At 46.2% G+C, this 144179-nt stretch overlaps 2 protein-coding genes and 1 pseudogene across 2 annotated transcripts; 2 read left to right on the forward strand and 1 right to left on the reverse strand.

Annotated features, from left to right (window-relative positions):
* Positions 1 to 35213: 35213 nt before the first annotated feature.
* Positions 35214 to 78747, reverse strand: LOC114586917 (uncharacterized). The gene is made up of 4 exons (XM_077920644.1): positions 78319 to 78747; positions 41800 to 41822; positions 38860 to 38967; positions 35214 to 37788 (listed from the first exon to the last, which is right to left on the reverse strand). Exons 1-4 carry the CDS (start codon positions 78745 to 78747, stop codon positions 36798 to 36800), a joined length of 1551 nt encoding a protein of 516 aa, XP_077776770.1. The 3' UTR covers positions 35214 to 36797.
* A 23965-nt stretch (positions 78748 to 102712) lies between these two features.
* On the forward strand, positions 102713 to 110347 carry LOC114586918 (class I histocompatibility antigen, F10 alpha chain-like; annotated as a pseudogene).
* A 788-nt stretch (positions 110348 to 111135) lies between these two features.
* On the forward strand, positions 111136 to 113389 carry LOC114586753 (uncharacterized). The gene has a single exon (XM_028710541.2). The coding sequence runs from the start codon at positions 111153 to 111155 to the stop codon at positions 112236 to 112238; it is 1086 nt and encodes a 361-aa protein (XP_028566374.2). The 5' UTR covers positions 111136 to 111152; the 3' UTR covers positions 112239 to 113389.
* Positions 113390 to 144179: the final 30790 nt, after the last annotated feature.

Raw genomic sequence — 144179 nt, forward strand, 5'->3', positions numbered from 1 at the left:
ATGAACACCTCCCTTGTTCTCTTACAATGCCCCTTCCGAGAGTCATGAGGAGGGGGGGTTGCGGGATCACGGACCACCCCACTCGCACTCCCGCGAGGCTGCCGTCAGCCTCGCGGGAGATAGGGATTCCCCAGCTTCATCCCCTGACGCGCCAGCCAATCGGCTGGCGGCAGGGGCGGGCCTTAGAGAGGGCATTTAAGGTCGGGGCAGCCCCGGGCTCGCCCCTTTTGGCTCCAGAGACGACGAGGTTTCCCACCCTCCCGCCCTTTAGGTTTTTTCCCTTGATTTTGCTATGGGCTTCGGCTGGTCGCCGCAAGGGGCCTGGTAGGAGTTTTTCCATTTGGCTAATTGGCTCATTTTCCGCCACTTGGTTTTTTCGCCTACCTCGTAGCAAATCGTCACAACTTCCTTGGTTTTGGCGGTAGGCATTGGCCGGGGTATTGTCATGCAGATGTGGTTGGGGGGAGGAACGCCATCACCTCCCCCAAGGCTTGAAGGGTAGTTCGTTAAAGGACTCCGAGGGGCGACGCCTCGTCCGAAACCTACGGAGGCTAGGGCCTAAAGCGCGCCCCCGAGCGGTAACCCCTCGGGGAGCGCCTAGGGATATGCATCTCGGGTGGCTCCCCCTGTTGGGGTTTAACCCTTCCCGGTTAGACCGGATAGTCGGTTAGGGGCCAATGCCTAATGCCAATACCCTTCTTTCCTGTAATCAATAAAGTTGTGGCCATTTACGCCCATTAAACTATAACTCTGTCTCCGTTGTCTTCATTTATTCCACTAGTGGGTGGGGAGGGAATAGCCACGCAATGACAATGGCACCTGCCTGAGAGATGTGGGAACTGAGTTCCAGCACATTCCGGCTGGAAAAAAAGTCCTGGTCGAAGACATTTTTTGTTCCATAGGCTTTCCCAGGTGGACAAATGGGTCTTTAGCATGAGTGCCCCTTGCTAGTGTTTTAGTCTTGCCTCATCTGAAAGCCAGTGTGGCATAAAAATGATGTTGGATGAAACTTATGTGGTTTTTAGCTATAACGCTATAAGGAGTATGAAAAAAACAGGGTATTAACAGTCAAAAGTTAATGTTAATGTTTAATCTTATTTTAAGATTAAAGATTAGGATAAACAAAGAGGGGAAGGATTTGCTGAACTAACAAATTGAACTGGAATACAAAAAGGGAGGTGTGAGGAGGTCCGGGAAATAAGCAAATGAAAGATAAGTAATGGAAAGATGGAATTGTTTTTTATCTATTTATATTTTGTATTTTTCTTTTTTCATATTGTAAAATTCTAATAAATATTTGTTTTAAAAAAAAAGAAAAAGAAAGCCAGTGTGGCATAGTGGTTAAAGTGTTAGACCAGGACCTGGGTTCAAATCGCCGTCCAGCCACGAAGCTCAGTGTTTAACCTTGGGCCAGTCACTGCCTCTCAGCTTAGTTTATTTTACAGGGTTGTTGTGTGGATTAAATGAGAACTATGTACATACCACCTTGAACTTCTTGGAGAAAAAGGTTTGTTATAAATGTCATAGATAAAAGAAATATTATATGTAAATCACCTTGAGATGGTGATGTAGAAGGCAATCAATCAATTAATCACCATCATCATCACCCCTAATCAGAACCCTTCCAATCTTATTTTGCATTTTAATATTTTTTTTAAAAAAACAAATGCTTTCTTTTACTTGCTCCACCCCTCACAAAAAGGGAAAGGAGACTCCTATGCTAAGTTTGGCAACCCAGATTTGGCGTGGTCTTTCAGCCAAGACGATGTCGTAAGTGCGACTGCGATCACTAATTGCTACTCTCCAAGGATTCCTTTTCCCAACCCTTCTTCTTCTTCTTCTTTTACAAGTTCTGCTTCGCTCGTATCTTTTTGTTTAGGGTCCTCTGATGTGGGCAAGCACTGCTCTGGCTTTGGTCTCCACCAACCTGCATTAAATATCAGACTTTTGAACTGCAAACCATAGGCATTTATTGGGTTGGAGAGAGAATCGCAGGTGGGCAGATAATCTCCTAATTATCACAAACAGAGATGCAGCATTTATAAGGTGCTTTCTTTGGAGTGGGGTACCAGAGATCAGCTGCTAATTATATCCTTGCATTGTGGGGAGGGGACTCCCTACGACATCTGAGATGGTATAAAAGGGGTGGCAGGCTCAGAAGTCTTCAAACGGTAACTTCCCTCACTTCTACATCACTTCTTGAGATTTCCATCTCTGGAGCACCAGGTACGTGTGTGATGGTTTCTTGTTCTTTCTCTTATCCATGTGTCTTAGACTCCAGCTTCCCTCAGCTTCAGCCAGTCGAAAACATCTGCAAGGCAATGTATTGGTGAAAACCGATCTATGTGCTAGGGGCTGCTATCACCTCCATGAACATCTTTCTGGTGCCAAGGTTGGTTTGGTAGCCCTTGGCAACCCACTTTGCATGCAGAAGGTTCCAGGTTCAAATCCTGGAATCTCCTGGGAGAGCTGGGAGAGACTCCATCTCTGAAGGCCTGCAGAGCCACTGGAAATCCACATAGACCACATGGTCCTACGTAGACCCAAGGACCATAGCTCAGTGGTAGATCTCCTGCTTTGCATAGAGAAAGTCCTAGGTTCAGACCGCAGCTTCTCCAGGTAGGTTTGGGAGAGAATCTGGCCTGAAACCCCAGACAGCCCCTGCCAGTCAGTGCAGACAATACTAGATAGACCAGTGGTCTGACTCAGTATAGGGCACCTTCCTTTGTTCCTGTGATAACCCATCACAATGCACATCTTGATGGGAGGAGAGAGAAAGAATATTCGTGCATTCTATAATACATACCAGGGGTGGCCATCTCCCAAGAGACTGCAATCTACTCAGGGGGTAGATTGGCAATGATCTACCCCCTTTTGGGGGGGGTTCAGGTCAAAGTTGTTGAGCTTGTCTTAGGGAGGAGGAAAGCCCCATTTTTAAGGAATGCAGGGCAAAAATGTTGAGCACAGAATAGCAAATTGCATGATATTTCAAAAGCATTGGTTAACCATTTGCAACCAGGTTCAAGCTTTATAAAGCCGTTGACAGGTTGGAACCAGTTTATTCGAAGGATTGCCTTGTCCCCTACACCTAACCTGATTTTCTCTCCATACCTGCAAGGAACAACGCTTTCACTGTAGCAACATCTATATCCTCTGGAACTCCCTGCCTAGTAAATATTGGGCAGGCCCTCTCCCGATGTCCTTTTAGATCTATAGAACCTCAATGCATTCCTGTGTTGTGTTTCATCAATGCTCATCCAACATCAGCTTGGTCGCTCTCAATCCATCCCATTTTTACCTATAGCATCCCATTAACCACACTTTCAAATGTTATCATTTCAGATATTTTAGAAGGATGGCTTTTGGAAACTGTGGCTTCACCTGTGAATCCCAATGCCCCCCACACCACGTGCCAATCCAGCCCCCGCCCTTCTGCATCACAGTCCCAGGACCCATCATGTCGTGTGCCAATGATTCGTGTGCCGTTTCCTGCACGGCACCATGCGGCTACGGCTATGGCTACGGTACGGGCCGTGGTGGCTATGGCGGTGGTTGGGGTGGCTTTGGCCGTGGATGTGGTGGCTACGGTGGCTGCTGGTGAGAGCTTTGACACGACAGAAGGAACATCAATGGATAAAGAAACGACCTCACCAGCAAAGAACTCTGCCAAGTTACATCTGATTCGATCCAGCAACCTATATGAAAGTTGTTGTGGGCCTTCACACCTTCTTTGAAGGCCAGGCTCACAAATGCTTCTTTCTTGTGCAGTGCTTTTTCTTTACATTTTTAAGCTCCTCTTCTACCGTCTCAAGTATTATTGCATGGCATGGTTTCTTGCAAAGGATTCTGGGAACTCTCATTTGACAAGGGCCCTTCCCTCACTGAACCGGGCTTCCCAGAATTCCCTGGGGGTGCGGGAATGTGTTACCAGTTGGTGGTAATGCACCCTCAGCTGTGTGCGTAAGATACCAACAAGTCCATAGGCTCGATTTGTGTGCCATTTTCTTAGGGAATTCCCCAGCCTCCTTGTTCCATGCGTGCAAATTCAGACTTGTGGGATATCATAGCCAAAGGTTGTTGCATTGTCTGTGTCACCCAGAATTTCCTTGGTGTGCTGTAGAAGCTTTCCAAAGGTTTCTATGAGTGGCCGTGCCTATGTACCATGGTGGTTGTGTGGCTCATATTCCCATCAGCCCATATTTTATTCCCTGCAAATGCTTCTGTATAGATACACCTCTGGGGACTTATCCTTGTTTGATCAGCATGAATGAATTGCATACACACAGGGTAGTTCAACCTCCCTTGAATGAGTGATACCTTTCCAAATGTATACCTTTTTGTTCTGTCTGTGAACTTATTTTCTTCCCCCCTTCTGCAATAAAACTTGTCATGGCATTCATATAGCAGCTGTCTCTTGCTTTTGTCCATTTCTTTGTTGTTTTGGTTCCCATGGTGTACAGTGGTACCTCGGGTTACATACGCTTCAGGTTACAGACTCCGCTAACCCAGAAATAGTACCTCGGGTTAAGAATTTTGCTTCAGGATGAGAATAGAAATCGTGTTCCGGCGGCAGCAGGAGGCCCCATTAGCTAAAGTGGTGCTTCAGGTTAAGAACAGTTTCAGGTTAAGAACGGACCTCCGGAACGAATTAAGTACTTAACCCGAGGTACCACTGTATATTGAATAAACTGGCATTACTTTGGAGTTTGTTATACAGATAGCGGTTCAGAGGCCTTGTTCTGGAGTAGACACCAAAGAAAACATCTCTGGGTAGAAGATGCCATGCCTCCTGTGAGGTTCAGAAGTGGATCCTATGAGCTATGGGGTGGGGCATCTGTAGGAAGCAGATTGGAGCCTGGTGAGATAGAGTGCTTACCTTGGAGAGATGAGATCCCCAGGCTGGTCAGAGGGGAGAACTGTCAGGGACCGTGCTGAGGAGGGCTGCACTGAGGAGGAATGGGGAGCCTCCCCCTGCTCCTGCTCCTGAATCTTCCCAGGAGCAGGACGACAGTATAGATTTGGAACAGTGGTTTGCAGAGGGGCATAGTTCAGAAGGCAGAAGCTGGGAAATACCGCATGGGGAACAGTGAGGAGAATCATAGAATCATAGAGTTGGAAGAGACCACAAGGGCCACTGAGTCCAACCCCCTGCCAAGCAGGAAACACCATCAGAGTACTCCTGACATATGGTTGTCAAGCCTCTGCTTAAAGACCTCCAAAGGAGGAGACTCCACCACACTCCTTGGCAGCAAATTCCACTGTCAAACAGCTCTTACTGTCAGGAAGTTCTTCCTAATGTTTAGGTGGAATCTTCTTTCTTGTAGTTTGGATCCATTGAGAAGAAACACTGGAAGCAGTGCTGGATTTACGTATAAACTAAACAAGCTATAGTTTAGGGCCCCACTCTCTTGGAAAAAAAACCCAAAAACCTGGATGCACATTTACAAAATATAAGATGAAAAACAAATAAAATAAAACCTACATACAGCAACAGTGTTTTGTGTTGTGTAGGGTCCTATGATGTAAGTCATGGGCCCCGCCTGCTCACCTGCTCCCTAAAATATCACTGGTTTGCTCTTTTCTATATATAGGGTGCCTACATTCTGTATGGACTTTTCAACAGTTACTTTGATATAATACATATTTTGTTATCTGCAAATGGCTTTAGATACCTATTAGGTCCATAAATTACCACATAGCACATATTCAACACAAAAAACAGTGACAATTTGTTGTTGACAAAGGACAGCTGGACATATAAAAGGCCCCATTACCTTCAGTAACTCAGGGCCTCATCAAACCTAAATCCAGCTCTGACTGGAAGAGAGAGGGTTAACAGATTCACAGTCATTGGACAGCAACCTCTCCCCCCAACGTTGCAAAGAGCTTAGAAAATCTCAGAACAGAAAGCACAGAGGGTACGAGCTCAGATTACAAGATGTAGGAGTGACGTAGACTAATAGGGAAGGAGGGGGTGTGAGCCTTAAATGGGAGCACCACCATTTCTAGGAGACGTGCTCTTTGTTCTCTCACTGTAATTATTAAAAATTCCAACTGGTAAGACACTCCTTTCGTTTGATCTTTGTTTTACTGCCACAGGGGAAGGAAGCCAATTCCCCGAAGCCTGACAAGAACATAGTGGTGACTGACACCTCAGGAGAGCAGCCTGATGATGAAGGGGGAGTACAGAGCACATTTCAGGTCTCATGTTAAGCAGAAAATAGTGACCACAGGCCAGATGCAGATGTGAGGACAAAGTGACCTTGTCATGCACCTTCCAAAGTCAGTGCCCCAGTGAGCTTCACACCACTGCTGGTGGCATCACTCCAGGGAACTGAAGGCAGTTTTAAATGGCAGCTTACTAGATATCCAGCACTATTTTGTAGTAAAGGTAGAGGGACCCCTGACCATTAGGCCCAGTCATGGCCAACTCTGGGGTTGCAGTCCTCATCTCGCTTTATTGGCTGAGGGAGCCGCCGTACAGCTTCCGGGTCATGTGGCCAGCGTGACTAAGCCACTTCTGGCGAACCGGAGCAGCACACGGAAACGCCGTTTACCTTCCCGCCTGAGTGGTACCTATTTATCTACTTGCACTTTGACGTGCTTTCGAACTGCTAGGTGGGCAGGAGCTGGGACCGAACAACGGGAGCTCACCCCGTCATGGGGATTCGAACCGCCAACCTTCTGATCGGCAAGTCCTAGGCTCTGTGATTTAACCCACAGCGCCACCTGCGTCCCATCTATTTTGTAGTACCAGGAACCAAATACAGGGTGGGCAAGGCGGTTTGGAACAAGAGTCAGTAATGATAGGGCCTCTGACCCTCAGAAACACCACACACACACACACTGCTATGTGCATAACTACCTCCTATTATTTGTCTCCTTCACTCTGAGATTTTACTCCTTCCACATGACAGGATAAAAACCTGAAACTTCAGGTCAAACTCTGCGATGTTCTGATCCTATCTCATCCCCTCCAACATTTCTCCAATGAAAATAGGGACATCCCATTCCATAATGATTACAATTTGTACACCACACTTCTTACTGGATTGCCCCAGCTACTCTGGGCAGCTTCCAACATACATAAAAACACAATAAAACATTAAAAATTTTTTAAAAAAAAACCTTCTCTATACAGGATTGCCTTCAGATGGCCCAGGGGGTCAGGCAGCTGTGGGCAAGGCAACTAGAGCGAGACCCCATGCCATGAAAAATCTTGCAGGACAAGGCAGGATTTGCAGGGCTCAGAGTACTTGAGAATTTACCAGCTGGTTGCCAGGTCTTGTGGAGAGCTTTGCAATGGCTACACAAGACCTGGAAACCAGCTTATTGCTGAGTCTTTCCAAAGGCTTCCTGAAAATCAGCTGACAGTCATACTGAGCATTTTGAATGGTGCTTTTGGGGTCATTTGTGCATTTGTCCACATGGTTTGATCTCAAGCCACATGGGCCAAAAAGAGTCACCTGGTGTCACTGCGATGTCAGATGGTGGACAGGTGGATGACGCCACTCATCTGTCAAATTAGCTCTGCGGTGAGTGGGGAAGATAACAACCTGGTCCACTAGTCCGATCCAGTTCCACACCTCTGGTTTATAGACAAGAATCTGAGTCACAAATTGAGCCTGGAAGCAAAATGGCAGTCAGAGCAGTTTGACCATGATGGGTGAAGCATAGACCATATAATTAGACCCAGTTAACAACCATGCTGTGGTGTTGTCCATTAGATGTGTGTGTGTGTGTGTGTCCCTATTGTCCCTCTATCTTCCTCAGCTCCATATCCTATTCCCAGTGATGCATTCTGGGATCAAAGTCCAGGACCCCACAGTCAGGGAAGGGGGCAAATAACCACTCTGAGCAGAAGTGAGGGAACATAGACTGAGATGCTGGATCTGGTCTTCCAGACCCTCCAGCTGGCCCAGGCTATGCCTATCAATACTCTGCTTCATGCTCTATTCAAGTGGCTTTGCCTGACAAACGAACAAAAACCTAGATCCATCTATCCAAGCATGGTCTACACTGAGTAGCAGTGGCTCTCCATGGTTTCAGCCAGGCAGTCTCTTCCAGCCCTATCTGAAGACTGTACCTTGTGAGAATTGTGCATAGTGTGCATAGTGTGCAAAATTTAATCCAAAAAGAAATGCTTGTTAAATTTGCACTAAGCTGCTGCTGAATTTTCCTGACCACTTTGATCCTCACATGGCCAATTGGAGCTCAATGCCTCTCAGCCTAACAGGGGTTTTGTTTTGTTTTGTTTTGTTTGTTTTGTTTTGTTTTGTTTTGTTTTGTTTTGTTTTGTTTTGTTTTGTTTTGTTTTGTTTTGTAGGGATTAAAAGAGGATAAACCATGCAGACCATTTTAGCAAAGATGTGAAAATGATGTGAGCTGAATTTAATGTAGGGAAAAGGGGGGAAATTAGGGAAACTAAAATCATTCGCTTCCCATCAACTCTCCCCTGCAGCCAACATTCTTATGATTCATCCATTCATGACATGTCAGTGTTATGGATGGATGAATCAATCATGAGAATGTCAGAACAGCCAGGACACCGCCAGGCTCATGTTCTTCCAAGCCAGCTACAAAGTTGACTCTTCTCTGTCATAACTGCCTCCAGGGTATCTTTCAGCATGGTGAGCGCATTGTGCTTCTGTTTTCTGCATTTTATAAAGGGAGGTGGGATCGTAGTCTTCTCAGGGCCATCCCATCCATGAGACAGACAGAGGCCCCTTGCCACTGCTGGAAAAACAAAGAGAAGCGGCAACTTCTGGTGAGATCTTGTGAGAGGCCCACAAAATTGTGCTGAGGCCTCCAGAGGTCTCATGTGACCTTCCTGAGACCCTGGTAAGCTAAGCAGAAGTGAGGGAGGTGTCATGTTTACAGGGAAGGTTGCATGAGACCTTCAGAGGTCTCTGCATGCTCTCGCAAGATCTCATAGGGCTCTTGCGAGATCTTGCTGGAACTGTTAGCAGTGTGACCCAGTAAGTGAGGCTTTGGTGGGGTGGGGGCAAGGCGGGTGGGTGGTGCATGACACATGCACAGAGTTGCACCTTCCCATTTCCTCTCAGGTGGTGAAATGGGATGGGCCACCCCGATTCTTCTTAAGAGATGCTGTCACGGTCCGGGTTACAGGCAGTTGGAGTCCCAGCTTGGTACGTCAGGACTGGGGTAGAGGTTGGGAAGCAGGAATCAGCAGTCCAGGGTCAGCAAGCCAAGAGTCCATGAATCAGGAAACCAGGAGTCAGGAAGCCCAAGAGTCTGAGAGCCAAGAAACCAGGAGTCAGGAAGCCAAGAGTCCAAGGGTCAGGAAACCAGGAGTCAGGAAGCCAAGAGTCTGAGGCTCAAGAAACCAGGAGTCAGGAAGCCAAGAGTCCAAGGGTCAGGAAACCAGGAGTCAGGAAGCCAAGAGTCTGAGGCTCAAGAAACCAGGAGTCAGGAAGCCAAGAGTCCAAGGGTCAGGAAACCAGGAGTCAGGAAGCCAAGAGTCTGGGGGTCAAGAAACCAGGAGTCAGGAAGCCAAGAGTCTGAGGGTCAAGAAACCAGGAGTCAGGAAGCCCAAGAGTCTGAGGGTCAAGAAACCAGGAGTCAGGAAGCCAAAGCACAGCTAGGTGGGTAGCGTGTTGCTGTGGCAAAGAGCCAGAGGGAACTGCTGGTCTTATATACCCCTCCCAGCCTTTGCCACCAGGTGCTACGAGTCTTCTGTCAAGCCTCACCTGTGCAGCCGTGCTTTGCCCTTCCAGGCTAAACTCAGGAAGGCCCCAGTCCTGTGAGGCCCTACCAGTCACAGGGCCTGGCTCCTGCACACACTCCTGACAGATGCAGAGAGAGAGAGAGAGAGAGAGAGAGAGAGAGAGAGAGAGAGAGAGAGAGAGAGAGAGAAGCTGATGCTATCTTTGTCATGTTGATGAGTCACATGAATTATAACCTGTCCTGCTTCAGGACATGCTTTTCATCAACCTCAGGACTGACATGAGCTGCATGTTAAAAGCAAAATGCTGGATGACAGCAGCCCTACTGGTTACCTTAAGGTGGGGGAACCTTGAGCCTTAGCCATGCAGAATGATGATGGGGGAGCCTTAGCCACGCACAGCCTCTCCTGGGCAGAGGATGAAGGCTCCCCTTGCCCTGGGAGAGGCTGCATGCGGCTATCCCATAAACCAGGACAGCCAGCAGGGTCGCTGCGCTGCGATCCCACTGGCTGTCCTGGCTTCTGGGATTCAGAATATTTTTTTCTTCTTGTTTTCCTCTTCCAAAAACTAGGTGCATCTTATGGTCTGGTGCGTCTTATAGAGCGAAAAATACGGTAAATGAGAAAGAGGGGAGCTATGTACCTCACCTTCAGCTCTCTGGAGAGGAAAGATGCAATAAATAATGAAATTCTATGATTCAGCTGTTCTTGCTAGGCTGTTGCAGTACTCATGCTCCCATCTGCTTTGTAGACTATGTTCCAACCGCCAAACTTCATTTACAGCAGCCACTCAAGAATGTCAGGATATGTACAATTTTATAACATGCAGAGAATAATATGTGCAGAGAAATCAGAGAGTGGAGCTGAGGGAATTCGCTGGTGGTGGGGGGAAGCGAGGGATGGAAGGGGGGTGGGAAAAAGGAGGGGAATGATGTATGTGATTATTGATTTGATAATGTGTTATGCTGAAATTGCTTAATATTTTTTTTTAAGGACACAAGGAGGGGACCAGGCCAGATTAAACTGTAATTAAAATATGCAATAAAACAATCCAATTAAACATTAAAAAGAAAGAATGTCAGATGTTTCCAGTTGCTAGTAGGCACCAGCCATCAAGGTCATTGAGCCATCATCAAATAAAACTGCCAGGCCATTCTGCGTGTCCAGAGAGGGTGATTGTGACATCACATGAAATTAAAGGGTCCGACAAGGAGAGGAGTGCCTCTAATTTGGAAATAATGGCAGACCCGGCGGCAAAGCAAGCTCATTGTCACCTAGCAATTATAACCCGAAGATCAGAGCTTACAGCCAACAAACCTTGGCTGGTAAATAATTGCATAAACCCTAGAGAGCATTCCTGCGCTGGCTTCCTCACAGTATAAAAAGGGCTCCCATCAAGCAGTCCCTCCATCAGTTGCTCTCCCAGCATTCAACCACATCATCTCTCGTCTTCTGCTCCTTGGAGAACAGGTGAGCTGGAATTATTTCCTTTTAATTCAATATAAAAACAAGTTCAAATGGGTTCAGAAAAGTGCAAGGGAGATCACCCAGGTTCTGGAGAACAAGTCCATGAGGAAAGGTTGAAGTGACTGGGTTTGCTTCACCGGAAGAGGAGAACAGGAGGTTGGTAGGTGGAACATGGTAACATCTGAAGGGTTGTCATATAGACAGCATTGAACATTTGTTCTCTGCTGGCCCACAAGATGGGTCTGGATGCAGTGGCGTAGCGTGGGGGGTGCAGGGGGGCCGGCCGCACCGGGCACAACATCTGGGGTTATGGCAAATCCACAGGTTAGGGGGCGCAAATACACGGGTTAGGGGGCGCAAATTACTTGCCTTGCCCCGGGTGCTGACAACCCACACTACGCCACTGCCTGGATGTCATGAGTTGTCCTACCCAGAGGTGACCCATTTAAACAATGGACACAGCTAACTACCTCAGAAGCTAGTAGATTCTGCTTCACTGGAGGTCCATTGGTCCCAGTGGGCCTACTCAGAGAAGAATTTATTTTCATACAACCCTTGGATTCTAGCTATTGTTTAGACCAGTCTCAACTTCATTGCTTCTGCTCTGAAGTCAAAACGGAAGAGTCTACCACCCAGGCTGAGTTCGTAGGTTCCCTTTCTTCAACCCAAAACCTATTGATGTGAGAACATTCTGCATCTAGTCTCTGTTGTGCTCCTTGCCCTTTGGTTTACCGGACTCCCTCGCTTCCTCTTTCAGACCCCGACTCATTGCAGAAAGATGACTTTCGGCTACGGACACTGCGGCTTCACCTGCGAATCGCAATGCCCCCCACACCATGTGTGGATCCAGCCTCCCCCCTTCTGCATCACCGTCCCAGGACCCATCATGAGCTGCGCTGATGATTCATGCGCTGTGTCAACAGATGCACCTTGCTGTGGCTATGGAAGCTATGGAGGCTATGGCGGCTATGGTGGCCATGGGGGCTGGGGTGGTTATGGGGGCTGGGGTAGCCGTGGATGTTGTGGCGGCTATGGGGGCTGGGGCGGCTGGGGCGGCCGTGGAGGCTGGGGTGGATACGGAGGCTGGGGTGGCCGTGGGTGCTGTTGGTAAGATCCTGCCCAGACCAAGGCCAGACGGAGCCCATAGAAACCCAAGAAATGACCCGGCAATGAATTTTTGACAAAGTTCTGCAGCTGAGCTTCTGAGCCTGGTTCTCAGAGACGACGAGTGCTCACGATCTCCGAATGAGGTTGATTGTGGCTTCTCTGAGCACCTCTGAAATCCAGGTCTCCACACTCCCTTACCCTCCATTATTATTATTTTTTGAAAATTCTCTTTACTATGCTGTTCTTCAAATACAAACCATGGTTGCATCTAGATCTTCCTTTATGTCTCAACATGTTCTGACACTTTGTGCATATGCTTTCAATATCATTAAAAAAAATGTGCTTCATATTTCCCGTGTTCTGGTTTTGATTTTGCTGGTGTATGGGGTAACAGCTAAATAGTAGCAAGAAGTGCTGCAAAGGAAAAAACACCCACCCACAACCACATTTATCAATAGAATTGTAAGATTTGGAAGGGATTGCATAGGCCATGCCATTCAGGCTTGTTCCTGTGACTAGTTATTGTTCCTTTCCTTTAGTGTGCCTTGTGTTGATTCCTTAGCATGCAAATAGGTCTGAGAGGTTGATGGGGATTGATAGAATGGTTTATGACTTCAATATCATTTAGAACTGAGCTTTGTATTACCTTAGTTAAAAAACCCAAAAACTGGTATAGGGGCTGCTATTAAGGTAGTAACAATTTGCACTCCAAGATCACATATATTCATATAATCACAGAGTTGGAAATGATCTCAGAGTTCATCTCCACTGACTCCATAGACTTGACTCTGCACAGCATGCTAGTCCTTTCTTGTTTCCTTTAGTGTGCAACATGTTGGTTGCTGGGCATGCATTCCAATGGGGACAAATGTCAGGTTCTGCACTTAGGCAGGAAGACCCAGATGCACCAATGGGGGACACCTGGCTTACCAGCAGCACATGTGAAAAGGATCTAGGCGTCTTGGTGGACCACAAACTGAACATGAGCCCAAAGTGTGATGAAACAGGAAAGAAAAAAAGCTAATGGTATTCTAGGCTGCATCAACAGAACTATAATGTCTAGATCAAGGAAAGTCATGGTACCACTCTATTCTGCCTTGGCCAGACCATACCTGGAATACTGGTGTCCAGTTCTGGGTGTCATATTTCAAGAAGGATGTTGACAAGCTGAAAGGTGTGCAAAGGAGGGCAACCAAGATGATAAATGAAACCAAGCCTGATGAGGAATGGTTGAAGGAGCTGAGTATATTTAGCCTGGAAAAAGAGGAGACTGAGAGGAAATATGAGAGCCATCTTCAAATATCTCTCTCTTTTTTAAAAAATCATATTTATTGAAATTTCCAAAAAATCCAAAAAAGAAAAAAGAAAAAGAAAAAAGAAAACATTTACATTTAAGCCTTACTTTCAATAACATCTTTCCAAGACTTCCCCACACCTCCCCTTCTTGTATTCCATTTCCATTTGTTTAGTTCAACAAGTTCTTATCCCAAGTTTTTGACCTTATTGTATTTCACCCATTATTCAATTTAGTTCATTTTATATAGCCACTTTCCCTTTATAATCCACAGTCTTTAAACATTAAAATCTTTTTCTAAGGTCGACCCCAATTCCCTTCCACAAATTCCCCTTTTTTGTACTCATAACAAAACAAAATAAAGAAAAAAGAAAAGTTCAAAATATAATTGTACGCCCTTTGGATTCCCAAACTCCAACCCCCCTTTTCCGGTTTCGATCCCCAATATCCATCAGTCTATCTGCTATCAGCCTGGAGATCTCACATCCGAGGCCCTTAATTCTCTCTCAGTTCCTCTTTGCCGGTTTGTTTGGTAGTCCTTTATGTCCAACTCCAGATCTCGGAGAAGCTCTGTCTCGAAAATATCCATTTTTCTTCCATCCAGACCTCTATAATTAAAAGTGGAACTCAAATCTTGTTTCTTAAGCCTTTTAAGTCTGAATGTCCCAAATGCTCCAACTTCTTTCTTGCTCAAATTTGTAATCCATAGGTCTTCAGATCTCCACATCAGGAGATCTCTCCAATCTTCATTATCCAATTCAAGCCAAATTTTCATAGTCCATTTCTTGTTTTCCTTTATATCTTTCCTGACAGGCCTCTGGCCTTCCTTGATCTTCTGCGGCGATGTAACTCCTCCTTCATTCCCTTCCAGATCATCATGTACCTCTTGTTCCCTTTCATCACATTTCTCAAGTTTTTCTTCCTGCTCAGCTGCAAAAACTTCTGATTCCGCTACAGGGGCTTTTTGTTCAGGAACAAAACATTGAGTCAGGTCCCTTCCATTTTCAGTAGATTTATCTACTGTCTCCTTCAGTGTTGTCAGAGCTGCCCTAGGTCCCAGCTCACAAAGGACCAACGCCAGTTCGTTGTTATATAAAACAGTCTTTATTGAAGTTCAGTTTTGCTTTCACAGCCGCAGCGCGCAGCTCTACGTCTCAAACTCTAGACCGCCGAAGCTCCGTCTGAATCTCCTCCCCCCAGACACCAGTTTAAGACTCTAGCCTTGCTCCACCTCTTCCTCTGCTCTCTTCTCCTCTGGGCCCGCCTGTCCGCTGGGGTCTCGCCTCTCCTAGACTCTTCTGACGCTGAGTCTCCTGAGTCCTCCCCCTCCCTCCGGCGGGCTTTAGGACCTGGTTCCCAATCCGGGTTTCCTGCTGTGCCGCGCGCCTGTACATTCGAACTTGGCGCGCGCGCCCAGCCGGCCACCTTCCTCCTGACCGTTACACTGCTCCTGTCACTGCTTCCCCCTTCGGGGAGGCTAGCTACACCTGACTCTCCCTCCGTTCCCTCACTCTGCGATGGAGGCGTGGCCACCCTTGACTCATCCTCTCTCCCTGCTGGAGGAGAAGCTGGCCCTGATACATGTGACTCTTCCCCCTCACTACGCTCTGGTGGAGGAGCTGGTCCTGCTCTCCCGCTGCTGCTTTGGGAGTCCCCGCTGGCCCCTTGCTTCTGGTGTGTCCCCCCTGGGACCCCCCTTGCCCTGGCCATCGGCGCCCCCCTCTGGGAATCTTCTGATTCGCTGGAGAGACTCATGGAATCTCTCGGGCCACTTTCATACTCCCCTATGCTGCCCTCAGATTCTTCCCCTTCGCTCTCCATTTCCTCTCTCCCCTGTGCCTCTGCTCCTGAGCCCCTGACAAGTGTAGAAACCCCTGTAGTCAAAATATTGCTCTGTTCTTGAAGCTTTCCCAGGAGATAAAAAGTCCTGTTTAGCTCAATGAGTATTTTTCCACTTGCAGCCATTCTTGTAATGTCCCAAAAACCCCTCTAGAGGGGTTATGGTTACTTAGTATCCTTCCAGTTCCAACCCAAATGTCAAACTAACTTGTTATTCCTTATTTTCAACACTTTATATCAGAATTGTATCAAATCCAGCCAGCAAAGACACCAGAAACAATGTTCTCTTTTTATTCCCCAACTTTGACAGCTACTTTGACAGCTGTCAAAATCTTCTGTATCTCTTCACCAGGCTCTCTCGCGGATCACTCCCGGTTCCCGGGGGGTTGCACTTTAACTCTCCAAATCAACTCTTATCCTCCAGCAAAATTACTTGTACTTTCCAATCGTGAAATTAATAACTTTTCTCCAATTAAGAAAAGAATGTTCTCTCAACCTTAGTTATCTAGTCCTTGCTTTAAATTGTTTACAATGTGGGGAGACGGACTTCCTCTTTGCGTCTTCCCCGGTCGTGCCAAATCCAAAAAAAAGAGAAAAATTTCCCTTTTAAGTCCAATTTCCGTATTACTCATGGGTTGTTGTTTTTAGTCCAAATGTTCAGAAGAAGAAGTCAGCGCTCTCCGTCAAATGGCTTGCGGCTTCACTCGGCAGGGGAAGCAGAGGACTCTCAGCACCGCGCCGCTCCCCGTCCCCCGTTCCGTAGCCTTTAAAAAGGCTCCTTCGCGGGTCGGGGCGCAAACGGTGCCCGCCGAGTCACCAAGTCCACGGGCTTTCGCGCCAGTGGTTTTTGAGGGTCCCCGCGTCGCCGGCGCGGCAGGACCCGACCCCTGCTGAGCACATTCCCTCCGGAGCTCGGAGGGAATCCGCCATTCGACGATGGCGCTAACCCGGAAGTCGATCTTCAAATATCTCAAGGGCTGTCACATGGAGGAAGGAGCAAGCTTGTTTTCTCCTGCTCTGGAGGGCAGGACTTGAACCAGCTGCTTCAAGTTACAAGGAAGAAGGAAGAAGATTCTGACTAAGCATTAGGAAGAACTTTCTGATGGTAACATCTGTTTGACAATGGAACTCGGGAGGTTGTGGACTCTCCTTCCTTGGAAGTTTGAAAGCAGAGATTAAATGGTGATTTTTCATGAATGCTTTAACTGAGATTCCTGCATTGCAGGAGGTTGGACTAGACGACTCTTCCAGCTCTAGGATTCTATGATTCTATAATAAGTCTAAGAGATCAGTGGGAATTTGTACAATGGCTGCTGGTGTCTTGATGGCACCAATGGCTGCTTAGAAGTAGAGGGGAAGTGATTATTCTCTGTAATGGAAGTGTCAACTGGGTTTGTCCTAATCTCATCACTACAAGACAGAGAGTGTGGGGCTGAAGGCTGGTGAAAAAACTCCTGAAGAAGTGATCAAAGTGGTTAAGATCTGGGACCACAGAAGTTGATCAAAAGAGAGATAGGAAGGTTCCTCACAGGAAAACGTCTATTAGACAGAGTGAGGTGTGGTGGATTTCCTCAATAAACATGTCACTGTGATGTCTGAGGAGACTTTACTTGGTCAGAACAACAGTGGTTTCAGACAAACTCACAAAATAATAATAATAATAATAATAATAATAATAATAATAATAATAATAATAATAAAATTTTATTTATATCCCGCCCTCCCCAGCCGAAGCTGGGCTCAGGGCGGCTAACAACAATCAAAATAGTCCAACATTCTAAAAACATTCATTATAAAATTAATTAAATCAAATTAAAATCAAATTAATGGCAACCATCAAGCAAAATTCTGTGCAGATTGCCAGAGGAGGGGGTCAGGCTGCGCCCTGACCAAAGGCCTGGTGGAGTCTACAGGCCTATAAACTGCACAGGTTTATATGAAGGCATTCTTAGGCTCAGCTTTGCACATGCATAGAAATTAAGTCACGTTCTCAGAGGAAAAGCATGCCTGCATTTTCAGAGCTGGATGTCTGATTCAGTGAGAGGGAGAGGGTGTGTATTCTCTACCAGGCTAGCTCAAGGCTGAGCTTTTCCTGTACAAACTTTCTTAACACATTCTAATATAGACTCAGAGTAAGCAGATTCCCCTAACAACTTCCTTCCACACATTATTTTTTACATTGCTTCACGTGTAGGCAATCTATCCAAGCATATACTATAATTCCCACTACACCTGCTCAAGGTTCCCCCACCTTAAGGTAACCAGTAGCGCTGCTGTCATCCAGCATTTTGCTTTAACATGCAGCTCATGTCAGTCTTGAGGTTGATGAAAAGCATGTCCTGAAGCATGAGACTTCTCAGTGACACCCAGAACTGGACACAGTATACCAGGTATGGTCTGACCAAGGCAGAATAGAGTGGTACCATGACTTCCCTTGATCTGGACACTATAGTTCTGTTGATGCAGCCTAGAATACCATTAGTTGTTGTTGTTTTGCTGTTTCATCACACTTTGGGCTCATGTTCAGCTTGTGGTCCACCAAGACCCCTAGATCCTTTTCACATGTACTGCTGGTAAGCCAGGTGTTCCCCATTGGTGCATCTGGTTCTTCCTGCCTAAGTGCAGAACCTTACATTTGTCCCCATTGGAATGTATGCCCAGCAACCAACATGTTGCACACTAAAGGAAACAAGAAAGGACTAGCATGCTGTGCAGAGTCAAGTCTATGGAGTCAGTGGAGATGAACTCTGAGATCATTTCCAACTCTGTGATTATATGAATATATGTGATCTTGGAGTGCAAATTGCTACTATCTTAAAAGCAGCTCCTATACCAGTTGTTTTGTTTTTTTAACTAAGGTAATACAAAGCTCAGTTCTAAATGATATTGAAGTCATAAACCATTCTGTCAATCCCCAACAACCTCTCAGACCTATTTGCATGCTAAGGAATCAACACAAGGCACACTAAAGGAAAGGAACAATAACTAGTCACAGGAACAAGCCTGAATGGCATGGCCTATGCAATCCCTTCCAAATCTTACAATCCTATTGATAAATGTGGTTGTGGGTTGGTTTCCTTTGCAGCACTTCTTGCTACTATTTAGCTATTACCCCTGCACCAGCAAAATCAAAACCAGAACACGGGAAATATGAAGCACATTTTTTTAATGATATTGAAAGCATATGCACAAAGTGTCAGAACATGTTGAGACATAAAGGAAGATCTAGATGCAACCATGGTTTGTATTTGAAGAACAGCATAGTAAAGAGAATTTTCAAAAAATAATAATAATGGAGGGTAAGGGAGTGTGGAGACCTGGATTTCAGAGGTGCTCAGAGAAGCCACGATCAACCTCATTCGGAGATCGTGAGCACTCGTCGTTTCTGAGAACCAGGCTCAGAAGCTCAGCTGCAGAACTTTGTCAAAAATTCATTGCCGGGTCATTTCTTGGGTTTCTATGGGCTCCGTCTGGCCTTGGTCTGGGCAGGATCTTACCAACAGCATCCACGGCCACCCCAGCCTCCATATCCACCCCAGCTGCCATAGCCACGGCCACCCCAGCCGCCCCAGCCCCCATAGCCGCCACAACATCCACGGCCACCCCAGCCCCCATAGCCACCCCAGCCCCCATGGCCTCCCCAGCCACCATAGCTGCCATAGCCCCCATAGCCCCCATAGCCGCCATAGCCACAGCAAGGTGCATCAGTTGACACAGCGCATGAATCGTCAGCGCAGCTCATGATGGGTCCTGGGACGGTGATGCAGAAGGGGGGAGGCTGGATCCACACATGGTGCGGGGGGCATTGCGATTCGCAGGTGAAGCCACATTGTCCGTAGCCGAAAGTCATCTTTCTGCAATGAGTCGGGGTCTGAAAGAGCAAGCAAGGGAGTCGGGTTAACCAAAAGGCAAGGAACACAACAGAGAATAGATGCAGAATGTTCTCACATCAATAGGTTTTGGGTTGAAGAAAGTGAACCTACGAACTCAGCCTGGGTGGAAGACTCTTCGGTTTTGACTTCAGAGCAGAAGCAATGAAGCTGAGACTGGTCTAAACAATAGCTAGAATCCGAGAGTTGTAGAAAATGAATTTCTACTTAGAGTAGGCCCACTGGGATCAATGGCCCACATTTAGGTTCCATCAGGGCTGTTTTTCATCTGGAACCTGCTGTGGGCACCATTGCCATTCTAAGAGAACAAGGGAAGCATTCATGGTGAATTCCAGCACCTCTTTTTCTAGAAAAACAGTACTGGGCTGCATTGAACTATAGCTAAACAATAGCTAGAATCCGAGGGTTGTATGAAAATAAATTCTTCTCTGAGTAGGCCCACTGGGACCACTGGACCTCCAGTGAAGCAGAATCTACTTGCTTCCGAGGTAGTTAGCTGTGTCCATTGTTTAAATGGGTCTCCTCTGGGTAGGTCAACTCATGACATCCAGACCTATCTTGTGGGCCAGCAGAGAACAAATGTTCAATGTTTTCTATATGACAACCCTTCAGATGTTACCATGTTCCACCTACCAACCTCCTGTTCTCCTCTTCCGGTGAAGCAAACCCAGTCACTTCAACCTTTCCTCATGGTTCTCCAGAACCTTGGTGATCTCCCTTGCACTTTTCTGAACCCATTTGAACTTGTTTTTATATTGAATTAAAAGGAAATAATTCCAGCTCACCTGTTCTCCAAGGAGCAGAAGACGAGAGATGATGTGGTTGAATGCTGGGAGAGCAACTGATGGAGGGACTGCTTGATGGGAGCCCTTTTTATACTGTGAGGAAGCCAGCGCAGGAATGCTCTCTAGGGTTTATGCAATTATTTACCAGCCAAGATTTGTTGGCTGTAAGCTCTGATCTTCGGGTTTTAATTGCTAGGTGACAATGAGCTTGCTTTGCCGCCGGGTCTGCCATTATTTCCAAATTAGAGGCACTCCTCTCCTTGTAGGACCCTTTAATTTCATGTGATGTCACAATCACCCTCTCTGGACACGCAGAATGGCCTTGCAGTTTTATTTGATGATGGCTCAATGACCTTGATGGCTGGTGCCTACTAGCAACTGGAAACATCTGACATTCTTTCTTTTTTAATGTTTAATTGGATTGTTTTATTGCATGTTTTAATTACAGTTTAATCTGGCCTGGTCTCCTCCTTGTGTCCTTTTTTAAATATGTTCAGCTTGTGGTCCACCAAGACCCCTAGATCCTTTTCACATGTTCTGCTGGTAAGCCAGGTGTCCCCCATTGGTGAATCTGGTTCTTCCTGCCTAAGTGCAGAACCTGACATTTGTCCCCATTGGAATGCATGCCCAGCAACCAACATGTTGCACACTAAAGGAAACAAGAAAGGACTAGCATGCTGTGCAGAGTCAAGTCTATGGAGTCAGCGGAGATGAACTCTGAGATCATTTCCAACTCTGTGATTATATGAATATATGTGATCTTGGAGTGCAAATTGTTACTACCTTAATAACAGCTCCTATACCAGTTTTTGGGGTTTTTAACTAAGGTAATACAAAGCTCAGTTCTAAATGATATTGAAGTCATAAACCATTCTATCAATCCCCATCACTGAACAAGCCTGAATGGCATGGCCTATGCAATCCCTTCCAATTTCAACATAAGAAAATATCAAATCAATAATCACATACATTATTCCCCCCTTTTTTCCCACCCCCCTTCCATCCCTCGCTCCCCCCACCACCAGGGAATTTCCTCAGCTCCACTCTCTCATTTCTCTGCACATATTATTCTCTGCATGTTATAAAATTGTACATATCCTGACATCCTTGGGTGGCTGCTGTAAATGAAGTTTGGGGGTTGCAACATAGTCTACAAAGCAGATGGGAGCATGAGTCCTGCAAGAGCCTAGCAAGAACAGCTGAATCATAGAATTTCATTATTTATTGCATCTTTCCTCTCCAGAGAGCTGAAGGTGAGGTACATAGCTCCCCTCTTTCTCATTTACCGTATTTTTCGCTCTATAAGACGCACCAGACCATAAGATGCACCTAGTTTTTGGAAGAGGAAAACAAGGGGGGGGAAATTCTGAATCCCAGAAGCCAGGACAGCCAGTGGGATCGCAGCGCAGCGACCCTGCTGGCTGTCCTGGCTTATGGGATAGCCGCATGCAGCCTCTCCCGGGCAAGGGGAGCCTTCATTCCCTGCCCGGGAGAGGCTGTGCGTGGCTATGGCTCCCCCAAGAGCCGCACACATGCTCCACGCGGCTCTTTAAAGGGAGCACTGAGCAGAGCCTCCCACCTGCATTCCCTCCTTAAGACGCACACACATTTCCCCTTACTTTTTAGGAGGGGAAAAGTGCGTCTTATAGAGCGAAAAATACAGTAATCCCTTTTCTTTCTCATTTAATCCCCGCAACTACCCAGCAAGGGGGTCGATTGGGAATTTGAACCCTGGTCCCTCCCTGGTCTCAGCTTGACCCTCTAACCACAGCACCAACTTGAGAACGTGAAATGAACATATTTGACCATTCCTACGGGGACGTGGGTGGCGCTGTGGTCTAAACCAGAGTCTAGGGCTTGCCGATCAGAAGGTTGGTGGTTCGAATCCCAGCGACGGGGTAGGCTTCCATCGTTGCTCTGTCCCTACTCCTGTCCACCTAGCAGTTCGAAAGCAAGGTGCAAGTGGATAAATAGGTATCGCTCTGGCGGGAAGGTAAACGGCGTTTCCATGCGCTGCTCTGGTTCACCAGAAGCGGCCTAGTCATGCTGGCCGCATGACCTGGAAAAACTGTCTGCAGACAAACGCCGGCTCCTCGGCCAGTAAAGTGAGATAAGCTCCACAACCCCAGAGTCATACGTGACTGGACTTAACTGTCCAGGGGTCCTTTACCTTTTTCAGTTTTTTTACTAGCAGCATGTTGTTGTTTTTCTAGGGGTACTCAAGCGTACACAGTGCCGACACCATTTTTTCCCCCCTAGAAGGAAAGCCCTGCCTACTAGAACAAATCTATACACCCAAGATCACTTGAAAGTTATAGATTCAGGACAGTCAACATGATAGGAATGTGGTTGTGATTAATCATGGGTCAAAACTGCATGCAATTATGTGCACAGGGAAAATAAAATAAACCCACATCCTTGTGATTCCAACTAAAAGGCTGGCATCCATTTCTGAGCTCGTATAATGACGCAAATTGCAGACCTGAGCCAGTTTGGTGGCCACCCCCACAAACAACGCTCTTAATCAGCAATGCTAAATGCCCCAAGAAGAACAACGTACATCACAACAATGATGCATATTAAACATTAATGGCTGTTTGTGAAGCCTTCCGGAGAAAGCCTCCATTCGGGGGTGGCTTTGCAACACTTCATGTCTTCCACACACAGGCATCATTGTCCTTGTTTAAGATGCAGGTGCACAAGGGCTTGTGGAAGGGTGGTTTTGGGCTCACATTCGCCTTGGGTTGAGGACATGACCCTAAGCAACAGATGGGCAGATCCGCACATTTCCATTCTGTGTTGCTTTTGCAAGTGTTCCACTCCATGCTGGCTTCTGCACATGCTCAGAGCCCACTCTGCAGATTGTTTTACTTACTTACTTACTTGTTTTCTTTCTTTCTTTCTTTCTTTCTTTCTTTCTTTCTTTCTTTCTTTCTTTCTTTCTTTCTTTCTTTCTTTCTTTCTTTCTTTCTTTCTTCTGAATCCCAGAAGCCAGGACAGCCAGCGGGATCACAGCGCAGTGATCCCGCTGGCTGTCCTGGCTTATGGGAAAGCCATTCCCAGGGGACGAAGGCTCCCCTTTTCCGGGAGAGGTTGGCCATAGCTAAGGCTCCCCCAAGAGCCACGCTCCCTTTAAAGAGCACGCTGAGTGTGTCTGTGGCTCTGGGGTGCTTTTCCCCGAGGAGGAAACACAGGCACACAGCCCAGAACATGCACATCTCACTTTTGTGCAGGAACATGTTGGAGGGTATGGCGGCCCCATTTGCACAACAGAATCTACCACAGAGATGTTAGCATTTTCAAAAGTAAGGGGTCTGTGGCTTGACTTAGCTAATTGGGAGTCACTGATGTAAGCATATGCATATATCTTGGGGCACATGGCTAAGTTGCGGATTGGAGGTGTGAGAATTGGGAAAGGTCATTAGACAAATTGCTGGTGCAGCTGCATTTTGCATGTTCTGTTCTATTCTGTTGCCTCCCCTCGAAGAGGATATTGTAGAGGAAGAAAAGTGGTATGGTACGACTTCAAATGTATAGTGCAGATGAGACCTTAATTTCTTTCTTTTTTAAGTTTTTTTATTCAAAATTAAAACAAGACATATTTTTGGATAATTTCTTGTCGTCATTAAAACCCGTGACGACAAGAAATTATCCAAAAACATATCATCCTTCTCCCCCCCCATTTTTCCTCCCTACCCCCCCTCCCACACAAAACCCACCCACCCCCACCCCCCAACTTCCCTCAGTTCCAGTCTTTGATTTCTCTAAAAATGCTGTTTTCTGCATGTTACGAAGTTGTATAGATCCTCAAACTATTTAGCTGCTTATTATCAATAAAAAGTTTGTGAATGTTTATTCAACACCTGCCAAGGAGTCCAGTTCGCTTTGTTGCGTCTTCAGATACTTTGTAAAGGGTTCCCATTCATCTTTAAAGTCACAGTTTTCCTCGTCCCATAGCTTATGTGTCAATTTTGCCAGTTCTGCATAGTCCGTCAATTTTTCTTGCCATGATTCTTTAGTTGGGGTTCCTACAGTCTTCCATCCTTGTGCTACTACCAGATGGGGCCTTAGTTTCAATGGGTTGTATCCAATGTTAATCCTGCTCAGAGGAGACCTGTTAAAAAGGAAGGACACGACTAATTTTGGCCCATTATTTTCATCAGGTCTTCCATGAGTAGAACTCAGATGGATACAACCCAATGGATCTACTCTGGGTATTTCTAACATTACTTGAGACTCCAAAACTGGAAGAAGTGTCCGGTGAAGGATCAGATCAGTAGTACTTTGGTAACAAGGTATGGACATTCAGGGGATTCAACCATGATGGCTCGGCTCAGCTTACACAGTTGGAGGCATGAATGCTTCTGAACACCAGTTGCTGGAAACCACAGGAGGGGAGAGTTGTTCTTGTGCTCGAATCCTGATTGTGGGCTTCCTATGGGGACATCTGGTTGGCCACTGTGAGAACAGAGTTTGATGGGTCAATGGCTTAGGTCCTTCTGACCACCAGTCCAAAGTTCAGGTAAGGAGAATTCCACAAGCACCCCAGCGCTTCTTGAAATTACACCTTTGTGTAAGCCACAATTGCATCGCACGTTCAGTCCATTTATGGCACATCTCCCTTTGCTTGAGGAGACCAGAAAGCATCCTTGGCATCTCCCAAACTGCAGCGTCAGAACAATTGCAGTGATTTGGGTGTGATCCCTACCATAATCTGAAAGCCAGCAATCAATTTGAACTTGGATCTGCCCACAGGGTGTGCCACACCCACGAGGGTGCCCAAGGAGGAGAGTATAAAAAGAGCTCTCCATCCAGGACCTAACCATCAGCTTCTCCTCACTCAGGAAAGAGTATCTTGTGGCATCTTCTTCTTGGAGAACCAGGTATGTTCTGATCTAATCCAGTTGCCTTGTAGATAGGAAGCTGCCTTAGACCAGTATTGTTTCAGTATTGTCTGCTTTGAAAGGCAGTGGCTGTCTAGGGTCTGGGGAAGATGTATCTCTCAGTCCAACCTAGAGATGTCAGGGATTGAATCTGGTGCCCTCTGCATGCAAAAGAGATGTTGTATCACTGAGCTATGACCCCGTTCCCAAGATAGAGGGCGCCATTAATACCATCAAGCTAAATATGAGGTCAGAAGAAGGCGCAATGAGCCAGAGGTCAAGTGGAAGGGATCTCATGCTTACTCTGATCCCTGTCACCTAGGATCAGACTTGGCTGGTGCCCATTGGGACTGGTGAGACAAAAGGCAGGGAGTCCAACAGTAGGTGGTGCTAGAACCAATGGCAGGCAAAGCCAGCTCACCCTAGCCTTCTCCCCCACCTCTTCCCATAGAGTTCTATGAAGGCAGCACTCAGCCTGAAAGGCAAGGTGCTGACAGCCAAGGTCACCCCCTGGCCTGGCTGTTGTAAGAAGGTAGTCAGGATGGTGAGGGATGGATGAGTGGAGACAGAGATGGATAATAATAATAATAATTTATTATTTATACCCCGCCCATCTGGCCCTGATGGAACCTAAGGGTGGGTCCATTGGTCCCAGTGGGCCTACTCTGAGTAGAAATTCCTTTTCTACAACTCTTGGATTCTAGCTGTTTTTTAGACCAGTTTCAACTTCATTGCGACTGCTACAAAGTCAAAATGGAGGACTCTGCTACCCATTGTGGGTTCTCAGCTTTCCTCCATGTATTCTGAAAAGTAATGACTTGAGAGTTTCGTGCGTCTAGTCTTTGCTTGCCTTTTGGTTAACCGGATTCCCTTGCTTGCTCTTTCAGACCCCGACTCATTGCAGAAAGATGACTTTCGGCTACGGACAATGCGGCTTCACTTGCGAATCTCAATGCCCCCCGCACCATGTGTGGATCCAGCCTCCCCCCTTCTGCATCACCGTCCCAGGACCCATCATGAGCTGCGCTGACGATTCATGCGCTGTGTCAACTGATGCACCTTGCTGTGGCTATGGAAGCTATGGCGGCTATGGAGGCTATGGCAGCTATGGTGGCTGGGGAGGCCATGGGGGCTGGGGTGGCCGTGGATGTTGTGGCGGCTATGGCAGCTATGGCGGCTGGGGTGGCCGTGGCTATGGCAGCTGGGGTGGTTCTGGTGGCCGTGGGTGCCGTTCTGGCTGCTCAGGGTGGTGAGATTCTACTTAGACCAAGGCCAGACCCTAGAAACCCAAGAAATGACCCAGCAATGGACTTTGGACAAAGGTTCTGTAGCTGAGCTTCTGAGCCTGGTTCTCAGAAACGACGAGCGCGCACGATCTCCGGATGAGGTTGATCGTGGCCGCCCTGAGTACATCTGATATCCAGGTCTCCACACTACCTTATCATGTCTATGCACCATTTTCCCCCAATCTTGAGTGTCTGCTCTGCTCTTCTTCAAATGCAAACCATGGTTACTTCTTGATTTTCCTTTATGCCTCTGACACTATCTGTATATGCCTTCTAGATCATTAAACAAAATGTGCTTCATATGACCTGTGTTCTGGTTTTGTTTTCACTAGTCCGGGATCTCTCATTAAGACAGTAATTTATTCTCCACATTAGTGGGAAGAAATGCACAGTCCCACAATTTTTTTCATAGGATCATGGAGCTGAAAAGGATCTCATGGGTGCCTACAATTTAAAGCCCTTTGTGGCTTAGGGCCCTCGTATCTACGGGACTGCCTCTCCCACTCTGCCCTGCAGAGGATCTTAAGGTCCATGAATAATCATAGTTTAGAGGTCTCAGGCCCTAAGGAAGTCAGACTATCCTCCACCAGGGCCAGGGCGTTCTCAGTGATGGCTCCGACCTGGTGGAATGCTCTGTCCCATGAGACCAGGGTCATGCAGGATTTAACCTCCTTCCATCAGGCCTGTAAGACTGAGCTGTTGTACCCAGGTCCTGTTTGCATCTGACTGGTCCCTTGCAAAACAGACTGCTTGACAGAATGGCCCTGTATTGATGGGCGCTAGCCTGTCATTTTATATATGTTTATAGTCTGCTGCTATGTATAATTCCACCAGTGCAGTTGGCATAAATTTACTCCAGGAGTACCTGCAAGCCTGGACATGGGACATGGGATGCGGGTGGCACTGTGGGTTAAACCACAGAGCCTAGGACTTGCCGATCAGAAGGTTGGCAGTTGAAATCCCCGCGACGGGGTGAGCTCCCATTGCTCAGTCCCTGCTCCTGCCAACCTAGCAGTTCGAAAGCACGTTAAAGTGCAAGTAGATAAATAGGTACCGCTCTGGCGGGAAGGTAAACGGCGTTTCCGTGCGCTGCTCTCGTTCGCCAGAAGCGGCTTAGTGCTGCTGGCCACATGACCCGGAAGCTGTACGCCGGCTCTCTTGGCCAGTAAAGTGAGATGAGCGCCGCAACCCCAGAGTCGGTCACAACTGGACCTAATGGTCAGGGGTCCCCTTTACCTTTACCTTTTACCTGCAAGCCAATGGTCAGAGACAATGGCAGCTGGAGACCAACGACATTTGGAGGGCAACATCTTGGTCAACCCCGGTTAAGACAGCCAAATGGTGCTCTGTTGGATTCATATATGAGACTTCACTGATGTCCAGACCAAACACTGAAGAACAACCGTCTCCTACCAGCTGCACTGGTGGCCTCGAAAGCCACCATAATGACTCCCTGCAGCGATTTCTTTTTTCCTTTTTCAATATTTTTATTAAACAATTCCAACATAACAAATTGTCAAGCCATACAACCACATACGTTATTTCCCCCCCATTTTTCCCCACCCACCCCTTTAATCCCGCCCCCAGAACATCCCTCAGTTCCTCTCTCTGATTTCTCAGCACATATTGTTCTTTGCATGTTATGAAATTTATGATATATGATACACAATATACGATATCTTTATTGTCATTGTCCCATACAGAACAATGAAATTGAAAATCTACATAAAACATTCAAAAAGCCCTAAAAACTCTGAAACCCCATTTTAAAATACAATATACTCCTATAGAGACTATCCTTATACTGCGTTTAAAACCAGAATTGCACTTGGGTAAAACCTGTTTCTCAGGCAGCTAGTCCTAGTCTTTATAACCCTGTACCTTCTTTCAGAAGGCAGAAGCTGAAAGAGATCGTTTCCAGGGTGTGCACTATCCTGCGCTATCTCTGCAGCTTTCTTATGGCACCTGGAAGCATAGATTTGATCCAAGGTGGGAAGAGTGCACCCAGTTATTCTCTCTGCAGTCTTTACAACCCTGGACAGCACTGTTTTTCCCCTGGCCGTGCAGCTCCTAAACCACACACACAGACCATAAGTTAATACACTCTCCACAGATATACACATCCTTACCTTGTCTATCATGTAATCAACCAATAAATTTGTGTATGTTTATTCGAAACCTGCCAAGGAGTCCAGTTCATTTTGTTGTCTTTTTAGATAATTTCCGATTCTTCCTTAAAATCACAGTTGTCCTTATAATGCAATTTGTATGTCACTTTAGCCAATTCTGCAATTTTTCTTGCCACTGTTCTTTTGTTGGGATTTCTCCCTGCAGTAATTTCGTAATACACCTGCCCATGTAGAAAGAAGGAGAAATAAAGCAGTCCTTCTTGCCATCTTCTGGCGCGTTGGTGTAGTGCAAGACAGAGAAGGCTTGTTCAGAATATATATATATATATAAAACAAGGTTTTAAAAGGGTTGGGTGGCCATCTATCAGGAATTCTTTGACTGTGGTTCCTGAATTTCAGGGGGTTGGATTAGATGACCCTTGGTGAACTCCACAACTCTATGATTCTTTTATTCTAAGCAGGGCTTGCAACCAGGTAAAGGTAAAGGTAAAGGTACCCCTGCCCGTACGGGCCAGTCTTGACAGACTCTGGGGTTGTGCGCCCATCTCACTCAAGAGGCCGGGGGCCAGCGCTGTCCGGAGACACTTCCGGGTCACGTGGCCAGCGTGACGAAGCTGCTCTGGCAAGCCAGAGCCGCACACGGAAACGCCGTTTACCTTCCCGCCAGTAAGCGGTCCCTATTTATCTACTTGCACTTAGGGGTGCTTTCAAACTGCTAGGTTGGCAGGCGCTGGGACCGAATGACGGGAGCGCACCCCGCCGCGGGGATTCGAACCGCCGACCTTTCGATCGGCAAGCCCTAGGCGCCACCCGCGTCCCTTTGCAACGCCACCCGTGTCCCTTTGCAATGCCACCCGTTGCAACCAGGGCAGGATCTCAATTCACCCCGCCTGTTTGCCTTCAGTCACTATAGAAAACGCTGAGCAAGACGGGCCAATATTTTATGCATGCGTCTTAGCACATGCATACAATTTCTTGTGACGTCTGTTGTTTGTTTGTTTTAAATAAATGATTGAATGATCCGGAAATGAAATGTCACGAAATGAATACAGCTTGCAATGACTCCCAAGCACCCCCTGGGATCTGTCAAAGAGAAGAGGGATGGAGATCTGTACCACCGGACATCCCCGATTTCCCTTCGGCGCAAGACACATCATATGGGGACTTCCGGCGAGGAAAAATGGTGGGCGCCACAGCAGCGAGCAGCTCCTGAAGCCAGACAGAGCCAAGTGCGCTACTACTGGGCTGGCTCTGGACTGCTGAGGCTGCCACTGCCATATTTCCCGGGGACAGATTTGTAAATCTGGGGACATTCCAGGGACAGAATTTGTCTGGGGAGAGATTTGCAAATCCGGGGATTGTCTGGTAAATCCTGGGGATGTCTGGTAACCCTAAGTCAGAAACCTTGCACATATGCCAAGTTGGAAAAAAGAAAAGAAAAGAAAAGAAAAGTTTATCGCCCACCCTCTCCCCCTCTACTCTCTTCCCCTACCTCCGGGTACCATATTGTGTTACATGGAACGTAACACAAAAACTTTATAATCTGTTCAAAAAAAAAAAAGAAAAAAGAAAAAAAAGACATTGCACATTCTTTTGTATTTAATGAGAGTCTTCTTTTTTTATATAAAAAATTTATTGGGTTTTCCATTTTTTTTCAAAACCAGAAAGGGAAGTTGAGGGAAGTCATATGGAGGGAGACAGTGGGAATTTATTTTGTGAATATATTGTTAGATGTGATTGGGGGGGGGGGGGCGATTCATGAGAATCTTTAATTTTTTTAAAAAAAGAATTGAACCGCCCAGCAAGAATTTCTACTTCCTAACCAGAACTGAAGGATGCATACATATCCAACGTGTGCACAATCTTTACATTATTTTCCTATTTTTCTTTAACAATGTGGACGCATTACATCTGCATGTTTGTAAAGCGCTTTTGGTGTTTTGGAAATGCTCATGGCTTCTAAGCCTTACCTAACCTAAGTGTGGCGTAGGTTGTTTTAAACTATTTTAAATATCTGCAGCAGTGCAACTAGACCCTTACATCTGCCCCCCAGCTGCAACAAAACATGTCTCTCCCTACAGCCATAGCAGGTGCTGTCACCTTCCAACAGTTTCTCACCCCTGAAGGCACACTCCTCCATTATCCCCTGAGAAACAGACTGATGCCAACAACCAATGGGTGAGGAAGGCGGGCCTGATCTCACCCAACTATGTGGCCTAGGACACACGTATCTATGGGACTGCCTCTCCTGGTCTGCCCCGCGGAGGACCTTAAGTTCCACAAATTACAACATTTTGGAGGTCACAAGCTGATTAGATTGGTCTCAACTAGGGCCAGGGCCTTTTCAGCACTGGCCCCGACTTGGTGGAGCACACTGTCACAAGAGACTAGGGCCCGGCAGGACTTGACATCTTTCCACAGGGCCTGCAAGACGGAGCTGTTCTGCCTGGCTTTTGGTCTGTATTCAGTCTGACCCTTCTGTTTCCCTCCCCTTATGGTCTTGCTCTATGGGCTACTTTTAAAACGAGGCTGCATTTTAAATTGCATTTTAACCTGTATTTTAAATTGTCTCCCCCCCCCCCATTATGTTTTTATTGTAATTTTACTGGTGTTAGCTGCCCTGAGCCCGGCTCTGGCCAGGGTGGGTGGGGTATAAATAGAAATTATTATTATTATTAATTCTACCCACCCAGGTCCGTTATGTAGCACTATGGCAGTCCAAGGGGTGGGGAGGTCTCTGTAGGCCATGAGACCTCTCTGTCCGTCACCTACATCTGCCCCAGCCACAACAAAACATGTCTCTCCCATATCGGTCCCTATAGCCACAGCAGGTGCTGCAACCTTCTATCAGTTTGACTTCACCTCCAGAGAGCCACTCCTCCATTGTCTCAGATGGCTCAGATGTAAGACCTGGGGTCTTAGGGTGAAGGGCGGGTAAGTGATAATATTACCACTAATAATGAATGATAATACAGTGGTACTTCAGGTTACAAACACTTCCGGTTACAATTGCTGCCGGTTACGGTCTCCGCTAACCCAGAAATAGTACCTCGGGTTAAGAACTTTGCTTCAGGATGAGAACAGAAATCATGCAGCGGGAGGCCCCATTAGCTAAAGTGCTACCTCAGGTTAAGAACAGTTTCAGGTTAAGAACAGACCTCTGGAATGAATTACATTCATAACCAGAGGTACCACTGTAATGCAACTCATTCTCGGAGAATTTTATCCAGCAATTAAAGACCAGCCAATGAGCTTAATTTAACGTTTTGTTTTGCTTTTGTTTTGGTTTTTTAAAAAAGAATACTGTATGCTACCATAGGAGCCACCAGGTGGCGCTCTTTCACAAGGCAACGGGGGTGGACATGGTGAGTCTGTTCTTGTTGGAGAGCATATTGTGATGCAATGGAACCATCCAATCATTTCAAACACTGGGGTGTCATGGCATCATCCTGCTCGTTATGTGATCCTGATTGGTTGGGATTATCCACCTTTATGGGTTTATGTGGAGAGCACAAACTGAAGTGGCTCGGCAAATACCACTGTGAAAAAGCCAACGTTCGTTCTACGCCTTTATGATGCGTTATATTCATTATACGCCTTCATTATACACCTTAGGCGCCAGGCAAAAACTTTCCTTTTTAACCAATTCTTTGGTGATCTGATTGACATCCTTAACTCTTTTGGGGTGAGGCTGTGTGTTATTGGGTTGTAGTTTTTATTTTGATTATATACCGTATTTTTCGCTCTATAAGACGCACCAGACCACAAGACGCACCTAGTTTTTGGAGGAGGAAAACAAGAAAAAATATTCTGAATCTCAGAAGCCAGAACAACAAGAGGGATCTCTGCGCAGTGAAAGCAGCAATCCCTCTTGCTGTTCTGGCTTCTGGGATAGCTGCGCAGCCTGCATTCACTCCATAAGACACACACACATTTCCCCTTACTTTTTAGGAGGGAAAAAGTGAGTCTTATAGAGCAAAAAATACGGTATATTGTGGTTTTTATGTTGATCTTTTATGTGAACCGCCCTGGGACCTCCAGGTATGGAGCAGTATATAAATTCAGTAAATAATAATAATAATAATAATAATAATAATAATAATAATAATAATAATAATAATTCTAAGACTCGAGTCCTAACTACAAGTATCTGGGTGTAAGCATGATTGAATTTGTTGGCACTTAATATGAATTAGGCTTGCAAATCTGTGTTAAAAAAGAATGTTTATATTACATTATAATGAGAAGGATGGGAAGTATTGTGTCGATGAACACTTTTATTGTGTAAATAATGTTGTCTTGTCTTTTCTTTTCCTCTTTTGATTCTTTTTTTACTTTGTTCCTTTTTTTCTTCTTTTCCTCTTTTTTGTTCCTTTAGAAATTTTCTGTTCTCTACATAATTTTCTTTTTCTTTGTATGTAAAGAGATAGCATATAATGTTTGTATAGATGTGTAAATTTTTTATCAATTTACTTAATTGAATTAAAAAATTAAAAATGCAAAGCTCCATGATGCAAATTCTGAAAGAGATCTAACTATTCTTGAAAAAGCTGCAATGGTTTTTCTTAACAGTGTTTTATTTGTTTTTTAAACACACACAAACAAAATTAACCCATGTTTGTTATTAAAAAGAATGTAATACTATTGACTTACAGAAGGTCAATATGAAATTTACAGCTTGTTGTACTTTAAAATAAAACTTTATAAAGATGCAATTCCGATGGTACCTGACACCACTAAAATAATCTAAAATGTATAAGAATGTTTCAAGTAAATGTTGGAGGTGTGGGGAAGTGGAAGGCTCAATGCTACATATGTGATGGACCTGTAAGAAACTAAATGAATATTGGGATGTTATTTATAATGAACTCAAAAGAAAGATTAAGGTGTCTTTTGCAAAGAAACCGGAGGCTTTTCTTCTGGGGAGATTAGGCCCAGATACACCTAAAGGCGCGAGAGAAATATTCTTGTACGCTACGGTAGCGGCAAGAATATTAATTGCCACGTATTGGAAGGGAGAGAAAATACCTTCCAAGCTGGAGTGGCAAAATAAACTGCTGGAATATGCCGAGTTGGCTAAATTAGCAGAAAAACTGTGGGGTCTCTCTGATCAGACATTTATTAGGAAATGGGATATGTATAGAAAACATTTAAAGGATTATTGTAATTTGACGTCTGCGGCAGCCTTTGAATGACTTCTGCAGTAGGATGGATAGGTGTGAGAAAACACAATATTGGTGAAATATAACAAAAGAAAAATAGACACAAACAGTGCGCTTGAAAGAATAAGTTGTAGATACATGGTGGGGTGACGGGAAGTCGTTAGGAATCTGTCAGGGAACTGCCATCAGCTCAGAGACGAGAGATGGAAGGGCAGTTGTGTTATAGGGAGCCTCTGAAAATCTTGTGAAGCAGCTCCTCTTCCGGCGAGGAGGAAAGCCCCACCTCCAGTTGAGTAGAGGTGCAGGGACCAGGGGATGCTGGGGAGAGCCTCAACACCGAGCCTGAGCAAACCGGAGAGGCGGGAAGTACGCCCCTGCCAGCACCCATTCTGCGCAGTAGGCTTCGGCGCAGGGAGCGGCGGAAAAGCTTGGGGGTGATGCGACTTTCATGCTGGGGGAGGTACAAAGACCACCACTCCCAGATTCTGCTAGCGACTGAGCCAGACATGAACTTACGACGCTCTTCACTGTAAATAGTTTGCACCAAGAATAAAGCCTGGAAAAGAAAGGACGGACTCTTGCCTGTTTACTCTCGAGTAACCACACCCGCACCTGACAGAATCCAAGAAGAGTGATGTGGAATATTAAGTTGTATTTTTTTTCTTTTCTTTCTTTTATGGATAATTCTTCTGTACGTGTTTTTGTATTGATTTCAATTCAACAAAGCATATTAGAACAGTAAAAAAAGAAGAACGTAATACTGAGGCCTGGAGATCAGATGGTCTGGAGGGATGCAAACGAGAGATATGAGGAACAGGATTTACATTACAGGAATCCCACCACTCGCAAACGGGCGGTTGACTTGCATGCGACCGTGTAGACGCACAGCTCCGGGAAATAATTAAATTCATACCTGGAAATGAAGGGCGTGAGCTGGAGAGTCCTTGTGGCTCATGAGGAGACCAAAGAGGATGTCAGTGAGGGAAGAGGAAGCCCTGAAGAGACTGGAGTTGCATTGGGGCTTTCTTTAGGCTGCTCAGCCTCCCCGCCTAACAGCTGATGTACAAGGTTGAGCAGCAGCAGCAGCCGCTTTCCCATGTGTCCTGCAGCCTCCTGCCAGACCTGGAGCCTAAATTCTAGTTGGGGATATTTTTGGATACAGTAGGGGGCTTTTTGTATAGATTGAAGAGAGTGCAGTAGAGAGGACATTAAAAGGGTATTTAGAGCAGGCATAGGCAAACTCGGCCCTCCAGCTGTTTTGGGACTACAACTCCCATCATCCCTGACCACTGGTCCTGTTAGCTAGGGATGATGGGAGTTGTAGTCCCAAAACAGCTGGAGGGCCGAGTTTGCCTATGCCTGGTTTAGAGAAGAAGAAGAAGAAGAAGAAGAAGAAGAAGAAGAAGAAGAAGAAGAAGAAGAGGAGGAGGAGGAGGAGGAGGAGGAGGAGGAGGAGGAGGAGGAGTAGTTTGGATTTGACATCCCACTTTATCACTACCCTAAGGAGTCACAAAGCAGCTAACATTCTCCTTTCCCTTCCTCCCCCACAACAAACACTGTGTGAGGTGAGTGGGGCTGAGAGACTTCAGAGAAGTGTGACTAGCCCAAGGTCACCCAGCAGCTGCATGTGGAGGATCGGGGAATCGAACCCAGTTCACCAGATTATGAGACCACCACTCTTAACCACTACACCACACTGACTCTCCATTACTCGCCAATTCATAAGATTTCACTTATACTCACAGGGGCCCAGAACATAACTCCCACTTAAGTGGAGTGTCACCTGTACTCATTCAGGAGGGTAAACTGGGAGGAAGAACTACTGAGAGATCTGGAACAACTTGGAAGAAAATAGCAGAGGGGGTGTAAGCTACAGGTCTCCGATTTCTTCCCTTTGACTTCCATTTTTCCTTCATGAAAACGATACCGTTGTTCTTGAGGTTGTTAAAAAGTGTGGCTCTTACTGTAACAACTTCCTATTTTCCTAGGAAAAATGCACTGCGGAGAACACAGTTCTGCTGCTGAAGGTATAAAAATGATGCACACATATACACCCAGTCTATTGAGAGGGGAACAGAGACTTTACATAAACAAAACAGGAGGGGAAGGAGCTACACAATTAGGGAGACAATTAACAGAATGATTGTATTTTGCAGAACAACACTATTTTTTTAAGGACGGTAGAAGCCTGGCGATACAACCAAGTATACACAATCTTTTAATTCCAAACAGAAGCTTAACACTCACACTAAGAACAGAAAGAAGTAAAATGGGGAATGTAGGGTTGCAGTCAACTAACTATTTCTCAGAGTAGACCCATTGAAATGAATGGACCTATGTTATTCATTTCAAAAGGTCTACTCTGAGTGGGACTAGAATCCTTCAGTTCAAAGGAAAGGGTGAATACAATAAAATACATAGGAAAAACAGGGTACTTAAACCAACTCAAGAGTAGGCCCAGTGATGGGCATGACTAACTTGGGTCCATTAATTTCAATGGGTGGTGTCCAATATTAGATCCGCAGAAATTAATGAACGCGACTAACTTAGGACCATTATTTTTAATAGGCCTCTTCTGCGTGGTTGGATACAACCCAAAGCTATTAGTTCTCTTTTCAGTCAGTCCATGGATTTCAAAATGTTTGCTCTGAGTAGGACTGATGATGGGAGGATAATAAATTACATGAGTAGCATTAAAATTGATTGCGTCAGCTGACCCAGCCCAGTCTCGGAAAACTATTAACATTATTAATTTAATAAAATATCTGCAGATCACCATAAGGGCCAAGGGCAGGTCGCAACAATCTAAGTCAGAAGCTGCCCAGAGTGGCTGGGGTGAACCCAGTCTGATGGGCGGGGTAAAAATATATTATTATTATTATTATTATTATTATTATTATTATTATTATTAGCATTGAAACTACTTAGAAATGGCTTATAGAAACTCCTGACGGGTCTGCTCTGAGTAACTCTAACCTTGGAGGCAACTCCAACTTCAAAAGCAGCTCAAAACAAATTAGTCACCAGAATAGGGTGGATCCTAAAATCAAATAAAAATGGATCAAAACACATACGCCACTGTCAAAAATGAAACTTTTGCTATGAACAGTGAAATCTGTCTGCAGAATACGGAGTCACATTGAGTCACTGGCATAGTTCCCCATGAATTGGGTGAGAAGGCAAGCAAGCCGTCCGTCCACCGCCACTGATGTGTGCCCGGCTCCTCGGTGCGTGAAAGTCAGACGAGTTTCTCCCACATCCCTGTCGTCTTCAGAAAGGCCACTTGGTGGCCGAACAGTACTTCTTCCCAGTGCTTGCGATCTTGACGTTTTTGGGAAGCTTCTTTGAGGCCGCCAGGTTTGTGGCGTTACGGGCCAGACTGGGCTGGGAGCCTTTAGTCAAAGAGACCCTGGAGCCCTTTGCCAGGGACGGCCGCGAGCCCTTGACCAAGCTTGGCTGAGAGCCCCTCGTCAGGTTGGGTCGCGAAGCCCTCTTCAGGAAGTATCGCGAGGCCCTCAGCGCGCTGAACCGAGGGACTTTGGTCACAACGAGACGAGGCCCCTTGGTAGCACGTGGAAGAGTGCCCTTTGCCGGGTGTGACTCGGTGCCCTTTGTCCCATTTGCTTGTGAGGCATTGCCTAGGCCTGGTTGTGGGTCTTCGGTTGCATAGAATACAGGGCCTTTTGTCATCCGTGGTAGCGGTCCCTTCGCCACGCGGGGTGGTGGGTCATGAATATGTGGCAATAGGTCCTTGCTTGAGTACAGCACAGGGCCTTTGGTCATACGGGGTAGCGGGGCCTTGTTTAAGCACGGTTGAGAGACGTTGGTGGGATAAATTACCGGACCTTTGGTCACACGGGGTAGAGGGGCGCCAGTGACACATGGCAGCGAGCCCTTGTTAATGGGGCCATGTCGGCCTTTGGTCATGCCACTGTATGGACATTGGGTCGGCAAAGGTTTCTGATAGATAGCTGTGTGTGGCAGCGTCGGGTTCTTGTTTAGCTTGGAGTACCTGGCTGTGTGTGGGTCTGGGTAGACCGTCGCACCTCGTGGTTGATAACCGGTCACACCGGGCGGAGAGTAGAGCTGAGCGCACGGAGTTTTCCCACGCGGTGGAAGGGTTTTGTATGCAGGGTATCTTGACCCATAGAACGGGTAGTATTGTGAGCCAGACCTGGGTAGCCTTTTCGAGACAAAGGGTGGCAATGGACGACCAGATGTGTATCCATAATACGGCACCTTTTGGCTGGCCCGGCGATACCTGCAAGAAGGAATTGAGAAGGTCATCTCCTCAAAGAACATCAGAAGAGGCCTGGAGCTGAATCAGGACAAAGGCCCACCTAGATCAACATCCTATCTTAACAGTGATCAACCAGATGTCCCAATGGAAAACCCACCAGAAGAGAGCAACAGCAAGTCTCTCCCACATGCAAAGCCATCTTTCCTATTGGGCTTACTGGCGCGTTGTGCCAGGGCGCTGGCCTCTCAGGGGCGCCCCAGCGAGTGGGGGAGCTGCACGGCTTTGCTGGCTGCCTCCCCTTTCCCTGCATGCCTGCCAGCTGTGCCCCATCAACCATATGGCTGGCAGATGTGCAGCTTCCTTCCCAAGACTCCACGGGAGAAGACCAATCCCCGCAGAGGCTTGGGAAAAGGTCGACAACTCTGGGAAATGGGGGGCGGGGCACCAGAGGGATCTTTGTTCTTGATTGTTATTTCCCCAGCAACTCAGGACCGGCGGTCCCATGCAGCATAGTTTTTCACAACAAAACATCCCCATCACTTCTCAGTTGTGCTCCCCAAAATTCAGAGACATACTGGCTCTGACAAAGAAGGAAGAACATGATTTGTCTAATTCTCTTTTAAAGCCGTTCAAGTTGCCATCTAAGTATCTGTCCCCATCATTTATTGGTTTCAAAAGTCACTACCCCGCAATGAAGTGTTACATGTAGAGATGGGTGTATCAGTGCCCAACAGTGTCACATTTGCTGACGTTCACCCATAAGTTGGCACTGTCCTGTTTACTCAACACCCTGAAATTTCTTCCTATATACATAAAAACGCAAGGCTGTTGTCATGCCGCATGCTTTACCTAAGTTGAGAAAAAGGATTTTCTCTCCCGAATCCTGAGTGAAACGTTAGATACTGTATGTGGTGTTGAAAATTTAAATCATCACAAATCTTGAACGGCAAAAAAGAAGAGAAGAGAAGAGAAGAGAAGAGAAGAGAAGAGAAGAGAAGAGAAGAGAAGAGAAGAGAAAAGCTGAGCAGGATTTGCAGAGCTTGGCTTTCCCTCGAGCTCATCCATTTGTCTCCCAAAGCCACACCTGCTTACCGATGAGAGAAGTTCAGTGGAAGACCTGGAGCAGCATCCTCCATGTGCACCAAATCAGGGGCAGAGACAAAGTCACTGGGAGTTACTGGGAAAAAGTTACGTAGCAGTCTGAAATTATAAAGGGGTGAGTAGGTAGCAGAATTTCATTATTTGACATTGTTTTTCAGTGTTATCCAAATTCTTCTCTGCTTTCCCCCTTTCAGGGAGTTACAGGGAAGAAGTTACGTAGCAGTCTGAAATTATAAAGGGGTGAGTGGGTAGAGGAATTTCATAATTTCACATCGTTTTTCAGTGTTATCCAAGTTCCTCTCTGCTTTCCCCCTTTCTTAACTAAATCTCACATTTATTGACTGCTTCATTTATTTATTAGAGTATATCTATCTACACACATCACACAAATCACCATTATTATTATTATTATTATTATTATTATTATTATTATTTATATACCGCCCTATACCCAGGGGTCTCAGGGCAGTTCACAGAATAAAATCAAGATATAAAACCACAAAATACCTAATAAATACAAAAACAACCCAATAGCCCCCCCCCCCGAAACCACCACATTTTAAAAGGGCATAGGATGCAAATCATTTCAACCAAAGGCCTGGTTAAAAAGGAACATTTTTGACTGGCGCCTAAAGGTGTATAATGAAGGCGCCAGATGAAATATATTGTTATTTCATTAAAAATATATGTTATGGACGTCTGCAGTAACATCATTAACACATGAAATAATAGCTTCTTGAAATGGAGAATGAATCAAATTAATTCTGGAAAAATGCTGGGTGAAAGAGAAACGAAACCCAAAAGTGAAAATGTTCCAGAAGGCCTTCAAGCGCCATCTAGGTAGTCAAGATAACTCCAGGACTAGTTTCTGCAAGAATGACCTCATAGATGTTTCTTGTTTTGATCTATGCTAATCGGCTTCCTTCGATGCTCTCTTTGCCCGTGGGCTTGGGACGCATAGCTAATTGGGACAGGGGAGGTTTCTTTCACCGACTGCTTGTCAACTCCTCCCTTATCTTAAAGATGGATGAGAATTGGGGAGGGACCTCTAAGCCAGCGCTGAGTTAATGGCGCTACTGGTGCCAGCTTACGTAGCTACCTTTGTGTATAGTAGGCGAAATAAGTCCCGAGGGCCGAATCCGGCCCAATCGCCTTCTAAATCAAAATCACTCTCTTTCCTTTAGCTGCCAAGCCAATAATTTGCCCGGCTTGTTAGCGAACTCAAAATTTCTCTGTCTCGTTAATCTTGATTTCCACTTCATTTATTATCATAGAATATTGTGATTGTAGTATTTTAACATTTATTTTTATTTCCGCGTTATCTGGCTTCATATATAATTCTATTTCATTCTTCCTAATCTCTTCTACCACTTCTTCTTTTCTTTCTGTTTTCTTTGAATTGAGTTTTGCTGTATAAAAAAACTCCTCTAAGAACAGCTTTGCTGGCATCCCAAACGATTTTTAAGTCAGTATCTTTATTTAAATTGAAATCGAAGAATCAGCGTGTTTTTACATGAGTAAAATGTGTCCTTTTCGTTAAAATGCATCTCTGGGTTATTTGTGGGGCATAGGAATTTGTTCATTCCCCCCCCCCCAAAAAAAATAGTCCAGCCCCCCACAAGGTCTGAGAGACGGTGGACTGGCCCTCTGCTGAAAAAGTTTGCTGACTCCTGGCTTAACACATTGGTACCTTGCGGACAAATCTCTCACTGCTTCGGTGTCCAACCGAAGTCTGTAACAGCAGAAATTTATCTTTTCTTCTACTAAAGCACTTGACCCTTCTGATTCTGATAGGATATGTGTTCCAAATTATCTTTATTTGTTTCTTTACAAGCTATAAATGGATCTTTCTCAAAAAAAAAAGTAAAAAAAAAGTGGGGGGGGGGGATATCAGGGCATGAGACAGATAAATGTTTAAATTACCCAAAAAGGCACATTACAATAATAAAATGATGAAATAATAATAATAATAATAATAATAATACCAAACAATAAAAATCAAGAGTAATAAAATCATCCCACCAGCTAATAATAGCATAATCTGTCATCTATACTCTGGTAATCTCTGGGCTAGATTACGGCAATTACATTGGGGCTGCCTCTGAAGATGGTTCAGAAATTTCAGCTGGTGCAGAATTCAATGACCATGACTAACTGAAGTAAATTGATTTCAATAGGTCTACCCTGAGTAGGACTCAGTTGGATACAATCCAATTATTTCCCTTCTGTCCCTCCCCCACATACTAGAAAATGAGGTCAGAGAAGGGTATTTGAGACCCATCCTCGAAGGTTTACACCCAGGACAAAATCCATAGAAAGAAAACATCACTACTAGTCTCGTCAAATCTCTTTTAGGCTTCTTAGAAATCCCTCAGATGTTTTCTTCCAAGGAAGGATGTGGAATAGTATTTTGGATGCCACCTTAGGCGCAGTTGACAAACAACATAAAATTGTGCAAGAGGCAGGCACACACCCTTGCGAGATTTTGAGAGGCTTATACCAAGGGTTTGGGCTCCAGACCTTCTGTCTCACTGATATATTGCCTAAGAGGCATCCAAAATTGCCTCCGATTTCATTCTCAGCATCCTGGGAGAAAAAGCAGGCAAAGACCCTCTTTCGTATTCCACCTTGAAAACTCAGCTAGTTTCCACAATGCACATACCACCTCACACACTTCTTTGGAATCGTTCAGATCTTTTCTCCCAGAGCCAAGGATACAACCAAATTCACAACATGTGACATTTCACACAAATAGCAAAATTCCATCAAATGCTCCAGTTTGGACAAATTTATCAGGATGAGAGTCTCACGATGATGCAGACTATTAGACCTTCAGGCATCCTGGTCCCATTTAGAGTTTGTCTCGAAGCAATATCCAGAAATTCAGTAGCAGAGAGTGCACAGAGAGGGGGAAAGCAGTTCCTAACTTACCTGACTTCCAGACGCAAACGAGTCTGGACAGAAGTGTTAGCAAAGGCTGGGGATGAGGAGAGCTTTTTATGTGGTTTTAAAAATCCCCCTGAGGGACGTGAGGCACTTCTGCTGGGGCGACGTCACTGGCAACCTGCAAATCGTGATCCGGGCTAATATGCTAAGCTTACAAATGAAGGCTGCTTCTTCCTCCTCCTAAAACATTAAATTAAATTGCAAAGACGTCCATTGGAAGTCCTACAGCTTGCAAGCAGGGCTGTGCCTCATGCAAAATACATGCCACCGATCAGCAACAGCTACTTGTACTTGCTCATCCGAATTCATGGGATTATTGAGCTGGAAGGTACTTCGGTTTATGTCATCTAGTCAGCCCTACAAACATTGGAGGGGTTATAGAGTAGAAGGCAACGTCCTGCTTAAACGTCTTCAGGAACGGAGATCCCACCAGACTGAGCCAGTCTTTTCCACCATCTGGAAGCTCTTATTAGCTTCAATTCCTGCTTAACCCTCAAGAAAGAAGGGCATTTTCGCTGGCCAGGTTTAATTCAAATCCATCCAACCTCCTTTGGGGAAGGTTCTTAGGCAGGGTGGAAGGAGAAAGAACTTGCCCATGTGATGACCACCTGGTGGAAACCCTTACACATATGGTTCTTAAACTATATGCTGATCTCTGTCAGCAATTTCTAGATCAACTCTGTATCCCCAAATGGAAACCAAAGTTGGGGGTCATACATTTTCCATTACTGGGGAATGACCAGGAGCTCACCAAGTTAGTGGCTAAATATTAGAGATGCTTCAACTTCCCTCCATTTCTTATTTTCAACTTAAAGGTAAAGGTAAAGGTACCCCTGCCCGTACGGGCCAGTCTTGACAGACTCTGGGATTGTGCGCCCATCTCACTCAAGAGGCCGGGGGCCAGCGCTGTCTGAAGACACTTCCGGGTCACGTGGCCAGCGTGACAAGCTGCATCTGGCGAGCCAGCGCAGCACACGGAACGCCGTTTACCTTCCCGCTGGTAAGCGGTCCCTATTTATCTACTTGCACCGAGGGGTGCTTTCGAACTGCTAGGTTGGCAGGCGCTGGGACCGAACGACGGGAGCGCACCCCGCCGCGGGGATTCGAACCGCCGACCTTTCGATCGGCAAGTCCTAGGCGCTGAGATTTTCCACTTAAGATATCCAAATTTTCACAAGAGTTTGTTTTGTGCTTTTTTAAGATCTCATGCTTATTTAATTTATATGCAGAATACATCATGCGAAAGGCTGGGCTGGATGAATCCCAAGCTGGAATTAAGATTGCCGGAAGAAATATCAACAACCTCAGATATGCAGATGACACAACCTTGATGGCAGAAAGTGAGGAGGAATTAAAGAACCTTTTAATGAGGGTGAAAGAGGAGAGCGCAAAATATGGTCTGAAGCTCAACATCAAAAAAACCAAGATCATGGCCACTGGTCCCATCACCTCCTGGCAAATAGAAGGGGAAGAAATGGAGGCAGTGAGCGATTTTACTTTCTTGGGCTCCATGATCACTGCAGATGGTGACAGCAGCCACGAAATTAAAAGACGCCTGCTTCTTGGGAGAAGGGCAATGACAGGCCTAGACAGCATCTTGAGAAGTAGAGACGTCACCTTGCCAACAAAGGTCCGTATAGTTAAAGCCATGGTTTTCCCAGTAGTGATGTATGGAAGTGAGAGCTGGACCATAAAGAAGGCTGATCGCCGAAGAATTGATGCTTTTGAATTATGGTGCTGGAGAAGACTCTTGAGAGTCCCATGGACTGCAAGAAGATCAAACGCATCCATTCTTAAGGAAATCAGACCTGAGTGCTCACTGGAAGGACAGATCGTGAAGCTGAGGCTCCAGTACTTTGGCCACCTCATGAGAAGAGAAGACTCCCTGGAGAAGACACTGATGCTGGGAAAGATGGAGGGCACAAGGAGAAGGTGGCGACAGAGGACGAGATGGTTGGATAGTGTTTTCGAGGTTACCAGCATGAGTTTGACCAAACTGCGGGAGGTAGTGGAGGACAGAGGTGCCTGGCGTGCTCTGGTCCATGGGGTCATGAAGAGTCGGACATGACTAAACGACTAAACAACAACAAAAGATCTCATGAAAATTCACCAGCATCTCAGTGCAAAATTCTCCCAGTGCAGGTGTCCCAAGACCGTGGACAACCGGTAGACTACGAGCTTCATTCAGGTGGTCAGCAGCATCTATGTAAAAATATAGTGGTATCTTGGTCGTCAAACTTAATCCATTCCAGGAGTCTGTTCGACTCCTGGAACCGTTCAAAATCTAAGGCGCGGCTTCCGATTGGCTGCAGGAGCTTCCTGCACTTCAGACGTTCAGCTTCCAAAAAATGTTAGCAAACTGGAACACTTACTTCCAGGTTTGCAGCATTCGGGAGCTGATTTGTTCGGGAGCCAAGCCGTCCGAGAACCAAGGTACCACTGTACAGGTAAACACCATACAGCACTGAGCACTGCACATTACTCTTGCTGCAACGGGGAGAAAAATAATTAAGTGTTCCACCAAGACCCTCACTGATTTTCAAGAGGAATGGGTTGGGGGGAATGGTTGGGAAACACTGTCCTAACATACCCATTCTTAAAAAGCAATCTTGACTAATATAGGCACCTTTGCAATGCAATCTTCCCAAATACAACACAAATTTGCTTATGCTGTTTTCACGAATATATGCATTCTTGTGCAAATTTCACCCCAACAGACACATTTTTGTAAATGTTGCTTGACTGGAGAGCAGCTCTGCAAAATTCAGAGACATGTGAATTTTAGGAGGATGCCTGTTTTTCAGTTTGCAGGTTGATTCGAAAAGTCCAAATTAGGTAGGTTCACCTTTAAAGGCTCACTGAATTGGATTTCTTCTCTATCACTCAGTCTTATCACTTGGAAGGTTATCCTAATGTTTGTGCCATAATCTGCTTCGCTACAGTTTCCTGTCCTCTGGCACAAAAGAGAACAAGTCTGCTCTGCCTTCTGCACTTCAAATACTCCAATACATCATTAGTGTATGGATTCTTTTTACCAATAGCTGTGGCAATAGCCCCCGGCTAAAATGGATTTAGGGTATGGCAGTGCATAAACCCCTTGGTCTGATTTGTGGTTCAAATATGTAAATCTAGACGAGGACCAATCTGGTCAAGAATGATCCAGACCCTGCCTGACCTGATCTGGATCTGAATCAGGATCTTACAAATCTCTAGAAATCCTATTGGTCTACATTGTGAAATGAAAACATGTTGGAGGTTTTTGTTGGGGAGAGGGTTACATAGGGACATAAAATTGGGGGACACTATAGCCCCTCAAGAGGAGATTCGCCTTGTCAAATTTCAGAGGGGGAGTTCCATGGCTTTTCATACTAGACACATCTGAAGTATACGGTGTTTTGAAATTAAGATGGACATAAAGTTTTTGCTTTTCCACATAGAGATATGAAGTTGGCAAACTTGGTCGCCCTTACAGAGGGGATTAACTCTCCCAAAGTACAGATGAGTAACTTCAGGGGCTTTTATTCTATCCAATCAAGTCCTTCTTATGGTTTATGGTTTGTGGTTACCAATTGGTAATAATTAACAGACAGACAAACAAACAAATGGACAGCCATCTATCTATTTGTTTTTTTAAAAAAAAATAAGGCTGGTACTGGTGTTGATTGAGAAAGGACAGAAAACAAGCACAAGTTCCCAAAATATAGACGTGCTACAGATTCCACACAAAAAACGCTTATGTCCCTGTGGAGATGGCAGTACCAAATCGGTGGCGCATGCCCTTCTGGCTTGCCCTCTTGATAAAGACTTGAGGAATGAGATTATCATCCCTCTTTTATTGTCCATTCCGGGTCGCCCAGCCACTGCCACTGCGTCCTTTCTCCTGGCAGATCAGGAGGAGCAGGTGACAGCAAAGGTTGCAAGGTTTATAGCTGGGGCAGTCAGAATAAGGTCTACTGTTTGACTGCTGATTCAGGACCCTAAAGTATGTTTTATATAATCGACTTTTTATTTCTGTTTGTTGGTATATTGCATTGCTGTTTTGTTGCTATGGCCGATGGCTGACACAAATGAAGATTCGTTCATTCATTCAAGCACAAGCTGAACAAAGGACTCCCAACAGTTTAACAAACACTTTTTAAGAATCAGAATTTACAAAGGGTGCCGCTGAGGGTGGAATTTAGTGATGGTAGGAGCTGTTTGACAGTGGAATGGACGACCTCGGAAAATGGTAGACTCTCCTGCAATGGAGGTTTTAAACAGAGGTTGGATGGTTGTCTGTCAGTGATTCTTCAGCTGTGGTTCATACATTGGACTAGATTAACCTCGAGACCCCATCCAACTCCACAATTCTATGATGCTATGAAATATTTGCATTGCTTCCCACATATCTTGATTAGATTTGCAGAAGTTTGAAACTCAAAGGACAGCTGTGATTCAGTTCATGTATTCTTTCAGCAAATACAAATTAGACAGATTGCGCATTACAGTGGTACCTCGGGTTAAGTACTTAATTTGTTCCGGAGGTCCATACTTAACCTGAAACTGTTCTTAACCTGAAGCACCACTGTTCTTAACCTGAAACCATGCCGCTGGAGCACGATTTCTGTTCTCTTCCTGAAGCAAAGTTCTTAACCTGAAGCACTATTTCTGGGTTAGCGGAGTCTGTAACCTGAAGTGTATGTAACCTGAAGCGTATGTAACCTGAGGTACCACTGTATATGGGCAGAATTTTGGGGGGGAAATTCATAGCAGAACTGAGAGAGTTTCTTTCCCCCTGGGGTCCAGGAAGCATATTTCCTCATCACCTCTTGCCAGGTCAGAAGCATGCCAGACCCTGCAATTTCTGGGCCCACGAGTGAGACCTCATGTGGGTGGCCCACCTTGATGCCAGATTAATTGGGAGAGTGGAAGAGGGCAGATTTCCCAGACAATCAGTGCAGTAATTTCCAGCTGGCTCTGCTGGGCTGAAGCTTGCAAGCTGCATACATAGTCTTCTTAAAATATATCTTTTCAAAGGTGCTCTCAGCTACTGAAGATTCAAGCCCTACGCTGACCGCTTGAAAGCTGCAGGTCAGTCCTGGAGGTCTGGCACCCCAACTCCTTGGAGACAGGCCGGGAGAGAAGGAACAGAGCGAGTATCCAGAGTTACTTGGCACCAACCAGGAACAGGAGATCCAGCAAGAGGGAAAACCTTTTGTTTTCGTTCTGCTTTTCAAAAACAGCTGTGGGGAAAATAACTTACTAATAGTGGCACAAATCTTGCCCCAGCTAATTCCAGAGCAAGGCAGGCTGCCGACACCTCCCTAAGTAATGTTCTTACTTGGTGTGTGGGTCTGAGGATGCAGAGATATTAACATCCATGATAATATCGTGCTTTGTATTTAAGTGGTTTTAATTAACATTTGGAAAGCCTCAGGAGTTCCTTTCATCCCAGAGAACCTCGCCTAGGCTCCATGGGGTAACCAGGACGTGTTATTAAGTGTGATGACTAACCCCCTCTCACTCATTAGTATAAACATGGGGACAATCAGAATCAGTGAATCTGAACATTTTTACTCGAGAACAAAGGCAGAAATTGTATCCAGATCTTCATCCTTGGGATGCATATTCACGTTAATCCAGAATGCACCTTTAATTTAATTCAGGATGTGATTTAGGACCCTCTTCAATTAGACTCACTTATCAGAAAGGCGTAAGGGACGCAGGTGGCGCTGTGGGTTAAACCACAGAGCCTAGGGCTTGCCAATCAGAAGGTCGGCAGTTTGAATCCCTGCGACGGGGTGAGCTCCCTTTGCTCTGTCCCTGCTCCTGCCAACCTAGCAGTTCGAAAGCATGTCAAAGTCAAAGTAGATAAATAGGTACCACTCCAGCGGGAAGGTAAGCGGTTCACCAGAAGTGGCTTAGTCCTGCTGGCCACATGACCCGGAAGCTGTACGCCGGCTCCCTTGGCCAATAAAGTGAGATGAGCTCCGCAACCCCAGAGTCGGTCACAACTGGACCAAATGGTCAGGCGTCCCTTTACCTTTACTATCAGAAAGGCAGGGTATGAATTAAATGAAACAAAGATATGAAACACTCATCCTGGAGAAGAGTGACTAGTGGGGTGCCACAGGGTTCTGTCTTGGGCCCGGTCTTATTCAACATCTTTATCAACGACTTGGATGATGGACTCAAGGGCATCCTGATCAAATTTGCAGATGACACCAAACTGGGAGGGGTGGCTAACACCCCAGAGGACAGGATCACACTTCAAAACGACCTTGACAGATTAGAGAACTGGGCCAAAACAAACAAGATGAACTTTAACAGGGAGAAATGTAAAGTATTGCACTTGGGCAAAAAAAATGAGAGGCACAAATACAAGATGGGGGACACCTGGCTTGAGAGCAGTACATGTGAAAAGGATCTAGGAGTCTTGGCTGACCACAAACTTGACATGAGCCAACAGTGTTACGCGGCAGCTAAAAAAGCCAATGCAATTCTGGGCTGCATCAATAGGAGTATAGCATCTAGATCAAGGGAAGTAATAGTGCCACTGTATTCTACTCTGGTCAGACCTCACCTGGAGTACTGTGTCCAGTTCTGGGCACCACAGTTCAAGAAGGACACTGACAAACTGGAACGTGTCCAGAGGAGGGCAACCAAAATGGTCGAAGGCCTGGAAACGATGCCTTATGAGGAACAGCTAAGGGAGCTGGGCATGTTTAGCCTGGAGAAGAGGAGGTTAAGGGGTGATATGATAGCCATGTTCAAATATATAAAAGGATGTCACATAGAGGAGGGAGAAAGGTTGTTTTCTGCTGCTCCAGAGAAGCGGACACGGAGCAATGGATCCAAACTACAAGAAAGAAGATTCCACCTAAACATTAGGAAGAACTTCCTGACAGTAAGAGCTGTTCGACAGTGGAATTTGCTGCCAAGGAGTGTGGTGGAGTCTCCTTCTTTGGAGGTCTTTAAGCAGAGGCTTGACAACCATATGTCAGGAGTGCTCTGATGGTGTTTCCTGCTTGGCAGGGGGTTGGACTCGATGGCCCTTGTGGTCTCTTCCAACTCTATGATTCTATGATTCTATGATTCTATGTATGAATTAAATGAAACAAAGATATGAAACAAAAAGCAGCCCTTTCTAAGACACTTTACATGCATTTTACAAATAATCTGAGGCAACTCATTGACAAAGCCCAGCCACAATTCCTCTTGAACGTTCCCCAGAGGAGGGCAATGAAGACCGTGAGTGAGGGAACATAGAGGGCAGCTCCTATAAGGAAAGTTTTCTGCATGAAAAAGCTAGATGCTCTAGCTGTGAACTGTGCCTCTCCCCTTAAGACACAGGGGCGTGGGAAGCTCCCTTATACCAAGTCAGATCATTGGTTCATCTAGGTCAGTTTGGCTAACACCGACTGGCAGCAGCTCTCCAGGTTTGTGGGCAGGGGTTTTCCTCAGTCCTACCTGGAAGATGCTGGAGATTGAATATGGGACCTTCTGCATGCAAGGTGAGCGTTGGGTGTTGAAGAACATTGGATTTGATGGCTTTCCAAGTCCCCTCAAACTCTAGGATTCTATGATATTATTTATACCCCGTGCAGCTGAGAGTAACAGGATGCCTGCCACTAATCTGTATTTTATTTTTTTCCAACACTGGAGCCGTGGCAGTTCCATTGTTCTTCAAGGAACGGTGGTTCCTCATAGACACCTTCCAATAGAGCTAATTTAATTTCAAGCCTCACAACTACTAAATTACACCTGCATACCTGCCAGCCCCGGGAGACAATGGGAGGGTGGTTGATGCCCTTGATGCCTCCTCCTCCTCCTCCCTTTTTAATGAAAAAGCAGAACAAAACAAGCACTATTGATTGGCCCTTGATTAAAATCTAGCCCCAAATGGAAAGCCAAGCCCTTTTGTTTGAGGAGGTGGAGGAGGAATGAAAATAGCCCTTTGCTGCGTTCAAGAAGAGAGTAAACACAAGGGCGTACTTGAGCTTTCGTTAAGGCCAGCGTCACCAACCTGTTTGCCCCAGATCCACTCTCCCTGCCTGTCCCGTCCATTCTGCTGTGCCTTACATGTCAATGCTGCCTTTGTAGGAGGTCGTGGTAGACGAAAATGTCAGGCACTGGGAGAAGTGTCCCGTAGATGTGACAAATCCGTCAACTGTATGGCAAATGTTGCAAGGGACGCAGGTGGCGCTGTGGGTTAACCTACAGAGCCTAGGACTTGCCGATCAGAAGGCTGGCGGTTCGAAACCCCGTGACGGGGAGAGCCAGTGTGGTGTAGAGAGCCAGTGTGGTGTAGTGGTTAAGAGCGATAGACTGGCAATCTGGGGAACCAGGTTTGCGTCTCCGTTCCTCCACATGCAGCTGTAGAATGAAGATCTAGATACCTTGGGCTAGTTACACTTCTTTGAAGTCTCTCAGCCCCACTAGATACCTTGGGCTAGTTACACTTCTTTGAAGTCTCTCAGCCCCACTCACCTCACAGAGTGTTTGTTGTGGGGGAGGAAGGGAAAGGAGAATGTTAGCCGCTTTGAGACTCCTTCGGGTAGTGATAAAGCGGGATATCAAATCCAAACTCTTCTTCTCCTTCTCCCGTTGCTCAGTCCCTGCTCCTGCCAACCTAGCAGTTCAAAAGCACATCAAAGTGCAAGTAGATAAATAGGTACCACTCCAGTGGGAAGGTAAACGGCATTTGCATGCGCTGCTCTGGTTCACCAGAAGCGGCTTAGTCATGCTGGCCACATGACGCGGAAGCTGTACGCCGGCTCCCTCGACCAATAAAGCGAGATGAGCGCCGCAACCCCAGAGTCGGCCATGACTGGACTTAATGGTTAGGGGTCCCTTTACTCATGTAAAAACATGCTGATTCCCGGGCCGCTACTCACAGTGAGGGAACCGCCAGAACACCCTTGGTACTGGACCTCAGTGTCCAGGCAAAATGATGGGGGTGGAGATGCTCCTTCAGGTCTACTGGGCTGAAGCCATTTAGGGCTTTAAAGGTCAGCAGCAACACTTTGAAGTGTGCTCGGAAACGTACTGGGAGCCAATGTCGGTCTTTCAGGACCGGTGTGATGGGCTCTTGGCCGCCGCTTCCAGTCACCAGTCTGAGAGATGCATTTTAAATAAAAAGACACATTCTACTCATGTAAAAACACACTGATTCCCGGACCATCCACGGGCCAGATTTAGAAGGTGATTGGGACAGATCCGGCCCCCATACCTTGGTTTGCCTACCCATGGTTTATGCCATATGAGCTCCTTCATTCATGATTGTGAGAACCTTGTTGGGAGAGCACTCCGGGCTATCTGCAGCTCTCCAGATCTCCGAGTGTCCTCCAGGGAGCAAAGCTCTGGAAAACGCACCCCCTCCTTCTCCAGGGTTAAACCACAGAGCCTAGGACTTGCCGATCAAAAGGTCGGCGGTTCGAATCCCCGCGACGGGGTGAGCTCCTGTTGCTCGGTCCCTGCTCCTGCCAACCTAGCAGTTCAAAAGCACATCAAAGTGCAAGTAGATAAATAGGTACCACTCTGGCGGGAAGGTAAACGACGTTTCCGTGCGCTGCTCTGCTTCGCCAGAAGTGGCTTAGTCATACTGGCCACATGACCCGGAAGCTGTACGCCAGCTCCCTCGGCCAGTAAAGAGAGATGAGCGCCGCAACCCCAGAGTCGGCCACGACTGGGCCTAATGGTCAGGGGTCCCTTTACCTTTACCTTTTAACCTTCTCTCTTGGCAAAGCAAAAGAAGGAGGCGTCGTAGTTCTAAACTACTATTTATTGACACTGTATTACACAGACACAGAATCATGGTGCTCTCTCATGTCCAGCTCTGAGAGAGAACGGGCAAAAGTGAAAGTACATCACATAATACATACAGAAAGGACTATATCCTGTTCTCACGCTTCCTCTCAGACAGGCAGTGTGATTTCCACTAATCACAAAATGTAGTCTCGGTGGAGTGATTTACTAACACACCTACCTTATTTCCAGCCCCTGTTCCATGTTCTGGTTCATTGGATTCATGATCCTGGCATTACCATAACAGCTTCCTGTTTTCTCCAACAAAAGATAATATTTGTCTCATCATGACCTACCCAACCTCTCTTGTAAAAACTCCTGTTTGGGAGAGATATTCCCCCAAGGCTGTTTCCCATTAGAAAATAAAGTTGGGCCAGATTAGCAGACATCTTAAGCCAGTTGGCATTCCAGTAAAGAGCAATTTTGCCAAAATTATCAACCTTCACCTTCCAGATAATTTCCTTTCTCGTAGACCCAATGAACCTAAGCAACAAGCAAGGCGTTTATGTATTTTGTCCTCCTTTCAGATGGGTGTTTGCTGTAAATAAAGATTGAATAGGAATCAGGAAGTGCCAGAAGGGAAGTAATATGACATTGTGAATTTCCAGAAAAATCAGTCCAGGCATTATTATATAAAATAGTATCTGGCAAAATACCTCCTAGGAGGCAGGCGTTGTGTGTGTGAGACAACATTTAATAGCAGATATACAGGCCTCTTTTTATTCAAGTACATAACCAGTGTTAAAAAAGTAGATCAGATGAAAATATAAAAGAGTGTTCCTGCCACAATAAAGCAGCAATGATAACCATCATTTAAGAGCCATCATTTAAGAAAGACAGCAATGAACTTCTGATTCATCTCTTACCAAACAGACGACTCGAATCACAACTACAAATGCTCTTACACACAGATAAGTGGAAAGAGATGCAATCAACTTAATAGCAAAACAAAACAAAAAAATGGGTGTGATCCAGTGGATTTTATAAGAATATAATATAATATCCACACTTATCTTCTATCCCATACTTTCTAGGCACGGGTTCACACTTTCCCAGTCAGTGCCTGGGTCTTGTTTGTTTGTTTGTTTGCCACTTTCCCCAGGAAAACTTGCTATTTAACACTGAATCAGAATGGCAATTAGGGTTTTCTGCAGGTGGCCAGTTGCTCCAGTTCAGCGCGGAAAAAAATAAAGCAATAAAACAAAAACAAAACAAAACAAAAGCATTCAGACACAGACATGGAAAGCCTGAACATGTGTCAAGAAATGCAGAAGTTGGTAAATGTGGATGAAAAGAGAGAGAGAGAGTTTTGGTTGGCTAATAATAATAATAATGATAATTTATTATTTATACCATGCCCATCTGCCTGGATTTCCCCAGCCACTCTGGGTGGCTTCCAACAAAACACTAAAATACAATAATCTATTAAACATTAAAAGCTTCCCTAAACACGGCTGCCTTTAGATGTCTTCTAAAAGTTTGGTAGTTATTTCTCTCTTTGACATCTGGTGGGAGGGCGTTCCACAGGGCGGGTGCCACCACCGAGAAGGCCCTCTGCCTGGTTCCCTGTAACTTGGCTTCTCGCAGCGAGGGAACCGCCATAAGGCCCTCGGATCTGGACCTCAGTCTGGCCAAATGTATCTTGCTTGCAATTACCTTGAGCCTGTTCTTTGAGGGAGTCAATTTTCCCACTTAAAATGTGCTCCAGAATTCAGCTAACCTCAGAGTCCTTGAAAGAATATGATGGGCTTGACCTTGACTGGTCAGAATGCCTTTGCTTGTAACTGTCAAATAAATAGCATTGATCTGCACGTAGGTCAATAAATGAGTAGGGACGCAGAGCAGTGAACTCTTTTGAACAACCAACCAAATGCATACAGAAAATAGTAATAATGATAATAATAGCCAAGATGTTCTACTTTTTCATTTTTCAGATTTTTTTATTGAATTTTAATAATAATAAAACACACCAATAGGGAAAAGATGTGTGGTCTGTAATTGGAAAGGGTCCCATAGTCTGAATTAAAACAAATAGGATTTTTTTACATTTTAGCTGTTCTTGTTTTTTATAATAAAAAAGATAAAAAATAACCTTGGACTAGGCTAAATACAGGCATACGCTCCTTATCTGCTATATATAATAATTATATATATATATATATATATAAATTGTCTAAATGACACTTTGACCCCTGGTCCCCTTTAGCATAGGTGAGATGTTTTCAAGAAGGGCGATTTGCCAAATGTTATGTTTTCTCATTGCTACAGAGTTTGTGCAGCTCGTTTAATTGAGTAACTGAGTTCATTACCGTGAATTGATGATAATGATATGTTCAGAAAGAAAACAATTAAGTTCAACAGCAAAAATAAAGATCATTTGGATCAAACCTGGAACCATCTGTGTGTAAGGAATGTGTTTCACAACCCATGTTCTTGCCCGCATGAATATGGAATGATGGGATGCATCACAGTGATGGTGGTGGTAACAACAAAATAACAGCAATGGGCTTTGAATAAAATTAAATTTAACACAGGTTTGGACATTGTTAGTGCACAAAGTGGTATGGAAAGGTGAGACACAAACAGAAAAAGTCAAAGTCAAAACAGGAATGCAGACACAAATACATGCACTTTCCCCTTACACAAATGTTATCAAAATGAGCCCCTCGTGTGCCTCTTGACAGAATAAAATCATCATCATCATCAGGGCAGCTAACACCAATAAAATCACAGTAAAAACATAAAAGGGGGAAAGGGGGGAACCAATTTAAAATACAGGTTAAAATGCAATTTAAAATGCAGCCTCATTTTAAAGTAGCTGATAAAATATAGTGTTGTATCAGTTTCCTCTTTTATCAGTTATTTATCAGCTGGTTGGCTGCCTTCGACCTTCCATCCCAACCCAACCCAGCCCAGCAGCATTTACATAATAACATTCCACAGTTTGATGGGCAGCTGTCTACCACCCAGATATCCTAGCCAAAGGAAACCCATTGATGTAGCAGCAAGTTACAGCAAGGAGAGATCCTCTCTCCTCCTCCCACCCAAGAATATGTGTTCATGTGCTGGTGTCCTGCTCTCTTGACTGTGGTTGACTTCAAGAGCCTGAAGATGGGAAGCCAAGCCGTGTCGCTCGTCTCATTCTTGTGGTTTCCCAAAAGCGACTGCTTGGCCACAGGATGAGAGTGTAGACACAGAGACAAGGACAATACAGTGGTACCTCGGGTTACAAGCGCTTCGGGTTACGTGTTTTCAGGTTGTGGACTGTGGGAAACCCAGAAGTATCGGGAAGGGTTACTTTTGGGTTTCCCCTCTCGTGCATGTGCAGAAGTGCCAAATCACATCATAGGTGTGCGCAGATGTGTCACTGAAGGTTACGAACGCTTCGGGTTGTGGACGTGTCTCCATCACAGATTACATCCGGAACCCGAGGTTCCACTGTAGAGACTTTAAAAAAGACTGGGAACAGTTTATGTTGTATTTACAAAAACACTGTAAAGAAGCGGACTTTGAGTACCATATTTTTCGCTCTATAAGACGCACCAGACCATAAGACGAACCTAGTTTTTGGAGAAGGAAAACAAGAAAAAAAAAATTCTGAATCTCAGAAGCCAGAACAGCAAGAGGGATCGCTGCGCAGCGAAAGCAGCGATCCCTCCTGCTGTTCTGGCTTCTGGGATAGCTGCGCAGCCTGCATTCGCTCCATAAGACGCACACACATTTCCCCTTATGTTTTAGGAGAGAAAAAGTGAGTCTTATAGGGTTAGCGAAAAATACAGTAAACACTTACAATTAACAAAAACAAACACAGAAGCTAAGATGTAAGAACTAGAGAATAACAAAGTGTAGATGTAATTTGGAAAAAGAAAATATGGTACAAAAATGATAAGAATTTACAATTACTTAATTTAACGACTACAATATTAAGGTAAAATAAAATAAGCAGGAGAAACAAACATTAAAAGAACCAGAAAAGAAAGTTGAGGGAAGTCACTGGGGGGGTGGGGTGGAGAGAGAGATTGGGATTTTACCCCTCTTTGTTTGTGATAATGATGAATGTGATGAATATAAAATTGTAAAACTTAATAAAAACTATTTTTAAAAAGAGAGAGTGTAGACAGTCCTTTGGCCTTTCAATGCAACAAAGTCTCGCTGAGTCCTTGTGGTGCTCAGAGAGCTTTAAAAGACAAATAGGGAAACTCAAGGAGGAGAAACTTCTGGCTCAGTAGAACCTCCAGCTCCAGAGGCAGTAAATCTCAGTCTCATTTTCTGGGAATCACAAGTGAGGAGGGCATTCTTGTGCTCAGATGCTTCCCAGTAGAGCATCTACTTTAAGGTTACCAGACGTCCCCAGTTCCCGGGGACAGTTCCCGGATTTGCAAATCTGTCCCCGGACAAATTCCATCCCCAAAATGTCCCCAGATTTCCAAATCTGTCCCCGGGAAATGTGGCAGCGGCAGCCTTAGCAGCCTGGAGCCAGCCTGTTAGCACAGTTGGCTCTGGCTGGCTTCAGGAGCTGCTCACTGCCATGGCACCTGCCATTTTTCCTGTGCCACAACAGTGAGGAGCTCCTGAAGCCAGCCAGAGCCAACTGCACTACCAGGCTGGCCCCTCCTGGGCAACGGCTGCCCACCCGTGACTCCTGAGCCTCCCCTGATCTGTCAAAACAAAGGGGGAAGGGGGAAGGAGGTCGGGGAAGGCTTGGGAGTCACGGGCGGGTGGCGCGCTGTTGCCCAATTTTTAAATAACTCTGTACATTTATGTTTCACAGGGTGCGAAAGAAGGGCTTTGCACCTTTATACAATATGCAGGTGTGCTTGGGCCCAGGGTCTTTTGCCTCACCATCGTCACTACTGACTCCCTGTTGCTACTCAGCTTTAAAAAAAAAAAAGTGTCCCAGGAATCATTGGAAAAAACCTGGTAACCATAATCTACTTTGCCAGTGTGGAGGGAGGATGCTGGACTAAATGGGCATTTATTCTCATACAAGAGGGATGTCTTTACGTTCTTATATTTTCCAGAACGTGAACGTCAAAAAAGGAGATGAGAATTCTTCTTTAAGCTCTGAATTCATGCCTTATCTCATCATACAAAACGTCTAGACTTTACCAGCTCTCAATTTCTTACTCCTCACATTCCTTCTTTACCCCATAACCCATTTCTGCCTGTCTGTACCCCACTTTTAACCACTCCTGAGGCCTAGAATAGCCTTCCATCTTCTAACCTCTTTTCAGAAAGCTGTGTCATATCAAGTCAGACTATTGGTCCATAAAGACCAGTATTGCTTACACTGGTTGGCTTCAGCTCTCCAGGGTGTCAGATAGGTGGGGTATAAATAAATAGATTATTATTATGGTGGAATTCACATTCCCAATGGTGAAACATCCATTGGACGGTGAAACCAAAACTGTCAATCTATTCCCTACATGAACATTGTAGTTCAACAATATCTGGAGGACCACAAATCCCCCATTATTGGTTTAGATGATGAGCTAACCTGTCATGGCCCAATGGAATAATTCATATTTCCCCTCCTAACACAGGTCCACTTGGCACAGTGTGTATAAGAGGAGAGAGGTGTCACTGGGAACATCACAAGCCAGTTGTGAAAGTATCAAGTCATCCCTCTGTTATCTCCTGCATATGATAATGAAAGGTAACAGGCCTTTTGACATAGAAGCTCAGTTTGACTATCACCACTAACAAGGGATGAAGATGTGGCCATTAATCTGCTTAATTCCCTTTTAACGCTGTCTAAGACTTTGTCAAATACCTTTTCAAAACCACCAAAGCCAGTCAGAAGCAGTGTTTAATCTGCTGCTAAGATTAAGACAGCTAAAAAACTGGGGAAGCCTATATCTCCTGCTGTATCCAAATCTGGACTGTAGTAACTATGATTAAACTAACTTATTAGAAAACAATACATATAAACCAGCCTATAAGGCTTATGCGAAAATTGATATTTTTGTAAAGTTTCAGAACAATACATATAATGATAAACTTTATGCTGCTTTCAACCTATTGTAATATCATGAGTATTTATTAAAATACTCATTTATTTAAAAGCAACAAGAACCCTGAAGCCAGCGACTGCTGCCCCATCATGTGGTTCCTGTGGTGTTGAGTTCCACAAGCGAATCATGCGTCATGCGAAGAAGAAGCTCTTATCCATGTGCATAGTAACGTGTTCCACCTTTGGCTGCAGATGTTCCCAGCTTCCCTTTGCTTAAAAGGGCCACTTACCAGCGGAACAATATTTCTGACCCTTGCTTGATATTTTCACCTGGGTTTTGCACTGCTGTGGCCCAAAGGATTGGCCTCCCTTTCTCGAATACTTCTGGCTGGTCTTTGTGGAGTAGACCGGCCCTCCCTTCGTCATACCACTTGACCACTGTTGTTGGCCCTTGCTTGCATAGCCAGAGCTTCCCTTTGTGAAAGAAGACTGACTTGAATATTGTTGGCTACTTGGGCCTCCCTTGGTGATGCATTGTTGACTCACATACTGTTGGCCTCCTTTGGTTGCGCATAGCCAGTCTCCTTTCGTTGCGCATGCTGGCGAACACTGTGTGGTTTGGGTGGCGCATGACTGCTGGCAGCTAAAAGTGGCCGATTTGCATGGGGGGCAGCAGGTCTGCTGGGTGCACTGTGAAGAGCTGAGCGATTTCTGCTGTGGTGGGTAGCACGGCTGGATGCTTTGAGGTGGCACACACTTCTGGCCCTGTGGGTAGCAGACTGGGATGCATGGTGCGCCATAGGTCTGCGGAGAGCAAGACTGTGTGCTTTGAGGTTCATAGCATGACTGGGGAGAGCATGGCTGTATGTATTCTGGTGCATAGCTCTGCGGGCTCTGTGGGGCATAAGGGGACTGGAGGTACCCAGGTGTGCAGGAATCTTGCCACTGGGGAGAGCATGGTGGGATGTATGGCTGCTGGCTCTGAGGTCTGTACCCTTTCGTGCCTTTGATGCCAGTATTCTGTTGGCAAATGGGGGGTGGTAGGCATGGCTGCTTACACTGTTGCCCGTAGCTATACATCTTGGGGGGCTGGTGGTTCAATGGTAGTCAACCTGCGAGAGAGAAAACAGGAGACGGTCAGAACATACACTTGCAATCGGAATTATGCAAAGCCTTTTGCTAATCAGGCTTATTATTAAAATGGGCAGACTTCTAGCTATTTGCAATGAGCAAATCAAACAAAAGCAATTGAAACAGCTCAACGCAATGGATGCTTCAAGTGGTTCCCTTGAGCTACATGCTTTGAGGCAATAATGATTCTAACTACCAGTTTCTGGTACTTAGAAACTACCAGAATGGTAGTGGAGGAGAATGGTATGGTGCTGGAGGAGACTCTTGAGAGTCCCATGGACTGCAAGAAGATCAAACCTCTCCATTCTGAAGGAAATCAGCCCTGAGTGCTCACTGGAAGGACAGATCCTGAAGCTGAGGCTCCAAGACTTTGGCCACCTCATGGGAAGAGAAGACTCCCTGGAAAAGACCCCGATGTTGGGAAAGATGGAGGGCACAAGGAGAAGGGGACGACAGAGGACGAGATGGTGGGACAGTGCTCTCGAAGCTACCAACATGAGTTTGACCAAACTGCGGGAGGCAGTGGAAGACAGGAGTGCCTGGCGTGCTCTGGTCCAGGGGGTCACAAAGAGGCGGACATGACTAAACGACTAAACAACAATAGGTCCCCAACCCCAACCCCCCAGTGACTTCCATCAACTTCCTTTTCTGGTTTTTTGATGAATTATCTCTCCCTGCTTGTTGGTTATTTCTTATCCTTTAAGATTTTTAAAATAGTTATTATTCTCTTATCATTCTAACATATTTCTATTTCTATATTTGTTTCGTTAATTGCAAATGTTTGCTCAAACCCTGCAAGTGAGTCCATTTCTTTACATTGATTCTGTAGATATAACATAAATGGTTCCCAGTCTTTCTTAAAATCTCTATTGTCTCAAAGCCTTTCCGTTAATTTTGCTATTCTGTTAATTTTGTATTCCATCAGTTTTCTTTGCCATTCTTCTTTAGCTGGTATTTCTGCACTCTTCCATCTTTGTCCTAGCAGAATCCTAGCCGCAGTTTTATGTTCTAATGAAGATTCCAACTCAGTTCTCCTCTCAGCTTTGGGCAATGCTCCAACCATTGCAGCACACTTCTTCCTTTCCCTCTCTTCCTGTGTGGATTTCCACTTTTCCTCCCCGGCACCATCTATGAAGTGTCTGAATATGTTTGCTTCCCTGTAGGGTTCATGGGTTCACCCCCTGCCTTTGCAGAGTGGAAGAAGGTGAACAAACCCATGTGCATCACCGGCAGGACAGCTCAGATGATGTAACCCATTGTTCTGTTGTTCTGGGAATGGGTGTCAAACCCTGTACAGGAATGCAAAATGCCCACTCGTCCTATATCCTGTTTTGCTGACCCAGGCAAGCACTGAAGCCGGAGATTTGTGGAACTCCAGATGAGCCACCTTACATGACTGGTGTCCATTGAAGAAATGGTGCATTTCTGAGTATCGATATAACGTGCTGAGTGCACTGATGCCATTTTGTACAGAAAACTATTGCAAGTGGTCCCTTGGTTCTCAAACACCTTGGTACTCAAACAACTTGGAACCCAAACACTGCAAACCCAGAAGTAAGTGCTTCAGTTTGTGAACGTTTTTCGGGAGCTGAACATGTTACACTTCCGATTTGAGTGCCACACTTCCAATTGGAGTGTTATGCTGAGGTCTGTCTGTTTTTGCTATTTATTCTGCATTTTTGTGGCTCTCTTTTTTGTTGTTTTTGCGACTGTGTGGAACCCAGTTCAGCTATCGATTGATTATGTGACTACAGTACATTGTTTATTGCTTTCATTATACGGACCAACGGTTTCATTAGATAATGAAATCCATCTTAAATTGCTGTTTGGTTTTTTTTTTAAAAAAAAAGTCTGGAATGAATTGATCCATTTTGCATTCCTTTCTATGGGAAAGTGCACCCTGGTTTTGAAATGCTTTGGTTTTGGAACGGACCTCCGGAACAGATTATATTTGAGAACCAAGGTGCCACTGTAGAATGATTAAAGACCTAAGCTAGGAGCTATCCATCACATGGTGGCAAATTCCTATGTTCTTTTAATTTAAAGTTCTCTCTCTGCACTTTAATGCCCCCCCCCAATATCCTCTATCAACTCTTTCCCAACCCACAAAACCCATCTGCTATTAAGTGGGGATGGGCCATAGCTTGGTGATAGAGGATCTGCCTTGCATTCAGGAGGTCCCAGGGTCAATCCCACTCATGTCCAGGAAGGGCCAGAAGAGACCACCTGCCTGAAACCCTGAAGCACTGCAACAGACAATGCAGAGGGTGGTGATATAACAGCACAATGCAAAGTCACAGGGAAATATATCACCAAGGACCACAATAAGCAGTATAGATAAGCAGAAAAATATAGACACAGTCTTTTTCTTTACAATCTCTCGTGTATTTCATAGAAGGAACATCAACTTGTAAGTCAAGACCTGGACGCTGTTCCAGTAAACTCAGTGTTTCTTCCTACAAAGGGGCTTAAAAATCAAGCAGTACAATGAAGTCTAAACAGTAAACAAGCAATAGCTTAGAAAACTGGACAAATCTGTCCCTGTATTAATATTTCCCAAGGGAAGAACAGAAAGCGGCTCTTCAGCCTTCCTAACAAATAGAGAGAGCCTTGAACGCCTTGGCTCATAAACAATTGAAACCCAGAAGGAAGTGTTCCAGTTTTTGAACAATTTTCAGAAGCTGAACGTCCGGCGCAGCTTCCGCGGCTTCCGACTGGCTGCAGGACGCTCCTGCAGCCAATCAGAAGCCACACTTGGGTTCTGTTCGAGAACCGAAGTACGACTGTATTTCAAATCTACCCTGAGAATTACTTGATTGATAACACCCTAAATCATTAAGAATGATATTAATATAATTCCATTTTTTGGGTTAAATATATCATATGATGGAGGGCAAGCATGAACGAGAGAGAGAGAGAGAACCATCAACATTCTGTCACACACCTATGTGACCAAGAAGCAAAACTCAAGGCTATGTAGATGAGAAGAGATGCAATTTTTAATGCCTGAAGGGAGAAAACTTATTCCATCACCACCCACCCCCAAGATCATTTTGCAGCATCCAGTCCTTACACCAAACTCACCCTAATGACTTATTTATCTTATATATTTTCCAGGGTTTATATACCAATCCATTGTCATAAAAACTCAATTTACAAAAACTCATCCTGGTGAAAGAACTTTTTGCCACTACCAATACATAATCGGTTAGACAAGCTCATTTGCCTGAAGCTTGGGGCTATTCCCAGAGGAAGGAACCTAGGTCTAAGCAGACCCATGTGATCATCACTCTCATTGCAACTCCAGACAGACATTACAAAGTCAAATGGAGCAGAAATATCATTCGGACGGCTCCACACCCGCATCCAAGAGTCTGCCTGGCGCAGAAGAGCAATTGAGAGTAGAGGAAAGATCACACTTACCCTGCTCAGTGGAGAGGAGAGGAGGAGAGGAGAGCAGGACACACAGACCAGAACAGAGGAACAAGGTGGAGGGGCAGAGAATTTATGCAGTTTCCTGCAACGGTCTTGTGGCCACGAGGCAGAGATGATTGCATGTCCAAATGGGATTCCTCTCAGCCTTACACAGACATTTTTTACCTGCTGCTGTAGACCCAGTGACTCGCCAAGAGAGAACGTGGAGCCCAACTTGTGTTATCGTTAATTATCATGTTACGGCTAATTGGCAGGTGCTGCGGAGGTCACACCCTGCAGCTGTTTAGCAGGAGGAAGAGGCAGGAGATCAAAGGCTTCCAGACAATGGGACTCCATAAACAGCCCAGACAAACATTGGCGGTTAATTTACTTATTTATCTATCAGAATTGATTGCTTTCTGTAAGTCCTACTCAGAACAGACCTATTGACACCGATGGCCTTAAATTAGGGATGCCCATGGGTTTGAGTGGGGTCAAAGCTGAGTAGGACTTAACTGGAAAATATAACCCTAGAGGTGGTCTAGATGTGGTCACCAACCCTAGAGATAAACCTAGAGGTGGTCACCAACTTGGATGGCTTTAGAAAGAGGATAAGATAAATGCATGAAGGATGGGGCGATTCATGGCTGCTAATCCTGATGGCTAAGTTTTACCTCTGCTGTCGGAGGCAGTAAGCTTCTGAATGTCCATTGCTGGGAAGCACAGATGGGGAAACATTCTGTTGCACCCAAGTCATTCTTATGGGCTTCCCATCTGCAATTGGTTGGCCACTGTGAAAACAGGATGCTGGACTCAATGGACCACTTTGCCTGATCCAACAGGACTGTTGTTATTGTAGACCTATTGAAATCAATGGACCTTTGTTTACCATGTTGATTAATTCCAGTGTGTCTACTTTGAGTAGATACAACCACTATGATGTGATTGCAAGGGCCAGTGGGAAAATTTGGAGGTGGGATGGGCATATTTTGAGTATTGAGAAACTGCCCTGACCACCAGTGACAAAATAGCTCCCATGGGAGTGTGGTTGCCCGAGAGACTGCCTTATCCTTTATACACCCAGTCTTCTTCTTCTTTGGCACTCCCTCGTAGCTGAGTAAGGTTGTCTTCCTTAAACATGGTTTTAACAATGAGTCGGTAAGTGACTGTGGAGGCCAATTCTGGATCCCCACGTCCTTCCACAGTGGGGACATTGGTTTCTGGGCAGGAGTTGATCATGGTGTAGATTTGCCAAGCATGCCTTCTTCTTAGCATGTTTCTCCCTTGCGTCCTGAGATCGAGTGTCTTCAAAGTCCATGACACCTTTGGTAAAGGCTGTTCTCCAACTGGAGCGCTCGCAGGCCAGTGTTTCCCAGTTCTCGGTGTTTATATTACATTTTTTTTAGATTTGCCTTGAGAGAGTCTTTACACCTCTTTGTTGACCACCAGCATTATGCTTTCCATTTTAAAGTTCGGAATAGAGTAGTTGCTTTGGAAGACGATCATCAGGCATCTGCACAACATGACCAGTCCAATGAAGTTGATGTTGATACACCCAGTAGATCACTGCTGTCTGCAGGAGAGTATCTCCTGCAGTTTCCAAAGATTTCAGAAGCCCACTAAGCAACAACTCACAGCAGGACTTTAAGTGTGGCTGCCCCTGTTCTATGGAACAGTGTTCCTGCCAAGAGATAGCAGGCACTGACTATCTGTGTTTTCTGGAAATGATTAAAGATATTTTCTGTTCTGACAGGCTTTCCCAGATGGATTAACAGAATTTAAAAGAAAGAGCAAACTGTCTCTCATGCTATTTCCTGTGACATTTCCCAGGACATTCTAGTGGGCACCTTGACTCCCATAGCTGACACATTGTCAACCCCCTGGTTTATTGTGTTGCTTTTTTTAAAAAAAATGTAGTTTAATTTGATAGATACCTTTGAATGGTTTGTATCCTGAAAGGCAGGATATTTGGTATTCTCACAACAGGGTAAATTTATAAGAAACATGTGCAAGCAAAGAGAGGACATTCTACTTCTTCTTTTTCCTCCTCCTCCTCCTCCTCCTCCTCCTCCTCCTCCTCCTCCTCCTCCTCCTCCTCCTCCTCTTCTTCCTCTTTCTCTTCTTCCTCTTTCTCTTTCTCTTCTTCCTCTTCTTTGAATTTATATACTGCCCTATACCCAGAAGTCTCAGGGTGGTTCATAGAATAAAATCAAAATATAAAACCACAAAATACACAATCAAAATAAAAACAATAACCCGATAACCCCCCGTGCAAAAAAAATAACAACAACCCACATTTTAAAACGGCATAGGATGTCAATCAAATCAAGTAAAGGAACGTTTTTGCCTGGCACCTAAAGGTGTATAAGGAAGGCGCCAGGCAGACTTCCCTGGGGAGTTCCCTCCATATAACACATTGCAGTAATCTAACCTTGAGGTTACCAGAGCACAGGCAACAGTAGTTAGGCTGCTATCTTGTGCCACCTTGAAGAGACATTATTCCGTATGCTAAATTGGGGTTACAACTTGAGTTTCATGCCCTGGCAATTATGCGGGGACATCAATTTGTTGTGCTGCTGTGTGCCAACCATTTTTGGCACATGTCACATTCAGATGAGGATGTGAAGCAATTTTTCAAGAAGGGGAATGAAACCATGCTTGGCTAGCCACCATCATTCCTTTGCTTCCCTGGAAAATTCCAGTCCACTGGGATCGCTTTGTGATGTCTATTAGGCTGATCAATGGCAGACTATGCCAAACCAATCCAGTAGCTGCCCTTTGTGCATTAAAGAGCAAGAAGTTTCAGAACTGTTATTTTGGTTGTAAGTCGCTATAATGAGAATAATAATAACCTAGAGCTTATTCACAATTTGAGGGTAGAGGGGCTGTATTCCTTGTTGAGTGAGGGATGGCAAAGGCATCTGGATAATCCGACAGTTAAATGGCGTTGAAGTAAGTCATTGAGGAATGTGTTTGCTCTGGCTTCTCCGCATCTATATAGCATGGTTAGCCAACATGGTGATCTCCAGAAGTTAACATAACATAAGAAAAGAGCTTGCTGGATCCAGTCCAATGACCCATCTAGTCTAGCATCCTGGCCAAGCGGACACTCCAATGGGAAACTCTTGTGGTAAGAATTTTAAGGTCTTAGATGGATAATAGATGTTCATAAATGTACCAGCCAAGCACGTACATAGATCAGCACAGGAAGACCGACCTGAAACCATTTTTGATTCCCAAACTGACCAAATGTTTTCTCTGCAAGGAGGGAGGGGGGTCAGGGAGCCTTCCCATTGTCTCAGGAATTGAGTAATCAGCATTTTAATGGGTGACAGGCTATCAGGAAAGGCAATCAGATAACCTGGCAGACAGGAAAAACAACATTCAAATTTTTGTTGTAGACCACTTTTTCTGTGATGTAAGTATGATGTTTGTGTGTGGGGGGTCTTGGGTTACACCCCTTCTGTGATGTATGTATGATGTATGGAGGGCTGGTCTTGAGCTCCAGGGCAGGGAATTTAAAATGTCTATATAAGGGCAGGCAGACCTTGGTTCTGGATTCCTCCTCCCTTCTGCGTGAGTGAGGACCCTGTTGCAACAGATCAATAAAGATCAAGCTTACTAGCTGCTTTGCTTCTCAATATTCTCTGGTTGGCCTCTGTTATTTTCTCCTACCAATAGGGAACTTACGTAAGGACTCTATATGGGCTCTTGGGTACCCCATAAGGGAAAAGGGCAATTTTTGTTTACAACACTCTCAAGCAGGACTCAAGCACAAAAGCACTCTGTCCCATCCTGGTATTCAAGCCCAGACACTGAGGTTCAGCTCTGAGGACCTTCTGGCGGTTCCCTCACAGAGAGACATGAAGCTACAGGGGTCCGGCAGAGGGCCTTCTCAGTAGTGGCACCCTCCCTGTGGAACGCCCTCCCATCAGACGTCAAGGAGACAAACAGCTACCTGACTTTTAGAGGACATCTGAAGGCAGCCCTGTTTAGGGAAGTTTTTAATGGTTGGTGTTTGGTTATGTTTTTAATATTTTCTTGAGAGCCGTCCAGAGTGGCTGCGGCAACCCAGTCAGATGGGTGGCTTATTATTATTACAGTCGTACCTTGGAAGTCAAACGGAAGCTGTTCCAGAAGTCTGTTCAACTTTCAAAACGTTCGACTTCCAAGGCGCAGCTTCTGATTGGCTGCAGGAGCTTCCTGTAGCCAATTGGAAGCCACAGAAACCCTGCCGGATGTTTGGCTTCCAAAAGAACCTTTGCAAACGGGAACACACTTGTGGCATTCGGGAACCAAAGTGCTCGACTGCTAAGGCGTTCGTCAACCAAGGTACGACTGTATTATTATTATTATTATGCATTACTGCCTCCAACCACGGAGGCAGAGTGTAGTCATTGTGACTGCTAGCCACTGAAAGCCTTATCCTCCATTAATTTGCCTAATTATCTTTTAAAGTTGGTGGCCATCACTGCTTTCTGTGCGAATGAGTTCCATAGCTTAACAATGTGCTGCATAAAGGAGTACATTCTTTGTTTGACAGCAACTCCCAACATCCCTTACCTTTGATCATGCTGGATGGGGCTGGTAGGAGTTCTAGGTCAACAACATCTGGCAGTCCAGAAGCTGCCCATTCCTGAATTAACATCTGCCGTGGGGCTGTTGTTGTACACCAGCCTGAAATCTTTTGATAAGGGGAAATATAGAAATAATAATAATAATAATAATAATAATAATAATGATGATGATGATGATGTCAGTGACTGACTGAAATAGGCCAACACTACTATCTCTTAGAGGGGACATGGGTGGCGCTGTGGGTTAATCCACAGAGCCTAGGACTTGCCGAACAGAAGGTCAGCGGGAAGGTCAGCGGTTCGAATCCCTACGACGGGCTGAGCTCCCGTTGCTCGGTCCCTGCTCCTGCCAACCTAGCAGTTCAAAAGCACGTCAAAGTGCAAGTAGATAAATAGGTACCGCTCTGGCGGGAAGGTAAACGGCGTTTCCGTGCGCTGCTCTGGTTTGCTAGAAGCGGCTTAGTCCTGCTGGCCACATGACCCGGAAGCTGCACGCTGGCTCCCTTGGCCAGTAAAGCAGCGAGATGAGTGCCGCAACCCCAGAGTCGGCCACGACTGAACCTAATGGTCAGGGGTCCCTTTACCTTTACAGTGGTATCTCGGGTTAAGTACTTAATTTGTTCCAGAGGTTCGTACTTAACCTGAAACTGTTCTTAACCTGAAGCACCAATTTAGCTAATGGGGCCTCCCGCTGCTGCTGCTGCACTGCCGGAGCATGATTTCTGTTCTCATCCTGAAGCAAAGTTCTTAACCCGAGGTACTATTTCTGGGTTAGTGGAGTCTGTAACTTGAAGCGTATGTAACCTGAGGTACCACTGTACTATCTCTTAGGAAATTCTACCACTCATCTCAAAAAGGAATTTATAGTCTAGAACACATGTGGGGAGACATTTGCTGCCCCCCACCGTCCAATGTTTTGGGTCCAACTACCAACACCCCTGACCTTTGTCCATACTGACTGGAGCAGAAAACATCCACCAACATCTGCAGGGCACTACTTAGACCACCACTGCTTTTACATGTGCAGGTGGAGGAGAGATCTGAAGAAGAACAGGAAGGAAGTGCTTGGCTGTTGACCCACAACTGACTGGCCGCTTCCTCCCTCCTCTTATTGATGCTATCTGAGTGGTATGGTTGCCATGTCCGTATGGCTTCATCCCAAGATGCTCTGGTTTGGAATGCAAGGGCCACGTGGCTCAGGAGCTGCCATTATCTCATGTCACGGCGTGAGGCACAAACCAAATCATTAGGTTGCATCAGCCAAGATTACAACACTGGCACACTGAGTACATTGCCAGTTAAGATCTGCAGCTCTTACACCAGCCTACTGATGAACCTGAGGGACATCTGGAGTTTGAGCCAGGAGCTGTTTCACTTGTGTCTTGCTTGAGGACTTCCAAAAGACATCTGGTTGGCCACTGTGGGAACAGCATGCTGGACTAGATAGGTCCTCTTTGACCTGAACCAGTGAGATTCTTCTGATGACAACAAAGAGATGGGATGGAGAGAACAAGAGAGAAGCAAAATAATGTGCAATTCCATTCCGTTCCACACACTTCAGCTTCTTCTCAGTAGATGACAAGACAAAAAAAATTCCTTCCAGTAGCACCTTAAAGACCAACTAAGTTAGTTCTTGGTATGAGCTTTCGTGTGCATGCACACTTCTTCAGATACACATGATGACAAGATGACAAGGACACTGAAACAAAAAAATGTCTTTCGCTCATCCAGAGTTCCTTTTCTGCCACATTTCTAGACACAGATCCAAGCTTCAAAGCACTGTGACTGAGCACTCCCCACGCCAACACTTTCCCTGTGGAAACCTGCTCTTTACTGGTGAATCAGAGCAATTTGCAAACTGCAGAAAACCGGAATTGCCGTTTGTTCTGATCCAGTATTAAACAGCAGGATTTTGCAGGGAAAGTGTTGTGGCAAAAAAAGGGGGGGAGCACTTGGACACAGTGCTTTGCCTAGAACTGCAGTATAAAAGGTAAGTGCAGGTGAGCCCTCTGTTTGAGAGTTTCTTAGGGGTATCTGGTTGGTCACTGTAAGAACAGGATGGTGGATTAGATGGGCCATCAACATGATCCACCAGTTTTCCCTTATGATGGGTCTGTGACTTCTGTACATTGTGGAATGTGTACCACACCCCAGCACCCTCTTCAGACACAAGAAGAAGAAGAAGAAGAGTTTGGATTTGATATCCCGCCTTTCACTCCCTTTAAGGGGTCTCAAAGCGGCTCACATTCTCCTTTCCCTTCCTCCCCCACAACAAACACTCTGTGAGGTGAGTGGGGCTGAGAGACTTCAGAGAAGTGTGACTGGCCCAAGGTCACCCAGCAGCTGCAGGTGGAGGAGCGGAGACGCGAACCCGGTTCCCCAGATTACGAGACTACCGCTCTTAACCACTACACCACACTGGGACAGAGATGTGTGAGGCCAGCCCATGGGACAGGCAGATGGTGAGAGCTACAGCTGCTGTGAACACTAGGAACATAGTCATGTAAAAGTTCGGGCCATTTATCCATATTGCCCAATTGCTTTTTCTTTCTCCGACTGAAAATTCATAGGAACATAGGAGGCTGCCTTGGTGAGTCAAACAACTGGTCCATCTAGCTCAGAGCTGTTGACACATCTGGAACACTGTGTCCAGTACTGGGCACCACAGTTTAAGAAGGGCATTGACAAGCTGGAACTTTTTGGAGAGGAGAGGGACCAAGATGACCAAGGGTCTGGAAACCAAGACTTATGAGGAACGGTTGAGGGAGTTGGGTATGTTCGGCTGGAAAAGAAGCGACTGAGAGGAGATATGATAGACATCTTCAAATAGCTAAAGGGCTGTCACATAGAGGATGGAGCCAGCTTGTTTTCTCCTGCCCTGGAGGCTAGAACCTGAAACAATGGATTCAAGAAAGGAGATTCTGACTAAACATCAGGAAGAACTTTCTGACAGTAAGAGCTGTCTGACAGTGGGAGATTGTGGACTCTACTTCCTTGGAGGTGTTTAAGCAGAGGTTGGATGGCCATCTTTTATGTATGATTTAGCTAAGATTCCTGCTTTGTAGGGGGTTGGACTTAGGTGACCCGTGGGGTCACTTCCAACTCTACAATTCTATGGTTCTATGTTTCTATAAGTCTATGATTCTATGACACTGACTTGCAGCTGCTTTCCAAGGTTTCAGAAGCAGTCCTAACCAGTCCTACCTGGAAAAGCCAGGGATTTTGGGATCTTCTGCATGTAAGGAAGATGCTGTGCCAGTGAGTGACAGCTCATCCCTGCAAATGTTTGCTTACACTGTCCAATTGCTAAATAAATTGCTCTATCCTTGATATGCCTGTTGTCTTTGTCCATGGAGTTTTCTTGGCAGGGATACTGGAGTGGCTTGCCGGTTCCTACTCTAGGTGGATCGCATAGCTCATAGCTTCTCTGAGTTATTCAAGCCCCTTCGCCACCACTGTTCAACCATCTCATCCTCTGTTGTCCCTTTCTCCTTGTGCCCTCAATCTTTCCCAACATCAGGGTCTTTTCCAATGAGTCTTCTCTTCTCATGAGGTGGCCAAAGTCTTGGAGCCTCATCTTCAGGATCTGTCCTTCAGGACCTGAGTGCTCACTGGAAGGACAGATCCTGAAGCTGAGGCTCCAATACTTTGGCCACCTCATGAGAAGAGAAGACTCCCTGGGAAAGACCCTGATGTTGGGAAAGATGGAGGGCACAAGGAGAAGGGGACGATGGAGGACTAGATGGTGGGACAGTGTTCTTGAAGCTACCAGCATGAATTTGACCAAACAGTGGGAGGCAGTGGAAGATAGGAGTGCCTGGCGTGCTCTGGTCCAGGGGGTCACAAAGAGTTGGACACGACCAAACGACTAGACAACAACAACAACAATCCTTGATATGCCACCCTTTCTGAACATAGCCACCTTACACCAAGTCAGACCAATGGTTCATCTAGCTGAGTGCTGCCTACGCTGGTTGGGAGTGGCTCTCCAGGATTTCAGACAGAAAGCCTCTCCCAACCCTACCTGGAGATGGGAAGGATAGCACCTGAGACCTTCTGTATATAAAACAAACGCTCTACCACACAGCCACTCCCCACGTCCAACCAGAAGCCTGCTTCATGTTTGGTCAGCAATGTTGGCTATTTTTCTGAGTCATGCAAAGTGATGCAGTAGTTTCGTCCCTGAAGCCCTAGCGCTGAAGTAGGCTCCACACACAAGACGTGGACGATGGCTCTTTACTTGCAGGATGGCAACTATTACAAACAGTATTATTTGTGCGTATCAAGTCCGATGCAATGCGTTTCTTGCCCTTGAGCCCAAGAGAGGGTTTTCCTGCTTTTTGCTTCCAAAATGTCTTCAAAGCAGTCCATAAATTATAGCTTGTCTGTCCTCACCAACTACTCTGGGTAGCATGTTGTTGGAGGAGCCACACTCAGCATAACAATGGCAAAAGAGAGCCAGTGTGGTGTAGTGGTTAAGAGCAGTGGACTCGTAATCTGGTGAAAAGGGTTTGCTTCCCCGATCCTCCACATGCAGCTGCTGGGTGACCTTGGGCCAGTCACACTTCTTTGAAGTCTCTCAGCCTCACTCACCTCACAGAGTGTTTGTTGTGGGGGAGGAAGGGAAAGGAGAATGTTAGCCGCTTTGAGACTCCTTCAGGTAGTAATAAAGCGGGTTATCAAATCCAAACTCCTCCTCCTCCTCCTCCTCTTCTTCTTCTTAAGAACAACCAGCCAACCTCTAACTCCCACCCCTCTTACCACTACCTACGACAGACACATGCTCACTTTTAAGAGAGCAAGCAAATTGGCAATGCAATGAATCAGCCTTTCTGTGACCTTAATTAGAGTCACAAGATTTGCAGCTGTTACGTTACATAAGTTCTCTTTTACCCAGTACACTTTATTCTTTGTAAAGTACATTTTCTAACAAATACATCACTAGTACAAATACTAAGAAGCACGTTTCTACCAGCTGGGTAACTGGCAGAAGATTTTTTTTCCAGCACAAGATACAATCTGCAGTAACCCTACTGAGCATTAGGGACCACAGCAGTGGAGGCAGGGAGGAGGATGGAGCCCTGCAAGTCTTGAGGCTGGAGTTCAGTGGTACGGCATCTGCACTGCATGCAGAGGGTCAAAGGTTCAATCCCCAGCATCTCCAGGTATTCTCTACACTCAGTGGCACAGCCTGTCAAGGATTCCAGCCAGAGGTTTCTCCCAGCCCTATCTAGGGATGCCAGGATTTAGCCTGGGAAATTCTTCATGGAAAGCGAAGGCTTTACTACTGAGCTTTGACCCTTCCCAATAGAGGGAACAATCCCTGCTCATTTTGTAGTTTTGTCGCATCTTTTTTGTGGCTGTGTGGAAACTGGCATGTTGGGATTTAGCCAGATGTCATGAAATTAAAAGACACCTGCTTCTTGGGAGAAAAGCAATGACAAACCTAGACAGCATCTTAAAAAGCAGAGACATCACCTTGCCAACAAAGGCCCATATAGTTAAAGCTCTGGTTTTCCCAGTAGAGATGTGTGGAAGCGAGAGCTGGACCATAAAGAAGGCTGATCGCCGAAGAATATATGCTTTTGAATTATGGTGCTTGAGGAGACTCTTGAGATTCCCATGGACTGCAAGAAGATCAAACTGATCTATTCTGAAGGAGATCAACCCTGAGTGCTCATTGGAAGGACAAATCCTGAAGCTGAGGCTCCAAGACTTTGGCCACCTCATGAGAAGAGAAGACTCCCTGGAAAAGACCCTGATGTTGGGAAAGATGGAGGGCACAAGGAGAAGGGGACGACAGAGGATGAGATGGTTGGACAGTGTTCTTGAAGCTATGAACGTGAGCTTGACCAAACTGCAGGAGGCAGTGGAAGACAGGAGTGCCTGGCGTGCTCTGGTCCAGGGGGTCACGAAGAGTCGGAAACGACTAAACGACTAAACAACAACAACAAGAGAAAAGGAGATCAGCCAGTTTAAGGCAGATCAAAGCATGGTTTCTGAGCAAACCATGAGAAGCAGAACTGTGAAAACGCCCCTGAAAGGGGAGTGGCAGAAGGTGATGAGATGTCCTTCAAGATCTGAGAACATCAGCTGCCACCGCCCTTTTAATTGAGAAAAAGGGATCAGCAACTTTGGAGTAATTGAAAATTATGATGCAACCACATAACCTTGGGAATCCAGATATCCCAGTCTGGCATCAACTACCAGGTCTGGACAGAAGGTGGAGCCAAAGAACTTCAGTATTAAAAAAGTTCTTGTTTTTGTATTTGTTAAGAACAAATTTTAAAATGTAGATTCTTAAAAAATAGATAAAAACAAATAAGGATCCCAGCTCTGTGGTCCAATGGGACTTTTGGGTTTAGACAAAAAGTAGGAGTTGATATGGTGGAAGTTTATAAAAGTGATCCCTGGCCTGGAGAAAGTGCATAAAGAAAAGGTTTTCTCCCTCTCCCACAAGACTAAAACTTCTGGGCATCCAATGAAGTTGAATGTTGGAAGATTCGAGACATATAAAAGAAAGGACTTCTTCACACAGCACAGAGTTAAACTATGGAACTCACTGCCACAGCAGGTAGTAGTGGCCACATACTTGGGATTAAAAATAAAATTAGACAAATTCATGGCGAAAGCTATCAATAGCTACTGGCCATGATGACTATGATCTGCCTCCATGGTTGGAGGCCGTAAAGGTAAAATGTAAAGGTCCCCTGGATGGTTAAGTCCAGTCAAAGGTGACTATGGGGTTGCAGCACTCATCTCGCTTTCAGGCCGAGGGAGCTGGCGTTTGTGCACAAGACAGCTTTCTGGGTCATGTGGCCAGCAGGACCGAACCACTTCTGGTGCAACGGGATACCATGATGGAAGCCAGAGTGCACGGAAACATCGTTTACCTTTCCACCGCAGTGGTACCTATTTATTTACTTGCACTGGCGTGCTTTTGAACTGCTAGGTTGGCAGGAGCTGGGGCAGAGCAACAGGAGCTCACCCCGTCACGGGGATTCGAACCGCCGACCTTCCGATCAGCAAGCCCAAGAGGCAGTAATGCTTCTGAATACTAGTTGTTGGAAACCACAGGAGGGAAGAGTGCACTTATGATCAGGTCTTGCTTGTAGGTTTCCCACAGGCATATATAATAATATTTTATTATAATAATAATTATAATAATAATTGGGTTTCCCCAGTCACACTGGGCGGCTTCCAACGAAAGATTAAAAATACAATAAAACATCAGACATTAAAAACTTCCCTGTACAGGGCTGCCTTCAGATGTTTTCTAAAAGTCAGATAGTTGTTAATTTCCACCACCGAGAAGGCCCTCTGCCTGGTTCCCTGTAACTTGGCTTCTCGCAGTGAGGGAACCGCCAGAAGACCCTCAAAGCTGGACCTCAGTGTCTGGGTAGAACGATGGGAGTGGAGACGCTCCTTCAAGTATACAGGACCGAGGCCATTTAGGGCTTTAAAGGTCCAACACTTTGAATTGTGCTTGGAAACGTACTGGGAGCCAATGCAGATCTCTCCGAACCGGTGTTATGCGGTCTTGGCGGCCGCTCCCAGTCACCAATCTAGCTGCCACATTTTGGATTAGTTGTAATTTCTGGGTCACCTTCAAAGGTAGCCCCACGTAGAGCGCAAGCGAGAGATAACTAGAGCATGCACCACTCTGGCGAGACGGTCTGTGGGCAGGCAGGGTCTCAGCCTACATACCAGATGGAGCTGGTAGACAGCTGCCCTGAACACAGAATGGGTGGGCACAGTAAGAACAGGATATTGGGTTAGCATGGCAGCAGTTGACCAAGCAGACTCTTATCTTCTGATGCTCAAATGAAGCTGCCCCTGGGTACCGTCTCAATGTGTGGGAGGGAGCAGGAGCAAAACTGTACCTTGAGTCCCAAGCTTTTGGCATGACCATGGGTTACAAAGCAATGACGTGCATCCAAAGAGAGACAGGAACAAAGTGATACTCTGTGATTTATTGATCATTCTTTCAGAAGGAAGGGTAGATTAAATTACAGAGTTTATGATTACGCTTATTGGAAACAATAAATAACACTGGATAGGGGGGGGGGGGAGACGAAGGCACTAATGTTGTCATCATGTGTTCATCCTGAGATAACTTAGTAGAGTCGAGATACATCTGCAGACAGAACATCAGGGGTGGGTCAGAGTTGTGGTACCAAATTATATGGAGGCAAGAATGATGCTGAAGTTCTCTATAGATCTCAGTGGAGCTAAATGGGGTCCACCTTGTGGGTTGACTTTTCATCTGCGGGGAGGTTGACTGTTCAATTAGGCGTCATCTGAACCAGGAGTCACTGGAGGAGTGCGGGGGGAGAGCACCGCCCTAGGAAGCGTGATCCCAATGGGGTGCCATTGTGGCTGCACCCCCACCTGCGCTGGGCCAGCCCCGCCCCCACCTGGTCTCCACTCCCCGGTGCCCCAGCATGAAGCTCTGCCATTGCCAGGAGTGTGTTGCCTCTTTGATTATGGGGATTTGGGGTCTGTAGGAGTCAAAACCTTTCACCTGCATATTCCCTGCTCCATCTGTGCTCCCCTTGTATGCTCACAACAGCCTACTTCATAAGTGAGTCTTTAACTCCTTCAGTTGCATCCAATTGGCTCTCCCACTGCACCTGATTCCCAGGACCAAAAAGACTTGTGGGCTGCAGGATGGAATGGATTGTAGTTCCTTCCTCTGACCAGCAGGTAGAGCCAGGAGGAAGTTCTCCTTCAAGTACAGGTTCCTCTGTGCACTTATTCCCAGTGTGTTGTGGGAGACAGAGAACATACCCCATGGAAGTCTCTCCCATGTCACAATGGCGGTCTTTGGATCTAGCCAATAAGGGCGATTGAAAATGGGGGTTCTATTAAGCATGTGAATGGATGCTAATTTGGTCACCCGTGCAGATCAAAGATCACCTCCAAGCAACCACCAATCACACAGGCCACCAATGGAAGGTGCGAGTGGATGAACCACTAAATGATTTGTGGGACCAGTACCTTCAGGGAGTAATTGCAAATCTGGGTTATATATCTACTGCTTCATCTCAGGGCATTCCTATCTGTGAAGCAGGGATTCTTCTAGACCTGTGGTCCTCCAGATGTTGCTAGACTCCAGTTCTCATCTTCAGCTCCAACTGCTGATCAGAGGAGCAAAGTACAGCTGCTGCTCTGGGCTCCTTTGGGATATACATGTAATTAAAAAACAAATCTCCAAGAGTTGGCCAATCTGTCTGGGGCTGTTTGAGTCCAACAATAACTGCAGAGCCACAGAATTTCCTGTCCCCATTGTAGGCCACATTTAGGATCATGAACCAGCATTTGCTAGGCCTCACTCTGGATCGATGGATTAATGGAGAGGGACTGGTGTGGCCTCTGTATTATGGGGGTGGGGAGCTGGAGGAAGATGGTAGAGGGTGTTTTATGAAATTCTAAGGATATGCTTGCTCCAGTTTAATAATTTAAAGCACTCTCTTATCAGTCCCAGGGAAGATGGGAGAACCCTCTGGAGGCCCCTGGGCAAGTTTTCCAAAGGAATCCAGTTAGCCACCATGAGAAAAGGATGCCAGACTAAATGGGCCATTGGTTTGATGCAGCAGTTTCATCTCATGTTCTGATGCTCTGTCTCCCCTCCTGCACTGTGCAGAGTCTCGTGAAGGGAGGAGAAGGTGGCTACAGAGCTGGGGGAATAGGGGCAGGACACAATCCGGTGCAACCTTTGTAGGTGAGATCAGATGCATCCATCCAGATGGAGAGCACATGTCTGTGTGTGTGTGTGTGTGTGTGTGTGTGTGTGTGTGTGTGTGCAGCAAGACCATAAGGCGAGAGAGTGAGCTCACCCTTATCTGCAAATACTTGGCCGGAGGGCTGTGTCAACTGTTGGGACGTCTTCGTAACTTCTTTGCAGTGATGGACCACTTGCCTTGTTCATGTTCTTTGGAATCTTGACTTCTGTATCTTGCACTTGCTGCTGATCCCATACTCCTATTAACCTGAAGATCTCTTCCTTACTTTCAAGAGTCATTGTGTTTTGAGAAAGGAGCATGACAGTTGATGGCACCAGAGCCAATGGCAGGCAGAAAACTAACTGTAGTTTTCTCCCCATCCTGCTCCTCCTCAGGTGCTGAGTTCTGCCAAGGGCAACACTGAAACTGAGGAGGAGAAAGGTGAGCAGGAGCGTCACCTCCTGGACTGGATGCAAGGCAGGAGGCAGGCAAGTGGGGTCTGGATGAGGGCAGACTGAGATTGGTGGGGCAGTGCCCCATTTGTCCTAACAGATCAGTCTCTGCTGTACCCTCCAAATCATGGAGAGCTATTGCAATAGGAGTGAGGCAGAGCTAGCATGCTTGTACATCCTTCACACATTTATTTAATGCCTGACAAGGGCTAATGTCTATTCAATTTATATGCAAAGTTCAAGTACATAACAGAGAAGCATAGCAGCCAATTGCAACAGCTGTAATTGGTGATAACATATGTTTTCACTATTATAATTTTTTAATGTTATCATCACTGCTACTGCTACATTTGTAGTGTAACACCCCATAGCAGAAGACATTCCTGATCTTGACTGAGTCCTAAAAATGAATACAAGCAAACTTATTTAGGCCACCATTAAGAGGGGGGGGGGGGCGGATCTGGTCTTGACTGAGCTCAAAATGAATGCAAGAAGTTATTTCCAGGCCACCACTGATCTGTCAGCCTTTCAGGTGCCGCAATACATTTGCTTGAACGGGATAAGTTTCAACAAGTAGAGTCTGCTAATACAAATTTATCCACTGTGGACACTAGAGGGAGATAACGCATCACGCTCTGAACTGAACATCCATGAGGTCAAATCCCACCTTGTTCATAGGTCTCTTCAAAAGAGACTTACTTTGGTTGTTGGGTAGCCAGGTAGCAAAGCAATGTCAGACTAGTTCTGGTGTAAAGTTTCATCACTCGAGGAGCGTTTTAGAGAAGATCCTGTGAAAGAACCCATTATGAGAGCTTTTGTAGTGTAGGAGAGTCAGTGTGGTGCAGTGGTTAGAGTGTTGAGACAAGGACCTGGGAGATCAGGGTTCAAATCCCCACTTGGCTACATGAAGCCACCCAGGCCCTGCCTCTCACTCTAACCTACCTCACAGGTTGTTGTGGGGGTTTAAATGAGGAAGGGAAAAACCATGTATACCACCTTGGGCACCTTGGGAAAAAGTGGGGGGAAGAAGAAGAAGAAGAAGAAGAAGAAGAAGAAGAAGAAGAAGAAGAAGAAGAAGAAGAAGAAGACGACATCAAATAGAGGGGGAGAACGTTCTCCACTTTGGTATGCCAAAGGTGGAATTTTGCATTTAGTATCAGATTCACACAACCCACTGGCTTCTTTGGGTTTTCCTATGAGTCTCATGCACCGGACACCTCCATGAATGGTCTGTCCATGGAATCTCTTTCCCCATCACCGGCTTCCAGAAATCCCACCCCGCAGCACTGCCTTAAGAAGATGACAATAACAGAAAAACAGTTGAAGGAACACCTAAGGAGAGGCAATCAACCATATCAGAAATCATAATGTGTACATTGAATCTCCGTTGACCTTCCCTTGTAGGAGAACTACTTTGGGGGCCACTGGGATGGCTGCTTCTTCTGCTGGTGCTGGTGCTGTTCCACAGGAGGAGGAGGCTGGGTGTAGAGGTGGCCTTCAGCTTCTTTAGGAGAAGGGAGAGGAGGATGTGTTGGCTTCAGGGACTCTTGGCTCAGAGCACGGGGCAAAGCTGGAGTATCCTTGTGCTCCTGTTGAGTCTGGGGTGGGCCCTCCTTCTCCTTTCCTGATGGAGGTCCCTGCTTGGACTCTGGATTATCTTCCTTGTCCATGTCAGATGTTGGAGGCTTGTCAGATGGCTCCTTCCTTTCTTGGGGATCCTTCTCTCCCTGGAGCAGATCTTCTGGTTCTTTGGTTTCTGGGGGGTCATGTTCCTGGTCTTCTTCAGGTTTGTGGAGCAGTTCCGGTTCTAGGGTGGGTTGTGGATTCATCTTGCTCAGGGCACGGGGCAGGGCAGGGCTCTGCTTCCGCTGCTGATGACTTTGCTCTGCCGACATCTTCCAACTCTTATTTCAGCCTGGAAGAGGCAGCAACAACATTTTGTAAATACTGGTAGTAAAAAATAATAAATCTCGCCACAAGGAGCAAGCAGGGCAGTGCAAATCATGGACAGCTGCACCAAATATTTTCCAAATCTGTTTTTTGAGGGGATAAAAACTTGTAATATCAATATGGTAGTTTAGCTAGTTTAGTTTATTAAATGTGGACATCACTCCCACCATCGGCAGCATACCGATACAAAACATCTCTAAGTGATTTGCAACCAAGTGAAAATACAATAATAAAATGACATCAGGATTGTTCTAAAAAAAGTATTTGAGCCTATTTCTTGCTTATCATTTAATTTTTATTTATTTCTATTTTTACTTATTAAATTTGTATATTGCCCTATACCCGTAGATCAATTGTGTTCTACTACACACACACACACACACACACACACACACACACACACTATAGTGTTTTTAGGTTTTCATTTTGTTCTGGGTTTCTTTTATACTCGGTTTCAATGTTTTATATGATTTTAGAAGTCATGCCCCGTGAAAAAGCAACTAAATAAAATTAAAGTAATAATAATAGATCTAATACAATGCTAGTCCCAGTCAGAGCTGATTGACTGAAATTAACAGACATGAATAATAGGTCAATTAGTTTCTATGCACATACTCTGAGCGGGATATGAAAGAAGAATTAACAATTAGTAATCAATTGTTAATAATGAATAGTTAATAATACTAAATGTCACAATGCAACAACATGTCGTTGGTGCTGCCCACAAATCCTAGAAGGCAAAAATCTTTTTGCCCAGAGTCAAAAAGATGAGCATCTCATGAGTGTGTGTGTGTGTGTGTGTGTGTGTGTGTGTGAACATGTGCTACTAACAGAGACTGTATCTCCTAACAAAATAACACACACATACATTTATTTTATTTTTGTTTCCTTATATTTATATCCTGCCCTTCTTCAATGCATGTGCTTCACAGGTGGTCTCCCATCCAAGCACTGACCAGACCCAGCCCAGTTTAGCTAACCCCGTCTGCCTTCAGACCATGACCTTAAGATATCTGAATTGCCACCCGCCCGCCCCTGAACAACCTCATCGGCCAGGTTGTTGAGACACTACATCTTCCTCTTTCCTAAATTAGTCACTTAAGTGATACCAACCAGTCAGGGATCCCACAGCGAATGGGGTGATGTCACCGTGTCGTGCAACCAACCTGGTTCGGCAGAGCGATGACATATCTAGAGGAGCTCAATCTGGATCAGCCCAACCTGATCTCAGTTCCTCGTAAGAAACTGATTTGTGCTGAGTCAGACTCTTGGTCCCTCAGTTGGCTACTCTGACTGGCAGTGCCTCCCCAGCCTTTCAGACAAAGAGCACTTCTCAGCCACAGCTGGAGGAACCAGGGATTGAACTTGTGACGTTTTGTGTGCAAGGCAGATGTCCGACTGCCGAGCTACAGACCTTCCCCAGAGTTATAGCCCCAAGCCATGCCCTAGTTATCTCCAAAGTGCTCTGCTGCAATGCCTTTTACACAGGGTTGCTTTGGAAGGTGGTTCAGAAACTTAAGTTGCTGAGAAACAGAGCTACCTGGATTATGGTTACCAGGTGTCCCCGTTTCCCGGGGAAAGACCCCGGATTTACAAATCTGTCCCCGGATTTCATTTAATGTCCCCGGATTTATATTTTAAGTGTTGTAGATTTATTAGTAGGGAATGAATGTTGTGTGATTGGTTCAACGGCACAAGGCACATCATATGGTGACTTCCGGCGAGGCAAAATGGCGGGCGCCATGGCAGCAAGCAGCTCCTGGAGCCAGCCAGAACCAATTGCGCTACCAGACTGGCTCTGGGCTGCTGAGACTGCCACTGCCGAGGTAGAACCGTGGACGCCCAGCACGTCAACTGGGGGAACCGCTGATACACACACACACACACACCCCATGACCCAAATTGAGCCGGGAGTGAGAACGCCCGGCCACCTCGCCCACTGCCCAGCAGCACTCCAGGGCCAGTAAAAACCCCAGAGCTGACGCAGGGAGAAGGAGGAAAGATGAAGGAAAAGAGGAAGAGGAAGGAGAAAAAGGAGGGGAGCCCCAACCTTTCTGCACTGCTGCCGCTGCTGAGGAAGAGAGGTAGGAGAGCACCGGGAGAGCAAGGACATGTGGCCAAGCCCAGGCCCGAGCCGAGCCTACTCCATGGCAGATAGCGCTCCAAGAGATCAGGACAGGGCCGCGCAACAGAGGAGACCCAGAAAAGAAGATATTACTTCTTAATTTTTTAAAAAAAATGATTTTAAAAAAATAACTCCCCCCCCCCTTTTCTCTCACACCTGTGCAGAAGTGATTTCCGTTGCTGTGGACATGTGCAGAAGCGACTTCCGGAGAAAAAATGATGCAGCCCAAACGATATGAATCAGAACCATGCGGCGATTTCTGAACTGTCCGCAGGCCGGATCCAGAACCCATTCAGGCCAGAACCGGCCCACGGGCCTTAGGTTGCCAACCTCTGCTCTAGCCCACCCATCCAGAACCTGGTGTGCTCCTCACTGGACTACAACTCCCATCATCCCCAGCTATTCTAGACAATGGTCCAGCGATGGTCGGACCTATAGTTCAACATCATTTGATTTGAGGGACCCAAAGTTGAAGAGTGCTAGTCTAGTTCACCTTTCCACAACCCGGTGCCCTCCGAATGTCACTGGACTACAACTCCCAGAATCCCTGAGTGTTGGCCCAGCTGGCAGGGGCTGGTGGAAGTCAAAGTCCAAGAACATATGGAGGGCATCAGGCTGCAGTGACACTCTGTTGGGTTGCTCCCTCCTCCTCCCCATTTGGTTGTCCAAAGTTGACCTTAGAATAAATGGCAAAGGGTATATAGCATCATACTTACCCAAAACCTCAGGTCAAACTGGGAGTCCTTTGTCACTGCAAAGCTGTTTCTGGAGGGGAAGATAAGAGACTGGTCCTTTTTATATAGTTTGGGGTGCCGTTTCAGTGAGTCAAACATACCCTTTTGCTTCGGAATGCATTGCAACCCCATCAGCTCATTCAAATTATCAGTTTGGGCCATTCCGAGGACAGAAAACTCCCAAGTGTGGCATGTTTAGAAAACATATGTCTCTGAGTTGTACCTTTGTCAAGCCTGCCTCGCCCCACCCAGTAGTTCCCCCACTACCACTAAAATAAAAACCACCACCCAACAGTCCTAGGTCTTCTTTGAAAACACACACATATTTTGAATTATTCAAAGAGGCTGGAAAGAAATCACCAGTATAAAAATAAGTTGAGATTCTTGTCATGAGAATATCAGAGGAACACCCGCCACTCAAAGGTTTGCAGAGGTAGACCATCCCTAGCCATGGAGGTTCCATTTAACTATCATGGCTTGTTTGTTTGTTTCATAAAGTTAATACACCATTGTTTTCCCAGTAGTGATGTATGGAAGTGAGAGCTGGACCATAAAGAAGATTGATCACCGAAGAATGGATGCTTTTGAACTATGGTGCTGGAGGAGACTCTTGAGAGTCCCGTGGACTGCAAGAAGATCAAACCTCTCCATTCTGAAGGAAATCAGCCCTGAGTGCTCACTGGAAGGACAGATCCTGAAGCTAAGGCTCCAGTACTTTGGCCACCTCATGAGAAGAGAAGACTCCCTAGAAAAAACCCTGATGTTGGGAAAGATGGAGGACGCAAGGAGAAGGGGACGACGGAGGACGAGATGATTGGACAGTGTTCTTGAAGCTACCAGCATGAGTTTGACCAAGCTGCAGGAGGCAGTGGAAAACAGGAGTGCCTGGCGTGCTCTGGTCCAGGGGGTCACGAAGAGGCGGACACGACAAAACGACTAAACAACAACACCATTGTAGAAAAAATGGGGATGGACCTCAGTGGCAGTCCATGTAGCAGCCTTCAGGTGTTGTTAACCTACAACTTCCAACATGCTGGCTAGTGTTGATGGAAGTTGGAGTCTAAGAACAACATCTGAATGGCACCACATTGGCCACCCCTGGGGTAGACAGAGCGGAGTTGGGTGGTCCTGTGGACCAAGTCATTAGGAGTCAGCTGACTGTGTTCTTACATTCCACCCCGACCCCAATCATCTCTTCTCCCAGGGGTCATCAAACTTTTTCAGCAGGTGGCCGGTCCATTGTCCCTCAGACCTTGTGGGGGACTGGACTATATTTTGAAAAAAAATAATGAACAAATTCCTATGCCCCACAAATAACCAAGAGATGCATTTTAAATAAAAGGACACATTCTACTCATGTAAAAACACGCTGATTCCTGGACCATCCATGGGCCAGATTTAGAAGGCGATTGGGCCGGATCCGGCCCCCGAGCCTTAGTTTGCCTACCCATGGTTTAGATAGCATAAAAGGCCCCTTGCAACTCATTGAGTCCATGGCCACATTCACACCATCCACCTGAAGCCCTATAATACCATGTAAAGAGTCATGGCTTCCCTCAAAGAATTATGGGTACCGTAGTTCATTGAAGCTACTGAGAGTTGTTGGGCTTCCCATTGGGGCATTGGGGCATCTGGTTGGAGACTGGACTAGGTGGACCCAGCAGGCTCTTATGTTCTTAAATTGCTACAAAAACCTGTCCGCTCACAGAGCTGCAATTCCCTGGGTAGTTTAGCAATCAATCCGTCTTCACAGGGAGCTCTGGGAATTGTAGTTTTTTTGGGGGGAATAAGGGTCTCATAACAACTCTCAACAAACTACACTTCCCAGAGTCTGTTGCAGGAATCACAGAAATAATTTGTATTTGTGGTCAACCTCAGGTGGAAGACATGATCTTCTGTTAACCTGCCCCTTATATAGAGACCCAAGAGATCACTTTCTGAGGCCTTTGTCCACACAAAGCAAGCAAGCACACCCAGGCAGAAATACAGTAGTACTTGTTTAAGAACAGATTAGTTTATGAACAACTTGGATTAAGAACGCTGCAAACCCAGAAGTAGGTGATTTGGTTTGTGAACTTTACCTTGGAGGTAGAACAGGTTGAGTTTGTTCCATTTCTAAATGGAGTCCCCTGCTGCTATGGGAAAGCACACCTTGCTTTAAGAACGCTTTGGTTTAAGAATGAACTTCCAGAACAGATTAAGTTTGTGAACCAAGGTACCACTGTAGATTGGTTTCTTTTGAGTGACAATGATAACTTTGTAACACAGAGAGTTACCTTCTATGTACAGTGGTACCTCAGTTTACAAACACCTTGGGTTACAGACTCTGCTAACCTGGAAGTAGTACCTCAGGTTAAGAACTTTGTTTCAGGATGAGAACAGAAATTACGCAGTGGCAGTGCAGCAGCAGCGGGAGGCCCCATTAGCTAAAGTGGTACCTCACGTTAAGAATGGTTTCAGGTTAAGAACGGACCTCTGGAACGAATTAAGTTTGTAACCAGAGCTACCACTGTACTGGCTGGGAAAAAATCTGGAAAAGGGAGTTAGATAACGCTGCTGTCAATGGTTGTGGCGATTCAGAGGTTTAATCTGAAATGAATCTGGATTTGAGTTTGTTGGCATCTCTGCAAACTTCTCTTTCTTACAGCATGAATGTTGGCAATTGGATTTTCAAAATGCAAAATAGTATTAGAATTGCAGCTGTCAGAGATGTGCAAAGGGAAGCCGTATTTTAATACTCAAAGTCTTTGCAGGTTTTTATTGTGGATGCAAGTTTTGTATTATTTTATTAATACCATTGCTTAATAGTGTTTGTCTTGACCTTTGGCTAGAACAATAAATTTAGGAACTGGGGTGGGGGGAGCCTTTTAAAGTGGGATCACAGCGCTTTAAATGTACGGTGTGAATGTGATCTATGATTCTAGGACGTTGGGCCAGATCTGATCCTGGAAGGCTGCTTTAGTGTTGATGCCGGGACTTGGGCAATCTCCCCACAATTCTGTGTGTCTGGTTCTTTCTACGCAACAAATGCTAGACACCTTACGAAACAGCACCAAGCTTCTCCTGTGACATAACTCAAGTTGTCTTCCGGCCTCCACTTCCTTTCGGCCTTCTCACTCTTTCTCGGCAGACCTCTCCAGATCCGCGTTCCCTTAGGGAAGCCATGGACTGGGCAGGGAATGAGGTGCTCCCAGCCCTGGAATGAGCTTCCTTGTAACCATCTGGAGCTGTGGAACGAGATTTTCCAGGGCGCGCCTCACCCTAGATTACTTGATGATGGGTTGCCCTCTTCTCCTTTTTGTTATTATCCTTGACTTCTCCCCACCCTTTCTTGTCCTCATTTGTTCAACATGACTTCAAGGTGCACACACCTGCATTCCACCTGCTGTGGCTCATCCTTTGGACCAGATTCCATTTCTCTCTGGCACTGTGTGCACCTAGCAAAACCAGACGGACCTGGCCATGAGGAAGCCACGTGCATTTTAATTAAGCTTCTGTGGCAGAGGCCTTTCTTGGAGATTTGGCGGCCGTCTACTTCTGTGTCCTTGCCCACACATGACAACACACACCTTAAGAGCAGAAGGAACTGGAACTAATTGCTTTCTAAAATGAACTTTTGAATCACTGGTGTGTCTATGTAAGAACAAAGGAAGAAGCTGCTGGATCAGGCCAGTGGACCATCTGGTCAAGCAACTTGTTCTCACAGTGGCCAACCAGATGTCCTGATGGGAAGACTGCAAGCAGGCAAAACAGCAACTCTCTCTACCTGTGATTCCCAGCCATTGGTACTCAGAAACATTCTGACAGTGGAGGAAGAACGTAGCAGTTCTCAAATTTAAACATAAAATGCTGACAAAGATGCACATATTAGTGGGAAGTTTTCATTAAAATGAACATACAGTGGTACCTCGGGTTAAGAACTTAATTTGTTCCAGAGGTCTGTTCTTAACCTGAAACTGTTCTTAACCTGAAGCACCACTTTAGCTAATGGGGCCTCCTGCTGCCACCGCACCGCCAGAGCACGATTTCTGTTCCCATCCTGAAGCAAAGTTCTTAACCCAAGGTACTATTTTCTGGGTTAGCGGAGTTTGTAACCTGAAGCGTCTGTAACCCAAGGTACCACTGTATTAGTGAAATTAACATTAGGAACTTCAGAGCATGAGAAGTCACCCAAAAGATATATAATTTGGCATGGAATATTTGGCCTTTTTATTGTATTATGATTTGGAATGTTTTAACGTGGTTTTATTGGATTGTTAAAACAGAATATATATATATATATATATATATATATATTTGCTTTCGTAGATTTTCACGGGTACAGGAATGCAGGTTTTGGTGTCCTCGGGTGTCTTCCCGTGTAAAAGTTGGGGTGTCTAGGCGACGTTTCGACGAGGTCTCACTCGTCATCTTCAGGCTGGTGCTTTCGGCTTCTTGTTACTGGAACAGAGCAGGATCTCAGTGTTTGAGTTCCTATAAATACTGTTGAAGGTGTGGTGTATAGCCTCCAATGTTCTGGGCAGAGAGGAGGTTCCCAGGCTAGGTGCCTTTTCTTCTTTTGTTCCTTAATTACTTGAGGGATATCTTGAGTGATTTCTTGAGTGATATCCTGAATCCCACTTAGGTGGGTCATTAGGTGTGGATTAGTTGCTCAAGCCTTTGTGTCTTGAACTCTTGAACTTTGTGAAGAGTTTTCCTGAGAAGATGGCTGTACTGCATTTGGTTGTGCTCTGGCTTGGCTTCGTGTATAGGGGCGAGCTGTGGTTTTGTGGCCTGTGCCAGCCAGATCTGTGTAGGGGTTGCGGGGGGGTGCAGCATCCGGAGGTGCCACCATGGTTTGGCTACTGGATGGTGTCTGTAATTTATCTGTGGAGAGGGTCTGGGTTTGGGTCTGGTGTGGTTGATTGGTGATGGCGTTCTGTGTGCCTCTGGATCTGGTGTCAGATTTTGTGGGGAGGGCTAATTTCCAGATGTCTGGCAAGCGGGATGTGTCGTCACGCTTGTTCATGTTGTGAGGGTGTTTCTCTATCTCGATGGCTTCCATGATTATTCTCTTGTGGTGATGTTCCATGTTAAAGAGCAATTTGGAATCTGCAAAATTAATTTCGTGTCCTGTTTCTTTCATGTGTTGGAAAAGAGAGGAAGTTTTTTCTTCTGTTTTGACGGCATTCTTGTGTTCTGCGATACGTGCATTTATTCGTCTGTTTGTTTGTCCAATGTACGTGGCTGGGCAGACTTTGCAGGGTATTTCATAGACCCCTTGGTTTTCCAACTGGATTTTATCCTTGGGGTTTCTGAGGATATTGGCTATTTTTTGGTTGGTGCAAAAGGCTGTTTTGATATTGTGTTTATGGAGGATTTTGCTAATTTTATCTGTAGTGCCCTTGATATAAGGAAGGAGGGCCATGCCATTGTTTTCTTCTGTGTCTTGGTTTTTGGGGGGTGTTTCTTTTTGGATTAGCTTCGTAACCCTGTTTTGCTGGTATCCATTGGCAATTAACACATTTGAGAGATTCTGTAACTCAGTTGTCAAGTGGTCTTCGTCAGCCAGGCGTTTGGTTCTGGAGATGAGAGTCTTGGCTACGGAGTTTATTTGTGCAGGGTGGTGGTGTGATTGTGCATGTAAGTAGCGGTTGGTGTGTGTTTTTTTCCGGTAGATAGTGTGTCCTAGGGAGCCATCAGGTTTTTTGTAGATTAGGACGTCAAGGAAGGGAAGTTGGTTGTTGGCTTCTATTTCCATAGTGAATTGTATTTTGTATATATATATATACACACACACACACACACTTTCAGAAAATAATTGCATGACTGAAACCCTGCCTGAAATTCTGGAGAGTCACAGCTAGTCAGTGTAGACAATGCTAAGCCAGATTGAGAAATGGTCTGACTTTATTGGTGGCAGATTCCTATTTAAATCATTCTTTTTTTTTTCAGAATCATGAGATCAGGAATCTTGCTTTTTAAAAATAAAAAGGGGGGTGGGTCTGACTCAGGAGAAGGTAGCTTCCTTTGTTCCTGGGAAGAGCTGTCTCTCAGTGGCAGAAAGCCCCAGTATTTTGCATCTCCAGGCAGGGCTGGGAATGTCCCCTGCCTGAAACCCTAGAGCAGCGGTTCTCAACCTGTGGGTCCCCAGATGTTGTTGGACTATAACTCCCATCATCCCTGAGCTCTGGCCTTGCTAGCTAGGGGTGATGGGAGTTGTAGTTCAAAAACATCTGGGGACCCACAGGTTGAGAAAGGCTGCCCTAAAGAGCCACGGCTAGTCAAGGTAGACAATACTGAGCCACCAACCTTCTGACTCACGATAAGGCCACTTTCTACTTCCCTATACTTTTCCCACATTGGTAAGGTGCTCCACACCTAGAATTCAAGCACCTGGGAGATATCACGTTGTGATTGCAAAGAAACCAAACTTATCTCATAGAATCATAGAACTGTAGAGTTGGAAGGGCCAACAAGGATCCTTTAGTCCAGCAGGAATCTCAACCAGATCAAAACATGGCCTGTGTGGGTTTTATAAATACAGTACTGGCTTCCAAAAACCAGAGGGAGTGCTTGTCTGCAGAATGCATGACAGAACAAGCTCTATTGGCTGAGAGGGTATAATTACAGATGCCTCTGAGATGTTCTCCAAGGAAGAACCAGTCTGACTCTCACAACTTTCCATGATTGCTCAAGCTAAATGACGTGTCAAAGCATCTTTGGGAGATGGAAGGGATTCCAATGATCCCATTCTGAGTTTCGCAGATGGTGTACTGGGACCACCTGTGGACCTCTGTGCTGCAACCCACCCAGAGCCTCCCCATTCTCCCACCCACCCACACTGATCATGACATGGCCTTTTGGCTGGAACAAAGCTTGCAACAGCAACTCACTGGCATGGAGAGTAGGGACTGTCTCCTCTGTGCGGAAAAGACCAGAAGAGATCTTGAAGGAAATTAGAAAGAGAGAAAAACTATTACTCTCTCTCCAGCCCCTTGCTTGTTTATTCCTTCGCATAACTCCCCACTGCCATCCCTAAACACTCACCCCAAACACTGGCAATGTCTTTTAAACTAAACTCTCAGGTGAGAGAGGGAGAAAACCCACTCATTTGCAAACGAGATTCACTTTGAGCCTTTGTGTTGCCTAAATGGCTCATCCCCAGGCTCGCCCCTCAAAAGGAAATTGTTGTTTAGTCGTTTAGTCATGTCCGCCTCTTCGTGACCCCCTGGACCAGAGCACGCCAGGCACTCCTGTCTTCCACTGCCTCCCGCAGTTTAGTCAAACTCAGGTTGGTAGCTTCGAGAACACTATCCCACCATCTCATCCTCTGTCGTCCCCTTCTCCTTGTGCCCTCCATCTTTCCCAACATCAGGGTCTTTTCCAGGGAGTCTTCTCTTCTCAGGAGGTGGCCAAAGTACTGGAGCCTTAGCTTCAGGATCTGTCCTTCCAGTGAGCACTCAGGGCTGATTTCCTTCAGAATGGAGAGGTTGGATCTTCTTGCAGTCCATGGGACTCTCCAGAGTCTCCTCCAGCACCATAATTCAAAAGCATCAATTCTTCGGTGATCAGCCTTCTTTATGGTCCAGCTCTCACTCAAAAGGAAATTACCTGACTTAATTAGTTTCTAGCACATGTTGATTCCAAGGGATTAGCGAGTTGTCTAATACACAGTTTAAGAATTTTGCCTAGCTCGATCAGCCTTTCACACGTGCTAATTCCAGAGGATTAAAAGAGGCTAACACACATCTTAATACACGCGGGTCTTAATTACATTCTAACACTTGGGGGGTCTTAACGCTCAAGCCTTAATGAAATGCTAACACCTAGAAACCTATAACATTATCAAGAAAGACCATTGTTTGACTGTTCATGAATGATCTGATGACCTAAATAGATGGCTGCTGTTGCCTGATGCAACCTGGTGCAAGAGCATGAATGTTATGTGTCTGCTCCTGGGTACCAGATTTGTCCAAGGTGAAAGAGTTCAGTGTGTGAGACAGATGCAATCCTGTACACACCTCCTCAAAAGAGTAACCCCCATAGAAATCAGTGGATATTGACTTCTGAGTAAGCATGAGCAGGGCTGGGCTTTAAGCTTTTCTGCGGAGCTGGTTTCTCTGTTTCCACGTGGGAGGGGCAGGAGGAGGAAGAAGAAGTGAAATCCGAAATGTTACTCATTTTTAAGTAGTATTTCTTGAGTCACCAGGGACGCGGGTGGCGCTGTGGGTTAAAGCCTCAGTGCCTAGGACTTGCCGATCGAAAGGTTGGCGGTTCGAATCCCCGCAGCGGGGTGCGCTCCTGTGGCTCGGTCCCAGCGCCTGCCAACCTAGCAGTTCGAAAGCACCTTCGGGTGAAAGTAGATAAATAGGGACCACTTACTAGCGGGAAGGTAAACGGCGTTTCCGTGTGCTGCGCTGGCTCGCCAGATGCAGCTTGTCACGCTGGCCACGTGACCCGGAAGTGTCTCCGGACAGCGCTGGCCCCCGGCCTCTTAAGTGAGATGGGCGCACAACCCCAGAGTCTGGCAAGACTGGCCCATACGGGCAGGGGTACCTTTACCTATTGAGTCACCATAGAATCTCATGGCATGCTATCGTAAAGTCAGAAAGTCATGGTTGGTTGGTTGGTTAGTTAGTTAGTTAGTTAGTTAGTTAGTGTGTTCGTTAGTTCGTTAGTTCGTTAGTTATTGCATCTATATCTCACCTTTTTCTCCAAGGAGCTCCAGGTGGCATACATGGTTCTCCCCCTGTCTTCGTTTATTCTCACAACAACCCTATGAGGTAGGTTAGGCTGAGAGGCAGTGGCTGGCCCAAGCCCACCCAGTGAGAGCTTCATGGCTAAGAGAGAGAAACCCAGCCAGATGGTCAGGGTATAAATAATAAAATTATTATTATTATTATTATTATTAATCACATCCTGGTCTCCCAAGTGCTAGTCTGATACTCTAACCACTACACCACACTCGTTATGACAGGGGTGAAAGAACTGGTGATCGTTCAGTTAAGGTTGTGTGCTTAGGAACATTGGGTTGTAGCCCACAGCAGTGGCGTAGCGTGGGTTGTCAGCACCCGGGGCAAGGCAAGTAATTTGCACCCCCTAACCCGTGGATTTGCGCCCCCTAACCTTTGGATTTCCGCCCCCTAACCCATGGATTTGCCCTAACCCCAGATGTTGCGCCCGGTGCGGCTGGCCCCCCCTGCACCCCCCACGCTACGCCACTGGCCCACAGTCTTACTCAGAGCCAACCCACTGAAATTAATAGACAGGACTCATTTCAGCTAAGTTAAATGAGTAGAACTTAGCTGGAGACAACTGAAGATGTCGTTCTTCATTGATGGACAAAATAAGCATGAACAGTTGTGCAGTGTTCAAGGGGAACAGGGGGTTGAAGAAACGTTATGATGATATTATTATTATTATTATTATTATTATTATTATTATTATTATTATTTATACACCGTGCTATGCCCGGAGGTATATGTCGCAAGGTCCATGTCTCCACTCTCTTAGAGCCACCAGATCAGCATGAAAAGGGACCTTTCACGAAGGATCAGCTCCGAGGGCCACTCTGGAACAGGTGGAGAGGAAGAATAAAGCTGCTGAGGAGCAGATTTTCTGTATTCTCCAAAGCTAAGCATTTGGGAACAGTGGGAACACAAGGTGCTTCAGGTTCAAGAGAATGGTGTGCAAGTTCTGGAACGTCCACACAACTCTAGAAGTCACTCCAGAAGTTGATGTTGAAGAACCCCAAATCGTTTGCCCAGGAATGTGCACAGAACATGGCAGATTTAGCAGAAAGAGAACATGAGGAGTTCTACATTGAGTGTTGCAATGCATCCCTATTTATTATTATTGTATAATAGCGTAATTATAAGATATAATTGTATGATCTTGGAAGGTTAAATAATCTTAGAAGGGGGTGTGTCTGATAAATAAATAAATAAATGTGTTTGTTTGTTTGTTTGTTTGTTGTATTTATATAACATCTCTTCTTCCAAGGAGCTCAAGGTGGCATATGTGGTTCTCCCTCTTCTCATTTAAACCCCCCAGAACAACCTTGCAGGGTAGGTTAGGCTAAGAGGCAGCAGCAGGTGTCCCTTGAGGTCGCACACAGGTTCGTGGCCGAGAGGGGATTTGAAAAAGCAGAGACATCACCTTGCCAACAAAGGTCCATATAGTTTAAGCTCTGGTTTCCCCAGTAGTGATGTATGGAAGTGAGAGCTGGACCATAAAGAAGGCTGATCGCTGAAGAATGGATGCTTTTGAATTCTGGTGCTGGAGGAGACTCTGGAGAGTCCCATGGACTGCAAGAAGATCAAACCTCTCCATTCTGAAGGAAATCAGCCCTGAGGGCTCACTGGAAGGACAGATCCTGAAGCTGAGGCTCCAAGACTTTGGCCACCTCATGAGAAGAGGAGACTCCCTGGAAAAGACCCTGATGTTGGGAAAGACTGAGAGCACAAGGAGAAGGGGAGGACAGAGGATGAGATGGTGGGACAGTGTTCTCGAAGCTACCAGCATGAGTTTGACCAAACTGCGGGAGGCAGTGGAAGACAGGAGTGCCTGGAGTGCTCTGGTCCATGGGGTCATGAAGAGTCGGATATGACTAAATGACTAAACAACAACAACTCTGCCCAGGTCCTAGTCCAACACTCTAACCACTATACCACACTGGTTCTCACTGGTTGCTGTTCTGAATGGACCCTTCACTTCTGAATTTTCCCACTGCTCTTCAGAGCCTGAATATTGTCTCTGGAGCAGCCGAGATTCAGCAAACACAGCAGCTGCTTGGGGCTGTCAGAAATTAATTGCCTTCACCCACTTCTGATCAAAAAGTGTTCCCCCCAATTTGTCATTCCTATTTCCCTAGGAAGCTGATGTCACTCAGTTGGAAGCTTGACCAGGCGCCCTTCACAGGGGTGGCCATGGCTGTTCCACCCAATTCATCTTGCCAGTCTTGTTTCACCGGTAGGTACATTTGCAAGTCACCTGAGAGTTTTCTGTATGCGCTGGCTTCAGGCCGAGCGGTTGTGAAACAATGCATTAGTTCAGGGCAGGAATGAGTAACCCATCACATAGATTACTCCATCAGGTTTCTCATAGGGCAGAGCATTTACATTTACGGCTATGGTGGCACACCTAACCTATGTATTGTCTGCGTTATCATACCATGGATATGGGGACACAGGAGAAAATCATTCATTTGTGGGTATATGAACCGTAGTCTCCTTGGTCCTAGTCCGGCACTATAGCCACTCTACTACACTGCCTCAAAATTCACATATCAATGCATAAAAAACGAGACAGAAGATGCTTATGAATAAACTGGTGTGCGCACACACTTTGATTGATGAGCACATGAATTAGTCTGATCAGTTCAACACAATTTGGACATTCACTTTCATGGTTATTACAAAACGGTGTACATTTTGTCCGCGTTAGCAGTAATTCCCAATAAATCAACGAATGCTGACATTCAATCAATCTATCTCTTTATTGCAGTCAATGACCCATACCCAAACAGAACCTTTGAACAAATTGATAAAACAATGTGGCATGTCCCCAAATCTCTGAGTGTGAGGTTTTGTTCCAGGCGCTTACCCAGGTTTGAGTTCCTTGGAATAAAGGTCAGTGGAGACCCTGGTGTCTTTAGAATATAGGGTTTTATTTACACATATATACAACCTGGATGGGACGTGGGTGGCGCTGTGGTCTAAACCACAGAGCCTAGGACTTGCCGATCAGAAGGTCGGTGGTTCGAATCCCCGCGATGGGGTGAGCTCCCATTGCTTGGTCCCTGCTCCTGCCCACCTATGAGTTCGAAAGCACATCAAAGTGCAAGTAGATAAATAGGTACCGCTCCGGCGGGAAGGTAAACGGCGTTTCCGTGCTCTGCTCTGGTTCGCTGGAAGTGGCTTAATCATGCTGGCCACATGATCCGGAAGCTGTCTGTGGACAAACGCCGGCTCCCTTGGCCAGTAAAGCGAGATGAGTGCCACAACCCCAGAGTAGTTTGCAACCGGACCTAATGGTCAGGGGTCCCTTTACCTTTATATACAACCTGGGCATAGGGTGGTCTCACAGCCTTAACACCCCAACAGATTTTGCTTCTTTTTTGGTCACAGCTTTTGGTGCAACACAGAACAAGCCCATCTCTGTGCCTCCAGCTTCCAGCCTGATTCCAGCTCAGCTCCGCCACATGACGGCTACCTATCTACTATTCTACTACCTTTCAGGTAGGTGAGGGGGGTAGAGGAAAGGCTGATCCATTAAGCTAGAGCAGTGATGTCCAACAGGTTGACTGCGATCGACAGGTAGATCCCCTGAAGATCGCGGTTGATCGCTGCCAATCATGGACTACATATTGATCTTGGGGGGTGGATTGTTGATTTCCTGTCTCCGCCCCCGCCCCCATCACTCTGTCCTTCCGTCGCATAAATTGTGCGCTATGTTGACGTATGCTGCCAACAATTGTGGAAACGTCAGTAGGCTTCAGCACCTCCCTCCTGCAAAAGCTGAACAACTCTGCCTCCCCCCCAAAAAAACTCAGCAACTGTGGATAGAGACTGCCAGGGTTTTTTTTTATACTGGGAATAGATCATCGTCTCTTGGGAGTTGGACGTGCCTGGGCTAGAGGTAACCATCACTTAGTTGTACTTTCAGCAAGCTGGCTCATTCTTTTGGGATGCTGACAAGGACATTGAAGTGGCCAGTTGAGATCATTGTCTTACAGACAAACTTGTCTGACCCATTTGTCAACTTCCCCTATTAGATTCTAAACCTCCTTGAGTGGAGGACCCCAAGAATTGAAAGAGGGCATCATCCAGACTGAACCCACAAACCCACAACAATAACACCAAACAAAGCAAAATAGGGAACCACTACAATAACAGGTGGCGCTGTGGGTTAAACCACAGAGCCTAGGACTTGCCGATCAGCAGTGGCGTAGCGTGGGGGGTGCCAGGGGTGCCGGCCGCACCGGGCGCAACATGGGCGGGGGCGCGCTTTCACTAGCAGCTCTCTGCCCCTACTAAAATCCACGGGTTAGGGAGCCCGCGCTCGCTTGGCTTGGCGAGGAGGTCGCGGAAGGGGGAGAGCGAAGCCTTCTGCCGCGGGCAAAAAAAGGAGAGGAAGCCGGGTGGGTGGGCGGGCGGGCTGGCTGGCTGGCGGGGGTCTGGCTGCGCCTGCTGCTGCCGTTGCCGCTGCTGCCGGGCTTTGACAGCTTGGCGAAGCGGAGGGAGAGGAGCTTTATGGTAGTGAGCCGAGCCGAGCAGGGAGTCTGGCGAGGGGGCGGGAAGAGACTTTCCCCCCTTTTTTCCACCTCGCCTGGTCAAAAAGGAGAGCGGAGTCTCCTCAGGGCGCCCTCAGGCAGGGCAGGGAAAGGCAAGCAGAGCGAGGAGGAGAGAGGGGGGAGGGGGGGGAGCAGCCAGGAAACGCCGCGGTGTGGAGGAGGAATCAATTTAGGAGAGAAAGCGAAAAGCCTTGGAGAAAGGGGAAAAAGGAAAGAAAAGAGGCAGCTCCAGGAGAGCGCGGGGGAAAGAGAAGCCTCGCTGCTGCTGCTTGGGAGAGTAAATTACTGTACTTGCCTTGCCCCGGGTTAGGGGGCGCAAATTACTTGCCTTGCCCCGGGTGCTGATAACCCACGCTACGCCGCTGCCGATCAGAAGGTCGGCGGTTCGAATCCCCGCGACGGGGTGAGCTCCCGTTGCTCGGTCCCTGCTCCTGCCAACCTAGCACTTCAAAAGCACGTCAAAGTGCAAGTAGATAAATAGGTATCGCTCCAGCGGGAAGGTAAACGGCGTTTCCGTGCGCTGCTCTGGTTCGCCAGAAGCGGCTTAGTCCTGCTGGCCACATGACCCGGAAGCTGTACGCCGGCTCCCTCGGCCAGTAAAGCGAGATGAGCGCCGCAACTCCAGAGTCGGTCACAACTGGACCTTATGGTCAGGGGTCCCTTTACCTTTACAATAAAATGACTAGGGATTGTTTCATGCTATAGAACATCAGACATAGAAAGCAAAATTATAAGTTTACTAAAATTAGTCCGTGGTGAGTTTTAAAGGTAGCAGTAGAACCTTTAGCCATCATGGAGGAGATGTGTGTGTTTTGATCTGAAAGGAGTTTTTTTAAAAAAGCACAAAATGTATCCAGTCGTTTTGGGAATTTCAGTTAAAAATGAGTTCATTAAAAATCTTATGTATATCACAATAAAGAGAGCAATGCAGAAGAACACAAGATATTGATTCTCCCTCTCCAGATTCACAGAGGCATTTATGTTGATAATATGGAATTTTCCTTCACCGCCATTGTTGGAAGAACATTTAAATGTGCCAGAGTAAAGATTGTATCTGAACTGAGAGGAAATTAAGATTGTTTGCTGGTTTACAGGGCTTAAGTGCCCTGTCAATTAGCATGCTGTTTGATGTTAAGCCTAGATCATATGGGCATTTAGCAACTGAATATTGCTCTGACCAATTCATTTCCCATAAAGAATGTTGACATGGTTATTTGAATATTTATACTCCTCTTCCGCTTCTTACATTGATATTTATACTCCTCTTCCTCTAATGAGATCAGGAGCGTTTAAATGGCCCTTCCGTCTTTTAGCCTCACATCAATATTATTAGGATAGTCTGCAAGAATTTTCCAATGTCTCTGAGTAAGCTTTGTTTTTTTTAGTAATTCCCTGAGCCTTGCTCTCCCTTCTCCAATGCTCTAGGGGGCATGTGATAATGCTTCATGCTTAAGAACATTAGGAGAGCCAGTCTGGATCAGGCCAATGGCTAATCTAGTCTAGCAAGCATTCTGTTCTCACTGAAGCCAAGCAGATTCATGCTTATTGCCTTTTTATTATTATTTTTTAGGGAAGCTAGTGGGAAATCTCAGAATATGCCAGTAAATATCAAGACTAACTGAAAGTTCTTGGTTAAGTCTCTGGTGATTTCAGAAACCCTATAAATTGACTGGCAATTCCTTAAAATATTTAGAAAGCTAATGTACCAATGCTTGAATGTCAACCACTGCTTTAAATGAAGCAGAGAAATGCCACCATCTGAAAAAGAAAGCAACAAGCCTGGTTTGTAGACATTGTAGGTCCTACTCTGAGTAGGACCTTTGGAATTAATGAGCTTGCCTAGCTTAGGTTCATTATTTCCAATGGGTCTTCTCTGCCTAGGCCTCAGTTGGAGACAACCCTCAGTCCTTAAAACCTTGTCAGGTTTCATGCATGGATGTTTGTTCTATATCACACGCATGAAGGCTAAAATCAGAAGTGGTTTCAGAGTAGCGCAACTGGTTTGTCCGCACTGGGCACCATGCTGCGGGGGGTGCCACAACAATGCCATAGAACAGAGTGCAAGAGGTGGGGGGGGCACACAATTTTATCGTCAGACGGGGCACCGCTAAAATTTGAGAACCCAAAGTCCTCCACTGTTAACAGCAGACAAATATTTTGGTGCTGTGGCACCAGCTCAAATGCTGTTACCCATCAAGAAAGGGGTTAAGATTTCTGCATGTACTGTATTAAAAGAAAATATTATAAAAATGATGTATAGATGGCACTTAACCCCGGTGAAATTAGCAAAGATGTATCATACGAATGTTGGAAATGCAAAGAAAAAGAAGGTACTTTCTATCATATGTGGTGGACGTGTCCTAAAGTGAAAGACTTCTGGGAAAAGATATATAATGTGTTTTAAAAAATGTTGAAAAATACATTTGTTAAGAAACCAGAAGCCTTTTTAACTTGGAATAAGAGGATTGGAATTGCCCAAAAAAGATGTTAGATTACTTTTGTATGCCACTACAGCAGCAAGACTGCTATTAGCAAAAAAATGGAAATCTCAAGAAATACCAACGGTAGAAGAATGGCAGATGAAGATGTTGGAGTTTTTGGAGCTGGCAGACCTGACTGGAAGAATCCGCAATCAGAAAGAAGAGGAGTACCAAGAAGATTGGAAGAAATTTAAAGATTATCTAGCTAAATATTGTAATATAAGATAGTTAGAAAATACTTGAAAGTATCTGATAGGCCTAGGACTGGAATAAGAATGCTGTATAGTAATATGGATTTAAGTCAAAAAAGAAAGGAGATGAAGATAGTTAGTTGAAGGAGTTAATTGTATTAGAAAGAGGATTTTGGAGAACTGCTACAATGAAAGGAGATACAATGAAATTCAGTTAGGGGGGAATTGAGGAAGTCAGACTACAGTAAAAGTTAACTTGGATTTCGGAAAATAATGACTGTTTTTACTCTTTTTTCTTTGTTTCTTCTTTTAGTATTGTAAGATGTTTTGTTTTGTGTTTTTTAGATGTTAAATTTGTTATAAATGCAGAAAAGCAATACAAATTTTTGATTAAAAAAAATCAAATGCTGTTACCCATCAACGTTTGACGCCTGAAGCCTAATGGTGGTGCCGGCCCTGCAAAGGCAAAATATTTTGTGGCCAATGCAATGCAGGTCAAGAATGGCTTTCCAGACATTATCTAGGAAATCAGCTGCATGACGCGAGTGTAAGTGCATTGGTAGAACACAGAGAGGTCCAATTCAAACATTATGTCCTCGCATGATCACTAGTTCACTAGTGGTGGGACTGGTGCGCTAGCTAGAGCTTCATTTTGTCCCCAGTCCCGAGGAGCTGAACAATTGTAGACGATCTGTTCCAGTGCTAGGATTTTTAATCAATTCAATCCATCATTGTTTCCATTCTGGAAAGAAGCTCAGGCAAATGATCCACACCAGTCAGCATTCAATAGAAATCTGCTTCCTGTCTCTTCGTCTTGTTTTTCTAATTCAGAGTCTGGTACGTCCTGTCTGGGAGTTGATTCGGGCAAGGTAAATATCCTCACCCAAAAATGCCACAGCGGATATTGTCGGCTGATTGGGAACACTGTTCAGCTGGGCTTAATTAATCATTGTGCAAACTCAGAGGCCTAAGAAATGCGTTGTCTGCACCGACTTGCCTAAAGGGGATGGGTGATGTTGTTGACTCAGCACGAATCTGTGCTGCGCTCGTGGGCTATGTGGGAAGCTGGTTGCAAAAGCTGAAGGAATGCATCTACAAGCAGATACGCGGCAAAACGCATTTCTGGCCTTATCGCCAGGTGAGGTCATTGTTTATCTATGGAAAAATGCAAAACACTCTTTGCAAACAACATTAATGAAGATGCATCCGGGTCGCGTGCCTGTAGCCGTCCATATGAATATGTCACAGCTCTACAATTCCCATCATCCCATGTGACCATGGTGGCTGGGACTCATGGGAGCGCAACAGTATCTTGGAGGGGTTACATACTCCCCATTCCTTGAGATACAACAAGGGGAAAGTGAAGGGGGGAATTTTGGAATGACAACCAAACAGTAGCATCGATCCCTTTATTACAGCCAATGTCCAGTACTTAGAAATTAGTTTGAACTTGAAGATTCCTCCTCAAAGTGAGAGAGTTTGAGGGAAGATGGAGGCAGAATTCAGACTGGGTGGATGGATGGATTGCACACACCTCAGTTATTTCACAGAATAATAATAGAATCACAGAATTGTGGAGTTGGAAGGGACCCTGAGGGTCATCTAGTCCAACCCCCTGCGATGCAGGAATCCTAACCACAGCTGTCCCTTGGTGGGCTCAAACCACCAACCTTCTGGTTAAGGGCCAGATTTATTATTTATTATTTATTTGTTAAATGCAGTCGTACCTCAGCTCCCGAATGCCTTGGGAGTTGAACATTCCAGCTCCTGAACGATCAAAACCCAGAAGTCGTTGTTCCGGTTTGCGAACGTTCTTTTGGAACCCGAATGTCCGATGGGGCTTCTGTGGTTTCTGATTGGCTGCCGGAGCTTCCAGCAGCCAATCAGAAGCCACGCTTTGGAAGTTGAACGGACTTCCAGAACAGATTCTGTTCGACCTCCAAGGTACAACTGTAGATTTATAATCCATCTTCCGTCCAAGGAGTTTAAGGTGGCACACACCGTTCTCCTGCTCCTCATGTTATGCATACAACAACCCTGTGAGGCAGCTTAAGGATGAGAGACTGTGACTGGCCCAATGAGTTCCATGGCTCAGTAAGGATTCAGACCCTGGTCTCCCAAGTCCTAGTCCAGCCCTCTAACTACTGCACCACACTGCCTCTGGAATGTACACACTGGACATATCAATACTGCATGGTCTCAACCTAGAGGACAGAATCATAGAATTGTAGAGTTTGAAGGGACCTTCTCAACTAAAGCAGCCTTGAATTGCATTCGCTTTTTTTGCTGCTGCTGCATCGCTTGGCTTCAGTTAACGAAGGTGCATCTGAGCTCTTATATGAGAGCAAATGATGGCAGCAGAAGCCAAAGCTTTTTGCTATAAGAATTTAAAATGGGGGAGGGGGTTGGACACTATAATAAACACATACACAGCCTGTCCTTCACCAATACAGAAACAAGCAGAGCAGGATACAGCCCACATAATTAAAACAACCATTCCAATCATAGAATAAACAGCTCAGACTAAAATAAACCATCAAATGAAGAAGCTAAAGAACCAACAGAGAGCATGAAACAATAATCAAAACTCAAAATCCCTGGGAAAATAAACATATCTTCACCCGACACTGAAATTAGTAGTAGGAGGAGTAATACTTATTAAACTTATTTGTCACTTTCTTACAAAAGCAGCTCAGAGTGACTCACAACAATAAATAAACACATAAAATTAACCTTTATAAAAATCTAAAAGCCATCCTATTTTTAAAAGGCAGGGTTTAAACACCCTGCATACTCAATGAGGGTGCAGGTAATTAAAAGCCAATGACCTGGTGGGAAAGAAATGTTGTTGGTTTTTTCCCAGATCTCCCATGGAGCGCAGCTCTCAGATAACAATCAAAACAACTCCATTTGAGCCCATTGCACATGTAAAATACCCTCTTTTAACCTCTGGTGTCCAACCTCTAGACACCAACTCCCATCATCCTTGACTGTTCACCAGGCTGGCTGGGGGCTAATGGGAGTTGGAGTCCAGCAACAACATCTGGAAGGAAACACCAGGTTGAGGGAGGCTGGAATAAGGAGAGGGCATTTCACTGGTTATGTGTCCAGATCCAGGTTGGGTCAAACCCTGGATCACCCCAGATTGGACTGGGGCAAATTTGAAATATTAGTGCATTGTAATCTTGTGGTTACTAGGTTATGAAACTAAAGTTTGACAGGCTGAGATGGTGGTTTTCTACAGGTAGGCAAAAGGTATTCCACATAGGTCATCATAGTACAGTCATACCTCATGTTACGAACGCTTCATGTTACGTTCTTTCAGGTTACGTCCCACGGCAACCCGGAAGTACTGGAAAGGGTTACTTCCAGGTTTCACCGCTCACGCATGTGCAGAAGCGCAAAATGATGTCACGCGCATGCACAGAAGCGGCAAATCGCAACCCGCACGTGCGTAGACGCACCACTGTGGGTTGCGCTCTTTTCACGTTGCGAACGGGCCTCCAGAACGGATCCTGTTCGCAATCAGAGGTACCACTGTACAGTTGCTTAGCAGTTACAACAAGACCTGGGAGGCCATAATTCAATTCCCCACTCAGCCATGAAGCTCCTTAGGTGTCCCTGTCTCTCTTGCCCTTAACTTTCTCACACGGTTGTTGTGGGGAGGAAATGTTGAGTGGGGAGAACTATACGTGCCTCCTTGGGGGAAATGTGAGGTGTAAGTGTAATGAATGAATGAACAAAACAATCAGACCTGTCACAAATCTTCCAAGTGCCCCTATTTTCCAGGGACTGATTTACAGAAGCCATCACGGTTTCCAATTTGATCCTGGAATGTCCCGCTTTTGTTTGTTGTTGTTGTTTAGTCGTTTAGTCATGTCCGCCTCTTCGTGACCCCCTAGACCAGAGCACGCCAGGCCCTCCTGTCTTCCACTGCCTCCCGCAGTTTGGTCAAACTCATGCTGGTAGCTTCGAGAACACTGTCCCACCATCTCGTCCTCTGTCGTCCCCTTCTCCTTGTGCCCTCCATCTTTCCCAACATCAGGGTCTTTTCCAGGGAGTCTTCTCTTCTCATGAGGTGGCCAAAGTATTGGAGCCTCAGCTTCACGATCTGTCCTTTTGTTTAAAGGTAAAGGTAAAGGTATCCCTGCCCATACGGGCCAGTCTTGACAGACTCTGGGGTTGTGCGCCCATCTCACTCAAGAGGCCGGGGGCCAGCGCTGTCCGGAGACACTTCCGGGTCACGTGGCCAGCGTGACATCGCTGCTCTGGCGAGCCAGAGCCGCACACGGAAACGCCATTTACCTTCCCGCTGGTCCTTTTGTTTAGGATGTCCCTATTTTCAAAGAAGAAATGTTGGAGGGTAGGGAGTTTTGCGACTCCCGAGCCAAAGAGTTAAGGAACTATACAACCTATAGAAGACATCTGAAGGTAGCCCTCTATAGAGTAGGTTTTTTTAAAAAAATGTTTAATGTTTTATTATATTTTTATAGATGTTGGAAGCTTCCCAGTCAGATGGGTAAGGTAGAAATAAATTATTATTATTATTAGTCAGAGTGAGTGGAGGGAGAAGGACCTCACTGGGGACTCAGACAGATGTTGTTTTTGTCAAGATGGGGGTCCTCCATTGCCCCCCCATCCTGTGGGCAGCTGCCCACCTGCTGCTCCAGGAATGTGCTGGCGCCACCTGCACTCCCTGTGCTACTTCTTCATAGCTTTAGATGCGGGTGCCGCTGTGGTCTAAACCACTGAGTGAGCTCCTGTTGCTCTGTCCCAGCTCCTGCCAACCGAGCAGTTTGAAAGCACACCAGTGCAAGTAGATAAATAGGTATGACCGCAGCGGGAAGGTAAAGGGCATTTCCATGTGCTCTGGTTTCTGTTATGGTGCCCCGTTGTGCCAGAAGCAGTTTAGTCCTGCTGGCCACATGACCCGGAAAGCTGTCTGTGGACAAACGGCAGCTCCCTTGGCCTGAAAGTGAGATGGGCGCCCCAACCCCATAGTCGCCTTTGACTGGACTTAACCATCCAGGGGTCCTTTACCTTTATCTTCATGGCTGTATCAGCGCCTGGTCAGGGGCTGCCTCAGTTCATTGTTGTCGGGTACATGGATGACCAGCAATTTCTTCAGCACGACTTTGACACCAAGGTGAATCCTCAGTACTGGCACAGGCAAACTCATAAGATTCAGGGCACTGGCTGATTCAGGGCAAATATGCAGATTCTGTGGAATTGCTACAACCCTTCAGTGTATGTGCAGCTGTGAGTGGAGCCCAGGCAGGAGCAACGGAGGGCATTGGCAGTAGGGCTACGACGGGAGGGACATCATCAGCTTTGGCAAGGAGACCCTCACCTGGACGGCAGCTGATATGGAGGCCCAAGTGAGCAAGAGGAAGTGGGATCCTGAATTGGCCCAGAACCAGCACTGGAAAGCCTATCTGGAGGAGACTTCCATTGAGTGGCTGCAGAGATACCTGGACTACGGGAAGGAGACACTGCAAAGCACAGTGGCTCCGGTGGTGAAGGTGACCAGAGAGGCAGACAGCATGGAGTCCTCGACTTCTACACCAAGGAGATTGATGCCAACTGGATGAAGGACAGGGAGGTCTGGCAGGAGGGCACCTCTCGAGGAGTGGTCGCCCCCAACTCAGATAAGACCTACGATGTCTTGCTTAGTGTCAAGATCAACCCCAAGGAGAGGGACCACTACCAGTGCCACATGGAGCATGACAGCCCAAAGGAGCATCTGGACATGGCCTGGGAGGAGCTGTCAACCTGGGGCTCATTGTGGGAGCCATTTTGGGTATTGTGGCTGCCATCCTGCTGGCATCTGGGATCATCTTTTTCATCTGCCGGAAGTGGAGCAAGAAAGCAGCCTACAAAGCTGTCTCAATAAGTGACCAGGGCTCCGCCAGCTCCGCCAGGGCTTCCTACCAGTCTGGTGTGTGGGATGAGACCAGAAGGAGCCTGCCCAAAGTTTGCTGTGAATTACAATTGTTCAGAGCTCATGCTGTCCTTTAATGCTGCTTATGGTGTTCCTTAACTCTGGCCCTCGCCCATCCATTCTGACTCCAGCCGTAACTTGAATTTGAGGATAATCATGTTTTTCTGATGGATTTTGGCCAATTTTTCTTTCCAGCTGATTTTCAGAAATGTGCTTGTATTAATCAGAAATGTGACAGATATATGCAGCTAAAAGCTTTTAAAAGAGATGAGGAGATTGAGCATGACTTGCAGTGATTTTGATGGTGTCCTGGCTGTCTCTGAGTGAAGATCTAGGTCACTGAGCCTGAGCTTCCACAGCCACTGCTCAGAAGATATGTTCTATGCTTCGGATCATATTTTAGTCTCTTGCTAACTATGCTGTTTTAAATGTGCATTTTATACTTGACTTCCTTTAGTAATGTTTTCTTTTGATTTCTTTTGTTAGCTTTTCTGGGTCAAATGTGCATTCTGTAGCTGACCTCCTTTGCAAAGTTTTGCTTTGAAATCTTTAAGATAATATTTTAGTTTCCTGCTAATTACCGGTATGTTACCTTGAATGTATACTTGGATGTTTAATGTGTTGTTAACCGCTTTGAGATTTTTTTCATAAAAATATAAAGTGGTATAAACATGAAATGAATGAAAAATGATTAAGAATTATCATCATTATTATTATTGAATAGGACGTCCCTATTTTCATCGAAGTAATGTTGGAGGGTACGTTGTCATTCTCCAAACATATCGTATTTTTCACTCTATAGGACACACTTTTCCCCCTCCAAAAATGAAGGGGGAAAGTGTGTGCATCCTATGGAGTGAATGCAGGCTTTCGCTGAAGCCTGGAGAGCGAGAGGGGTCAGTGCGTACTGACCCCTCTCACTCTCCAGGCTTCAGGCAGCCATCCGCAAGCCTTCTGAGCGTAGTGGGAGTTCCTGCTGTGCTCAGAAGGCTTGCGGATAGCTGCCTGTTCTGGGGGCTGGGTCAGGGTAAGCTTGGACTTCCCCGCCCCCAGCCCCCAGTCCTGCAAGCTCCGGGAGCGGCGGCGAGGTTGCAAGCAATCTTGCCCCCGCTCCTGGACCTAGGGGAAGGGGATAATTTTTTTTCCCTTTATCCCCCCCTAAAAACTAGGTGCGCCCTATGGTCTGGTGTGCCCTATGGAGCAAAAAATACAGTACTCATGAATGTTACTCTGTTCACTAGCTGCAAAGAGACATCAAAACAATGTTCCTCTGCCTCTCCTTGGGGAGATTACACGCCTTGGATCTGTCACAGTCTCAAGACATGAGCAGGCTGATATAGAGAGAGATGCTCTTTCAGGTAGTTGGGCCCCAAGCCATTAAGGATTGACAGTTCATCCAGTTAAACCAGGGTGGTAGGATTTTGGTATATTGCTGCATGGAATACATTGACACAGAAGCCACAGAATGCCCACATCACATCAGGATCAGAGCCAACTGTTCTCCTTCAAAGAGCAGCTGGCCCCAATCCCCGTGACAGGTCAGAAAAAGGACATGGGAGAAAGGGTTCAGCCCTTTTTTTTTTGTTTGACATGAAGTAGCAAATGTTGCATTTAGCTTCTGTGACTAAGAGCTGCTGAATGCCCCACCCATTCATGGATTGATAAAAACCTCCTTAAAGCCATCTGAGCTCATGGCTGTCACCATACCTTGTAGCAATGATACCTTTAAGTTCATGAGAACATAAGAGCCCTCCTAGACCAGGCCAATGGCCCATCTAGTCCAGCATCCTATTCCCATGGCTGCCAACCAGATACCTGTGAGAAACCACCCCAAAAAGGACCTGAGCACAAGAGCCATCTCGCCTTCCATGGCTTTCAGCAGCTGCTATTCAGAAGCATCACTGCCTCCAACTGAATAAAATAAAATGAACATCTCAGAATAATTAGGACCCAAATGGAAGTAGCGCCGCAAACAATTTTGCCTACGAATCCACAAAATTGTCCTACCTGAAGATGCACAAACCATCTTGCCTGGGACTTGAAGAACCATTGTGCTTGGAGCTCCGCAAACCATCTTCCCTGGAGCTCTATGGTTTCTTGGTGGATGCCCCATACAATGGTACCTCGAGTTACAAATGCCTCAGGTTACAAATGCTTCAGGTTACAAACTCCACTAACCTGGAAGAGTTACCTCGAGTTGAGAACTTTGCCCCAGGATGAGAACGGAAATCGACTGCCGGTGGTGCAGCAGCAGCAGCAAGAGGCCCCATTAGTGAAAGCACACCTCTAGTTAAGAACAGTTTCAGGTTAAGAACGGACCTCCGGAATGATCTGTGTTCGTAACTAGAGGTACCACTGTAACTAGAAAATTACATTGATAGGCTTTGAGACCTATCACAGGGTTTGCCTACAAAAATAATGAACAGGTGGTTCAGGTTAACTGGGCAAGACAACTGACTTCTGATGGCATTTGACTAACCAAACCCAAAGTGTACTCATTTTTCCTCATAACCCTGGGAAAAAATGACAAGTGAGGTGCCGCAGGGTTCTGTCCTGGGCCTGTTGTTCAATGTCTTTATAAATGACTGGGATGAAGGAATTGAGGGGATGTTCATCAATTTGCAGAAAACACCAAACTGGGAGGGGTAGCCAGTGCTGCAGAAGACAGAATTAGGATTCAAGATAACTGTAACCAGTGGCGTAGCGTGGGTTGTCAGCACCCGGGGCAAGGCAAGTAATTTGCACCCCCTAACCCATGGATTTGCGCCCCCTAACCCGTGGATTTGCGCCCCCTAACCCTAACCCCCAGATGTTGCGCCCGGTGCGGCCGGGCCCCCCTGCACCCCCCACGCTACGCCACTGACTGTAACCGATTGGAGAACTGGGCCCAAACGATGATGATGATGATGATAATAATAATAATAATAATAATAATAATAATAATAATAATAATTTATTTATACCCTGGTTTCCCCAGCCACTCTGGGCGGTTTCCAACAGAATATTAAAATGCAATAATCTATTAAACATTAAAAGCTTCCCTAAACAGGACTGCGTTCAGATGTCTTCTAAAAGTCTGGTAGTTGTTTTTCTCTTTGACACCTGATGCAAGGGCGTTCCACAGGGCGGGTGCCGCTATTGAGAAGGCCCTCTGCCTGGTTCCCTGCAACCTCGCTTCTCGCAGGGAGGGAACTACCAGAAGGCCCTCAGCGCTGGTCCTCAGTGTCCGGGCAGAATGATGGGGGTGGAGACACTCCTTCAGATATACTGGACCAAGGCTGTTTAGGGCTTGAAAGGTCAGCACCAACACTTTGAATTGTGCTCGGAAATGTACTGGGAGCCAATGCAGGTCTTTCAAGACAGGTGTTATGTGGTCTTGGTGGCCGCTCCCGGTCCCCAGTCTAGCTGCTGCATTCTGGATTAATTGCAGTTTCTGGGTCACCTTCAAAGGTAGCTCAATGCAGAGCGCATGGCAGTAGTCCAAGCGAGAGATAACTAGAGCATGCACCACTCTGGCGAGACAGTCTGCGGGCAGGGCGGGTGTCAGCCGTGAGGGCGGGTGACCTCTCCATGCCCCCCCCCTGCTCGCTGTATGGGTGGCTAGCCCCGCCTCTGCGTCGCTCTGGTTGCCGGGGCAGGTAGCTCCACCCCAGGTCTGTCACATGGAAGAAGGAGCAAGCTTTTCTCCTACTCTGGAGGGTAGGACTCATTCCAATGGTTTCAAGTTACAAGAAAGTAGATTCCAACTAAACATCAGGATGATCTACTCATTCCCAACCCAATGCTCAAAGTCTAGGTGGGATGGAGAGAGACCAGCCACTTCCTCTTTTGTGATTGTCCCATTATCTGCTGTTTTGCGATTTGACCAAAATTAATAAGTGGGTTTATTTAACAGGCCCCACCATCCAATTTCTCCCAAATAAAATTGAGCAGTGCCCCCAACTCTGCGATGGAGCCCAGCAGTGTTCCATTAAGGACAAGCCAAATAAAAGCCAAATACATGAAGTTACATAAAGACCATCTACATTAAATTAAATGACGGATATATTTGATCCAAGGTGGGAAGAGTGCACCCAATTGTTCTCTCCCAATTATTCTGTCTCTCTCTCTGCTTCTGAACACATTGTGAACAAGGGGTGTGATTCTTCCCCCTCCAATTCTCCAACAGAGGGAAGCTGGTCTGCCATAGAATGCATCCCCCAGTCCTCATCTTCAGACCATTCCTTGACACTGGGGAACTCTGAGAACTGTAGCTCTCTAATGGGCACTCTCAGCCCCCTTAACAAACCACACCTCCCAGTCAAAACAAAAAAAATTCCTTCCAGTAGCACCTTAAAGACCTTTCGTGTGCATGCACACTTCTTCAGATACCTTTCTTCAGATACACTTTCTTCAGATACCTTTTCGTGCATGCACACGAAAGCTCATACCAAGAACTAACTTAGTTGGTCTTTAAGGTGCTACTGGAAGGAATTTTTTTTGTTTTGACTATGGCAGACCAACACGGCTACCTATCTGTAACCACACCTCCCAGGATTCTTTGGGGGAAGCCACAACTGTTTAAAGTGCTATGACATTGTTCTAAATGTATCACACAGATGGGGGGGGTGTCTAATTTAGGTCCATTGATTTCAATGGGTCTGATTAGGACTTAGTTGGACACCACCCAGACTCAGCTGACACATCTGTGAAGATTGTGACCTCTCGGGGATTGGGGTGTCTATTTTTAGAACATTGGCCACGTATCTTAGTCAAGGAGGAGATTGGCATGAAATTGCCCGCAGCCATCACAGAAGCAGAGTCTAAGAAAGGAGTGGCATGGGGGAAATGTAGAAATGCATGATGAGCCTACTCCATTGTGTAAGGATGGAGTCATCCAGATTTACACACTGTATCCGGAGGCTGGGCTTCAGTAGAGGATAAAAAGCACTTGCTGTTCCTGGAGCCACTTAATTCCTTCCAGCAGCGTCTCAGTGACCAATTGGGTAAGTCTCTTTCAGCTGACACAAAGGATCTGCATGGTGGTGGTTGTAACTAGTCAAAGCGGCAGTAGATGTCTCTTTCATGCTTTGGGCAAATCTGTTTTTAGATAAGACTGTAATAGTAGCGTAATACCAGCAAGGCTATTTCCAAAAGCCTTTTTCCTGCTAACCATAAAATGTAGGGGTGGTGTTTCTCCTCAGCCTCATAGTACTCTACTACTCATAGTTGTACTGCTACTACTAGTAATGTTAGTGTTAATGGGCTGTATCCAATGCTGTTTCTATGTGTAGACTCACTGAAAGCAATGGACTTTGGTCCATTGGTTTCATTGGGTCTACTCTAGCATTGGAGATGCAAGCTAACATTTCAGCCGTTCTTATAGCAGTAGGAGACAATCACCTTTATTGCTTCTCAGTTAATTAGAAATATTGTGTTTCTTCTTGAGATCCTCCCCGCAAGCTCTGAAAGTTCTTCCCCGGCCCCCTGCAGATTATCTGAATACAGCTGGCTGGTGCCATTCAAATTATCCTAGGAATATAATGACAGGGTGAATAGGAACTTGGATGAGGCGCACAAGATGTGGAAGGGCTCATAACTGAAATTGCATAAAGTGGAGAGCATCCTCTAAAAAGTCTCCAAATGCCCGCTTTCTTCTCCTCTCCTGCTCTCTCCCCAAACCAGACCAAAATGCCTGGAGTTGAAGCTGCTCTGGGGTGGTCTGGAGGCTGGAGGACATGGGAACAAATGCTGCTGCTGCTGCTGTGCTACCCCGCACATCAGCTGTTAGGCGGGGAGGCTGAGCAGCCTAAACAAAGCCCTACTGCATCTCAGGTCTCTTCGGGGCTTCCTCCACCCTCGCTGATGTCCTCTTTGGGGTCCAGGGAGGGTCTCCTCGTGAGCCATGAGGACTCTCCGGCTTCCTCCTGCCATTTCTGGGTTTGAATTAAATTATTTCTCGGCACCTCACATGTATGTGGTCATGTGTGAGTCAGCCACACTTAATTTGAGAGGCACCTGTATAATGCTGTCTAGATTCTGACTAAATATCAGGAAGAACTTTCTGACAGTAACTGGAACAGAAACCCTCAGGAGGTTGTGGACTCTCCTTCCTTGGAGGTTTTTAGGCAGAGATTGGATGGCCATCTGTCACAGATGCTTTATTCAAGATTCCTGCATTGCAGGGGGTTGGACTAGATGACCCTCAAGGTCCCGTCCAATTCTGCAATTCTATGATTCTATGTATTATTGAGTTTACTACTGGCTTTTCACCAGTGGGTTCCAGGACAGGTTACAACCACTGAAAAATGAGAAATTAAAAGCAGCTAAAGCAGACCCCAATCACAGGAATAGGGCGGTGGGCCCTGAAAACACACAGCCGAGTGGTCAAAGGTCAGGGCAAAGAGGTGCTTCTTCAGCATTCACCCAAAGCTGAAGATGCCCTTCTTTGGGGAAGGAATTCTCCAACCTAGGAGTTGCCACAGAGAAGGTCCTCTCCCGGGTCACCACCACCCTGAATTTCTGAGAGCGGTAGAACTATAAGATGGAGCCCTCTATTGATTTTAACAACGTGGAGGGTTTGAGTAGGTGTTGGCTTTGGACTGCACTGGAGATGTCAAAATACCTGGGGCGTTGCATCCTCAAAGTAGCTTGCCATTACGTCAGTGTTCCGAATTTGTCAATGCCCCTTGTTCCTTGTGTAAGTCTTGCTAATTGCTCATCCTCCCACAGTCGCTAGTTATCAGGAACAGTCCCAATTTACATATTCGATGTACTGGGTGGAACATGTTCTCCCTTTTCCTTCCAGGGGAAGAATGATTGGGGGAAATAGCAGGAAGATCTTAACATGTTTCCTAGTTCCGGTGGCTAAAGCTGCCATTTCTCAGATCTTTTTCCCACCCCTCCAGATCTTTAGGAGTTAAATTCCAGGGGGGCGGGGGGATGGGGAAACACAGGGTTGTATCTAACCTTAGGAACACTACTTGTGGACCCCTTGAAATTAATGGACATGATTACTGAGGTCCATTGACTTCAATTAGTTTTATCCAGTGTTAGGTCTACTGAGAGTAGAGCCATTGAAAATGATGGACATGACTAGCTTAAGTCAATTAATTTCAATGGGTCTGTCATGTAGTTGGATGAACCTCATTATTCCCTTGAAATACATCATTGATGTACAAAAGAGAGGACCTTCTTTGTGCTGGCTCCCAGATTCTGAAATATCCTCCTGGGGGAGGGATGCCTGTTGCCAATACTATGCTCTTTTCAGCACCAGGTTAAAACTTTTTTAAATTCACTCAGCCATTTTAGATTATGCTTTTATTAGTTGATAAGATGATTTTATTCAACCTGAGTTTTATTGTTTCGTTGTTGCTATTTGCATGACTAACTTAGACCCATTAAATTCAATGGGTTGTATCCAATGTTAGTTGTACTCAGCATAGACTTTGAAATCACTCAGTGGATGGACCTTTGTCTTAAATTCTTGGAGAGTCTCTGTCAATAATTGTAGACATACAACAAGCAAGGCAAATGGTTTAGATGTGTTTGTGTGATGGTATTTCTGAATGACAGGTGAAATCCATTCTTTCTTACCTGCAGGCTTTCTGGAACATCAGTAGAAATGGCTTCATTCAACAACCAGCAGCAGCGCAAACAGGCAACCACCTTGCCACCTGCACTGTGCAAAACAGCACCGGAACCGTTGCCATGCCCTCAGCCAACACCATGTCCTCAGGAGAAGCCTCCTTGCAAGGAGACACCAGTAGTGGTCGTCCCAACTCCTTGCCCTCGGCCAACACCATGTCAAGAGAAGCCTCCATGTAAGGAGCCACCAGTAGTGATTTGTCCAACTCCATGCCCACAGCCAACACCATGTCAAGAAAAGCCTCCTTGCAAGGAGCCACCAGTAGTGATTTGTCCAACTCCATGCCCACAGCCAACACCATGTCAAGAAAAGCCTCCATGCAAGGAGCCACCAGTAGTGGTTGTCCCAACTCCTTGCCCTCAGCCAACACCATGTCCTCAGCAAAAGCAGCCATGTAAGGAGCCACCAGTAGAGATTTGTCCAACTCCATGCCCTCAGCCAACACCATGTGAAGAGAAGCCTCCCTGCAAGGAGCCAGTAGTGGTTGTCCCAACTCCTTGCCCTCAGCCAACACCGTGTCCTCAGCAAAAGCAGCCATGTAAGGAGCCACCAGTAGAGATTTGTCCAACTCCATGCCCTCAGCCAACACCATGTGAAGAGAAGCCTCCCTGCAAGGAGCCAGTAGTGGTTGTCCCAACTCCTTGCCCTCAGCCAACACCGTGTCCTCAACAAAAGCAGCCATGTAAGGAGCCACCAGTAGTGATTTGTCCAACTCCATGCCCTCAGCCAACACCATGTGAAGAGAAGCCTCCCTGCAAGGAGCCAGTAGTGGTTGTCCCAACTCCATGCCCTCAGCCAACACCTTGTCAAGAGAAGCCTCCCTGCAAGGAGCCACCAGTAGTGGTTGTCCCAACTCCATGCCCTCAGCCAACACCATGTCAAGGGAAGCCTCCATGCAAGGAGATACCAGTAGTGGTCGTCCCAACTCCATGCCCAGAGAAGCAGCCTCCCTGCAAGGAGCCAGCCACTGTCCCATGTTGCCCACCTGAGGCAAAATGCCCACCCCCTTGCGATCAACAGCAGAAGAAGCAACCTTGCCAGTGGCCTCACCAGCAGAAGTAAGCAAGCATGAGAAACAACAACAACGGCGCAGGAAGTCAGCACGATCAACACGTCCAGCTCACAACCTGCAGCTTTCAATATACCTCATCCTTTTTGTTTATTTAAATTCCTTTAAAAACCCTTCTGTTAATATATTTCCCATGTTGTTCTCCATATGATAATAGTAGTAAATAGCATAATTGCCACCAACAAGTTACATTTACATTGCTTCAAGAGGAAGTGTTTTGAAATTAGGCTGTCAAATTTGGCTTTTGGTGGCGATGCAATGAGCTCTTAGTTTCTTCCTTCTTGGGGCTGGCCCTGGTGGACGCCTCAGTTGGCAAAAGTTCCTCCCATTTCCCCTGATTTACCCAATGTGACATGGTACTCTCTTCTGCGATGGAGGACATTGTCCTGTTGTCAGTACTGAAGTAAAATTCAACTGTTAGTTTGGTTGGATTCTGTACAAGGGATAGGAGAAGCCATCTCATCCTTTCCTGGGTATCCCTGTTTCTTCAATATTTATTATTGCTTAATGATTATTTTGTTGATCATCCAGTTCTTAAAATAGGGAAGACCCCTTCCTTATAAGTCCCATCCCACCTGGAATGGTGAAATGAATACCAGTTGCTGGAGAATAGGTGTGGAAGAGGGATGTTGAACTCATGCCCCAATTGTTGGCTTCCCTAAGGGATTTGATTGACTAGTGTGGGAAGTAGGGGGCTGAACTAGGTTTGATTCAGTGGGGTTCTCCTTACATCCGTGAGCGAATCCCATTTCCTGCATGTACTTTTCCTTATCCACCCACCCCAAATGATTAGTAGGCAAGTAGGACTGTTTCTGTCTTCATTAAATACATCCTTATTGAGATGTTGGCAGAGAATGTAATAATCAGAGCTTCTCATCTGAGGCGACACATTAAACTTCAAAAAGAAATTGTTCCCAGTGATGCCCGAGTATTATTTTACTGTGAATTTAATTAAGGCAATTGACACAAAAGGAAGCGGATTTTATTGGATGGCTTTTGTGCCATGATTGTGAAGGGGTGATCATGGCATCGCCAGGAAGCTGATGACATGTCCCCAAATCTTACTGTTTATTATTCATCCGTCTGTATATTCTTCTGGGATTAAATGGATTGTTCCTAAATCTCTGAACTTCCGAAATACAAATAAAAAGCCTCAACATGAATTTGAATCTGGAGATTTGTTTTTGGTGGGGAGTATGACTGTATGAAGGGCAGTATAAAAATACCTATATAAAATAAATTAAGAATGTGCAACGAAGGCCTTCCTCAATCCCTCCAACAGATTCCAACTTGGGCAAAACTTTTTTCTCCCTTTTGTTTTAAAGAAAAGCTCAATTTTTCACTTCTTGAAATATGACAACCCCACTGTTTGGACAAGGTCACAATCATTGGTATATCAATTGGTTTAGCACCGCATTGATGCCAGCAAACATTAGAGGGAAGGGCTGTAACTGAGTTACAGCCTGCTTTGCATGCAAACGGCTCCAGGTTCAATCCTTGGCACTCCCAGGTAAGGGCTGAGAAGGGCACCCTGCCTGAAACCCTGGAGAGGCACTGCTAGTCAGAGTAAACAATATTGAGTTAGATGGAGCAAAGGTGCTGCTTTAGTTTCAGGCAGCTTCCTATGTCCCAATAAACCCCAGGCAGTATAGCCAATGGTCAGGGATGGTGGGAGTCATCGTGAAAGGGGAGAATCTGCAAAATGGAAATTTCACCCACATGTTTCCTTGGTCACTTCATGATGCAGCTTTGCTTGCACCAAAGCTTGCACACCACCATGTGGGGATAAGCATGGTCAACTGCATGGGGAAATGTGGAGAAGCAGGGTGGGTAGCATGAGCAAGCAGAGTCAATTGCACGGGAATAATACAATCAATGGCATGAGAAAGTGTGGTGAAGCATGGACAATGGCAATATACAATTGCCTTGTGCCAATAGCCTTCTGAATTGCTGCCAGTGGAAATGAAAGGGGAGAGATTCAGTTGCCAAGTCTTCAGTTATCTTGACATTTCTTGGGGGTTACTTCATTTCTTGGCGGTTACGTCACTTCTTGGGGGTTACTTCACGGTGCCAATTTGCCAAGTGGAAAAAGGACTACCAGGCCCCTCAACGCCAACCAACCGAAGTCCATAGCAAGGCCAAAGACGCTACCTGAGAAAAGGGTGGGAGGGCGGGAGATCTGCGGCACGAGGCTGAAAGGGAAGCCTCAGAGTCACACCGTGGCTTAAATTGGCCCTGGCCACGCCCCCAAGCAACCCGATTGGCTGCCTGGTGACATGACGTAGCCAGGGTCTCTCCCAGCAGGACTTGGGGCACTGTCCCGCCCCCACACTGAGGCGGGAGGAGGCTAGGTGGCCCGTCCGCAACCTAGCCCCACCCGGAAGTAGACATGATTTGCGTGTCAAGGCCCCTAAGCCACCCCCAGGAGAATAAAGTCACAAGGACACAGAATTTTAGGTTAATGTTAATGGGCAAACCTCAGAGTTGCGCCATGGCTTAAATCAACCCGATTGACTGCCTGGCGACATGACATGGCCAGGGTCTCTCCCAATGGGACACAGGACACTGTCCCGCCCCCACGCTGAGACAGGAGGAGGCTAGGTGGCCCGACCGCAACCCAGCCCCACCGGGAAGTGGACCCAATTTATTACTCCAGTCCTGGATTCCTGTCAACCCCTATCATCTCATACTCTCCTGATGAAACACAGGAGGCGAGAGTGTGGCGGCAAAAGTTCCTTTGTCAAGAGCAAAGGAAGAAAGCTGACAACTGGCTTCTTCGTTTGTGCTGGGTTCCAGGAAGACTCCACCGAACTACCCAAACCTGCTCAACCACTAGATCTTCCAAATTCTTAACCGCATCTCCCTGTCTTTCTAAGAACGGGCAAGTATGGACAGCAATTCTTGCATTTTGGCTTGAGAGACGCCTAGCCTCTTAAGCATTAGCCATAGCAGCATTAATTGCTTTGCACAGCATTGTTAATGGCTATAGGCCAGGGGTTCCCAAACTGGGCAGTAGAGCGTGGCTGTGGGGTTACCTGAGGGAGGTACTAAGAGGCAAGAGGGCAGCAGAGGAGGCCGGAAGTGTAATTGACTATCAGACTTTGAAAAGCTGCTCTCACTGGATCAAGTTCGCATTTTATTATTTTTTAATTAATTAAACTGAGTAGTTTTCGCTGGATTTTGAATAAATGTGCAATTAGTTGCTACTGTTAGGAATTTGTGCTATTATATTCTTTAATGGGTCATGCAAGCCGCTATTCTGGGTAGGGGAAGATACACCAGGGATGAGTTTAGCAATGGCCAGAGGCCCTTGGAAGAGTGATACCAGCAAAAAATGTCCTCCCCAGATTAAATGTCCTCCCACTAGCAGATTGGATTGTTAAGATTGCAGAAGGGAAGGTCAAGATTTGTTTTTTTGCTGTCTGGTGCAAAAAAGTCTATATCCTTCAGAATATCTAGATTTATTGCTAATCACAAATCCGTGCTATAAAACTTCAAGCGGGTATGGGAAATGATTTATCTAGTGCTTTTTTTCTGGGGGGACGATGCAGGAGTATGCATACCTATAAACATTTTGTGAATCTTGGTACTTTTATCCATATACTGTATTTATTTTTCCCAATTTGAGCTATAAAATGGTGGTTTTCTTGATTCAAAATGAGAGTACCCCTAAACCTGTGTTTTTTTAGGAAAAAAAGCACTGGATTTAATCTTTAAAGATTAAGGAGCAGAAATGTAAATCTCTATTGTTGTTGTTGTTATCTGCTAAAACACAATAAACTAACTCACTGACTGGCTGAAATGATTTCTGTATTCTATGGAGCTTACAGAATTTTCATTTTTGTATATATATATATATATATATATATATATATATATATATATATAGTCCAGCAGCACCTTAGAGACCAACTAAGTTTGTTCTTGGTATAAGCTTTCGTCTGCATGCACACTTCTTCAGATACTTTGTTTTTTGGAACAGAGAAGCTTTCAGGTACACCTGAATGTTTCCCCATGAACACCACCCTGCCCTATAAACATACCTTCTTTCCTCTAGAGGGTCTATAGTTTACCATCTGCTTGGGCACCAAATTTGGCACATAGCTGTAAATTTCCTGCATTAGCAAAGCATTAGTGCAGTTGACTGCTGAGGACTCTTCTGGCTCCATGATTCTAGGATCTCTGACTGCACATCGTTTGGTGCTAGGATGTGAGGAATGTGTGAAATGGATGGAGCATGTGCAAAAGGTAAAGGACCCCTGGACGGTTGAGTCCAGTCAAAGGCGACTCTGGGGTTGCGACGCTCATCTCACTTTCAGGCCAAGGGAGCCAGCGTTTGTCCACAGACAGCTTTCTGGGTCATGTGGCCAGCAGGACTAAACTGCTTCTGTCGCAACGGAACACTGTGACAGAAGCCAGAGCGCATGGAAATGCCATTTACCTTCCCGCCACATTGGTACCTATTTATCTACTTGCACTTTTGAACTGCTAGGTTGGCAGGACCTGGGACAGAGCAACGGGAGCTCACTCTGTTGCAGGGATTCGAACTGCTAACCTTCTGATCGACAAGCCCAAGAGGTTCAGTAGTTTAGACCACAGCGCCACCCACGTCTGGAGAGGTGTAGTACCTGATCCTTCACATAATAGGGGAGAGTGGGAGAATGGTATAGAGTTGAAGTCTAGCTAATTCACACCATGCATTTAAAGCACGATGATACCTCTTGAAGCTGTCATGGCTTCCCACAAATAATGAGAACTATAGTTTGCTAAGCGTGCTGAGAGGTACTAGGAAACTCCTCTGCCAGTGCTACAATTCCCAAAGATCCCTCTGAAGAGGGATTGGGTGTTAAGCCACCCTGGGCATTGGGCTGGCACTGCAAGGCTGCAATGGCAATATAGGAATTTGCCTTATACTAAGTCAGATCATTGGTTTATCTAGTTCAGTGTTGCCTTCACTGACTGGCAGCGGCTGCCCAGGGTTTCTGACCTAGAGATGCCAGGGATTGTGACCTGAGACTTTCTGCATGCAAGGGAGATGTTCTACAGCTTAGCCACAGCCCTTTCCTAACATTGAACTAGGCAAGCTGTTGGTCTGATCCAACAAGGCTCTAATGTTGTTGCTTTTTCTTAAAATAATAATAATAATAAATAAAACCAGTAAAACCTCTTAGCAAGGCTCCACACATTGCTACCAGCTGAAACCTCTAATGGTTCAAAAGGTCTGAAATACCTTTAAATCACAGACACTTAACATCAGTTCAGTCAGTGACCTAGCTTTATTACGAATGCTGACGGAGTGGATCAGAATCAGAGGAAATGTGGGATCGGGTGTGAGTGTTGACAAATAAGATGTAAAGATCCTTCTGGGTCTGGGGTGCCCTGAAGTCCTTTGGCGTATTTAGAGTAGCTCTTTTGCTGTGGCTAAAGCTTTCTTTTGGTGTGGCGAAAGCCGCCATTGGGTGCGTCTAGAACAGTCCTTTGGTGTGGCTACAGTATCCCTTTGGTGTGCCTAGAATAGCTGTCTGGTATGGCTAGAGAAACCCTCTGGTATGTTTAGAACAGCCTTATAATGTTTCTAGAACAGTGCTTTGTTGTGCTTAGAACAGCCCCTTTGTTTTATCTAGAACAGCCCTTTGGCGTGTGTAAAAGAGTCCTTTGGTGTGTCTGCAGTGTTAGAATTCCTGCTCCATGATTGCAGTCATGGGATTGTTGTCTTTCACATGATGGTATATATTTTGACTCCACAGAGTGGGAAGTGATGGAGACAGGATGTTTGTGTGACTGTGTTCCGTGAAGTGGGACTATTGTCCTTTGTTCTTTTTCTCTTTGCTGTCTGATGCTAGAGAGAGAGGGAGCCATGTTGCAGTGCTCCGTGTGTGTTTATATGTAAATAAAGTAGATTAGCCAAAATGCTGAGATGCTGAGCTCTGTTATGCAAGTTGTGAAGACTCTGTGGATCCCTAAGTGTGCCGATGTCTGTTGGCATCGGTCGCCGTGATGTTCGGGCAGAAGAAAGCTTTTGAAGCTCACGGACCATCGACCAGGAGGGAGGGAACATGCCAGTTGGGCATGTGTCTCTGCCAGGGTCCTACTCAAGTGTTGGCTGAACTCCTGACATGCAGCATCCCTTTGGGTTTCATACGCATGAAACCATACCATACCATATAACATACACATGAAATCAACCTAGCAGAAGGAAGATAGATCTGTGCTGAATGCAAAGAATGACACAGAGAGCGAAGAGACACAGATGCGGGCAGCTGACTGCAGGAAGCGTTTTATTGATAGGCTTTCATTTCTGGAACACTGCATTGGCTATGAGGGATAGAATGATAAAATTGTAGAGCTGAAATGGACGCAAAGTCCAATCACCCGCAATGCAGGAACCATGGCTTCAGCACTGTTTTGCTTGCTGGCTGTCTTGATGGTGCTGGTGGTGCTGGTGGTGCTGGTGATGAGAGCCGCCATCCTTGGCTAACTGGCAGTGGCCTTGGCTTCCACCACCGGACCCGTGGCACGGATTCCCAGGGCACTGAGGTTCAACCTGCCCCTGGCACGGATTCCCGGGGCATTGAGGTTCAACCTGCCCTTGGCACGGATTCCCAGGGCACTGAGGTTCAACCTGCCCCTGGCACGCTGGCACTTGGACCGTCTTCCCGCATCCTGAAGAAGCAGACCCGCAGAAGGTCGGTGGGCAGGAAGTAGGCTGCTTACACTGCTGTGACATCTTCTTCTGCTGATTTCGGGAGACCTGAAATGAAACCAGGTTGTAAGTTCCAGCGACTCTCAGTCACAGGCAGTGATCTATGTCTTGACATAAGTCACCTTGGAAGTAAGGGTCTCCTTAAGGAAATGAGTGAGCCCGGGTTATTTTGCAACGGGCCCCAGATCTCCTGCTTACTCCCCCTTGGGGAAAGAAATTAAATTATCTTTGTTTACAGTGACCCCCCCAGCCACGCACTTGTAAAGGGCCATAGTTCAGCAGAAAATCATCTGCCGAAGCTGCAGAGGCCCAAGGGTGGAACCAGGGACCTTCTCCCTGGAAAGCTGGTGCAGCGTCAGCAAGCTATGGTCTTTCCCTGAAAAATAAAGCTCACCCACACTTCCACTTGCCCCACCACTTTCCTTGTGAAAACACGCTCTTTACCGCTGAATCGGAGCAAACAACAGTCGAGTTTTCTGTGGAATGATGTTTGCTCCAGTTCAACAGCAAAGAGTGAGGTTTTCCAAGCAGAGTGAGAGGGCACATCAAAAAGCTCTTGGAGCCCTAAGTTAGTTTCTAATCCTCAAGGTTCTGAAAAAAAGAGCTGATTTAAATAGGAAGCCAGGGCTGTCTTAAGCATATGTGGTGCTGGGGTGCAAAGATCCCCCCCCCCAGCTTGCCCAGTCCCAGGTGCGCAGGAGGGCAGAGCTGGCCGGCTGCCTCAGCATCTCGCTGGCTTGGTCACCCCCGAACTCGTGGCACAGAGCCACCCACAGCAGAAGAGCCCGCCACAGTGCTCTGACTGATGGGTGGACTCTTCCCCAGACTCAACTCTTGGGCCCCAGATTCTTGGCCTGGTGCCCCTGAGAGCCCGGCGCCCGGGTGCCCCGCACCCCTAGCACCTATGGATAAGACGGCCCTGTAGGAAACTGCCTTATACCAAGATAGAGCACTGCGCTGTCTAGCTCAGCATCAGCCACACTGATTGGCAACAACTCTCCAAGATTTCAAGCTGAGAGTCTTTCCCAGGCATTGCTGTAGACGCCACAGGTTGAACCGAGGACCTTTTGCATGCAAAGTAGATGCTGTGCATTGGTTTACTGTGTTCTGTGCAAAATTCAGAACTTCCAAATCAAACAAGCGAAAAGGACAGTGGTGGGTTTGCAATGTAGCAGCACAGCTTCAGAAACCAATTCTAGGGATGGGGGAAGAAGTGGAATTGCTTATTAAACCAAAAGGAAGCCAACCTTTAAGATTCATGCATTTCTGAATTTTGCAATGCCAAGATCTCCAACAGCAAAATCCGTACAAAAACATAAATAAATGTACACAAGGAAAATATTTTGGTAAAAATAGGATATGAAAAAACATTACATTGGCAGAAAATGCTTGCAAATATCTGCATACAAAAATTGACATATTAAGAAAAACGCACACAGGAATGTGTAGGGATTTTCATGTGGATTTAAAAAACGAAACAAAATTTTAAACTGGTGCAGTAAAGGTGGTGGTGGGGAAATGAGAAACAGAGAAACCAAAATCAAATATTCATCTATCCCTAAGGCATTGTGTTTCAACTTTTCAATGCCTGTCGAGAACTTTTCTATTCCACCCGGCCTACGCAGACAAATAAGAAGACATCTGAGCTCATTTCTGCTTCTTCTACTTCTATGAAATAGCAGTATATCTATTTTTTAAAAAAATAAATAAATAAACCCAGGGAGAAATTCTGGAGGAGGAGAATTACAGGCGCATTCTTACTCAAAAGTAAATGCTCTATTTTAGGATTAACCAAAGCTAAGTAAAGTGGTATTCTTCTCTCTCCTGAGATTAAGATTCAGAAAGTCATAAGTTTCAGAAACTGGCATGCGGCCTCCAATTCTGGCCATGAAATGGCAGGAAGAAGCTGACGAAAAGTTTTCCTTATCAGCACGGGGAAATTAAAGCCAAGAACCAACTTACCCGACAATATGCCAACACAGGTGAGTTGAGAAGGAGAGCTGGGTGCTTTTCCGAGTGAGGAAAAGAAGGGCTTTATATAGGCCCTGCAAGCACCGTCTCATCAGGAAATGAGGATGACGCTGGTCCTACAAGTCAATTGAGATTGACACATGGAGAATCCACCCTTCTGACATTGTCAGGGCCTTTTTCACCTGATTCTCTACTTTTTCCAAGAAGAAAAGAATAACGAGGGGCACCACCCTTTGCAAGAACAACATGTCCAATTTAATTCATGTCTTGAAAGATCCCTTAAGAAAGGGCACATGTAGGATTTACAACCCCGCCATCCTGTCTGGCACAGGACTCATGGGCAGAAGAACCATCCCAATGCTGTCAGAAGAAGGAACTTGCTACATTCAACTGGACCACTCCCAAAATGTGTGGCTTGCGGTGGGGTGCGGAGTAAGGGATGAAATCAGCACTAGCCCTGCTCAGAGTAGACCTGATGAATCCAAGGTTCATGAACTTCAATGGGCCTAGTCTAAGCAGAACCTAGTTGGAGACTACCCTGAGAGAGTATAGCTGCTGGGTGCTCTCTGGGGCAAAAATCGTCCCATTTCAGAGTGCTTGAGTTAGGGAAGACGTCTTCAGTTTGCCCAAGTTTGGGAAGCAGAGTTCAGAATAAAACTGCCTGCCTTCTCATGCATTTATACATAAATCTATGACACAGTCTGTTGGAAGTGGTGGAAGTGCTCCAGGGAGCAAATGAATTGTTTAAGAACTTAAGAGTACCAAGTCTTGGAGTATTCAGGCATTTTTAGTTCAGAAGAGGGTTTGAGAACCTTTGGTGTTCTTACTGAGGGGTGAATTGCCCTGGCAGTAATAATAAGCAGGATTAAAGCCCAAAATGGTGAAGAATAAAAGTAAGCAGGATCCTTCCTTCCTTCCTTCCTTCCTTCCTTCCTTCCTTCCTTCCTTCCTTCCTTCCTTCCTTCCTTCCTTCCTCCCTCTCTGTCTTCTCTCCTCTTCTCTCTCTCTCTCTTTCCTTCCTTCCTTCCTTCCTTCCTCTCTGTCTTCTCTCTCTCTCTCTCTCCTTCCTTCCTTCCTTCCTTCCTTCCTTCCTTCCTTCCTTCCTTCCTTCCTTCCTTCCTTCCATCTCTCTCTCTCTCTCCTTCCTTCCTTCCTTCCCTCCTTCCTTCCTCTGTCTTCTCTCCTCTCTTCTCTCTCTTTCTCCTTCCTTCCTTCCTTCCATCCATCTCTCTCTCGCTCCTTCCTTCCTTCGATCCTTTCCTTCCTTCCTCCGATCCTTCCTTCCTTCCTTCCTTCCTTCCTTCCTTCCTTCCTTCCTTCCTTCCTTCCTTCCTTCCTTCCTCTCTCTCTGTCTTCTCTTCTCTCTCTCTCTCTCTCTCCCTCCCTCACCATTTCCCCTCCCTCCCTCCCTTCCTCACCCCTTTCTCTCTATGTGTCACCCATTTCCTTTTTCTCTTCCTGCAACCCCTTCTCTCTCCACCTCCACCCCCAACCCTGCAGAATGACTGCCAGTGAGAATACTGAGCTAGCTGGTCTGGCTCAAGAGCATATAAGGAGAGCCCTGCTGGATGGGCCAGAGGTTCAGCTAGTCCACAGTGGCCAGCCAGATACCCCTGGGAAGCCTGCAAGCACAATCTGAGATGCAACAGCGCTCTGCCCACCTGGACTCTGTCCAGTCACAACAACTGGAATTCAGAAGCATCACTGCCTTTAACTGTGGAGGCAGAGTATAGTCTTCATGGCTAGCAGCCTTTGATGGCCTTGCCTTCCATGAATTTGTCTAATCCTCTTTCAAAGAAGAAGAAGAAGAAGAAGAAGAAGAAGAAGAAGAAGAAGAAGAAGAAGAAGAAGAAGAAGAAGAAGAGGAGTTTGGATTTGATATCCCGCCTTTCACTCCCTTTAAGGAGTCTCAAAGCGGCTCACGTTCTCCTTTCCCTTCCTCCCCCACAACAAACACTCTGTGAGGTGAGTGGGGCTGAGAGACTTCAAAGAAGTGTGACTGGCCCAAGGTCACCCAGCAGCTGCACGTGGAGGAGCGGAGAATCGAACCCGGTTCCCCAGATTACGAGACTACCGCTCTTAACCACTACACCATCCAAGGTGGTGGTCCTCATGTGTTGTATAAAAAAATGACTTACTTTTATCTGTTCTGAATCTTCCAAGGTTCAGCTTCACTGAATGTCCATGAGTTCTCCCTCCATGGCACACATGGTTTCATTAGTTCCTATCATGTTACATCTTACTTGCCTTTAAAAGGTAAAGGTAAAGGGACCCCTGACCATTAGGCCCAGTCGTGGCCGACTCTGGGATTGCGGCGCTCATCTCACTTTACTGGCCGAGGGAGCCAGCGTGCAGCTTCTGGGTCATGTGGCCAGCATGACAAAGCCGCTTCTGGCAAACCAGTGCAGCACACGGAAATGCCATTTACCTTCCCGCTGGAGCGGTACCTATTTATCTACTTGCACTTTGACGTGCTTTCAAACTGCTAGGTTGGCAGGAGCAGGGACCGAGCAACGGGAGCTCACCCCGTCATGGGGATTCAAACCACCAACCTTCTGATCTGCAAGCCCTAGGCTCTGTGATTTAGACCACAGCTGCACCTGAGTCCTTTCTACAAAGTGGATAAAGGTAAAGGTACCCCTGACCGTTAGGTCCAGTCGTGGACGACACTAGGGTTGCAGCGCTCATCTTGCTTTATTGGCCGAGGGAGCCGGCGTACAGCTTCCGGGTCATGTGGCCAGCATGACTAAGCCGCTTCTGGGGAACCAGAGCAGCGCACAGAAACGCCGTTTACCTTCCCGTAGATAAAGTACCTATTTATCTACTTGTACTTTGATGTGCTTTTGAACTGCTAGGTTGGCAGGAGCTGGGACCGAGCAATGGGAGCTCACCCCGTTGCGGGGATTCGAACCACCGACCTTCTGATCAGCAAGTCCTAGGCTCTGTGGTTTAACCCACAGCACCACCCGCATCCTACTTGCCTTTACTCTAAACTAAAAAGTCCCTAATGATGTGACCTTTCCTCATCAGGGAGTCATTGGTAATTTCTTTCCCCAACTCTACAATATCATTTCTGAGGGCCCAGGGAGATGGTCTTACGTCCGTTCAGTGGCATATCAAATTTTAAAAGGATCTCAACTAGCCAGCACTGGAGAAGACCTCTGCTAGGGGGCATCCTTTAGCAGACAACCATGTGGGGACAAGACCCCAAATATTTCAGATACCAGCAAAAGTCAGCCATGGCAGTTTGCTGCAGCATTATCACCTGACATGACCACACCCCGTCCTCATCCATTGTCCTCTCGCAAGCAGGTTCTGCTCTCATAAAATTGGGAACATTCTCAGAGAAAAGGGTGTTTGCTTCAGGAAAGGAAACATATCCTTCTCATAAAACTCTATCAGTGACAACGGGGTGGATATGAGCTTAAATCACTGGAGAGTCACATCCCGTCAGACTTAAATCACTGGAGACTCATATCTCTTTCCTTCAGTGGTCAAGAGACCTATAAAAGATCTTCCCTTCCCAGCTTTCACCAACCAGTCTTCTGCTTCTGCCTTCTTCCATCCTTCTCAGTGGACCGTGTTGGGTAAGTGGACTACTGTTTCTATTGTTAGGAGATCCTTGATGGCTACCATCAGTAGAGGGCTGACATATCTTGCTGGGAATACCTACCAGTTTAGACAATGCTAACAGAGGAGTCAACAGGTTCATGGAGGAGAAGGAAGAGGAGATGTCTCTCATCTCTTAACCATGATGCTTAAAGATCAACTCCATGTCATGTATGCCACTCAGTTCCAGAATCTGGGTGTATCCCTTGTGGAGAGGACTGCCAACTTCATGTCTGTCGGGGTTCAGCCCTTACAGAGACCTGGAAACTGAGGTCACTCCCTCCAAGAGTGGGAGTGTTGGGTGCAGATATCCCTTCCTCAGTACTGGAGGTTGCGTCACCAGCTGATTGGGTGTGGAGAAAGTGGATAGGTTTATGTTTCTCTCTCTACAGTGGCACCTTGGGTTACATACGCTTCAGGTTACATACGCTTCAGGTTACAGCCTCCTCTAACCCAGAAATAGTGCTTCAGGTTAAGAACTTTGCTTCAGGATGAGAACCAAAATCGTGCTCCGGCGGCGCGGCGGCAGCAGGAGGCCCCATTAGCTAAAGTGGTGCTTCAGGTTAAGAACAGTTTCAGGTTAAGTATGGACCTCCGGAACGAATTAAGTACTTAACCCGAGGTACCACTGTATCTCATGGATATACAATGAAGCTGAATGTTGGAAGATTCAGGATAGACAAAGGGAAGGCCTTCTTCACACAGTGCATGCTATGAAGTTCTCTCCCACTAGAGGTAGTGATGGCCACCAACTTGGATGGCTCTGAAAAAGGATTTGACACATTCATGGAGGAGATCTGTCAGTAGCTATCAGTGACTTGCTCCGTGGTTGATTGGGTTTAAAAGAGGATTGGACAAATTCATTGAGCAAAGGGCTATCAGCTATCAGTTATGATGGCTATATTCTCCATTCACTGTTGGAGACAGGATGCCTCTGAAAAATTCCAGTTGCTGGGAATCACTAGTGAGGAGAGTGCTGTTCCACTCAGGCCACTGTAAGAACAGAATGTGGAACTTGACAGTCTATTGGACTAATCCAGCATGGTTCTTATGTTCTTATGGAATCCCCAAGTCCAGAGGCAGACTATCTAGATTCCTAGGATCATAGGGTTATGTGGCCACTGTGAGAAAAGGATTCTGCAGGCATCTTCTTTGGTTCCTGTGGAGGTACATCACTGATCATTGTGGTCTATAGGGCACTGGGTTAGATGAAGTCTACTGTCTTGCAAACAGTCCAAAGTGGTTGCCCAGACTATCAGCTTCTTAGCCTCAGTGTTGCCTTTGTTGAACCCATCAGGGAGGTGGATGGGGACAATATTAGAATTAGCTGGTGTGACCTGCCATTGGCTCTCTGGTGCTCCCTACTGTTGGGCTCCCTACCTTCCACCCTACAAGCCCCAATGGGCCCCTGCCACCACAGGGCCCAGGGATTAAAGAGATATATGCTTTTAAAAGTCCAGCTGAAAAAAGTTGCAAGTTGCTTTGCGGCATTAATGGTAGTCATTGGAATAATTGCAATCGAGAGAGAGGGGGGGGAAGGAAGGAAGGAAGGAAGGAAGGAAGGAAGGAAGGAAGGAAGGAAGGAAGGAAGGAAGGAAGGAAAGAAAGAAAGAAAGAAAGAAAGAAAGAAAGAAAGAAAGAAAGAAAGAAAGAAAGAAAGAAAGAAAGAAAGAAAGAAAGAAAGAAAGAAAGAAAGACTTTTGGTTCCACCTGCCATTGGCTTTCTGACTCCTCCTACTGTCTCTCTAAAGGGATGTGGGTGGTACTGTGGGTTAAACCACAGAGCCTAGGACTTGCCAATCAGAAGGTCAGCGGTTCGAATCCCCGTGACGGAGTGAGCTCCCATTGCTCGGTCCCTGCTCCTGCCAACCTAGCAGTTCGAAAGCACCTCAGAGTGCAAGTAGATAAATAGGTACCGCTCCGGCGGGAAGGTAAACGGCATTTCTGTGCGCTGCTCTGGTTTGCCAGAAGTGGCTTAGTCCTGCTGGCCACATGACCCGGAAGCTGTACACCGGCTCCCTCGGCCAATAAAGCGAGATGAGCACCGCAACCCCAGAGTCAGCCATGACTGGACCTGATGGTCAGGGGTCTCTTTACCTTTACCTTACTGTCTCCCTGCTTTATGCCCCACCAGCCACTATTGACTTAGCTTCAATGTTGCTCTTGTAGAACTGAACAGGGAGGATGGGGACAAAACTAGAATTCCTTGGTTCTCGTTGACTCTGCTTACACCAATTCTTTGGGCTCCCTGCCTTCCACCCCACCAATCCCAGTAGGCACCAGTCACGACGGGTCAACATGGAAGCAGCGAATGATTGCTTCAGTTCTGCATGCTTAGCTTAGATAAAGCCTGAAGCCAGCGGGGATGGAACACAGATGCTTTAGATCAAATCCATCTACCTAGGAATATAAGATGAGTCTGCTAGGTCAGGTCAGTGACCCAGGTACCCAGTGCTTTTTTCCCCCCCTAGAAAAAGAGCTGCTGATACTCACCATGAAGTTGTTATAGTAACTGTCACACTTTTTAATAACAAAAGAGGTGCCGGTACTACGTGCTCTTGAGTATCTCCTGGGTGAAAAGCAATGCAGGTACCCAACTATCTTGTTCTCTCAACACCTCAGTTTTGTCTACATTGATGGTCAGCTGTCCTCCGGGGTTCTAGACTACCCAGAGATGCTAGGGATTGAAAATGGTACCTTCTGCATACAAAGTAGTTGCTCTGCTGCTTAGCTAAAGCCCTTGCCCTGTAAAGAGAGTAATATTCCAGTCCTCATGGTTCATCATCATCATCATCATCATCATCATCATCATCATAATAATAATAATTTATTGATACCCCGCCCATCTGGCTGAGTTTCCCCTTCCAATCGAGTGTTAAAAACAATACAGCATTAAATATTAAAAACTTCCCTAAACAGGGCTGCCTTTAGATATCTTTTGAAGAGAAGATAGCTGCTTATTTCCTTCACATCTGAAGGGAGGGTGTTCCACAGGATGGGTGCCACTACCGAGAAGGTCCTCTGCCTGGTTCCCTGTAACCTCACTTCTCGCAATGAGGGAACCACCAGGAGGCCCTTGGCGCTGGATCTCAGTGTCCGGGCTGAACGATGGGAGTGGAGACGCTCCTTCAGGTATAAAGGGCCACTTTAAATACGGATGTAAGAAGCTGCCTTGCACCAGGTTAAGCCATTGGTGCAGCTAACTCGGCTTTGTCTACACTGACTGGCAGGGTTTCAGACAGGGCCATTCCCAGCTCACCTGGAGATGTTGGGGATTGAACATGGGACAGGTGCTCTACCCACTCAGCTCTAGGTACCCAACCAAGGCCTCAGGCACAGGTCTTTCCTCTCTCAACTTCAGATGAACCTGAGATCTTGCGTGCCACAAGATGTGCTCTCCCACAGCAAGCTGCTAGGCTCTCCCTAGCTCCTTTTTGTCCTTGCTTGGATGAGCTTAGGCAGGAATTCAGGTCCCTGGGTTCCAGAGATGATGGGCATGCCCCAATTTATGGATGTACCATTAGGTGTGAGTGGCTAAACTTAGGGCATGCCATGAGGTTACGTTGCTTCCAAAGATTCCAAGATTAATTCTGCAAAGCAGTACATCATTGTGATGGAGCAAGGGAGTTCCAATGCAGTTTCTTCTTCCTCTTTTTCCAGGTCAGCCTACAGTCAAAGACAATGTCTCAACAACACAAGCAACAGTGCAAAGAGCTCCCTGTGTGTCCACCAGGGCCCTGTGGGAATCCTGCAAAGTCCAATGGGCCTCAGTGGCATGGGTCAACTGGCTCTCACTGTCACAGCTCAACTGGATCTTATGGCCAAGGGTCAGGTGGATATGTCTGTCACAACTCAACTGGATCTTACGGTCAAGGATCAGGTGGATATGTCTGTCACAACTCAACTGGATCTTATGGCCAAGGGTCAGGTGGATATGACTGTCACAGCTCAACTGGATCTCATTGGCAGGGGTCAGGTGGATCTCTGAGCCAAGAGCCAGGGCAATGGCCATCTGGGAAAGATTGTGATGACCAAGTTCCAGCCTGTCACCCTCATGGCACCCAGTCATACTAAGTTACCTTCACAGAGTCAGCCATCAAGAGGTGGAAGCCACCTGCTGAAGTCAACACCATGACCTCCCGTTCTGCTTTCATTAGCCACAGAACTCTATTATTTCCTATCAGGCTGATTTCATGCATATATTTATCCTGGCAAGTCACAAGGGCTACTGCAGACCACACAGCTATGAGAGGTGGAAGGAGATGGGACTGCCAGGCCATCTCCATTGGCTCTGCTGAATGACCAGCAACTTCTGGCTCTTCTCCATTCTCCCCACCTCCAGTTATTGCTGCTTATTACAAAATCCCTGTAACTGACTTCCTGAGCTTGTTTTTTCCTTCTCCCTCCCAATCCCTTTCCCTTTTGTGACATGTCTCTTAGACTGGGAACCTGAGGGCAGGGAATGTCTCAACACTGATATCTGTAAGCTACTTGGGGGGGGGGTGTCTTTTTTTTATCGAACACCTGGATAAAATAACAATAAGCCTATCAAAGGGCTGTATCTACCAAAGTGGGGTTTTCTGAATCTGGTCTTTCCTTCCTTTCTACACCTTCCATGTGCCTTCCTTATGTATCTCAATCAGCTACTAAGAGATTAAAGTACCACTATAAGCAATAAATTTGACTCCATGTTTTCTCATTGACTCTGTTGGCCCCATGTGCTCAGCTTAATCTCATGTTTGTAGTCCACGCATGACAACTTTGGTGCAGAATTTGCATGCAAGCTTTAGCCCCACCTCACCTGTGGTGGCTTTCCAAAAGCCCAATATCATCTGGAGAACCTCAGAGTCCTCAAACCTGTCCTGGACATATGTCCCAACCAATCAGGGACCATATTTTAAGTGCACTTACAGAGGTGGAAAACAGGGGTGGAAAATCCTTGACCTTTAGGTGTTTGTTGGACTCCAACTCCCATCAGCTCCCAGCCAGCATGGCCAATGGGCATGGATGATGGTGGGAGTTGAACAACATCTAAGTGGGGCCACTCAGGTTGCTCACCCTGCTCTGTTGGGTGATAAATTTTGGAATTAGAATCCAGATGTGGTTGGTCTCTGGGGTCCATCACTCCCAGCTAGCATGGCTAAGAGTCAAGGATGTTGATAGCTGCAGATCAACCATATCTGGAGAGCACCAAACTGGAGGAGGCTGGTATAAACTATGACATATCTCAATGGCAGAGCATCTGCCTTGCGTGGCAAGTTCCCACCTCCCCCCAGTAATAATAATTTAATAATAATAATAATAATTTATTATTTATACCCCGCCCATCTGGCTGGGTTTCCCCAGCCACTCTGGGCGGCTTCCAATAGGAATAATTTTATTCCAGTAGGAATAAAGACACATGACATTTTAGGTTAATGGGCTAAAATGGGCCACAACTTTATTGGTTACAGGTGATGAGCGGTATTGGCTTAGGCATTGGTCCTAACCAACTATCCGGCTTCAGCCTGCTTGCTTGAAGACCGGGGAGGGTTAACACCAGCAGGGGGAGCCCTGTTGATGCACATCAACTAGGAACTCCCCCAGGGTCGCCAATCCTTTATCGGACTACCCTTCACTATCCGGGGGAGGTGATGGCACTTCCTCCCCCCCATCCATCTACATAACAATACACATACCAACTCTGGGGTCCATCACTCCCAACTAGCATGGCTAAGAGTCAAGGATGTTGAGAGATTCATCTGGAGAGCATCAAACTGGAGGAGGCTGGTATAAACTATGACATATCTCAATGGCAGACCATCTGCCTTGTGTACCAAAGGTTCCAGCTTCAATCGGCGGCATCTCCAGGTGTCAGGGCTGGAGTCAGGCATGGGTCAGCAACAAAACAATAAATCACCCAAGGCCAGTGAAGATAACTCTTTATTCAAGGAAACAATTCACCGTTCAGGTCTAGTGATCTCAGCAACTCTTTCCAGGAGGTCTTGCTCTGCTGAAGCAGCTGTGATGCCTGAAGGTCCCCATTTTCCCAGTGTCCACTAGAATTCCTCATCTCCAGGGTCTTTCCCACGCAGTGCCAGGCTGTGTCTGCACACAACCACCCTCTGCTCTGCCTGTTTCATATCTCAGCATGTTCTAGGAGACCAGGGTGAAGGGGAGCTGGTCTCCACAGCAGGAGAAGACTCCTTGACTTCTTCAGCCTCCTGCCTCTCTGTCTCCTGGCTCCACCCCTCTCCAGCCCCCCGCTTCTGCCTCGAAGTCTGAACTGTGTTCTGCCGCAGCCTCTTCCTGCTCACCAGACCCTGTCACCTCTTCTTGCTTCTGACATCTCCTCCTCCCAGTCCGCTCCTTCTCCCTCTGACCACTCATCATCGTCCCACCACCAATCCCCTGGCTCTGAGCCTTCTTCCCCTGAGGGTTCCCTGGCTGCTGCCTACCACCACTCCTGGGCATCCAGCCAGCTTATGACACTAGGTAAGTCTGAGAGAAACCCCTGTCTGGAACACTGGAGAGATGCTGCCAATTGGTGCAGACAATACTGAGTGAGATGGGCTGATGTTCTGATTCCATAAGGAAACTTCTGGTCTTTCTCTTTGCACTAACCCTTTATTCAGAACCTTGAAGGCTGCCAGTTCTATCCCCAACATCTCTAGGTAGAAGTGAGAAAGAGTCCTGTCTGGAACCCTGGAGAGCTGCTGCCAACCAGGGTCAACGATGCTGAGCTAGCTGGACCAGCGGTGTGGCTCAATATAAAGCCGTTTTGTTTCTTTCCTCCAACACCTCAAGCTTATTGCACACCCCACATCATCTGCCAACTGAACCTGCAGCCTCAACCTGCCTCATGGTAGAGACAGTCCCATAGCTCCTAAGGAAGACATGGAGGAGATCACCCTCTCTTAGGATCTGCTATTCACAGATATACTGCCACTGGAGAGAGAGGCTCCATGGGAGTCACGTTTTCCCCACCCCTCCAGCAATAAAGCACCTTTAGGTAACCTGGGAGGTTATGACCCTGAATTAAAAAAAATAGCTCCTTCCAATTATCTGTCTGGAGAAGCTGCAAACTGTTGATCCTCCCCCTGGGCTAATAGTTGCAACTGCTCTGGCATGTTGGAACAAGATGGGCTGCGAAGGCGAGTCCCGGTTGCTTTCTGCTCTCCTCATCCCCATCAGTCCACGAGCCCCCAGAAGAGTTATTTGGCAAAGATGACAAACACACACCCAGTCCCTTTCAGGCTAATTGCTACTCTACCCTGGGAATTAAAAACAAGACAAAACACTTAAGATAGATCAGACTGCAGCGAGACACAATGAATTAGGAGGCGCAGTAAGGTAGTTAAAAAAAACCTCATTTGAGGTTCTTCATTCATGAGAAGCTGCTCTGTACCAAGTCAAATCATTGTCTGCTGAGCTCATGCTCCTTCCCCTCAAAAGAATGCAAGTCCCCAGTCCTCATGGTTGTGATTTGAATAGAGGCATAGGAAGTTCCTTCTATACAGAGTTAGACCACTGGTCCCTCTCCTGCAGTGCTGCCCACACTGACTGGCAGTGGCTCTGCAAGGTTTCAGGCAGGGAGTCTTGTCCAGCCTGAACTGGCAATGCCAGGATTTAAACATGGGACCTTCTGCATGCAAAGCAGCCGATAAATACTTTAGTAAACAAAAGCCTGCAGGGTAGCTTAGTCAGTAGAACGTGAGACTCTTAATCTCAAGGTTATGGGTTCCAGCCCCTCAATCTTTGGGCAAAAAGATTGCCACAACCCAGGGGGTTGAACTAGATGACCCTCATCAGCAGCGCCACCTTGCGCTAAAGATTGAAGGGGGCTAGCGTCACACACACGTGATGTGTGCTTGTGGCATCACATGTGCAACAAATGTGCAACATGCAATATGTGCTTGGGAGAAGGCCGGATGCTGCACCAAGCTACCCATGCTCTGCGGTCAGGAAGAGACAGGTACCCCAATCACTGGAGCACCCCGCAGCTGGCATAATAATAATAATAATAATAATAATAATAATAATAATAATAATTTATACCCCGCCCATCTGGCTGGGTTTCCCCAGCCACTCTGGGCGGCTTCCAACAGAATATTAAAATACAGTAGTCCATCAAACATTAAAAGCTTCCCTAAATAGGGCTGCCTTCAGATGTCTTCTAAAAGTCTGGTAGCTGTTTATTCCCTTGACATCTGGTGGGAGGGCGTTCCACAGGGCAGGCACCACCACCAAGAAGGCCCTATGCCTGGTTCCCTGTAACCTCACTTCTTGCAGGGAGGGAACCGCCAGAAGGCCCTTGGAGATGGACCTCAGTGCCTGGGCAGAATGATGGGGGTGGAAACACCACTCCACACTCATGCGCCAGAGCACCCAGGACATTGGGCCTCCCCCAAAAAAATATTAAGGGGTCCCAAAACAGCTCAGCTGCCATTATTTCAGTCCCCGTGGTTCTGAACAAAGTGCTGCTTGAAAGAGAAACCAGGAAGCTGCCTCATATCAAGGCAGACCAATGGTCTAGCTACTTTAGTATTGTCTAACCTGAATGCCAGTGGCTTTCAAGGGTTTCAGGCAAGGGACATTTTGACCCTACCTGATGATGTCAGGGATCAAACCAGAGGGTTTTCTGCATGCCTAGTAGGCATGCCACACCTTAAGCCAGAGCTCTTCCCTTTCCTCCTTCTTTTCCTCAAGTGACAAGGAGCAAAGTCATTCTTGGCCCTGAGGCAGCACAGTGATTAGGAAGAAGGAGAGTCCCTTAAATTTGGGAGTGAGATCCCTCTAGTGGCTTCCTCTCACTCCATTCACAGTTTTTACTTGCACTGCTCAAAAGTGGGAATGCTCACAAGTAGGGCATGAGGGATGCGGGTGGCACTATGGTCTAAACCACAGAGCCTAGGGTTTGCCGATCAAGAAGGTTGGCGGTTCAAATCCCCGCGATGGGGTGAGCTCCCGTTGCTCGGTCCCTGCTCCTGCCAACCTAGCAGTTTGAAAGTGCAAAGTGCAAGTAGATAAATAGGTACCGCTCCGGCGGGAAGGTAAACAGCGTTTCCGTGCGCTGCTCTGGTTCGCCAGAAGCGGCTTAGTCCTGCTGGCCACATGAACCGGAAGCTGTACGCCGGCTCCCTCGGCCAATAAAGCAAGATGAGTGCCGCAACCCCAGAGTCGTCCGCGACTGGACCTAATGGTCAGGGGTCCCTTTACCTTTACCTTAGGGCATAAGGAGGTCTTGGGGGGGGCATTACATTAACTTTTGAGGTGGCTAACGTATCTGTGTAAGTCTCCTTGCTTGCATCTAACAAGTCTCTGTGGTTTGCCTTCCACAGTCCATATTCCTACAGTGCAGAATATCCTGGAGGCAGTCAAAAGAACTAATAATAATAATAATAATAATAATAATAATAATAATAATAATAATTGTACCCCACCCATCTGATTGGGTTGCCCCAGCCAATCTGGATGGCTTCAAGCATATAGAAGGAATGGTGTTTTGGTTTCATGACACTTCCATTAAAGAGTTGGTTGTTGAACAAACATTTGTGTTCCACCCCTCTCGTCTGTAGATTTTGACATGTCCATACATGAAGCACAACTGAATGTCTCTCCCCCCCCCCTTTCTGGTTCATATGTGATTATTTTTCAGGACATTTAGATCTGAATATTGTGGGTTGTTATTATTATGGTGCTGGAGGAGACTCTTGAAAGTCCCATGGACTGCAAGAAGATTAAATCTCTCCATTAAGGAAATCTGCCCTGGAAGGAAAGATCCTGAAGCTGAGGCTCCAAGACTTTGGCCACCTCATGAGAAGAGAAGACTCCCTGGAAAAGACCCTGATGTTGGGAAAGATGGAGGGCGCAAGGAGAAGGGGACGACAGAGGACGAGATGGTGGGACAGTGTTCTCGAAGCTACCAGCATGAGTTTAACCAAACTGCAGGAGGCAGTGGAAGACAGGAGTGCCTGGGGTGCTCTGGTCCATGGGGTCATGAAGAGTCGGACACGACTAAATGACTAAACAACAACATTGTGGGGTAGTCATCACAGCAAATGCTCTTAACTTTTTTCTTTCTTTTTTTAAGTCCTGGAAATTTTGGAGTCATCATGACATCTCATAGCAGAGAATCTCATAAATCGATTAAACTGCTACCAGTTCTACCAGAAAGGAGACAAAAATATTAATTTGGAGATCTAGGTTTTGCTACAGAGTATAGCTTTTTATTTATTGTGAGGCAACGCTCCAGGTTTTGAAATTCTAGGAAGGGAACATTGTGTATAGTTGCACTGTACATAAACATCCCCCTTGAGTGCATGCAATAGCCCAAGTGGGAGGAACAGCCGGTGACTTAGACATCCCAAGAAAAAGGTGCAAATATTAAATACGGCAAAGGACAAAGCTTTTGGGTTCCCTCTTCCAAGAGACAAGATATGAGGTGCAATTTGAAAGGCCAGGCGGCAAAGCCTGATTGATGCCACACACAACTCTGGAATTCTGTTCCCGGGTTCTGGGGGTCTTCCAATGGCAGCCTCAGCATCATCAACAAGGGCCTTGCTTAGCGCATGGATCCACCGGGACACACTTTGAAGAGCATGAGCCGACGGCGACTGGGATGCACTGTGGCGGTGCGCAGACTGATTGACACGGATCGGGGCACTTTGTGGCGCACGGAGCCACCACCTGTGCACATGGTGGAGCACAGACAGAGGGTCCACACGGATCCACACATTTGGGGGCACATACGTCGCCACACTTGGGGGCGCATGGAGGAGCGCAGACAGGAGCACAGGGGTCTCCGCCAATCTTAGCGCATGGACCTGAGCATGGTGGGGAGCAGACGGTCACGGACTGGCCAGGGGACTGCTGGACGATGCTCGGGCCACAGGATGCTGAACACGGGCAGACGTCTCCACATTTCACAGAGCCCTTCTGTCCACAGATTGGGGGCGGGAGGCAGGGCTGCTTGCACTGCTGGAATGGGCAAGCCATCTTCGATGGGTCCTCAGGAAAGTCTGTGGCGAGAAAAGCAAGAGAGAACAGATTCATGCTCCAGGCTTCACCCCTCTGTTTTTTGGACATTGGGGGGACCTGCCCTCAACCCCCAAAATTTTTGGAGCCCCCAAAGGACTTAGCCCCCAAGAGCTGGTGCCCCTGGTCTTTACATGTTCCTGTTACCTTCGGCTATGACAGAAGACACTCATCAGTGAAGAACTAAGATACATTTCAGGTCCTTTTCTCCTTTGCTTACTTCAATAAAATCTATTTCTATCTCCCAAGGTCCACCAAGACTCAAATATGGACATATTTAAAGGATCCAAAGCTCCCTTTCTTCTCAGGAGTTTATATATCACATTACAGTGGTACCTCAGGTTACATACGCTTCAGGTTACATACACTTCAGGTTACAGACTCCGCTAACCCAAAAATAGTGCTTCAGGTTAAGAACTTTGTTTCAGGATAAGAACAGAAATCGTGCTCCGGTGGCGCGGCGGCAGCAGGAGGCCCCATTAGCTAAAAGTGGTGATTCAGGTTAAGAACAGTTTCAGGTTAAGTACAGACCTCCGAAACGAATTAAGTACTTAACCCGAGGTACCACTGTATTTTACTTTAGAAACTTGCATCCCACCTAATTTTTTAGAAAAAAACTCAGTGTGGTTCTCTAATCCAAACCACACCCATGATTAGAGGTATATCCCAATTTCCACCAAAAAGGATGATCAAACTATCTGTCTGTCTCTGACTGACTGCCTAGCTATCTCATTGCAGACTTAACAGAATTGCTATTTCCACTGCTTTGAGTTAATAATTCATACGTGTCATGTTGTTGAAAAATGACAAGAAAAATAAAATGATTAGATAAGGAGAGACTTATAGTTGAGCAATTTTGGAGAAAGGTCGCTCAGAACCCACCCATAAGAAACTGCTTGCACCAGCCCACCAACATCAGTCTTCCCTACACTGAATGACAGCAGCTTCCTGGGGTTTCAGACAAGCAGTCGTTCACAGCCCTGCCTGGAGATGCTTCAGATTGAATGTGGGACCTAAAACCAGCTGCTCTACGCCTAGAATAAGATCCCAGTCCTCATGGTTCTGAATAAAGGACTGATTTAAATGGGAACATTAAAAGATTCCTTATATATTAAGCTTACCAGATTTTTTTCAAAGAATCTGGGGACACTTTTTTTTTTAAAGAGAGAAAAAAAGTTATTAAAAAAAGTTTTTGTTTTTTAAAAAAAGAAGTAATATCTTCTCTTCTGTGTGCAGTTGGCCAGGTGGCTGGGTGCTCTCACTCCTGGCTCAATTTGGGTTTCAGGGGGGTCAGCGGTTCCCCCAGTTGACATGCCAGTCATCCCCGGTTCCCCCTCGGCAGCGGCAGTGGCTGTCTCAGCAGCCTGGAGCCAGCCTGGTAGCGCAATTGGCTCTGGCTGGCTTCAGGAGCTGCTTGCTGCCATGGCGCCCGCCATTTTGCCTCACCAGAAGTCCCCATATGATGTGTCTTGTGCCGTTGAACCAATCAAGCAACATTCATTCCCTACTAATAAATCTACAACGCTTAAAATATAAATCCGGGGACATTAAATGAAATCCGGGGACGGATTTTGTCCAGGGGCAGATTTGTAAATCCAGGGACTGTACCCGGAAACAGGGATGTCTGGTAACCATATTATATACCGGGTTTCCCCATTGGTCCATCTAGTTCACTCTTGTCCATCCCGATTGGCTCTCCAGAGTTTCAGAGAGAAGCCTGCCTAGAGAGGTCAGGGGTTGAAGCTGAGAGCAATGCAAAGGATTGTGCCCTGCTATTCAGCTATGGCTCCTTCAAAGGACACAAGAAGTTTCCCTGCTGCACCTGACCAAAGGCTCATCTCATCCAGAATCCTGTTCTCCTTCCAGCAGCCAATCAGATTCCTCCAGGAAGGCCACAGGCAGGACATGAAGGCAAGAGCCCTTCCTCGGTGTACATAAGACTATCAGAGAAGCCCTGCTGGATCAGGCTGAAGGATCTAGCCCAGCGTCCTGTTCTCACAGCAGCCAAATGCCCCTAAGAACCCATAAATCTAGGTAGACTGCCTGTGGACCTGGAGGTTCCATACGAACATCAGACTACTACTGCCGCTGAATCAGGCCCAAGGATCTAGCACTCCGTTCTCACAGCAGTCTGCCTGCAAGCCCACAAGCTAGCAGAACAGGAGAACAACAGCACAAACACTTCCTCCAAGCCACCTCACGCAGTCCATAAACCATGGGAGCAGGGGATACAAATCAACACTGTGCGCTGAGAGACTCACCTAAATGGATCGCCAACCAAAAGCCAAAGAGAGTCAGTTCAGGAGTAACAGCGAGCAAGCTGGTTTTATATGGTTTCGTTCAACTGGGTTCCGGAAATGATGCACCCCGAGGGGGTGAAGCATGCGTTCCTCCCACACATCTCCCAATTGCTTGTTTGGGTTGCTATTTACTCAGGGAAACCTCCCAATCTTAAGGGCTACCACATGACGACAAGCTTCCTTTTTTGTGGGAAGGGGGTGGAATTCCATGGAATGTTATGGGGCAATGGAAATACAGTTGGGCTGAGTTGCGGGAAACATGCTGGGAGGAGGAAGATGATGATGATGATGATGATGGTCCTGCCTTTCCCCCAAATTGGGACTCAAAATGGCTTACACAAAATGAAACAGCACAGATAAGATAACGAAGACGTACAAAAGATGGTTGATAAAAAGTAATTAAACTCTAATAGAATTAAAAACTTATTTAAAAACCCCACATTCATTAAAACACAGATAACAAAAGCAGCACAGGAATATTAAAAGCTCTTTTAAAAAAAAAAAAAATTGTTCCCAAAAGCCTGTTGGAAGCCTTCCTGCCAGTGGAAGGACAACAAGGAAGGAACCAATCTGGCTTTTCTAGGGAGAGAGTTACAAAGCCTGGGAGCAGCCATTGAGAAGGCCCTCTTCTGCGTCCCCTCCAAGTGTGTCTGTGAGCGTGGTGGAACTGAGAGAAGGGCCTCCCCTGAATGTGTCAAATCCCAGGAAGGTTTGTATGAGGGGATGTGGTCTACCAAATAGCGGGGACCTAAGTCGTATAAGAAGAATCCAATCTAAAGACAGTCCTCAGTCACATCATACTTTGAAACCACTAGGGTGGCACTTGAAACAGCAATGGCTTCCTCCCAAAGAATTCTGGGATGCTTGTGAAACATGGACCACTTATAAACACCATCTCCAACTCCTCGAAAGATTCCATTAATGGTGTTTCCGAAAAAATTACACATCACTTCGGAAGACAGGTGAACTAATGCCAGTGTACTGGAAGAAGCAAAGATCACCTGTATTGAAGCAATGATTCTTCAACATCAACTTCGTTGGACTGGTCATGTTGTGCGGATGCCTGATGATCGTCTTCCAAAGCAACTACTCTGTTCTGAACTTAAAAATGAAAAGCGAAATGCCGGTGGACAACAAAAGCTGTTTAAAGATGCTCTCATGGCAAATCTTTAAAAATGTAGTATAAACACTGACAATTGGGAAACACTGGCCTGCAAGTGCTCCAGTTGGAGAACAGCCTTTACCAAAAGCATCGTGGACTTCGAGGACACTCAAACTCAGGACAAAAGAAAGAAATGGGCTAAGAGGAAGGCATGCTTGGCAAACCCTCACCATGATCAACTCCCGTCCGGAAATCTATGTCCCCACTGTGGAAGGACGTGTGGATCCAGAATTGGCCTCCACAGTCACTTACGGACTCATTGTTAAAACCGTGTTCATGGAAGGCAATCTTAATTGGTTACAAGTGATTGCCAAAGAAGAAGAAGTTAAGGGTGTTGAGATTTGTTAAGAGACCCTTATTTCCCACAGAAAGCTACAATTCCCAGAGCTCCCTGTGAAGAGGGATTGGTTGTTTAACCACTGTGGGAATTGTAGCTTTTTGAAGGGACAGAACATAAGAAGAACTCTGCTGGGTCAGATCTAATCCAGCATACTGTTCTCACAATGGACAATCAGATTCTTCAGAAAGCCCACAGGCAGGGCATGGAGGCAAGAACCCCTCTCTCCTTGACACCCATATGGACATAAGAAGCACCCTGATGGATCAGACCAAAGGTCCATCGGGTCTAGCATCATCTACTCACAGTGGCCAACCAAACTAAGCCCCAGTGGGAATCCCAGAAGCAGGACCTGAGCACAACAACTCTCCCCACTTGTGATGCCCCATATCTAGCATTCAAGAGTATCCTGCCTCCATCCATGACAGGAGAACATCAGGGATAGGATCCAATAGCCTTATCCTCCATGAAGTTTGATAGCTTTATCCTCTATTAAATCATCCAAGTTGGCAGCTGGGTCTGGCCCAAGAACCATCTGGTCCTGCATCCTCTTCTCCCAGCAGCCAATCGGATGTCCCAACGGGAAGCCCACAAGGAGGGCCTGAGCACAACAGCAACACTCCCCTACAGAGGTTTTCAGCAGCTGGTATTCAGGTGCATGTGGCCTCTGACAGTGGAAGTAGAACCTAGCTCTCAGGGCTGGTGCATCTATCTCAGAGATTATCCCATAAATGGGATGGGATGGATTGAGGAATGAACACTTGCAAAAGTCTCTAGGGCTGGGGATGAAGTGATTAGTTCCTCCCAGTGTGTGCCCACTTCTTTCATTTTAAAAGAAAACACAACAGTCATATGTGTTCCAAAAATGTGGGGGGCAGCATGGAAAGAGCCATTCCTTTCATGCTCTCCTTGAAGGCTTCTTGAAGGCACCTCTTGGGGCACTTTGGGGAGAAGAATTCTGGACAGGGTGGGCCTTGAGTCTGCTCCATGATGGCTCTGCTAATGTTCTCCTCCATCTCTGCCTACACCTGGTTTTATTTGATTAATTGATGGGTGAATGGATGGGTTGCATATTTTCCTGACTTTTCTTCCGAGGAGCTCAGTGTGGAATACATGCTTCTTCCCCTCCTCATTTAATCCCCACACCCAGTGAGCTTCACAACCGTGGGGCTGTAAACTCTGGCCTCCCTGGTACAAGTCCAACACTCTAATAACTAAATTCCTACTGCCCATTTTAAAGTATAAGTGCTTTTCACTGAAACTCTGAAACACAGAGGAGGAAGAGAAGGATGCTCGCAAAAAATTATGATGGCAGGCCTGACTAATGCATGGCCAAGAGCTTTCCACTCTTGTGATGCTGTCACTACAAGCGCAAAACGCAATTAACTTCTGAGTTCACCCAGAAAACATCTTGGAAATGCAACATTTTTGGTGTGCTTCCCAAATTGAGCCAATTATGTGATTTTATCTAATGTGCACTGATGGGGAGTTGGGAGGATACTAAATTCCTCGGTAGTTAGCTGATAATGGGGTGCACATTCCATCCTCGGTGGTGATAACAAGCGAAAAGCCCTCAAAGAAGATGAGACATTTCAGTCATTCATTAAGAAACTGGAATTTGATGAGCAACCTCTGCATCTGAAGTAAATGACAGGATACCTCCAGGGTTGAAGCAGCTCCATCTAGCCCAGTATCCTGTTTCCCACAGTGGACAGCCAAAGGCTCACACGCATAGCAGCATGAGAAGCTGCTTTATATCAGGTCCACTCCTTTGTCCACCTGGCCCAAAAGTCATGGATTAAAATGCCCTCAGACTCTCCCCACCCAGCACCTGAGAGGGCCTCCTCCAAGATGCCACTGATAGCATGATGGGATGCAACACCATGGGCTTCCCATTTCTGATTTACACCTCTGGAAGTGATCCCTGATTGGTTGGGACATGTGTCCAGGAAGAAGAAGAAGAAGAAGAAGAAGAAGAAGAAGAAGAAGAAGAAGAAGAAGAAGAAGAAAATATCCCGCTTTATCACTACCCTAAGGGGTCTCAAATCAGCTAACAAACTCCTTTTCCCTTCCTCCCCCACAACAAATACTCTGTGAGGTGAGTGAGGCTGAGAGACTTCAGAGAAGTGTGACTAGCCCAAAGTCACCCAGCAGCTGCATGTGGAGGAGCGGAGACGCGAACCCAGTTCACCAGACTACGAGTCCACCGCTCTTAACCACTACACCACATGCATTTATACACATGTGCACTCAGGTATCTGCCCTCCAACTAAGAGATCTCACATCTTCCAAACCCAAGGAAGAAGAGAAGAAGAAGAGTTTGGATTTGATATCCCGCTTTATCACTACACTAAGGCGTCTCAAGGCGGCTAACAATCTCCTTTCCCTTCCTCCCCCACCACAAACACTCTGTGAGGTGAGTGAGGCTGAGAGACTTCAGAGAAGTATGACTAGCTCAAGGTCACCCAGCAGCTGCATGTGGAGGAGCGGAGACACGAACCCGGTTCCCCAGATTCCGAGTCCATTGCTCTTAACCACTACACCACCAGGACAGGGATGGGGAACCCAGTGGCTCTGTGAATGGTGCTAGACTCCAGCTCCCATCCCCCTTGCCCATTGCCCATGCCAGGGCTGGTGAGAGTTGAAGTCCAACAACGTTTGGAGGGTAACCGGTTCCGCATACAGCAAACATTGCAAGGAAGAAAGGTGCTTAAAGGTCAAATGAGCCATATGAATTTATGAATGAACACTTGCAAACGTGACAAGGGCTGGGGAGAAACTGATCTGTTCCTCCCAGAACAGAATAGCAGTAGCAATAGCAATAGCAGTAGCAATACCAAAAGCAATAGTACAGTGGTACCTTGGGTTAAGAACTTAATTCATTCCAGAGGTCTGTTCTTAACCTGAAACTGTTCTTAACCTGAGGTACCACTTTAGCTAATGGGGCCTCCCGCTGCCGCCGCACGATTTCTGTTCTCATCCTGAAGCAAAGTTCTTAACCCGAGATACTATTTCTGGGTTAGCGGAGTCTGTAACCTGAAGCATCTGTAACCCAAGGTACAACAGTATATCATTTGTACCCCACCCATCTGACTGGGTTGCCCCAGACACTCTGGGTGGCTTCTAGCACATATAAAAACACAATAAAACATTAAACCTTAAAAAGCTTCCTTAAACAGGGCTGCCTTCAGATGTCTTCTAAAAGTCAGATAGTTCTTTATCCCCTTGACATCTGGTGGGAGGGCGTTCCACAGGGCGGGTGCCTCCACTGAGAAGGCCCTCTGCCTGGTTCCCTGTAACTTGGCTTCTCGCAGGGAGGGAACTGCCAGAAGGCCCTCAGAGCTGGACTTCAGTGTCCAGGCTGAACGATGGGGGTGGAGACGCTCCTTCAGGTATACAGGAAAGCTTTTGATGAAGGCTGGTATATAACTCAAATAAACAGATCAACAATGTAGTAGTTAGTGTGTTGGACCAGAGCCTGGGAAGCCAGGGCTCAAAACCCCACCCAGCTATGAACCTCACTGGTATGGCCTTGGCTCAGGCACTGACTCTCAGTCTAATCTACCTTGCAGGTTTGTTGTAAGATTAAAATGGGGATAACCATGTTCACCACTTTGAGTTCCTTGGGAGAAAAGACAAAAGAGAAATGGAAGAACAGCAATAACATTATGTATTTCTGTTTTTTAACTTTCACTCAACACTCACATGTGCCAAATCTACGCAGTACAAATTTGCTCAAATCAGATATATCCAACTAGGCATTTAAAGTGCTAATTAAAAAGAGTTTCGCAGTTAGTCAGGATATAATTGACTCTCTTTTTTAAAATGAATTTTTATAGTGTGTGTGTGTTCCATAAACCTAGTTAATTCACTGAGGTTTTAAAGTGCTTGGTTCAGTCATTCTGTATTCACAGCAGAATATAATTCATTTTCATCTTGCCTTAATTTACTTTGCATGATTACTCCTTGGAAAGCCTCATCTGTTCCAATCTGCACTGGAGCTTGCTGATTTATCACTTTAGCTGCCCTGTTTAATATGTGCACTATTTTTAGACAGCTAGTGTTCTAAATGGGATGCGGGTGGCGCTGTGGGTTAAACCACAGAGCCTAGGGCTTGCTGATCAGAAGGTCGGTGGTTCGAATCCCCGCGACGGGGTGAGCTCCCGTTGCTCAGTCCCTGCTCCTGCCAACCTAGCAGTTTGAAAGCACATCAAAGTGCAAGTAGATAAATAGGTACCACTGTGGAGGGAAGGTAAATGACACATAGAGCACATTGCAGTAGTCCAAGCGGGAGATAACCAGAGCATGTACCACTGGTGAGACAGTCCGTGGGCAGGTAGGGTCTCAGCCTGCGTACCAGATGGAGCTAGTAGACAGCTGCCCTGGACACAGAATTGACCTGCGCCTCCATGGAGAGCTGTGAGTCCAAAATGATCAACATTTCCCTTGCTCTCTGATGCTCAGAGCTGGGCTGGGAAGAGAAGTGACCACCTCAAAAATCCCAATATACCCATGGCCCTAAAATCATTGGTGACTCCTATGCTATAAGGGATTATCACTGCTCATTAATTTTTGGAGCGAGAAGGGCCTGGGAAATGTCCCACCATGCATCTCTTCCCCCTATGCTGCAACTGCATGTATTAATGTACAAGTAGCAATCAGAATCTTTAAAATGCTGCACATATTCATGTATAACAATGCAAGCTAAGGCAATGTCAGTGGAAGATAAGCAATCATCGCAAGGACGTGACCCTGTACCATATTTAATGTATTGGTTTCTCTGTCTCTCTTTTTATTGTTTGCAATTAGATGTACTAATTAATAAAATAAAATAAA

The sequence above is a fragment of the Podarcis muralis genome, chromosome 16 (genome assembly GCF_964188315.1).
Source record: "Podarcis muralis chromosome 16, rPodMur119.hap1.1, whole genome shotgun sequence".
Lineage (NCBI taxonomy): Eukaryota > Metazoa > Chordata > Lepidosauria > Squamata > Lacertidae > Podarcis > Podarcis muralis.

Excerpts from the sequence above, each read along its gene's own strand:
- LOC114586917 (XM_077920644.1), bottom strand. The coding sequence starts at position 78,747 with ATGTCGGCAGAGCAAAGTCATCAGCAGCGGAAGCAGAGCCCTGCCCTG. Across the intron at positions 41,823-78,318 it reads ACACCCAGCCTCCTCCTCCT|ACTCGTTTGCGTCTGGAAGT; the intron begins GTGGAACAGCAC and ends ACTTCTGTCCAG. Across the intron at positions 38,968-41,799 it reads CGTTTGCGTCTGGAAGTCAG|ACTGCTACGTAACTTTTTCC; the intron begins GTAAGTTAGGAA and ends TTATAATTTCAG.
- LOC114586753 (XM_028710541.2), top strand. The coding sequence starts at position 111,153 with ATGGCTTCATTCAACAACCAGCAGCAGCGCAAACAGGCAACCACCTTG.